The 130,813-nt window shown below is 44.8% G+C and overlaps 1 protein-coding gene across 2 annotated transcripts; it reads right to left on the reverse strand.

Moving 5' to 3' along the window:
• Positions 1-59,039: 59,039 nt before the first annotated feature.
• On the reverse strand, positions 59,040-121,247 carry tmem68 (transmembrane protein 68). 2 transcript variants are annotated; one of them, XM_085992958.1, is made up of 6 exons: positions 120,798-121,247; positions 107,132-107,299; positions 77,118-77,311; positions 60,875-60,935; positions 59,802-59,941; positions 59,040-59,278 (listed from the first exon to the last, which is right to left on the reverse strand). In XM_085992958.1, exons 1-6 carry the CDS (start codon positions 121,120-121,122, stop codon positions 59,174-59,176), a joined length of 993 nt encoding a protein of 330 aa, XP_085849084.1. In that variant the 5' UTR covers positions 121,123-121,247; the 3' UTR covers positions 59,040-59,173. The 2 variants fall into 2 exon arrangements, with proteins under 2 accessions (XP_085849084.1, XP_085849085.1); XM_085992959.1 differs by lacking the exon at positions 107,132-107,299.
• Between the last annotated feature and the right edge of the window lie 9,566 nt (positions 121,248-130,813).

The following is a 130,813-nucleotide window of genomic DNA, read 5'->3' on the forward strand; positions in this document are numbered from 1 at the left end:
CCAGGCATATTACTCAACGACCTCTTCATTACAGGAACGATGGGTGTAGCCCACTCGCTCCAGTCCACTTTGGACAGTACTCCTGAACGTTCCAACCCTTCCAGCTCTGCTTCAACAGCTGGTCTGATCGCATAAGGCACTGGTCTGGCCTTCAGAAACTTTGGGCTTGCATTTTCCTCTATTTTAATCATTGCTGTTATTCCTTTTAGTGTTCCTAGTCCCTCCTGGAACACTTCTTTTGCGTCAGTTAGCATTTTTGACAGTCGTCCAGGTGTGACGTCGTCATCCTTTTTGGCCTCAACCTTCAGTGCCTGTATGGAATGCCAATCTAATTGTATCTTCCGGATCCATTCACGTCCTAGCAGTGGTGGTCCTCCATCTGGCAATACATATATATCCATTTTAGGTATTTCCTGGCCTTTATATGTCACTTTCACCCTTATTTTTCCTTTGGGGTAGACTTTTTGCCCCGTATACGTCTTCAAGACAATCTCTGTAGCTTTCAAGGGTATGTGTGAAAATAGCCGCTTGTAGTCGCTTTGATTTATGACTGTTAGCGCTGACCCTGTGTCCAATTCCATTTTCACTTGGACTCCGTCTATCTTGAGTGTAACCCAGATAGTCTGGTGATCCTCCATTTCTGTTACCTTATGTAGTTTCAGACAACCCAGCTCCTTGATTCCGGAGTCTGTGTCACTTTTCTGTTCATCTGAACCACTGTCCATCACCTGGTGTACCTTTTTGTACTTCTCCTGTGGAGATTTCTTACTGTTGATTTTCTTCCCAGACCTGCAGACTCTTGCTATGTGTCCTGCTTTCCCACACTGTCTGCACACTTGGTCCTTGAACCAACAATCTTTCTGGTCATGTGTTGTTCTGCCGCAGCGATAGCACTTCCCTGTTCCATAGGACATTTCATTGGTGCCATATTCTTGCGGTCTCCGTTGTATCTCTGCAGCGCCCCTTGCGGCTGCTTCGTGTGATACTGCCATACTGAAAGCTTTGTCCAGCGTAAGGTCCTTTTCTGATAGAAGCCGTTTCTGGGTTCCTTCACTTTGTAGCCCACACACAAACTTGTCCCTTAACGTATTTGCTAGTCCCGCTCCAAACTGGCAGTGTTTCGATAGCTTGCGCAGTTCCGTTAGGTACTCAGCATTGCTTTCGTCTTTGTGTTGGTTCCTTTTATGGAACTTAAATCGTTCTGCTATCAGCAGTGGTGTGGGGTTTAAGTGGTCCTGTAGGATTTCTACTATGCTTTCAAAATTCTTGTTTACCGGCTTCTCTGGGGTTATTAGATTTTGCAGTAACCCATAAGTTTTTGCACCCATGGAATTTAACAGAACCAGTGCTTTATTAGCATCTGGCACTTCATTCGCCCTGCAGTACACCTCAATACGTTCCACATATGTCGCCCAATCTTCGACTTCATTGTCGAACGTAGAGATACTGCCACTCTTCGGCATCCTTGGGTGTGAGTTAACTGTCAAAAATGGCGCCTCCCGCGCTTCCCCTTCTTCTCCGCTGGCACAAAATGGCGTCTCCCGCGCTTTCCTTCCTTCCCGCGCTCGCCCTCCTTCTCCACTGCGGCTTCTAAAAATGGCATCTCCCACACTCTTTCTTCTTCTCCGCGGCTCAATGGCATCTCCCGCGCTCCCCTTTCTTCGCCCCGCGGACCCTGTTCAGCCCGTGAGCCCTGGCTGTGCTCTGCGCGTTCTTCTTTTTATATTTTTCAACGCCGCTCAGTCTAGAACCCGGCTATTTCCCTACCCTCTCTCTCTCCGGTTTGTTTTCTTTTTCTCGACGCCGTTCGGTGTTCAACCCCCGGCTGTGCCCTGCGCTCTTCACCCTCTGTCTTACCCCATCGACGCTGCTCGGCTTTCTCTCCGCCGTTGGTCGGCTCCAGCCGCCGCTGCTTGGGAAGGGTCTGCGCTGGACCTGTCGTCAGTCTCTTGCTGCTCGTCATGGCTGGGGAACCAAGCCCGGCTCTCCACAGCCTCCCCTGCGAAGTTCAATCTCTGCCTGACTGCTGGGCGGTTGCTCGTGGTCGACGCCCGTGTTCCTGGCCTCGACTATTTTTTTTTTTTATGTTGCAGGTAGATTCGAATCGACACTCGTCGCCACTGTTGGATCCGTGGTTCAGTGGATATGCTGTTATTAAATAATCACACGGATGCTGTACATTAACAATAAACAGGTCTTTACTGGAGGAGGGTAGTCTCAAGACTGGGGGTACAGAGGCATGCGCAAAGCTTATATACAGGTGTGGTCAATGCCGGTACTACAGTATACAGGAGCTGTAAAAGTAGTTCTGACTTAAAGGCACATACACTACATAGCCCATTCACTTTTGTCAGTTTTTACTAGCACTTCATTCTCTCTGAGCTTTGCTAGCTCTTCCTCCACCTGACTTTTCAATGCATAGGGGACCAGCCGTGCCTTACAATAGACAGGCTTCGTGTTGGACATGATGCGAATATGGCCATCATAACCAGTGATGCCCTCATAACTGTCTGTGAACATGCTTTCGTACTTGTTCAGCATTGTGTCGAGTCGCTTCTTTGAAGCATCTACACTGAAGATGTCTTTCCAGTCTAGTTTTAACTTTCTCAACCAATCTTTGCCCATGAGGGTTGGCCTGTTGTTGTAGCTCACTACAATAATAGGCAGCTTTACTGACTGGGCATAGTGTTGAACTGTACATTCCATTTGTCCACATGTCTCTAGGATTTCTCCAGAGTAGATTTTTAACTCTATGGTACTCTTTGTAAGTGGTATTTGATTAAACTTACTTTCATATGTGTCCTTACTCATGATAGAGCAGTCTGCCGCCGTGTCAATACACATATTGGTCATTGATCAAAATTTTGTACGGAAGTCTTTCTCACGACTGCTAGTGTTGCCGCTAGTGGCATAGATACTGTAGATACCTAATCTCCAACATCAGGTGTGTTCACTTCAATATTGTGAATTCCTTTCTTGTCGCTGCTTTGCATTGCCACTAGAATGGTTCTTACTTCCTGCTTTAGATCTAGCTCTGCAAGCTGTTGAAATATGGCCTTGCTTCTGGCAGTGAAAACACTTCACATTCCTGTACTGGCAGGACTGTGGTGAGTGATTTCCATTGCAGCGATAACAATTCACTGAACTGCTCTCACTGACATGCTTTTGACTCAGTCTCACAGCTTTAGGTTTGGCAGTGGTTTTGTGACGGTAGACCTCAGCTGCACTAGTCACTTGAGATGAACAGAGCTCCCTAGCATTCTTAGACACCATCTCCATAGATAGGGCAATTTTGCATGCTATGTCAAACGTTAGGTTTGGAGTGTTCAGTAACTTGGACTGTGTGCGCTCATCCACCAGTCCACACACAAACTTATATCACAACGCACGATCCAAAAAGGTGCCGAAGTTACAATGCAAAGACAGATTTGTAAGAGCTACGATGTACTCACTGATGGTTTCATTTTGTTTTTAGTACCAAACTTATAGCTCTCTGCTATTTCTAATGGCTTTGGGTCAAAATGGTCCTCGAGTTTCTCAACAATGTCGTCAAACGGCGCATCCTTCGCATTCCCTGGTGCGAGTAGTTTTGCCAAAATTCCATGAACATCTGGCCCGATCTCCCCTAGAAAAATTGCTTTTTTATGTTCACAAATTACTTTATTTTGAGCTTGAACATTCTCATCTGCACTTTCGGTCTTAATAATGTTATTGGCCTTTAAAAAAATCTCCATCGGCTCAATGTAGGATCTGAATAGTTTGCAAGCTCGGTCATGCATGCCGAGGCTTCCAATGAATCCCGTAGGTGCGGCCATGATTGTTCGAATCCCATCGAACAGTGACTTAACTGTGTGCCTGTGAGAATCAACGCCGCTGTTGCTGTGTATATGTACACATGAAGGCGAAGCACAGACAATTCTGCATCAGCATTAACAGTAAAAGATCGCAAATATTCAGTTTAGGTGTCACAAATTTACCTTAAACTTGTCCACTTGAAGGTTGAACACTGTGGCCTTCCATGATCCCTAAAATTGGCTTTAGGATCCCATTCTCATCGAAAATGTAATATATGTGGGTAGAACAAATGAAAGACAGAGACAGGATGAGTTGCTATTTCATGTGCTTGCTTTATGAGGGCAGAGCGAACTGAGCATGCTCATACAAAACCATGTTGTGGTGTATGTAACCTGTTCCACCTTAAGAGAACTTAAGCCTGTTCCACCTTAAGAGATGTACTACTTTCTCTGGCTGCTGTATACGTAATACCGGTGGTGACCACACCGGTATATAAGCACTGTGTAATAATATTGTATTCAGTATAGTCCCGACCTCCAACCAGTAAAGACCTGTTGAATTTACTCTTGTAGTCTGTGTAGTAATTATCACTATAACACACAGACTTAACAGTGGCGACGAGTCCGATTCTTACCCTGCGGCAGTTATTTCCACGGCGGCTTCGTCCACAGACAGGACGTCGAAGAGAGGTTTCCACCCTCATCACCTACTGGAAGACACGTCGAGCGGCAGGCATCGAGAAGCCGGAGTGCAGAAGACATCCTGACCTCGAAGCCTCCATCAGCGACTGTCAGCTTTCTTCTTTCTACCTCGGTGGTGGGTAAGCCGGGCAGCGACGCGACAGAAAGTCAACCGCGTTGGCTGTACAGACGGGGCTGGGAAGACGGAGGAATAAGGGCGGTGAGATCGATCGCGACCGGAGATAAGGGCCGGGCCGCTTTTGAGCGAGAGGCGCAGCGCGGGGACATCGATCGCGACCGGAGATAAGGGCCGCATTCGGGCTAAGAGGCGCAGCGTCTGGGGAAACTGAAGGCACGAGAGCCGCGGTGAAGCGGAGACAGCATCGGGGGACGGTTGAAGACCGCCAAGCGCGGGAAAACCGCCATTTTGTGGGCGGAGGATGACGACAAGAGCGGGAAGCTGCCATCTTGGATAACATAAAAATACAATAAATTGTAACGATGCCTAAACATGGGAACATTAATACCTTTGATAGTGACATCGAAGATTGGGCCATGTATGTAGAACGCATACAAAATTATTGTAAGGCAAATAAAATTCCTGATGCAGATAAAGCACTAACATTATTAAATTTAATGGGTGCGAAGACATACGGGCAATTGAAACACCTGTTATCACCAGATGAACCGGCGGATAAGACGTTCGATGAGATTGTTACTGTCCTGAAAAATCATCTAAACCCCATGCCGCTGATGCTAGCGGAACGATTTAAATTTTACGACAGAAGGCAGCTGCAGAATGAAAGCAATGCTGAATATTTGATGGAATTATGTAAGCTAGCAAAATATTGTCAGTTTGGAACGGGACTGACAGAGGCACTACGAGATAAATTTGTGTGTGGTTTATTTAAACAGGATACACAAAAGCGACAGCTCGAGGAGAATGAGCTGACGCTTGAGAAGGCGGTCACTATGGCAGCAGCACATGAAACCGCAGCGAGAGGCACGGCAGTAATGCAGCTACGGTCACCGGAACTCGGTACAAACAAATTGGGTTTGAGTTCTGTCAAATGTTATCGTTGTGGAAAGACAACGCACGATCAGAACCAGTGTTGGTTTAAAAACCAAGAATGCAGAACGTGTGGCAGGCTTGGCCACATAGCTAAAGTATGCCGGTCAGGAAAGAAGACCAGCAACAAAAAGTCACCGCAAGGAAAATACGCAAAGGTACACAAGATGACAAAGAACAGTTTGACCGAACAGAAGTCAGATTCAGACGCTAGCAGTAATGAACTGGATAGCTTAAGAGTACACAACGTTGGTAAGGATGCAGATCTCCAGACAATTTGGGTCACTCTTCAGATAGCAGGAGTCCAAGTAAAAATGGAATTGGACACTGGATCGGCATTGACGGTCATGAATAAGAAAGACTACAGAAGGTTATTCCAACATATTCCCCTACAGGATACGGAGATTACATTGAAAACATACACGGGGCAAAGAGTGTACCCCATCGGAAAAATAGAGGTAGAAGTGGTCCACAAGGGCGAAGAAAGCCAAGTAATGGACTTATATGTGCTACCTGAAGGAGGTCCACCACTGCTAGGACGGGAGTGGATTAGGAAAATGAATATGGACTGGCACTCCTTGAAGGCACTAATGGTAGATTCCGGGGAAACAGATGTCAAACCTAAACGATTGTCCAGAATATTGGATGATGCTAAAGAGGTGTTCCAGCAGGGACTGGGAACACTGAGAGGAATTACGGCAAACATCAAGATTGATGAACATGCACAACCAAAATTTTTTAAAGCCAGACCGGTACCCTATGCAATACGACCTACTGTTGAAGCGGAACTGGAAGCACTAGAACGTTCAGGTGTACTGTCTAAGGTAGATTGGAGTGAGTGGGCTACGCCCATTGTTCCCGTTATGAAACGTCCTGCGAGCAACAAGCCAGGAGATCCAGGGAAGGTTCGCATCTGTGGAGATTTCAAAATCACCGTTAATCCGGTGCTTCACACGGTGCAGTATCCGCTTCCACGGATTGAGGATATTTTCGCTTCATTGTCTGGCGGGAAACACTTCACCAAGATAGACCTGGCGCAGGCGTACTTGCAGATGGAGGTTGAGGAAGAATCACGCCAATACCTCACGATCAACACGCATCGAGGGTTGTACCGGTACAATAGGCTGGTTTTTGGAGTGGCATCGGCTCCAGCAATTTGGCAGAGGGCCATGGAGCAGGTATTACAGGGAATTCCAGGCACACAATGTTACCTGGACGATATTCTGATCACAGGTGATGGTGATGAACAACATCTCGCAAACTTGGAACTGGTGCTCAACAGACTGAAAGAGTATGGACTTAGAGTAAATCGGCAGAAATGTGAGTTCTTCCAGAAGCGGATCTCGTACTGTGGCCATGTCATTGACCGGGAGGGGCTTCATAAGTCTCCTGACAAGATAGAGGCAGTTGTAAAGGCTCCCGCTCCGGATAATGTCTCTCAGTTGAGGTCGTTTCTAGGATTAATTAACTATTACCATAAATTTCTGCCAAATCTATCCACGGTACTGCACCCGTTAAATGCTCTTTTACAGAAAGGGGTACCATGGGAATGGGGCGAAAACTGTAAGAAGGCATTTCGCAAAAGCAAGGAATTGATCACCTCAGAGGAAGTGTTGGCTCACTTCAACCCGACACTGCCTATTCGGTTGGCTTGTGATGCTTCTCCATATGGTATTGGGGCAGTACTCTCACACAAGTTGCCAAATGGCACGGAAAGGCCAGTCGCGTTTGCATCCAGATCATTGACCTCCGCTGAGCGCAACTATGCGCAGATCGATAGGGAGGCTCTTAGCCTTGTATGGGGAGTGAAGAAGTTTAATCATTACCTGCAGGGCCAAAAATTCACACTTCTGACAGACCATCAACCGTTGGTATCCATTTTTAACCCTAAGAAGGGTGTTTCGGTGATGACAGCGCAGCGTCTCCAGAGATGGTCTCTTTTCCTAGGGGCACATCAATATCAAATAGAATTCAAAGGTACGAAACAGCATGGCAATGCTGATGGGCTGTCGCGCCTGCCACTACCTGAAGAAGAAGACACGACGAAAGTTGACCCTGTTGAGTTATTTCATTCGACCATCATCGAGTGTTTACCAGTCACCAATGCAAGTATTGAAAGAGAAACCAGGAACGACCCGACACTGTCCAGAGTCTACGAGGTGACAGTGAAAGGATGGCCAACACGGGGTGATCCTCTGTTACCGGCATTTTCGGCAAGGCGAGACCAGCTGTCCGTCTGCCATGGTACCTTGATGTACGGGACAAGAGTGATTATTCCTCCCAAGTTAAGGGAAAGAGTTTTAAACGAACTGCATGAAGGTCATCTGGGGGGAGTTAAAATGAAAAGTCTTGCTAGGGCTTATGTATGGTGGCCGGGTATTGACCAACAGATTGAGGAGTTAACGAAAAGCTGCGCTGGGTGCCAAAAAGTGCAAAATGCACCTCCGATAGCACCGCTACACCCATGGGAATGGCCTTCAGCCCCATGGCAACACGTACACATTGACTTTGCTGGTCCATTCATGGACTCCATGTTCCTAATCGCGGTGGACGCACATTCCAAATGGCCAGAAGTCATCAAGATGAATACCACTACTTCAGAAAAGACAATTGCGGTGTTAAGAACAATATTCGCAAGGAACGGATTGCCAGAACAGATCTGTTCGGACAACGGACCACAGTTTGTATCGGAAGAATTCCGACAATTCTTAAAGAAGAATGGAGTAAAACATTATACCTCTGCCCCATATCATCCGGCGACAAACGGGTTGGCTGAAAGATTTGTCCAGACATTCAAAAAGGCAATTAAGGCCATGAACGATGATCAGATTCCGCTGCAACACAAGGTTGACAAGTTCCTGATGTCATATCGAAACGCCGATCATGCAGTGACTAACCAAAGTCCTGCCATGATGTTTTATAACAGGAGGTTGCAGTCCAAGTTGGATTTGTTAAAACCAAATGTGCGGAGGGAAGTGGAAAACAAACAGTTTCGGCATATTAACAACAAGACCACTCGAACTTTTGACGTAGGACAACCAGTGTTGGCAAGGGGCTATGGAAACGAAAAATGGCAGTCCGGAACAATTCGGGCCAGACAAGGACCTCTGATGTACACAGTAGATATTGGTCATAATGTGATAAGGCGTCATGCGGATCAACTGGTAGAGTCGAGAGCAAGGGTCGAACCCATGGTTGTGACAGAGACAACTGTGGAAGACGTTAATGAACCTGAAGCATCTACCTCGGCAGGGAATGTACTTGATGATGATGACACCCAATACATTGGAAACCAAATAGAGGAGGCACCTCAACAACAAGAATCAGAGACTACTGAGAGGCGTTATCCAAGCCGCATCAGAAAGCCTCCTGAGAGACTGAACCTTTGAACTGTTATACCTGAAGTTATATATGTATATATGTTATTATGTTATGTTAAATGGGGATATGACTGTTAAGCTAAAAAGGGAGGATTGTGGTGTATGTAACCTGTTCCACCTTAAGAGAACTTAAGCCTGTTCCACCTTAAGAGATGTACTACTTTCTCTGGCTGCTGTATACGTAATACCGGTGGTGACCACACCGGTATATAAGCACTGTGTAATAATATTGTATTCAGTATAGTCCCGACCTCCAACCAGTAAAGACCTGTTGAATTTACTCTTGTAGTCTGTGTAGTAATTATCACTATAACACACAGACTTAACACATGTGACAAACCATGTGATAATACATTACAATTAGGATGCATTGTAAGTTGTGTAGATTGGAGCAGGAAGTTACAAAAGGACATAGGCCTAGAAATTCAGTATCACCACGTTTGGGGCACTACAGTCGAGCGTGCGCTAAATTTAGTGCCCGGCGCAACTTAGCGCCACCTTCACTGAAATTGAGTTGCATCGCCCCAAGAGGTTGTTGCTGTCCTAAAGCAGGCAGTGCACGACTATCCTAAGGCGCTAAGCCGGCGAGCCGAGGTGCTACCACTGAGGGCGGGCGCAGCGCAGGTGCGGCCAGTTAGCGATTGCAGGCAGACACGCTGGCGCCGGTCACCTCTTAAAGGGGGAGGGTCGATTTGGCTTACAGCCACGCCCTGCACATTGGAGCCCTGATTCTAGGCCTGGACAGACCTGCTGCGACATCGTTACGCCTATGACCATGGAGAAGGCCTGGGAGCGAGCGCAGCGCTTCAGTGAGGGGACCCTGAAGGTTCTGGTTGGCGCAGTGAAGCGCAGGCGACCTATCCTCTTTCCTGACAGTGGCAGGAGGCTGCTGCCCAGCGAATATAGAAAAGCTTGGAGGGAGGTGGCACACAGAGTGACCTCCAGCAGCATGGTCCCTAGGACCCCAACGCAATGCAGGAAGAAGTTCAACAACCTCACTCGGGTTGTCAGGGTGAGTAACCTTTCCAGTATCCTCTTCATCCCTGCATGTGCACCTCACTTTATGGCCAAAGGGTCCTGAAAGCCCCAATGCCCAGCCCTCATCCAACACCTATGGGACTCTCATGAAAATCACATGCACATTCACCACTTTACACACTGTCAGGGCTATTCCACCATGGGAGGCAGTGCAGCTAAGATCAGGGCTTCACACTGTCAGAGCTATTCGACCATGGGAGGCAGTGCAGCCAAGATCAGGGCTTGACACTGTCAGGGCTATTCGACCATGGGAGGCAGTGCAGCCAAGATCAGGGCTTCACACTGTACTCAGAGCCCGTCCTTTCTCTTGCAGGGCAAGTTGGCCAACAATAGGAGGCAGCAGCAACGGACCGGGGGAGGCCGTCCTGAACTTAAAGACCTCAGCGATCTGGAGCAGCGAGTGGAATGGATTATGGCAGGCTGGCTGATTGGCCCCGTCGCCACTGGAGATGCCGACCCCGTTCTGGACAGCAATGGTAAGGTCATCACCTTTTTGACCTCTCTCTTTCCACTTGTGCCTCACACCAGCATCCTTTGCCACTATTGAACCAATGCAGTGCATTGCAGCACTCATGCCTCCCTCGCTGCCGCCCTGTCCTCACACTAAAGCAACTCTTGTACCTCCCTGCTTTCAGATGCTGATTCACCAGGTGAGGAGACGGGCCCTCAAGCAGGCACTGTGAGTGAATCAGAAGGCGAGGAGGAGGAAGAGGAAGCTGTAATGATATCAGCAAATAGTGATGGTATTTGCCTGTTTGATTATTATGCCTTACCAGCATATTTGCCTGTTTGATTATTTATGCCTGACCAGCAGAGGGCATGTGAGAGAGAGAGAGTTTAGTTTTAGTTTCGTTTTAGATGGATCTCTAAGATGGTGTCTCCTGTAATGCTGTTAACTGAGTTGAACAGACTTTAGATTAAAAGACATTGGCCTAGAAATTGGGTTTTGGCTTAGCCAGGGCTTTAGCGCCGGAAATTAGTGCCGGCGCTAAGTCCCCTGCGCGCGCCAAAAATTCAGTGGCGCCGCGCCCAAACGGCTGCCGGCGCTACTGAAGGGTCTTAGCGCCTGGAAAAGGGCGCTAACTGCCGTTTCGCGCCGCAATTCCGGCGCTGCGGCACCCGATGCGGTGCGGCAGGCTGGGGAAGTGCAGGCCTCCTCCTTCCGTTAAGGAGGAGCTGCCTGCACCCGGCCGCGGCCCGCGCAAATCTGCTTAAAAATGAGCCCGGCACCTCGGACAAGTGCCGGGCTTGCATCTGTTCCGGGGGGGGGGGAGAGAAGTCCGGGGATGGAGCTGCGGGCAGGCGGCCGGCGGGAAAGCGGCCGGCCGCCGCGGGGCCTTTAATGCGCCGGCGCTAACTGCAGTAAGGCACCTCTGACAAAACGCTGGTTGCGGCTGCCACGGGCGAGGCGGCCGCAACTCAATTTCGGAGTTTGGGCGGGTTACCATGGCAACCGGGACGCTGCGCACACCGATGACGTCATCGGTGCCGGCGCAGTGCTACCGGAGCAACGCCGATTTAGGGCCCCAGGGAATTTCACTACTGGCCATAACTCCGGCGCAAGGCCCTCTAGCGCCTCAAATGAGGCGCTAAGGCGACTGAATTTTCAGCCAATTCTCTTTCATGAATGTGTCGTCATTGAACCCACATACAAATCAATACATGGTGTCAGAAGTGATGGAAAGAGATGAAGAGGAAAAATCTGAAGTTAAATCAGCTCTCCACATATTAGCAAGCCAAAAGAGAACATCGTTACTTACCATTGGAGAATAGCTAACGAAGTGAAAAATGGAAGGTTTACACCCACCGGCGAAGCTTCAGTTGACAGGTAATGTGGCTGAAAATTGGAGAGGGTTCAAACAACGTTTGGAGTTGCATTTAGCGGCAATCGGAGCTGACGAGAAAAGTGATCAAATGAAAGCGTCAGTGTTCTTACATGTCGTGGGTGATGAAGCGCTGGAGGTGTATAATAACTTCACATTCGCTGCTGATGGAGACAAAATGAAGCTGGATAAAATAATGGAACAGTTTGAGGCCTACTGCATACCTAAACGTAACGTGACGTTTGAGAGGCACAGATTTTTCACATGCGTACAGAAAACGGGAGAGACTATTGATCAGTATGTGACTGAACTGAGAAACAGAAGCAAAATGTGTGAATTTGGGGGACTGACAGACTCGCTGATAAAAGACAGACTGGTGTGTGGTATTCCAGATAATGGTCTAAGGGAAAGACTGCTAAGAGAGCAAAATCTAGACCTGGGAAAAGCCATAGCACTGTGTAGGGCTACAGAGACTGTGAAGTCGCAGGCAAAGGAGCTGTTCAGTGACAGTAGCTGCAACGTGGATGCAGTGAGAAAGAACGGACACAAACCGTTTAACAAAAAGAGCGCCAATGTGAAAAAAGAGGCGTGGCCAGCGAACAAAAATGAAAGGGGCAATCGAAAGCCATGTAGTCAATGCGGTACACAGCATACACCAAAAAAGTGTCCAGCATATGGTAAAACATGCAATAGTTGCAACAAAAACAACCATTATGCCCATTGCTGTAAGAACCAAGCGCAACAAAGCAAGGTCCATGCAGTAGATGAAAGCGAGATAGAGGAGTTCTATGTGGATGTCGTGTCTGAAAACAAAAAAGAAAAAAGAGACTGGATGTTGATACTAAAAGTGAATGACATACACATTCCATTTAAATTGGATACTGGAGCACAAGTTAATGTGATATCAGAGACTGATTTTAAGAAAATTAGACCCAGACCAAAGATACATGGAATAAAAGTGAAAGTGACAGGATACTCAGGTACTGATATACCAGTGAAAGGAAAATGCATTGTCAAAGTGACACACAAGGACAGAGAGCACACGTTAGCATTAATCGTGGTGCCAAAGGATGTGCAAGCCATATTAGGTTTAATAGCCTGTGAGAGACTGAACCTGGTAAAGAGAGTCCTCATTGTGGAAAGCGAAGGAGAGACAGTCTATGATGAACTCATGAAAGAGTACAACGACCTAGTTCAGGGTCTAGGCTGCCTTCCAGGAGAACACACGATCAGAGTAGATAAAAGTATGACACCGGTCATACATCCATGCAGAAAAGTTCCGTTTGCTCTTCAAAAGCAACTGAAGGCAGAGTTGGACAGGATGGAAAGCCTGAACGTGATTCAGAAGATAGATGAGCCAACTGAGTGGGTGAGTTCCCTCGTCATTGTGGACAAAAAGAATGGAAAGCTCAGAATTAGCCTGGATCCAAGAGATCTAAACAGAGCAATAAAGAGAGAGCACTTCAAGCTTCTTACACGTGAGGAAATCATGTCACAGTTTGCAAATGCAAAGTATTTCAGCAAGTTAGATGCATCATCAGGATTTTGGCGGATGAAACTGGACGAGGCAAGTTCAAGACTGTGCACGTTCAACAGTCCATTTGGCAGATACAGATTCCTAAGGTTACCATTTGGCATTGCCTCAGCTCCTGAAGTGTATCACAAAACTATCCATATGATCTATGAGCACCTGGAGGGAGTTGATACATCAATGGATGACATCATAGTATGGGGAACCACGAGAACTGAGCATGACGAGAGACTGAAAAAAGTGCTGGAAGCAACAAGGAAAACAAACCTGAAGCTGAATAGGGAGAAATGCCAGCTCAGGGTGACAGAACTGACATTCGTGGGAGATATCCTTAGCAGTGAGGGCATCAGACCAGATCCCAGAAAGGTGTCCGCCATTGAGAATATGCCAAAGCCACAATGCAAAAAGGACGTGCAGAGGTTTAATGGAATGATCAACTACATGGGTAAATTCATATCCAAACTCTCAGAAAAGATGGCGCCACTGAGATGACTAACTGAAAAGAACATAGAATGGGAATGGAATCATGAGCATGAGAAGTCATGGACCGATCTAAAGAAACTGCTCACAGAGGAACCAGTTCTGAGGTTTTATGACCCAGCGAGACCCATCAAGATATCATCAGATGCATCACAGAGTGGGCTCGGTGCCGTTCTTCTGCAAAAATATGACTACTGGCAATCTATTGCATATGCATCGTGCTCAATGACAGACGCGGAGACGCGATATGCTCAAATAGAAAAGGAGCTGCTCAGCATCACATACGCCTGTGAAAGATTTCACCAGTTTGTGTCAGGACAAGCAATCAGTGTAGAGACTAACCATAAGCCCTTGATTGCATTGTTCCAAAAGCCACTAAATAGCTGTCCGCTTAGAATACAAAGAATGATGATCAGGCTGCAACGCTATACACTGAATGTTGCGTACACACCGGGTAAGCTGATGTATACAGCAGACACATTGTGCAGAGCTGTAGACCCAAGAGAGCCCGCAAACACCAAAATGGATGAAAAAGTGAACGCCTACGTGGACATGATCACAAGTGCACTGCCCATTGCAGATGCAAAAATGGAGCTCATAAAGACTGAGACAAACAAAGATGAAACAATGAGATGACTGAGGAAAAGCAGTTTGGATGGATGGCCCAACATGAAGCAAGACTGCTCACCTGACATGGCAGAGTACTGGAACTGCAGGGCGGAACTATCAGTGGTCGAAGACATCACCTACAAAGGAAGTAAAATAGTTATCCCAAAGAGTCTGAGAAAAGAGATGCTAAAAAGGATCCATGGAGGACATCTGGGAATCGAAAAGTGTAAGAAAAGAGCACGAGAGGTGATGTACTGGCCACGAATCAACCAAGATGTGACAAATGAGGTGTCAAACTGCACAATATGCATGAAATATCGAGCAAGCAATCCGGTAGAACCACTAAAGCCACACCCAGCGCCAGACAGACCTTACCAGAAGGTAGGCGCTGACCTATTTGTATGTCAAGGGAAGGACTATCTTGTAGTCACAGACTATTACTCCCTGTATCCAGAGGTTTGTAGACTGTACACAACCACTGCAGATGCTGTGATAACAAGTATGAAAGCCATATTCTCCAGCCATGGCGTGGCAAGCGAGGTCTTCACAGACAACGGACCCCAGTTTTACAATGCAAGTTTCCGACACTTTGCCAAAGAGTGGGACTTTGTCCACACAACGTCAAGTCCTCACTTTCCACAGTCCAATAGACTAGTGGAAAAATCGGTCCAGACAGTGAAAAGACTGATGTACAAGGCAAAAGACAGTGGAACTGACTTCTACCAGAGCATGCTTGTATACCGCACAACGCTGCTCGAGTGTGGTATGTCACCAGCCCAACTCCTTATGGGACGTCTGCTAAGGTCAAACCTACCCATCCCGGAGAACCTCCTGAAAACAAAAGAGGGGGAGAAAGTGAGGAAGTTCAAAGAACAACAGAAAGAAAAGCAAAAGTACTACTATGACAGAGGAACACAAAACCTACCTGAACTCCACACTGGTGACCAAGTAAGGTTCAAAGACAAAACAAACATATGGACTCAGAAGGGAACTGTCCTGAGTGAAGTACAACCAAGATCATACACCATTCAGACAGATGAGGGTGCTGTTCTGCTAAGAAATCGTCAGGATCTTCTCATGGGACCAGCCACAGCAGGTCAAAAGACTGATACTGTTGAACAACCTGATCACACAGCAGGTCAAAAGACTGATACTGTTGAACAAACTGATCACACAGCTGAGAAATCATCATCTGAGGCAACAACTCAGATTCAAGGACAATCAATCAGAAAATCCTCAAGATGTGTGAAGCCTCCTGAGAGACTCATTGAGCAAGTTTAAGGACTATTGTTATAGAAGGAAGTAATGTTATCTTATTCTCTCTTCAAGTTCTAGTGTATTTACATATTTCATGTGAACACACAAAACAAGGTTAAAAAACCTTGATCATGATAATGATAATGTAAGTTCATTAAGTGTTACAGTTAAAATGCAGAGTAATACAAAGAAAACATGTTGTTAGATAAAAGTAAAATACTTTTGTTTTAAGAAAGGGAGATGTAATGATATCAGCAAATAGTGATGGTATTTGCCTGTTTGATTATTATGCCTTACCAGCATATTTGCCTGTTTGATTATTTATGCCTGACCAGCAGAGGGCATGTGAGAAAGAGAGAGTTTAGTTTTAGTTTTGTTTTAGATGGATCTCTAAGATGGTGTCTCCTGTAATGCTGTTAACTGAGTTGAACAGACTTTCGATTAAAAGACATTCTCTTTCATGAATGTGTCGTCATTGAACCCACATACAAATCAATACAGAAGCTGGAACATCAGTGCCACCCTCAGCCGAGGCAGCCCATGGCCATGATGGGGACACGTCTTCCCTGGAGGGGAGCAGGGGGGAAGGGTCTGAGGAGGGTGAAGCTCCGGGGCCCAGCGGGCTGTAGCAATGCAGGGGGGGGGTAGGGAAGCTCGGCGGCCTTCTCCCCGGAGGGAGAGTGTGGCCTCCAGTCCTGCTACAGTGAGCGCAGAGGAGGTGCGGCTCCTTGGTGAAATGGGCGCCCAGGCGGAGCGCAGGCACACTGAGCTCATGGCTGCAGTGGCAAGGATGCCTGACTCCATAGAGTCACTGGCAAGGAGTGTACAGGAATTCGAGGCAGCACAGGCAAGGAGTCTGCAGGATTTCGGGGCAGCACAGGCAAGGAGTCAGCAGGACGTCGTGCAGCACAGGCAAGGAGTCTGCAGGACTTCGGTGCAGCACACGCGGCTTCCAGCCAAGTGCTTAGTTGTGCCATGCAGTCACTGGCTGGTCTGATGCAGACACAGATCAGGGCCACATGAGCACTAACTGCAGCCACCCTCGCTAGATCAGCCAGGATTCACCAGGGCCCTCGCCGCGCCGCAGCAGGCCAGCAGTCTGTGCTTCAGCAGATGGCTGCGCATGCTTCAGTGCTGCCTCATACGAGTGCCAGTGTCTCGTCCGACCAGGGAGTGCCTGTGCTCTGTCAGGTTGGCAGCATTCCTGCTGCCAACACTGTCACTCCTCCACTGCAGCTGCCACCACCCGAAGGACAGACTGCTGCCGCCCAAGCAGAGTTGGAGCAGTCAGCAGCCGGGCCCTCCAGGCCCAGAGCGGGTCCAGGCCGTCCCCCAAGGGCATCTGCCATCTCACTATCTGACCCTCAGCAGCCTTCACCCAGCCTTGCTGCAGCCACTGTGGTCCCATTGCGGAGGAGCTGCAGGGCGGGAAGGGGCCAATCTCACAAGCGAGGCAAATCACCCTCGCAGGCCAAAAAGTAGGAGGTCTGGCAAAATGTTGTGGTTTTTTTTGTGAAGGCCGAGGATCATGGTCATTTTTGTTTAACTCTTTTGTTCATTGTCCCAGGTTGTGAGAGCCAGTTATGTGTCTGACTTTTTTGGGGGGTTTCTCTGTATTTGTTTGTCATGCGGGAAGGGCACAGAGTTTGTTAAATAAATAATTGTCTTTATTCGGATTGTGCATGCTTGCACTTTGAACTATTTGTTGCCTTGACCGGCTCAGGGTTTGCGGAGCGGGTCCATTCATGTTCTTTCAATGGCACAAGCCATTCCCTGAGAGGGGGCCTAGAACCGACTTGCAATATGCCGCTGACGAACGGCCCTTGCACTTTGTGCCTCCCTCCCATCTTGGTGCTCCTCCTCCTCCTCCTCCTCCTCCTCTGGTGGTCTTCTAATGTCTGCTGGCAGTGGCTGAGTCCTGAGGATAGCCAGGTTGTGCAGCATGCAGCACACTACAACGAAATGGGAGCCTCGCTCAGGCGAGTACTGTAGGGCTCCCCCCGAATGGTTCAGACAGCGGAACCATTGCTTTAGCACGCCAATTGTGTGCTCAATGATGTTCCTGGTCGCTTGATGGCTGTCATTGTATCGCTCTTCAGCAGGGGTGGTGGGCACACGGAGCGGGGTCATCAGCCAGGTGCACAAAGGATAGCCCTTGTCCCTGAGAAGCCAGCCTCCTGGGTGAGCCGGGGCTTCAAAAATGTTTGCCACAGAAGTCTGGCGCAGGATGAAGGCGTCATGGTGGCTTCCTTGAAAGCGGGCATTGACAGCTAGTATCAGCTGCCTGTGGTCACACACTAACTGCACGTTCAACGAATGGAACCCCTTCTGGTTGCGGTAATCCTCGGCATTCTCTAGAGGCGCCCGCAAAGCCACATGCATGCAGTCAATGGCGTCCTGGACCATGGGGAAGCCCGCTATTCTTGCAAATCCCATTGCACACTCTTGCTGCTTGTCCAGGGTCATGGGGAAGGAAATGTACTGACGTCTCCTTTTGAAGAGGGCATTCGTGACCTGGCAGATGCAGCAATGCACTGCGAACTGGGAGACATTGGCAATGTCCCCAGTAGCGGATTGGAAGGAGCTGGTGGCATAGAAGTTGAGAGCCACTGTCACCTTCACTGCCACCGACAGAGACGTCCTGCTCCTCAGCTGAGGCTGCAGATCTCTCTGAAGCAGGTGGCAGATCTCAGTGACCACCTCCCTTCTGAATCGAAGCCTCCGAATGCACAGCTCCTCAGACATGTTGAGGTAGGAGAAGTGCTGGCTGTATACCCTGGGAGGGTAAGGCCTCCTGTGCCGACGCCTGTTGGCCCTCCTCCATCTGGCCATGATTGGCACTCTCTCTCGGTGTCTCTGAGCCCTCTCAATGCAATGGAGAAACCCAACGTTTCCACCCATTGCAGCCCCCATTATATGTGGCCACTCAAGGCTATGGCACTGAAAAATAAATCCAACTGCAAAGCTCTGGGCTGAAACCAAAAGTTCCTGTGCGAGCGCTGAGTCAAAGCAGAAAGCTCTCTCCCTTTGTCTCTCTGCAAATCTCTCTCTCTCACACAGAAGGAGTGGTCCAAAATGGCTACCACAAAGAATGCAGGAAGAGCCCCCTTTAAATAGCGCCCCCCCAGCCCCACAGCAACTGGGAACCGTTCCACTCAACCAGTCGCTGGGAGCGCCAGGCAGAAAGAAGAGGGGCGCCCCTGAAGTTCCGGTTCAGTGCGCACCAAGGGCGTTGCACCATGAAATGACATCAGGATCTGCGCGCACAGCTGAGTGGGCGTTGTGGTTTTGCGCCGCCACTAAATCTTCACTCAAGTTCGCGAGAGGAGCAGATCGCGCCGCGCTGCGCCCGGGCGCTAGCCGCTTTGCGCCCCACTTATTGCCCTCTTAAGGCGCTAGTGGCTGGCGCTACCAACTGAATTTCTAGGCCATTGTGGTGGTACCACTGGTTGTCCCTTACATTGAGACACATAATTCCCTTTAACTTACCTTACTGTATGTTTAACTTACCTTTTGGGGCCGTTGCCCTTTTAACTTACCTGTTGGGGCCATTGCCCCTTTAAGATGCGCCCTAGCGCGCTGACGTCACGTCACGTACAACGTGATGTGCGTGCGCTGGCACAGCCCGGCCTAGCGTCTTCGGCCTCAATGGCCAGCCAACGGGAGCAACGCGATCTTCCGCTCCCGCGGCAAGCACCGGCACAGCCCGGCCTCCCGACTTCGGCCTCAACGGCCAGCGACGCAACGACGCGCATCACGTGATGCCCTAAGCGCGGGAAACGCAAACAACGTGATGACGTCACAACACAAACGCGATGACGTCATCACGCTCCCCACCGGACTGCGAACTCAGTCCTCGTGGAGTCCCCGCTGGGACAAGTCCTACACCATGGTGCTCCTACAGTCAGCCATCTTACCTGCTATCTTACCTGCTGTAATTAGCCTGTTCCTATAAATAAACAACTTATTTATAGTTCGTCGAAGTCAAACTCTCTTATTTAGTGGCGATCTACACGAACCGCTACATTGGTGACCCCACGACGTGAGTACGGGAGCTCATCAATTCCAACGCTACAATTGGTGAACCCGTATCCGTGAACGATTTTCACGGTAGCAACGCGCGCCTGAACCTCGTCTTCACTCAAGACGACCAACGCACAACCAACGAACAACCACGGAACAGCAACCGCCTAACACCAATTCCATCAAAAGCGACCCCGTCTTTGCATACGTATTCGCAATGGAAACGCAGCTTGGAGGTGAGCCCGTTTTTCTTGAACGATTTCACAGAGGTAGAGCACGACCAACGGCAACCGTCATCCACCAGCGCTACAATTGGTGGGTTTGTGAACGTCTTTCACAAACGAAGCGTGCTATGGAAGCATCAGCCGTTCTGCTGTCGCTACCGCAATCCAGGGAGCCACGGTCTCCCTCGTGCTTTATGCAGGTAGAAGCCCTGTTCGCCGAGAACATCGATACGGCACAGACCACGCACGTGCTCACGGTCTCCGTATTCGACTCTTCTACCGCCACATGGATCGTCCGCCTCTACGTACAAAGCAACAGCAAGTATACATCTCTCCAAGCGCGGGGTACAGCATGTTCGGGCCCACAAGATCGGAGCACGCCCCGCGGGGATACCACGAGGACTCACCCCCACGAAACACGAGGACGCACTCCTCGCGCACGAGGACACATCCCTCGTGAACACCGACGACTCCTTCTCCGCCGACGATGCACCAGCCCTTCACCCTGCTGGTTGTGTTACCTACTACACGATTCGGCGTGAACAAAAGCGTGCCGCCCTCCCGGCTGTTTTCTCCTAAATCTACAACAGTTTCAAGTGTTGCCGCCCTCCAGGCAGAGTTTACCCCGCCCGAAAGCAACAACAACCTGGACCGTTGCTGCCCTTTACCCGGTTTTCGTGTAGATCGCCACTAAATAAGAGAGTTTGACTTCGGCGAACTATAAATAAGTTGTTTATTTACAGGAACAGGCTAATTACAGCAGGTAAGATAGCAGGTAAGATGGCTGACTGTAGGAGCACCGTGGTGTAGGTCTTGTCCCAGCGGGAACTCCACGAGGACTGAGTTCGCAGTCCTGTGGGGAGCGTGATGACGTCATCGCGTTTGTGTTGTGACGTCATCACGTTGTTCGCGTTTCCCACGCTTAGGGCATCACGTGATGCGCGTCATTGCGTCGCTGGCCGTTGAGGCCGAAGTCGGGAGGCCGGGCTATGCCGGTGCTTGCCGCGGGAGCAGAAGATCGCGTCGCTCCCGTCGGCTGGCTGTTGAGGCCGAAGACGCTAGGCCGGGCTGTGCCAGCGCACGCACATCACGTCGTACGTGACGTGACGTCAGCGCGCTAGGGCGCGTGTTAAAGGGGCAATGGCCCCAACAGGTAAGTTAAAAGGGCAACGGCCCCAAAAGGTAAGTTAAACATACAGTAAGGTAAGTTAAAGGGTGTTGTATCCGTGTGTTAATGGAGACACGGAATGCAGGAGTTGGTTTAACAGGTGTTTACTGAACAAAGTCTGGAGGTGAACTAAAAGATACAAGACGCTATACAGGCTTATATACCCGAGTGGTCACTACTGGTATTACTGTACACAGGGGCTCTTAAAGGTACATACACTACAATTCCTCCCCTTTTAGATAATTAGTACATAACATTTTAAGTAATCATTAATTAACATGTTTACAAGAACAATAATCTACACATTTGCTGCAGTTAATCAATTATAAGTCAGTCTCTCTGGAGGCTTCCTGACTCGGTCCGGATAACGCCTCGGTGGTGTAGTAGTATTCGGTGGTGTAGTAGGTTCTTTTGGCAAGGTCGATTTGGCTTGAATGCCAGTGTCGGGTTCATCTGGTTCCAGTATCACCGGATCGGAGGTAGATACTATGGGTATCTCTGCTTCATCATTAGGCGTATAGAGTTGTGGTGTAGGTTGTCCCTTTTCGGATGACTCTATGATCTGGTCAGCATGGCGCCTTATTATGCTTTCACCAATGTTCACGGTATACATCAGCGGTGCTAGTCGTGTGTAAATAGTTCCAGGCTGCCATTTCTCGGTACGGTAGTCCCGGGCCAAAACTTGTTGACCTATCTGGAAGGTTCTAGTTGGCCTTTCATTCATGCCTTGAAATTGCCGGTTTTCTACGTCCCTTCTGATGTTTGGCTTGATCAAATCCAGCCGGCATCTTAGTCTTCTATTGAAAAACATCATGGCGGGAGTTTGGTTTGTAACCACATGTGTTGCATTCCTGTACGCAAACAAGAAGTTATCTACCTTATGTTGTAGATTTATGTCTTCATTACCCATGGCCTTTATGGCCTTCTTGAAGGTCTGGACAAACCTTTCAGCTAATCCATTGGTGGCGGGATGGTATGGGGCGGACGTGTAGTGCTTAACCCCATTGTTTTTTAAGAACTTCCTGAATTCTTTGGACACAAATTGCGGTCCATTATCAGAACAGATCTGTTCAGGCAGCCCGTTCCTGGCAAATATGGTCCTTAATACTGTGATAGTTTTTTCCGTGGTGGTGGAGGACATCTTTATTACCTCCGGCCACTTGGAGTGTGCATCAACCGCGATTAAGAACATTGAGTCCATAAATGGACCAGCAAAGTCGATATGTACCCTTTGCCATGGAGATGAGGGCCACTCTCATGGATGTAAAGGGGCTTGTGGTGGGGCGTTTTGGACCTTCTGGCATCCTAGACAGCTCTTGGTCATTTCTTCGATGTCTCCATCGATACCTGGCCACCACACAAAAGCTCTGGCTAAGTTCTTCATTTTCACTCCACCCAGATGCCCCTCGTGAAGCTCCTTTAGCACTTTATCCTGGAGTTTGGGTGGAATCACCACTCTGGATCCACACATCAAGGTTCCTCGGCACACTGACAGCTGTTCTCTTCTTTGCAAGAATGCTGGCAACAGTGGTTCGCCATGTGCTGGCCATCCCTTCACCGTTAAATCGTAGACTCGTGAGAGAGTCGGGTCATTTCTCGTTTCCTTTTCAATGGTAGAATTTGTTACTGGTAGACATTCCACTGTGGTTGAGTGGAACATCTCCACTGGGTCCACTGTAGGTGCCTCTTCTACCGTTGGCAATGGTAGGCGCGATAAACCGTCAGCATTCCCATGCTGTTTTGATCCTTTGTATTCTATGTCATATTGGTGTGCCCCTAGGAAAAGGGACCACCTCTGTAGCCTTTGCGCTGTCATAATGGGAACGCCCTTTTTAGGGTTGAATATGGAGACGAGGGGTTGATGGTCAGTCAACAAGGTAAATTTTTGTCCGTGTAGGTAATGGTTGAATTTCTTCACTCCCCACACCAGGCTGAGTGCTTCCCTGTCGATCTGGGCATAGTTACGCTCAGCTGAGTTCAATGAGCGTGACGCAAAAGCTATCGGCCACTCCGAGCCATCAGGGAATCTATGTGATAATACCGCTCCTACGCCGTAAGGGGATGCATCGCACGCCAGTCTGATTGGCAGTGATTGGTTGTAATGAGCCAACACTTCCTTGGACGTGATCAAGCCTTTGCATTTATGAAAGGCACGTTTACAGTCTTCGCTCCATTTCCAAATTACTCCCGTTTGTAGCAGTGCGTTAAGTGGGTGCAGAACAGTTGACAAGTTCGGTAAAAATTTATGACAGTAATTTATCAATCCCAGGAACGACCTTAATTGTGAGACATTTTCAGGTGCTGGGGCTTTTATGACCGCTTCAATTTTTTCAGGTGACTTATGCAACCCTTCTTCGTTAATTATATGGCCACAATATGATATTTGTTTCTGGAAAAATTCGCACTTGGGGCGATTTGCTCATAGGCCCCGTTCTCTCAGCCTAGTGAGCACCTGCTCCAAATTGGCAAGGTGCTCGTTGTCGTTTTCTCCTGTTGCAAGGATGTCGTCTAGGTAGCATTGAGTCCCCGGAATCCCTTGCAGGACTTGCTCCATAGCTCTTTGCCAGATAGCTGGAGCTGATGTTACTCCGAAAACCAGTCGATTGTACTGGTACAGGCCTTTGTGTGTGTTTATCGTGAGATACTTTTTAGAGGCCTCCTCAACCTGTAGATATGCCTGTGCCAAGTCAATTTTGGTGAAACGTTTCCCTCCGGATAGTGAGGCGAAAATATCTTCTATCCTCGGAAGAGGATACTGTATCGTGTGAAGGATCGGGTTTACAGTCACCTTGAAGTCCCCACAGATGTGAATTTTTCTCTGTTCTTCAGATTTATCATTATTCAACGTTTTCTTCATGACCGGGACGATGGGTGTTGCCCACTGTCTCCAATCTACCTTGGATAACACGCCTGCTTTTTCCAAATTCTCCAGCTCTGCCTCGACTGCTGGACGAATTGCGTATGGCACCGGCCTTGCCTTAAAAAACTTGGGAATTGCCGCATCTTCCACTTTTATTGAGGCGGTGACGCCTTTCAAGGTTCCTAGTTCCTGTTGAAACACTTCTTTGGCGTTAGCCAAGATGTCTTTTAATCGTTCAGGTATGACGTCACCGTCAGTGCCTGAATAGAGTGCCAGTTTAAACGTATCTTCCTGATCCATTCACATCCCAACAACGGTGGACCACCATCTTGTGGAACGTATAAATACAACTTCTGTATTTCCTTGCCATTGTATACAACAGGCACCCTTATTTTCCCTCTGGGGTATACTTTCTGCCCCGTATATGTCTTCAAGATAATGGATGTGTCTTTCAAAGATATATGCGGAAATAGCCGCTCGTAATCCCGTCGACTTATGACGGTCAGAGCTGATCCTGTATCTAGCTCCATTTTAACTGGGGACCCCGCTATCGTGAGGGTAACCCAAATGGTCTGGTAATCTTCTTTGGCAATTACATTATGTAATTTGAGACAGCTTAGTCTCTTGTTTCCGTAGCCGCTATCACTCTTCTGGTCTTCGGAGCTACTGTCTGTCATCATTTGTACCTTTCTGTACTTTTCCTTATTGATTTTTTTTCTGTCAGTGGATTTTTTGTTTCCAGATCGGCATACACGTGCAATGTGTCCCATCTTTCCGCATTGCCTGCATGCTTTGTCCTTGAACCAGCAGTCCCTCTGGTCATGGGTGGATCTGCCGCAGCGATAACATCTCTCGAAACCCCGTGTCATTTCATGGGTGCCGAAGTCCTGTGGCTTTTGCTGTATCTCTGCAGTTCCTCTTGCTGCTGCTTCGTATGATACAGCCACACTGAAAGCCTTGTCCAGTGTCAAATCTTTCTCAGAAAATAGCCTTTTCTGTGTTCCTTCACTTAGGAGACCGCAGACGAATTTGTCTCGTAGAGAATCTGCCAGTCCTGCCCCAAATTGGCAGTGCTTTGACAGCTTTCTTAATTCGGTGAGGTAATCAGCGTTACTTTCATTCTTGTGCTGATTCCTCCTGAAGAATTTGAATCGTTCCACTATCAGCAGCGGTGTTGGGTTTAAGTGCTCCTGTAGGGTATCAACAATCTCCTTAAAATTCTTGTCCACCGGTTTGGCTGGAGTGATTAAGTTTCGTAACAGCCCGTATGTCCTTGCGCCCATCAGATTTAGAAGTACCGATGCCTTTTTATCATCCTCTACTTCATTCGCTGTGCAATATACCTCCACTCTTTCCACATATGTGGTCCAATCCTCTATATCACTATCGAAAGCAGTAATATTGCCAGTCTTAGGCATCCTGAAAATCAAAAATGGCGCCTCCCGCGCTTTCCTTTCTTCCCTGCCGAGAAAAAATGGCGTCTCCCGCGCTTTCCCGCCACTGCCACTGCTGACAACGCTGTTCTCCACGGTTTTTATTTACACAGATATTTTTAATAGTTGGAGACTCGTTCCCGCCGGACTCTCTGGGACTTTTCCCTCCCTCTGCTTGGTCCGAACGCCGACCTGCTTTGCAGCGCCGGCCGTCTCCAGAGTGCTCCACCCTCCGTCTCTGTTTGCCTCCACCTTCCGACTCGCTGCTCGGCCCTGCTGCAGAGCCATCTGATCGAGCCCCAGCCCACTGCCCAGGAAGGATTAGTGCAGTACCTGCCACCAGCCCGGCTAGCTGGTGAAACCACAGGTTTTTTTTTTTCGGTTTTTTTTCTTCAACCTTCGTCTGAGGAATCGACCTCCTTGAGGTGCTGCCGAATTGCAGGTAAGTCCGTTTCCAACTCGTCGCCACTGTTGTATCCGTGTGTTAATGGAGACACGGAATGCAGGAATTGGTTTAACAGGTGTTTACTGAACAAAGTGTGGAGGTGAACTAAAAGATACAAGACGCTATACAGGCTTATATACCCGAGTGGTCACTACCGGTATTACAGTACACAGGGGCTCTTAAAGGTACATACACTACAATTATGTGTCTCAATGTAAGGGACAACCAGTGGTACCGCCACACCATAGTCTTTAAATGAGTAGGCCAAACTGTATCAGATGCAATCTAAAAATTTTGGAAGTACAGCATCCATTAACTGTTCATTAAATATTTATCTGTCATCATTAATTTATCCTCAATAAAATTGCTATAGCAGATAGCTGTGTTGTTAATAATATTTATTTAACAAGAATTCATATTTAAGTTCTCCCAGAAGCCAAATGGCCATAGTATAAACAAGGATTACTAACCATTCATTGTACTCTTAATTTAATACCATTTACCTGTGTGCCAGCTTGTTTTAAAATTCTGTGCTGGCTACAGTTACACTTGGCTTTCTCTAAACAATTGCTCTGAAGCATGTGAATTGTATTGGCATTTTCAGGAAAGGTCAAAGAAGCAAAGTTTGAGTAGTACCTGATACTAGTGAGACCAAACTGACCTATAAAATGATTAAATTAAACTCTGACCAAAAATGCAAGACTAACTAGATGCACAAGTCAGAATCGAGGGCAATACATTTTTCAGTTTGCTAAGTTTCCCGAATTTTGCAGTCAACGGCGAACAAATGTCGCTCACCGTTCATTATGCTTACAGCTGCCCAGATACTTTCAGTGGGTTTTTGCGCAGCAACTTACGGTAATTGGAGAGCCATTTCAGAGTGGCATCTTCTAGAGGGGATCTGGGACATGTGTGAACAGGGCAAGTAACAGTCTGCCTCTTCAACCAATCAGGTTGAAGAATCCTACTGAGACGTGCATGCGGCCTCGAAATTCGGCACCTTAGCGCAGGCAGTTACAACCGGTTTCCACCTACTTCCGGCATGGCCAGCGCAGGTGGCCATCTTGGTGAGGGCCATAGCACGGGCAGTACGTGCCTGTACCAGCAGTATTCAGATTACACAGAATGTGATGTTAGTCAGTGTGCAACGTTGATTTGATGCACGACCTCACATTTTGGACGTCGCCATTCCAAATAACGCCCTTTCCTAAATACGCACAGTTGAACAGAGAGAGGCAAGAGGAGCACGCACGTGGCTTTGCCAGGATATCGGGCTTCCCCATGGTGCAGGTCACAATTGATTGCACACACGTAGCTTTGCGGGCGTTGCATATCAATGCTGAGATATACCATAACCGCAAAGGCTACCACTCTCTAATGTGCAGTTGGTGTGCAACCATGCCCAGCAAATCATGATGGTCATGATGCCTTCATCCTGCACCAGTCCGCTGTGCCAACAATCTTCCAGTCACCATGTCAAACCCAAGGGTGGCTACTCGGAGACAAGGGCTATCTGCACTACACTTGACTGATTCGTTCGGCCCGACTGCCTGCCTCTCTTCCGCGGCCATGTTCACACCCGGTGGCCCTGGAGATGGAGCACGTGTTGTCTGCCGGCATGCTTAAGGCCTTCCGCGACTGGTTGATGCCGCGGGGACTGGAGTGCATCATCATTCCGGCCAACACAATTTTAATTTAATTTGTTAAGGTTCTTTTAAAGTTATATTAGTTACAGTCTATTTATTTAAGCACCCAATAAAACATAAGAGTACACCGGGCTGTTAGCTCCCCTCCACAACCCCACCATTCATGGCCAACACTCATATAATGAGAGCTATGCTGCCACCAGGGTCCTCATGGAGCAGACCATCAGGGTGCTCAAGCAATGGTTCCGCTGCTTTGGCCACTCGAGCAGAGCTCCCCAGTACTCAACGGAGCGGGTGCCCTATTTCGTGGTGGTCTGCTGCACCCTCCACAACTTGACCATCATGAGGGTGCAGCCTTTGCCCGCACAGGTTCCGCAACCACCTCAGGAGGAGGGAGAGAAAGAGGAAGAGGAGGGGGAGGAAGGGAGGAGGCAGACTGTGTCTTGTTTTGCACACTTTGTACAAAAATAATAAATTGCAGGACAACGGAGTATTACAGTTTAAACTCTTTTATGAAGCATCAGGTCTGTGATCTCAATCATACAGCACAGTGGGGACAAGATGGAGTTAGGACCCCTTACAGATGCCTGCAGGCCAAAGACAACTCAGCATGTGATCACGTGAATATAATAGGTATTCCTTACAGATGCCTGCGGGCCAATGATAATTCAATATGCAAATGTTACATCCCCTTTCTTTTAAAAGAAAATATTATGCATTACTTTTAAACCTTTCTTCTACATAATGTTCTCGGTAGCATAAACATATAAGTAAACTCAGCATTTAACTAGTGCTGAAAACATCTCAACGTTTCAATAACGATGTACAGTTTTTTTTTAGGGCAGCGATCCGCCTACACCCTTTGACAGTTCACAAGTCAAGGATAACTCTAGGCTTGACCTCTCATCATGACCTTGTGTGGTATGGAACTGAGCATGCACCTGAATCGGTCAACAAATCAGGTTCAGGTTTAGGTTCAGGTAAGTATGATGTGTTTTGTGTATTGCTCTGTTCATCACACTCTGTTGAACTGATCCTCTCGTCGGAATGACGGTGTAGTTCCTTGGTGTTCAGGAGGTGCCTGCGATTGCGGCGGTACACCTGTCCTTCTGGGGTGCGGACGTGATACGATCGCTCAGTGTCAGCTGGCTGGATGATGACTGCTGGCTTGCAGTAGTCTTGCTCCTGGATTCTGACGGATTCTCCATTGTGCAACGGCGGCAGTAGTCTAGCTGACCCGTCATAGTATCTCTTTTGGCGTTGCTGTCTCTGTACACGTTTTGCATGCACTTGCTTGCAGCTGATGACCTCTGGCTGCAGCTGCTGGTTGGTGCTTGGAAGGGTTGAATGAAGTCTGCGGCTCATCAACAGCTGTGATGGTGACTTGAAGTTGTCAACCGGAGTGTTGCGGTACTCAAGGAGACTGATGTAGGGGTCTCTTTTGTCCGCTTTGGCTTTGTCCATGAGTGTTTTTGCAATCTGGACAGTTTTTCAGCAAGGCCATTACTTTGAGGGTAATGTGGGCTTGATGTGACATGTGTGAAATCCCATGCCTTGGCAAACGACTCGAACTCTTTTGATTTGTATTGGGGGCCATTGTCTGAGACTAAAGTCTCTACTATGCCATGCCTGGCAAAGGCTGCCTTTAGCTTGTGGATCACAGCTGCAGATGTGGTGCTGTGAAGCTTGTCCAGTTCAAAAAATCTGCTGTAGTAATCAACAGTCACTATGCAGTCTCGTTGTTCCATGTGAACAGATCCGTTGCCGCGACCTGCCAGGGCCTGTCTGGGATACGGTGAGGTATCATGGGCTCTTTGACATTTGATGGGCGGCGTTCTAGACAAATGGAACATTTTCCGACAATGTCCTCAATGTGTTTGCACATTCCGGGCCAAAACATTTCTCAACCACTACTAACGCGTTGACCCACTCTGTCGGTTCTGTTTCCCGGACGATGATTTCTGTATTCTCCATGCTCTGCAGCTCCTCCTTCAAGCGACTACATAGAGCAAGGGGTATCCTTCTCGGTGGGCAAACCACAGGGGTTGCTGCTTGGTCAAGGTGAATAGTGCATTCACCTGGGAATAGTCCGATTCCTTTGAAAACGTCAGCAAATTCCTCCATGACTGTCTGCTTCTCAACTGGTGCTGTCAATGATAGCACTAGCTTGACGAGGTCCATGTCTAAACATGCCTTTAGACCTAGCACTGGAGGTGCTTGAGTGTCAATAATGTAAAAGTCCAACACCATGTCACTTTCTTTGTACTTGCATTTCATCACGCATGTGCCTTTTACAATGAACTGCTCACCCCCATAGCCGGTCAGTCTGCATGAGGTGGGCTGTAGCTCACACTCATCCTTCAAGCTGTGATGCTCACTCAGAGGAATTACATTAACCTGAGCTCCAGTGTCTAGTTTAAACCTAAGCTCTGTGCCCTGTTTTCCTATCTCAATATCGGCAAAGGCTTGCTCAGTCTCTGAAATCTGTTTTTTCTGTGACACAGAATCAATAAACAGTTCCTCTGCATTTGGCTCTCTATCTGGCATTTGGCTGTCACTGACTGTGTGCACTGCATTTCCGAAAACAGTTTTGCAAACTTTAGCAAAGTGGTTCCGTTTACCACATTTGGCACATTGCCTTCCTTTGGCAGGGCATTGCTCCTTTTCTCCATGCATCTTGTTTCCACAATATCCACAGTTTTTGAAACATTTTATGTCTGTGTCGCTCATTTTTAGAACTCTGAAACACGCTCTCTGGGCGGTGTTCTTTGATGTGTGTCTATTAACTGCGTGCACTGTCTGTTCATGTGAGCTGCTCGTGGCGCCGGTTATGGTTTTCAACTGTGCTTGGGCTATCTCTTGCGATCTAGCTATGTCCATAGCTTTGTCCAGCGTTAGCCCGGACCCAACATTAAAAAGTTTCTCTCTCTCTTTAGCTGAATGTATTCCAAACACGATGCGGTCTCTGACCATCTTATCTTTATCTGCATAATCACAGTCATTCACCAGCAGTTTTAACTCAGTCACGAACTGTTCAAATGACTCACTAGCTGCTTGTACTTTCTCCTGAAACTTGTACCTAGCGAATATCGTATTTGTCTTGGGCATCACATATGCTTCAAAATGGTCAAAATAACTTTTCAGTACCTTTGCTTCATCCGCGGTGAGAGACCATGTGTTAAAAATGTCTCTCCCTTTTTCTCCAATCCACAGGAGTAGGAAGCTGCATCTTTCTTCCTCCCCTTTGCTTTTCAATGGACCCGAGAACATCAGCTGCGCGTGTTGCTTGAACTTGCACCATTCTCTATGTAAGTTCAAAGATCCTCAATCCATTCGAGGCAAGGGAGCTCCAACGATGTCCATTTCAAATCCCTGTTCTGACACCATGTCTTGTTTTGCACACTTTGTACAAAACTAATATATTGCAGGACAACGGAGTATTACAGTTTAAACTCTTTTATGAAGCATCAGGTCTGTGATCTCAATCATACAGCACAGTGGGGACAAGATGGAGTTAGGACCCCTTACAGATGCCTGCAGGCCAATGACAACTCAGCATGTGATCACATGTGAATATAATAGGTATTCCTTACAGATGCCTGCAGGCCAATGATAATTCAATATGCAAATATTACAGACTGCAAATCCCCGTTCCGGACAAGCTGTCCGTGAGTGCATCATCAGACTCCGCTTCCCCTGAATGAAACCCCAGATCCCCATTCCTCAACACTTCCCCACCTTACCATCCTTCTGTAATGGAAGATCACAGCGTCCTCTTAGCCACAATGCTGAAATGCAAGTCACCATAAAACAAACATTCCAAATGTAATTTATAAATGATGAATTCCAATATAACATTACCAATTCAAATAATCACGCTTGCGCATTCGCTTAGTGTCTTTCTTTCATTTTCCTTTGCCTATTCTAGTGCTACCCCAGTGGCTGCAGCATGGCTGGTGGAAGGGTGCTGACTTTCTGTGGGGGGAGACTACAGATGTCCTTGCAGGATGACTTCGAACAGCTCTGGGCCTAGAAGGCCCGGCTGTAGACTGCACCACCTCGGCATGTGCAACAGCAGTCTGGGCTGGTTGACAGGCAACTGCAAGGGCAATGGTGGAGTGGCAGTGGTGGGAGCAGGAATGCTGTCATCCTGAGAGAGGACAGCAGGTTCTTGCTCCACAGAGCCACTGCCACTCTCCCAGCATGGCACCTCAGCATTCCTAGCCATCGGTTGAAGAACAGATTGCTGGACTGCTGTGACAGCCTGCAAGCCCCTTTCCATACTCATTAACCCAGTCACAATGGCAGCAGTCTGAGCATGCGTGACATCAAGCTGAGCCTGCATGAGAGCAAAGTGAGCTTCCGTGGGAGAAGGCTGAGCTTTCACGGCAGCACTCAGACGTTGGGACTCTTCCGCTTGTGCCCATCACACCCAACATCATGGTTGGGTCCACAAGTTCTCTAATGGAGTTGCCCATCACTTCGATTGCTGGAAATCATGGGTTCCAAGCTACGCACAAAGCCCTGTGTAATTTTGGAGCTGGACTCCTCCATGCTCCTAGACAGCGACAAGAGGCTCTCTGGCAGGCCTGCCATTGCACCAAGCATTTCAATGTGCATGCCCATCACCCTTCTTCTGAAGGCCGCCCCATCAAAGTCCTCATCTGAGGCCTGTGCAGCAAAACCCAAGTGCGACCTCATCCTCCAGGGAGCTGGCACCTGCGCTAACCTTTCCCCTGGCCCTGGCTGCAGCCCAGTCATGCCCAGTGACTCACCACGTGCAGATCCCACCTCTACACTACCCTCTAAATTCCGCGCAGTGCCATTTTCTGAGCTGGTGCCTGGGACTGTCAGATCGAATGACGGTGCCTCTTCTTCACCATCACTCTCCTCCTCTACATCTTGCTGCACAGGCTGGGTCACTGGCAGTTCTTGGGTATATAAAAGGAGAATGGCACAAAGGTCAGGTTGTGGTGAGGGGCAGGGGGAAAGCAAGATGCCCATGCATACACCATCAGCAGCTTGTAAGTGAGAAGAGATTGTGGGATGAGGGGGAAGTGGGATGTGAGAAGAAAGATTAGGTCTGAACATACCTTCATCAGCAATGCTTTCAGCCGTACCCAGGTTTAGACTCTGCAGGCTGGATTTTCCAAGCCCCAAGGAGGCGGGTATGGAGGTGGGACAGCCGGTAAATTCAGAGAAAGTGGGGGCGGATGGCAAAGCCGCCCCCATCCCGCCTCTGTGCCCTTTTGCCAGGAGGCGAGAAGATGTGCAGCTTCTGTAATGATCAATAACATGTCATTCTATAGTGGACACTAGGTGGAGCCGTAGAGCTGTATATAGCTGCATGTATAAGACTACACTACCCAGCTGTATATATATTAAGACTACATTACCCATGAGGCACTAGGCTACCCACAAGGCAGCAGTCAAGATGGAAGCCTCTACAGATACAGTACCTAGTCCACATGTGCTCAATAAAAGTGTCTAGCAAAAGCTAGCTGTGTTCATAATAAGAATGTCTATTTATTAATGAACATAAGATGGTACCAGGGTGGGGAAGATCTGCTGAAAATTGTGAAAAGCGACATGGAGAATTTGAAGCCACTAGAGCATTTGAAACTCACAGGAAACATCGACTACAACTGGCAGACTTTTAAACAACAATTCGAACTCTACATTGCAGCCATCAGATTCGGTACGAAGCTAGACGCAAGGAAGATAGCGTTGCTGCTTACGGTTGCAGGCCCACAGGCGATAGAGGTATTTAATACATTTGTATTTAATCCAGAGGAGAACAGAGAAAAATTAGAAGATGTGCTAAAAAAATTTGATGCACATTGCTCTCCCAAAAAGAATGAGACCTATGAAAGATACACCTTCCATTCTCAGACACAGCAACAAAATGAGACTTTTGATAGCTTTATAACTGATCTGAAACTGAAAGCACAGACATGTAATTTCTCTGAGCTGAAATCATCCATGATTCGTGCCCAGATTGTGTTTGGTATTCATGATAAAAAAGTCAGGGAACGTCTGTTGAGAGAAACCGAACTAAATTTGGAAAATGCGGTGAAAATATGCCAAGCCAGCGAGCTAGCTCGAAAGCACGCGAAGACTTTCAGTGAAATCAGTAATGATGCGATTGTAACGAGTGATAATGCTGCTGTCGGTGCTGTGTCCTACAAGGGGAAGAAACGTGGGCAGAACAGAAATGAAAAGCAATCGGAGGATGAAATTTAAAATTGTAAATGCTGTGGTTACAAACACCAGTTAAGAAAATGCCCAGCGTTTGGAAAAATGTGCACAAAGTGTAATGGAAAGAATCACTTTGCCAAACAATGCTTTTCAAAAGTAAAAACTAAGAAAGGGCAACGAGTTAATGTAATTGAGGACACTGATTTAAGTGAGACAATTTTTGTACGAATGGTGTCATGTGATGATATCAAAAAGGATACAGAAAATGTGCAGCCCTCAGAAATGGACAATGCTGAACATAAAGTTAATGCAGTAAAAGTGGACAAATGGATGATCCCACTGCAGGTAAATGGAGCATTAGTTACCTTGAAACTAGACCCTGGGGCAAAAGCAAACTTAATCAGTATGAGTGACATTAACAATATGAAAGAAAAGCCCAAAATACAGAAAAAGTCAGTATTACTGAAGGACTATAATGGACAGAAAATAGATAGCTTAGGTGTATGCAGACTCAAAGTGACAGTCAAAGACAAAGTGCATCATCTCATGTTTTCTGTTGTGGCTGAAAGACTTGATTCACTACTGGGTGACAAAGCTTGTGAGGAATTAGAACTGGTCAAGAGAGTCTACCGTATAAACTGTGCCATAAGCAGACCAGATGACTCGGTGGATTCTGTAGTGAATGATTTCCAGGATGTGTTCAAAGGATTTGGAGTTCTACCATTCACTTACAAGATCCAGCTAAAGGAGGATGCTCAGCCAGTGGTACATGCTCCACGAAAAGTTCCAGCACCCCTGCGTGACCGGCTCAAGAATGAACTGGACAGAATGACCACACTAGGAGTCATCAGGAAAGCCGAAGAGCCAACAGACTGGGTTAACTCCATGGTATGTGTAAAGAAAAAGAACAATGATCTAAGAATATGCATGGATCCAAAGGACTTAAATGCAAACATAAAACGTGAACACTACCAGATTCCCAAGCGAGAAGAAATCACCAGTGAAATGTCAGGTGCCAGATTCTTTACAAAGCTCGATGCCTCACAAGGATTTTGGCAACTAAAACTGGACGAAGAGAGCACCAAATACTGTACCTTCAACACACCATTTGGCAGGTATTGTTTCCTCAGAATGCCTTTCGGGATAATATCTGCATCTGAAATCTTTCATAGAGCGATGGAACACATAATTGAAGGTCTGGAAGGAGTTCGGGTCTATGTTGATGACATCATCATCTGGGGCTGCACGCTGAAAGAACACAATGAGAGACTGACTAAAGTGCTACAGAGCATACGCCAGAATGGACTGAAGCTCAACAAAGCCAAGTGTCAGTTTGGCATCCAGGAAGTCACTTTCCTAGGAGATAATCTATCTGGTAAAGGAATAGAGCCAGATATGGAAAAAGTAAACGCCATACTCAAAATGCCCCGACCCACTGACAAAAAAGGAGTGCTACGCATCATGAGGATGATAAACTTCCTTGGAAAGTTCATTCCTAACTTGTCAGCCAAGACAGCCTGTCTGCGAGACCTGCTACATAAAACAAATGAGTTCGCATGGACAGAAAGACATGAACAAGAGTGGATAAACCTCAAAACAGTGCTGACAACCACACCTGTACTCACCTTCTTTGACCCAACAAAAAGAATCAAAGTGTCAACGGATGCATCAAAAGATGGCCTGGGTGCGGTCTTGCTACAAGCAGAGGGTGAAGATTGGAAGCCTGTTGCCTATGCCTCCAGGTCTATGACTGATACTGAGTGTCGATACGCCCAGATTGAAAAGGAATGTCTAGGCTTGGTAGTTGGACTAGAAAAGTTTCATGGCTACATATATGGACTTCCCACCTTCACAGTTGAGACAGACCACAGCCCTCTGGTTGCCATCATAAAAAAAAACCTGAATGAGATGTCTCCAAGGATTCAACGACTCATGATGAAGCTGCAAAGATATGACTTTGAACTGATCTACACACCAGGCAAATACATAGTGTTAGCAGATGCACTATCCCGAGCACCCACAATGAGTCATGTGAGCTCTACTGAAGAAGACGTGGATGTTCATGTGAGTATGGTCATTGCTGCGCTGCCCGTGTCAGACACAAAATCAAAGCAAATAGCAGAAGAAACAGTAAAAGATACAGTATTACAAACAGTAATAGAGAACATTCATCATGGTTGGCCAAAAGGTTCCTGTCCAAAATATTTTCACATAAGGTCAGAATTGAGTGTCGCAAGTGGACTATTACTAAAACAGAACAGAATAGTCATTCCACAGGCTCTATGTCAAGACATGCTCAAAAGGATTCATGAGGGACACCTCGGAATTGAAAAATGCAAAAAGACACTGTTTATTGGCCTGGCATAAATAAGGACATTGAGAACATGATAGGCAAATGTGAGACATGTCAGAAACACCAAAACAAACAAGCAAAGGAACCAATGATAGTAGCTGACATACCAACAGCACCATGGCAAAAGGTTGGTATGGACCTTTTTCATTTAAATGGTAAAGACTATCTAATAGTGATTGACTACTATTCTAACTATCCTGAGATGGCGCTGCTCTCAAGCACCACAGCAAGCAGTGTCATAATGCATGTGAAATCCATCTTCGCCAGACATGGAATTCCCAGGATTGCCGTTAGCGACAATGGTCCGTGCTTCAACTGTAAGGAGTGGCAACAGTTTGCAGCACATTATGACTTTCAGCACATCACATCCAGTCCTTTGTATGCTCAGTCAAATGGTAAGGCAAAGAAAGGTGTTCAAGTTCTCAAGCAGCTACTGAAGAAAGCGACAGAAAGCAAGTCTGATCCTTATCTCGCCCTGCTGAGCTACCGAGCCTCACCTTTAGACTGTGGTTCTTCACCTGCTGAACTACTAATGGGTCACAAGTTGTGCACCACCCTACCCTGCTGTGCAAAAGAACAGCAAAGTGAGGAACTGAGACAGAGACTTCAACTGTCAAAGCTGAAACAGAAATCATACTATGACAAGTCATCCAAAACTCTAAAACCATTGACAAGGGATGATGTTGTCAGGATTGAGGATCCAGATGCATAGAACAGGAAAGCTACAGTTCTTGAGGAAGTAGGACAAAGGTCATACACTGTTAGAACTGAGGAAGGACAGACTCTCAGGAGGAACCGCCGTTCCCTCCTAAAAACACAAGAGACTATTCAAGAGCAGATTGATGACAATGCCGCAACTGCATCGTGTCATTCACCGCCAGAACAATCTCATGAAGACACATCAGACTTACCCATGTTGAGAAGATCCACACGTGAAGTAAAAAAGCCTGATAGACTTAATCTTTGAGTACAATGTAAAGCTTTGAAAATGTGTTGACTGTTTTGAAAATGTTTATGTTTATAGAGCACTAACAAAAGTGTTACTGATATCATCTTTATTGTTTTCTTGAAAGTTGATTGATATGGATTTTGTTAAACCTCAAAGAAAGGGGGATGTAATGATCAATAACATGTCATTCTATAGTGGACACTAGGTGGAGCCGTAGAGCTGTATATAGCTGCATGTATAAGACTACACTACCCAGCTGTATATATATTAAGACTACATTACCCATGAGGCACTAGGCTACCCACAAGGCAGCAGTCAAGATGGAAGCCTCTACAGAGACAGTACATAGTCCACATGTGCTCAATAAAAGTGTCTAGCAAAAGCTAGCTGTGTTCATAATAAGAATGTCTATTTATTAATGAACATAAGAGCTTTGGGTCCCATCTCCTGGAGGCGGGCAAGGCATTTAATCCTTTTTACTGCCTGCTAACAAGTAGTTAACAGGCAGAAAAAAGGATTAATGCCATTTTACCTTCACAGGTGAAGGCTTCCTGACCTCGGAGAACCCCATTGGGTTGGAGGAGACATGGAGGAGGTCTGCGGAGGTCAGAGGCACCTAGAAGTAAGGTGTAGAGGTGAGTGATGGGTGCAAGTGTGGAGTGGTAAGTATGCAAGGTGAGTGATAAGTTTTAAAAAGTGTTCACTTACCTTGTTTTCTTTCTACAGCCTGCAGCCGAGATGGATCGGGAGAGCCAACATCCTCCTTATTAATTTCACAGACTGACTGATGGAACCTCCGTACCAACAGCCATGTGAAATTTACAAATTTGAAAGGTTTGATGAGCCCTGAACACAAGAACTCATCAAACTAAAGAGAATGTCAGTGTTTGACAGCTTCACAGAGCTGTCAAACGCTGACATTTCTTCTTTGAGGAAGTCTTGACAGACAGCACGTCTGACGTTGATGTGATCTGTCAGTGACTTCCCCCTAATTGGCCTACTGAGCCCGCAGGGCGGGCTTAACAAGCTCAATCAGGGGAAAATCCCTCTGGTTGGTCGGACGAGGATGGAGGCGGTACATTGACACGACAAGCAGCTGTCCCGCCTCCATTCACAAAATCCAGCCCTCCGTGTCTCAGTGAGGATTCTTCAATCTGATTGGTTGAGGAGATATGCTGTTGCTTTGCCTGCTCACACACACCACAGATCCCCTTTAGAGGGTGCCATGCTGAAAAGGATCTCTAATTACCGTAATTTGCTGCTGAAAAGTCAGCGAAAAGTCCGTGGGCAGCTGTAAGCGTAATGAAAGGCTTGCGAAGTTCTTTCGCCACTGACCAGAAAATCTGAGCCAGTAAACCAACATAAATGATCACATTTATCTGCAATGCACGGTTCCCATGGGGTGCACATGATACTTTTATTTTGAGGCAAACATGACAACTCTTTGAAAGAGAGGTAGGGTAGGTGAAGATGTGCACTATATAGTGCAGCCATGGCTGGTGATACTTCTACATAACTCCTGTACTCCAGGGAACAAATGCAAAAATGCATAAGGGCAAACCAGATCCTTTGTTAAGCAGATACTTGTGGTGCAGAAGCAGCACTTCATTTGCTTTGATCAATCTGTGAGGTCTTACAGTAGGCCCAGAGAAGTTTGAAAAATTGAGAGTATGGTGCACAAAACTGACATGGACAGAGTCATCACCATAGGCTCGAGTAAGAAGCAGCTGCACGACATGGAAAACCAAGAGATCCTTGGTGTACAGTAGCCACAAGCATTGGATCAGCCACTGCAGCCAGGACTACCTACAGGTGTGTGAAGGTCTCATTGCCCAGTTCTTCTAGCGAGCTCTACAAATGCCCATTATTGCTTTCTATTGGAGATTTTTACAATGAAGGGTCTGCTAGTTGCTTTACCTGTCTAGTTTTTGCTGATGACTGTGTACATTCTGTCGTCTTTACTTTTAGAACACTGCCAATTTTTCTCACAAAAGAATGATAGACTGGAAAGTATATCAATAGTTTTTCTGGCACGTTTATGCCTTGTGAGTAGTGAACATCTGATATACCTTAAGACTTTCCTTAGCAATGGAAGTAGCTGTGATGACTGGCTGGTTAGCCTACCCTAAGCTGTCTTAAATACAGAAGGCTTGATCAGTGATGAACTTTGATGTAACTGCATCCATTTTAGGAGTCTCCTTTGCTTGAGTCACCACTTGGGCTCATAGTTTTTGAAGGGAGTGCCTGCAGTCACTTCAATTGTGCAGGAAAATGAATATTACTGACATGAGTGGGAACCAACTGCTCCTTTGCAACTTCTGGCATTTCCTCACAAGTCCCACTCATCTGTCTGAACATAGAGCACTGCGCATCTGAATTCTTCCCACAAGGTTGTAACCTTCCTCCAAGTGAATTGAAGGCAGCCGTGACTGTGCCTTGGTTGTACCAAAGCTCCATAGCAGCTGTGCCAGCATTCATGAAAGATGCTCCTACTGTGCCTTTGCTTGTGTCACTGATGTCTTCACTGATGCTGCTCCCTGACCAACTACAGATTACAGTGCAGCCAAACTAAGGTCTGTATCCCAGACAACTCCAGAATGGCATTCCACAATGTTGGACCGCTGGCCACTACCGGCTAGCCCCTTATGAGCCCACAGCACTTTACCCCATTATCACTGTGTTTCATCCTATGCTTCTTACATAGAATTACAAAGAAATTACAACACAGAAACAAGCCATTTTACCTAAGCAACCCCTGTTGGTTTTTATTCCCCGTACGAGCAGTAGTCCTAATCTCATGTGCTTGCCTGGTTTCTGTATCCCTTTATTCCCTTTTCCTTCAGCCACCTATCCTTAATGTTGACATGGTCTCTGCTACAATCACTATTTATTTTTAAGTATTTGTATCTATGTTGTGTTCAATGCAAGTGTGTGTCATGACCATTGGTGCTGTGGTAACTTCTTCTCGGTGGATGGGTCTTGAATTTGCCACCTGGTATTTCTGGGTACTAATGCATCATTAACCCGATTCACGAAGCTGGGACATTGCGAAGGATTGCCAATACTTTTGCTACCTAGTAAACCTAATGAGGGAAAGCTTTTTCTTCTCCAGCACAAGTTCAGTAATCCCTTTAGTGGATGTCATCTACTCAGTTTAATCTGCTAAATTGCCATAGTTTAAAATGACCTGGTCATGCACGGATATCTGAATACACAATTTATTGGACAAATTCATATGCAACAGACCACTCCTACCTACATCTATGTCCTGGACATTTGGATCTTTGAAAAACTTTCTAAATTTACATGAGAGGCAGCATATTGTAAATATTGTTTTTATTCATTTGTCAAGTGCAGCAGAATTAATAGTTTTAAATGTTCCCCTATTTAGTTTGTAATTATTAAAGGCAAAATTGCTATCCCATACTGTTTTAGAATTATTGAGCTATATTGAACTTAGCTATTCCAAATTGTATGATTTTCTTTTTCAATACATAGTTTTGTTGCCATAGTTTTTTATTCTGCAGTGAAAATTACAGTAGTCTACACATAATTGTTCTGTAGTGGAAACTCTATTATCCACCAAAATGAAAGGCACCCCTCACACTCCAACGAATATAAATTGGTGGATAATCAAGAGTTTCTAAATTTTGGTTTTATACATATAGTACAGAGGCGAGCACAAAATCTCGGCTGCCACTCCAGTGCAGTACTGAGGGAATGCTGCACTGTGACTTTTTTGGATGAGGTGTTAAACTGGGACCCCATCTGCCCCCTCAGCTGGACATAAAAGATCCTACAGCCCTATTCAAAGAGCAGGGGAGCTTGCCAGATTATCTGGTCATTATCTCATTACTGTTTGTCTGAGCTTGCTGTTCACAAATTGGCTGCTGTGTTTTTTACATTACAACAGTGACGACACTTCAAAGTAATTGTCTGTAAAGTGCTTTGGGACATCCTGAGGTTATGAAAGATGCTATATAAATGCAAGTCTTTCTTTTCTTTTTATAGCCATACCCTACACACCTGAATTAAGACGAGCACAATATAAATAATATAATTTGAATGCAACATTTCTTGGGTTGTGAGGCTTTTATTTATAAAAAGGGAGTGTTTGGTGTAGGCAGGCTACTGTAGGCAAAATGTCCTGAAAATTGTCTTAATGTGTCCTCAAAATAGAATCAGTAGAAAACTAAACCATGGGAAAGCAAAAGGCTAAACTGTGAATATCCATATGAAACAAGGCATTCTGCCAGAAACTAGAAACACATAGGACATCAAGGCCATAGTCCCACAGATAGCTTGGTAGTAGATATAAGCGTGTCACTCCTTACTTGAAATAGCAAAAAAGACCCTATTGTTAAGAGACTGAAAGTCAAGGGAGTGAAATTGCCACCTGGTATGTACTGATGCATTGTTAACCTGAGGTCATTAAGATTACTAACATGGCTGTGTGAGGTGGTTGATACCAAAAAGAGGTGAACTCCTCTAAGACAGGTCACTCAGATGGGTCAATTGAATTGAGGAGGTAGCTTTGAAAATAAAGTATATACAAGGGTTCAATTCTGGATTTTCGTTAATTCACTTATAAGAACATAAGAAATAGAAGCAGGAGTAAGCCATTCGGCCCCTCGAGCCTGCTCCTCCATTCAAAAAGATCGTGGCTGTTCTGATCTTGGCCTCAACTCCACTTTCCTGCCTGCTCCCCATAACCTTTGATTCCCCTGTTTTTCAAAAATCTGTCTATCTCTGCCTTGAATATATTCAATGACAGCCTCCACAGCTCTCTGGGGGTAGAGAATTCCAAAGATTCACGACCCTCAGAGAAGAAATTTCTCCTCATTTCTGTTTTGACTGGGCGACCCCTTATTCTGAAACTATGCCCCAGCACTGATCCCTGTGGCACCCCACTAGTTACAGTTTGCCAACCTGAAAATGACCCATTTATTCCGATTCTCTGTTTTCTGTTAGTTAGCCAAACCTCTATCCAATCTAATATATTACCCTCAACACAGTGAGCTCTTATCTTGTGCAGCAACTTTTTATGCAGCCCCATATCGAATGCCTTCTGGAAATCTAAATATACTACATCTACTGGTTCCCCTTTATCCACCCTGCTCGTTACCTCCTCAAAGAACTCTAGTAAATTTGTCAAACACTATTTCCCTTTAATAAAATCACATTGACTCTGCTTGATTGTATTATGATTTTCTAAATGTCCTGCTATTATTTTCTTAATAATGGATTCCAGCATTTTCCCAATGACAGATATTAGGTTAACTGGCCTATAGGTTCCTGCTTTCTGTCTCCCTCCTTTCTTGAATAGGGGAATTACATTTGTGGTTTTCCAATCCGCTGGGACCTCTCCAGAATCCAGGGAATTTTGGTAGGTTACAACCAATGCATCCACTATCTCTGCAGTCACTTCTTTTAAAACCCTAGGATGCAGGCCATCAGGTCCAGGGGACTGGTCAACCTTTAGTCCCATTAGTTTGCCAAGTACTTTTCTCTAGTGATAGTGATTGTTTTATGTTCCTCCCTCCCTATAGTCTCTTAATTATCAATTATTATTGGGATGCTTACTTTTAGTAGTCTTTATCAAGTGTATGTAGAAGGAGATCTCTGTAAAAAGCAGAAAATGCATCTCCAACAAAGAGAAAGAGCGAGAGGTTACAGAAGGAAGAATGTTTACTGAACAAAATCTAGCTAGCATTCACTCTGAGGCGTAAGCTGGGCGGGAATCCCCAAACAGTTCCTTGATGAAGTGTTAAAGTAAAGGGGTTGAAGATTCATCTGGTGCCTTGATAAATATTTGTTGGGGTACTGATGTTAGTCATCTTACATTTTTTGAGGGCACAGACAACAATTGTTTATTAATCTCAATGATAATTAGCAGCACTTAAACATTAAGTATGCAAATAATTAGTAGATTGGGTTAACTAACAAATGGAACAACAGAGGTTCTAAAAACTTTCCATTGTGTCACAGTGATTCACATTAACAGCATGCTGATTATCAATTTACAGGTAGAATCAGTGTCAGAGATTGATATAAGTTGTTGAGATTAAGTTAGGATTAGACTCCTTAGATAGCTGATGAATTAACAGCATTAGCTAACTAGTCTTCAGAATAGAGTCTATATGCTGGTAGTTAGTAATGTTTCCAAAACTTATACAATTTTGTTCTTAGGAGCTGTTCGATTGAGCTGGCTGTATTGCCACCTCCTGTGATGTTGGGGTGATGAACCTCAACCTGCAGAGGAGTTATCTGCTCCTCTTGGATACGCTGCTCCTGGATAAATCTAATAGCTGGAGCTGGATTAGCTGGCTCATAGCTCAACAGCAATAACAACTGGCTTTTATAAAGCACCTTTAACGTAGTAAACTATCCCAAGACACTTCACAGGAGTGTTATCAAACAAAATTTGACACTGAGCCACGTAAGGAGATATTAGGACAGACGAGGTCAAAGAGGTAGGTTTTAAGGAGTGTCTTAAAGGAGTAGAGAGGTTTAGATACATCTAAGTGGTACATATCTACCTGTAGCTGGCAGGTACAGCCATATTATTCGGATTATATGGTGCCCTTTAATCCTGTAAGGTTTTTTGAACCTCCAATGTTATAGTTTTCAGTGCTGCAGTTGAATGGTAAATTGCACAATTTTTAATTTACTGGATTGTATTGCAGTTTACTCAGGCGCATAATCACTTTGTTCTCTCTCTGGGCATTCCTCCTCTATGCCATGCACCATTCCCAAAACAGCAGGTAGGCAACCTGCCCCAAGCAATTCTACAACTAACAAAAAGGAAATTCACGTAATAACTTTGGTTGACTCACTCCTAATGAATTTTTCATCGGTCCCGATGGAGATCAAGATGAAGAATATTTTATGCTGAAAGAAATGAGGAAGGAGCTCCAATAAGCTGAATGGCCTTTTCTCATCTGACTTTTCTTATCGCTCCCTGTGATCAACCAATGTGATAGACAGGATGTACTAGAAAGGCTGGGTATGCTTAGAGTGGATACATCACCTGGTCCAGATGGATTGCATCCCAGGTTGCTAAGGGAATTGGATGAGGAGATAGCAGAAGGGCTTGCCATCATTTTCCAATCTTCCCTAGATGCAAGGGGGTGCCTGAAAATTGGAAAGTGGCAAATATGACACCATTGTTCAAGAAAGGGTGCAAGGACAATCCTAGTATCTACAGGCCCATCAGTTTAACATCAGTGGTGGGTAAAGTTTTAGAAACAATAAATCAAGGAAAAATTAACGGGCACTTGGAGAGGTTTAAGTTAATTAAGGAGAGCCAACACCGATTTGTAAAAGGCAGATCATATTTGACTAATCTAATTGAATTTTTCGATGAAGTAAAAGGGAGGATTGATGAAGGGAATGCAATGGATGTTGTCTACATGGATTTCAGGAAGGCGTTGGACAAATTACCACATAGAAGGCTGGTTAACAAAATTGAGGCTCACAGAATAGGTGGGTCAGTGGCAGCTTGGATAAGGAATTGGCTTAAGGACGGAAAACAGTGAGTTGTAGTAAATGGCTGTTTTTCAGACTGGAGGATGGTAGTCAGTGGTGTGCTCCAAGGGTCAGTGCTGGGGCCACTGCTTTTTTTGATATATTTAAATGACCTGGATATTGGAATACAGAGTAGAATTTCTAAATTTGCTGATGACACCAAACTTAGGGGTGTGGTGAACAGTAAGGATGATACCAATCAACTGCAACAGGACATAGAAAGGCTAACAGAATGGGCAGATGGAATTTAATACAGAGAAGTGTGAGATGATGCGTTTTGGCAGAAGGAACAGGGAGTGGCAATACACACTTAATGCACAGTTTTAAAGAGTGTACCGGGACAGAGGGACCAGGGAGTTAATGTGCATAGGTTCCTGAAGGTGGCAGGACATATTGAGAGTGGTTAGCAAAGCATATGGGATCTTGGGCTTCCTAACTAGAGGCATGGAGTACAAAAGTAGAGAAGTTATGCTGAACCTTTATAAAGCACTAGTTAGGCCACAACTGGAGTATTGCGTCCAGTTCTGGTCACCACACTTTAGGAAGGATGTGAAGGCCCTTGAGAGGGTGCAGAGATTTACCAGAAATGGTTCAGGGATGGGGGATTTTAAGCTACAGGACAGGTTGGAGAAGCTGGATTTGTTTTCATTAGAGCAAAGGAGGTTGAGGGGTGATTTGATAGAGGTGTACAAGATTATGATGGGTTTAGATAGGCTAGATGGGGAAAGGCTGTTCCCACTAGTTGACGATACAAGGACTAGGGGACACAGATTTAAGGTTCTGGACAAGAGATACGGGGGGACGTGAAGAAAAACATTTTTACGCAGCGAGTGGTGAGGACCTGGAACTCGCTGCCGATGAAAGTGGCAGAAGCGGAGACACACAATTTTTTCAAGGGGAGACTGGATAGGCACTTGAAGGAAATAAACTTGCAGGGCTATGGGGATAGAGCTCTGCAGAGAGCCAGCATGGACTCAATGGGCCGAATGGCCTCCTTCTGTGCCGTTATGACTGACATTTGTGAACCTATGCATTACTATTTTGTGACAGTGCATGAACCATCCTAAAAAGCTTATTACATAGAACTGGAATATTTAATTGTATCAATGTTGTCCTCTTAAAGATGCAATGTTAATTTTCTTACAATTTGAATTTTTTCCAAGTTTTCTCAATCATTTACTGTACAGTTTATGTATTCATAGACAGTGGATTTTAAGATTCTTTACTTTTTTGCTGTCGTAAAGATGATAAATGTAAAGTTAAAAGCTGCATCTGGCAGATAGGTCATTGATCAATGTTGAGCCATACAACCATAGTGAATAAAATTGATAATTTTTACTTTCCTTCAATAATCTCTTCATTATCTTCACTGAAAATCAGCTGTCCAGAACCTTTGAATCTAAATCCGTTCACTCTTGATTCTCAATCACTGCCAAAAATGATTTCCTGTCCATCTCGCCTTCTGGAAAATTAATTGCAAAAGTGGCCTCCAACCTTTGTTGAATACAGTGTGTAAAATGCAGGATCCACCTCAGTTGAAAAAAATTGCAATATTTTAAAAGCTGTATGATGCAGGTTACAGGCCTTTCTTTCAATCTTTGAAACAGTAAGATTAATTGCTTCCATTTCACAGCAGAGAAATTTGGATTCTCAAAGAAACAATGGGTAAAAGATAGAGAAAATAGAAATTGATTTGTAATTTTTGGTTTCAAAGCTATGTTTAAACAATAGATAGAACTTAGCATTTTCCTCTGGCACTTAGTTGAATCCTAGTTAAATCTATGGGTTTGGGGGTTCTTCTAATCAGACTCAAACATGTAGTAATAACCAAGTGAGCTGAGAAAGGTAATAATGTGACTGTACCTTCCCTTAACTTCCTGCTATCTGTTGGAGGCAGCAATCTACTTTCTGGGGCTCCTGGACATGCATGTTGTATTACTGTGTAATCTAAATAACTACAAAATTCAGCTATTGGACTGAGGTTTCCATTCGGCTGTTGTATCAATAGAAATGAGGTGGGTGGACACTTGCCTGCCCATGAGATGCTCCCGGTGGCCTGCTGCTGTGGTAAAAAAAAAGTGGTGGCCATTGCATTGCCTGCCAAAAATGTTTTAAAAAAGTTAAAAATCTTCCTCTTATCTGATGAGGCGTCTCAATAGTTGCATTTTTTGAACTAAGATCCAATGCCCCCTCTGCTGACTGCTGAAGCTCAACAGAAGGCCACCCACTGTTCTTAAAGTGCAAATGTCAAAAAACAGAACAAAAGCAGGGTTTCTCTCATTTTGTTACCCATATGGGCCAGCGTGGTTTCTTGGGACACAGTAGGCTCAAGAAAGCAGTAATACGCAAGAAAGCGCATCCACAAGTTGTTTTCCATTTCCAGCCATCCCAGATCCACCATAAAAATCGTGGCGGTGAAAATACCTAGCCCATTGAATTTTGATACGAGAAATTTGCATTATATCCAAATCTGAAGTTATTTGTTTTCCTATCTCAATATCTAGCAAGGTTTCTTGATGCTGGACACCATCAAAATTGAACAGTAAGAGAAAAGACAAGCTGAGTGAACTGGTTAGTTCATGCCAGAGAAAACATTCCTTTAAATAGATGTCATCAATAAACTCTTTAGCCCTTTTCTGCTTAAAGCACTTGTCATGGCATCTGTTGTTACAACCTTGTGTATGTTCTGATTATTCATCTGAGAATTAACAGGGAGACCACACCTCAACTTGTGTTGAAGGCATTGGAACAGGAGTAGGCCATTCAGCCCCTCAAGCCTGTTCAGCTATTCAATTAGATCATGGCTGATCTGTTGCCCTGCTCTCTGCAAAAACTGCTCACTACTCCAGTGTCATCCTGGAATGCAAAGGTAATACCCGGCTTCTTTTCTGTACTACCAACCATCTCCTTAAACCCCTCTCCCCTGCCTCCTCCACCATCACCGCCACAAGTGCGCATAGTTCATGGACTTCTTTGTCATAAGATTGAGACCATCTCTTGCTGCACTGTCTGCTACTCTTCAATTTGGTGCCCTTTTTAATTGCTCCAGCATTGGCAACTGTGCCTTTAGCTGCCTAGGCCCCAAGCCTCTCTCTCTACCTTTAAGACGTTCCTAGACTGTTCACCACTCCATTTGGTAGGGTCTGGGAGCAGAGCACCTGGTTGCATTGGTTGGCGAATAGTACACAGCACAGGCAAACCCACTAGCTAAAATGGACATTAATTTTAGCGGGGTCACAGTCTCAGGATACAGGGTAGGACATTTAGGACTGAGATGAGGAGAAATTTCTTCACTCAGAGGGTGGTGAACCTGGGGAATTCTCTACCACAAAAGGCTGTGGAGGCCAAGTCACTGAATATATTTAAGGAGGAGATAGATAGATTTCTAGACACAAAAGGCATTAAGGGGTATGGGGAGAGAGTGAGAATATGGTATTGAGATAGAGGATCAGCCAAGATCATACTGAATGGTAGAGCAGGCTCGAAGGGCCGAATGGCCTACGTCTGCTCCTATTTTTCTATGTTTACGGCTAATACCAGACAACAAAATTATAAGTGAATGATCTTTTAAGCAATCAAACGTGTAAGAATTGACAGCTAAAAAAACAAGTCTTTTATTGGAATGTTGTAAGTAAAAACAAGTAACTTTAAAAATTGCAATATAAGCTGTATTTTACGATGACCAAATGAATTTAGCCATTAAAATTGTTAAATCAAGTACTTAATGAAATAAAAAAGTTTCTAAACATCAATACAAAAGATCAGGCTGAGGTTTTTTTTACAATTAAGTTCTGCATCACTGTGCAAAGTTGTATTCACATTAGTGATGTTGATCACTTGACTTCACTATGTCCAGTTCCATTTCACCACAGCAGTCAGCACTGAATAATAAAACTGCACAAAACAGATGAGAGTGTTGTGATATCACATATATCACTCAAACCGCTTGCAATATAGATAGGACTGGCAAATTTAAAGGTCACAGTCACTCCTGCCCAGCATTTACACTGCCCCAAAATTTAAATCGAATGAAGCTCACAGATAGCAGTGGCTTTTCGGACTTAAATTTGAAACCCATGCTCTGGCAATCTTGTGTACTTTTTTCCTCGTCATGATTGAAGCATGAAGCATAGAACAAAAATTGTAGAATAACCAGCACCTCAATATATGCATCATAGATACAAGCATAGTTTGAGCAGTTAGTAATGGGGGCGGGGGGCGTTGGTGTGATTAATGATGGGACTGTATCTGAGTTCTGAGGCAGAGAAGTAAAACAGAAATACATACCAGTACAACTGTGCTAGTTTTATACCGCATTAATTATACATGGTTACCTCAAACAGAAATGCGCCATCAGAGACACTAATATATGACCCAGTGCCACTGTCCGCACTGGTTGACAGCTTCACGGGATACCTCCGACAGCAAAGGTAAATGGTTGCTGGCAGAAGCACTGACACCAGGCCCACCATCTTGATCTGGTTGCCACTGCTGACCTCTACCTGTCCATTCAAGCCAGAAATGCACTCCTGCTGTTGCTGGCAAATACAGACCTTCCCCCGATATTGGGAAACTCCTGACTCAAATGGCAGTCGCAAAAATAACCTTGCACTCACAATGCATGACAAGATTTGTGCATGTCTGGTTACTTTAAAGTGATATTCACAAAATGGCTCGTTAATATAAATAAGATATTAATCTTCAATTCCTGCCACAGAATACAAAGCTCTGAAGCCTCCTGATAGAGGTGCAGAAGGAGGTCAGTACAGTGACTGCATGTCACCATACAAGTATCTTTTATTGCCTCAAGATAGAATTCAGGTTAGTCAGCATCAGATGATCTAAACTATTTGCTTTGCCATACCTGTGGGATGTTTTCACTGATAAAATACTGTTTTGCTGAAAGGCGAGAACATTTAAATTAACTTCATGATGGATGAACTCTTATGATACTGGAAATTTAAATAGAGTGCCAATTATAGATAAATTAAAATATACTCTAACCTACTAGATTCACTAAAAATTCCATACTCCAACAAAACTGATGTTTTCAATCTTATCGAATGTCTCAGATACATTCTGTGTGAGAAGTGATATAAAATCATTAAAGTTGTCTGAGATGTTTGTTCTGTTAGAATGCACTGGATTCACAGAATTTTAAAATTGCATTAGTCACACGTTACCTGTACACATTAAACTTTAGATATTCAAATACAAATATTGTACAAAAACACATCCTGGATAGAAAAAAAAATGAAATGCCTTTTTCAGATCATGTTTGGAACATTATCGCAAGACATCACCATTTCAATAGAAAACCCGCCCCAGTTAGACTCCATAAAATCACTTGATAATTAAGGTAGCAGAATTGCTTTCCAATTTATGATTTGTCTAGCCAATCACATGAAAATTGGTTGTTAAAAACAATGGCATAGTGACAAACATTGTGGCATTACCATTCTTCTTTCCTTTACACACTGACTCTTGCTGACATACTGTTCTGCCCTACTCAGTCAAGTGGCCATTTTTCATATGCGAGTCTAGACCGTGAAGCCAATAGGTTATGCAGCCTTGGGAGGGCGACTTCCTTCACTTTTTTTGGTTTGTTTACTTCAATTCCCATGATCCCAGCAAATTGGTAAATGCATAACAGTTTTCACAACATGACAAATGCTTTCTAAAAAGCAGGGAAAACACACATTCACCTCTCAGTAGTGAAGGCATAAAATTAATCACTTTGGATTTAAAACATTTTACTTTGTATACAACCCAGTCCCTGAATGGTACAAGTGTCACTTTAACATTCTTTCTCTTTGGTAAAAATGAAATAATCTTAGCAGCTTGACAAAGCTTGTGCTAATACAGTTGTGCCAACAATACAAGTATAAACTCCTGCTGTCTGAAACATTATGCAGAAATATTGGATCCTTTCAATTAGAAGTGAAGCTCAGTGCCCATAGGCCCAACCTGTCTAGTTTCTTTGTTTCTCTCCTAAAGGTGGGGAGGTTCAGTTCTACCTATAATGGCAACCTTCTGGTGGCCAATCTAAGTTTGAGCCTAGACATTGAATATCAGGCTACTACTACAGGAGGCAGTCTTCATAGGTACGTGCAGTCCACATATTTTGCAAGTGGGGTTACTGGATAATAAGAAATAAACACCTTAGCTAACTTTTTTCCTTTCCCCACTTTCCTAGATGGGCTATTGGGGGAGGGGCCACTGATGCCAGTTGTACCATCCACAACACTTGGCTCAGCTGAGATCAGGTAATTCAGCAAAGACTGAGGATCACATCTGGGACCATATTGGTCTGTCTGTCTCATTTAGAGGTGGCATAGTTACCCACTGAGGGCAAATGAAGCCACTTTAAAACTAACAGTTAGGAATAACTTCCAATAGCGTTTTCACATGCACGCTCATGTCCAAAAAAAACCCGAAGAAAACACCAAGATTGTAATTAATGACAAGGAAGTGAAAGGAAGAGGATGCAGTGGCTCATCTCTTCCACTAAACTCCAATTTTCATACCCTACAGGAAAATATGCATTGCTTCAAACCTTGTGTACTGATCTCTTCAGCTTTATCATTAAAACAGTTAAGCCCAGGGTTTTAATAATTAAACTACAAACTAGTATTAAACAAAGCTGTATGTAAATACTCAAAGCGTTTTGCTCCCTTTTAATAATTAAAGGAATTTTATTTGTCTTTGGGATATTTTAGTTGGCAAATGACACATTTTTACTTTTTTTTTAAACTTATCAATTACTTTGATACTTATGATGTTGAACGGTAGCACACTTTAACTACTTTAAAAGGGAGCCGCATTAGTATCTCTTTAAAAAGTATTGTTAAAGTAATTACAATTAGCACTACCTTTTATGCCCATTTTTGTTGGGGGGGGGGGGGGCGGAGGAAAGAGTCAAAATAGTAAGTTCTGACAGACATCATTGGAAACTGGCATACAAAATTAACAGCATTAAAGATCTTGAATTATCAGCAGAAGCAGTTAGTAACTCAGGATTAAGGAAGTGGTAGCGGGACATTTAGAAAATCATAATGGTCAAGCAGTCATCATGGTTTTATGAAAGGGAAATCATGTTTGACAAATTGCCTGGAGTTCTTTGAGGATGTTACGAGCAGGGTGGATAAAGGGGAACCAGTAGATGTCATGTATTTTGATTTCCAAAAGGCATTCAATAAGGTGCCACACAAAAGGTTATTGCACAAGATAAGAGCTCACGGGGTTGGGGGTAATATATTAGCATCGAGAGAGGATTGGCTAACTAACAGAAAAGAGTCGGGTCATTTTCAGGTTGGCAAGCTGTAACTAGTGGGGTACCGCAGGGATCAGTGCTGGGGCCTCAACTATTTACAATCTATATTAATGACTTGGATGAAGGGACCGAGTGCAATGCAGCCAAATTTGCTGATGATACCAAGATAGGTGGGAAAGCAAATTGTGTGGAGGACGCAAAGAATCTCCAAAGGGATATAGATAGGCTAAGTCAGTGGGCAAAAATTTGGCAGATGGAGTATAATGTGGGAAAATGCAAGGTTATCCACTTTGGTAGGAAAAATAAAAAAGCAAATTATTTTTTAAATGGGGAGAAATTACAAAATGCTGAGGTACAGAGGAATCTGGGGTCCTTATACATGAATCAAAGTTAGCATGCAGGTACAGCAAGTAATTAGGAAGGCAAAGGGAATGGAATATAAAAGTAGGGAAGTCCTGTTACAACTGTACAGTGCGTTGGTGAGACCACACCTGGAGTACAGTGTACAATTTTGGTCTCCTTATTTAAGGAAGGATATACTTGCATTGGAGACAGTTCAGAGAAGGTTCACGAGGTTGATTCCAGAGATGAAGGGGTTGTCTTATGAAGAAAGGTTGAGCAGGTTGGGCCTATACTCATTGGAGTTTAGAAGAATGATAAGGGATCTTATTGAAACATATAAAATTCTGAAGGGGCTTGACAGAGTAGATGCAGAGAGGATGTTCCCCCTCGTGGGGGAATCTAGAACTAGGGGGCATAATTTCAGAATAAGGGTGCATCCATTTAAAACGGAAATGAGGAGGAATTTCTTCTCGGAGGGTCATGAATCTTTGGAATTCTCTTCCCCAGAGAGCTGTGAAGGCGGAGTCATTGAATATATTTAAAGGTGGAGATAGACAGATTTTTGAATGGTAAGGGAGTCAAGAGTTATGGGGAGCGGGCAGGGAAGTGGAGTTGAGGCCAAGAGCAGATCAGCCATGATCTTATTGAATGGCGGAGCAGGCTCGAGGGGCCAAATGACCTACTTCTGCTCCTATGTCTTATGTAGGATGCTGTAGGAGCATTGTTATTTTGACTTAGGTCCCTTTGCACCAGGTTAGCAATTCTCTTAATGGGGTCAACACACTCTTTAAATATTCAGGAACACTCAAGAAATTAATGGATGCTAAAATAAAATCTGTTCTTTTTGAAGGATATGGCTAGTGAATTTTTATTTTTATACCATCCTGTACAAAGCCTCCGACAAGGGCATGATGCACAGTAAAATTATATTTCAATGGGGAGGTGAGGACACCCTCAGCACTTCAACAGCACATTCCAGATAGCAGGAGTTAGCACTTGCACGGTCAAATGAACCAACTAAAATGCATTTCTATCATGAACCACTCATTACAAATAATATAAATAGGTAAATAAAAGACAATTTTTGTGCGTTTTAGGACAAGATTTAAAATAGTTTTCACCACTAACACAATTACAATAAGAAAAGTATTAAAGCAAATCAGGTGTAACCTTGCAAAAAAAATGATAATGACATAATCCTGAAATTGCCAAAGATTTTAAACAAGAACCCACACAGAAATCACAAATTTGTTTTAAAATGACATTTCTGATAGTCCAGGAGGAAACATGGAAAAACCTCTCCTGTACAATTAAGTGATACTATTATAACAATTAACATTTAAACTTCAGTAGGAAATAGGTTTAAAATACATACATAATAATCAACATCCAGGATATAATACAAAAACCATACGTCATCCAGAGTAGGTTTGGATTCATAAATGCAAATCCAACTTCTGTTCATGTACACCTGAGTAATCCATTCCAGACCATCTTGTTATTTTATATAAAATATATAAACACATTTTTGATTTTGATTTAAAACCACAATCAATGGACTATCATAGTAAACAGAATACACAGGTCGATATTCACTGATGTAATTGAAATGAATAGATGAAGAACTTTTTTTATATCTACTTAAGTCCACATTCTGACATCAGAATATGAAAATGTTAAATACAGGAGTATTTTATGCGCGGCACACAAACACTATAAAACATCACACAAATACATTGAGACTTTAAATAACTCAATTGACTGCTTGGTAAAAAAGAATTACCAGCATCACTGAATAAGTGATTGATAGATGTGGAATGTTTTGATTCATCTGTATGCAGGATTTGCTCACATGGAACATTATAGTCAAATATTTGATGTTGCTCAAATATTCAACTTTTAAAAGTATTAATATTCCCAGACAGCAACAGTGGATTGTGTAATATCCACTCAATTTCCAAAAAGGGATACTCACAGTAACATCAGACATTCTGAGAACAGAAGATACAGAAAGAACAGAACGCAATGCGGGCAGTGTCTTTGAAGCTGAGCTTTTCAGAACAGGGAGTGCGGTGAAAATCAACATACTGATTACTCTTTTATATTGTGCTGGTGCTGCTAGCTCCTGATGTGGGAATCTTGCACAACTGGCAGCAATAACCAGAAATAAACTTGCTGTATTCACTAAAGCTGGTGGCCGTTCTTTTCATGCTTACTTTGACACTGAATAGAAGAAGATTATGTGCTCGGAAAATGATTTTAAAATTCAGTCATGTGGAATTTCAGCTTTGGAAATAGGTTAATTATTTAGACTATAACTTAATTATCTAGGTCTATTTCCACCATCATTCCTTGGACTTTCACTGACTCTCTTTTCTGTAAGTACAATAAGCAAAACTGTACTCTATTCCACTTGTGGTGTGCAGCATTGAAACATCTCCACTGATTATTCCAGCACGCCCTGACAAGCAACTACTCCTAGCTTATAAAAGTCGCCAATGTGGTTGAGTCTTGAAAAACCTTCCTGTTGCCAATTATACCAAAGCATTGCTAGAGATGGTATGTTTTTCAGATCTGAAAAATTGCATGGATTATATATAAAGGGAAGGTAGCTGGAAACAGAAGTTAAAAAGTAAAATGTAAATTGAAAAAAATTAGAAACGGCAAATGTCATTTAAACCAGAATTGATCGGTGCTAAATCTATTTATATTTTAGCATACTTCTCGTCTATCAGAAGAGCAACTCTTCAGTTTTTCACCTATAAACACATGGATCTGATTCACAGATTTTCACTAGAAATACTGACATTAGGATGAAATTTTTTTTTGTTCCTAATGTTTCTCCAATCTATCCTCTCAAAGTTGAAAATTAGCAAAGCCATACCCCATAACTATTTGAATTTAATTGGAATGCCCCAATTTTGCAGGTCAATTTCTAAGTACCAACATGGCTTAGCAGTAGCACTCACTTTTTTTTCCTATTTGTTCATGGGATGTGGGCATCGCTGGCAAGGCCAGCATTTATTACCCATCCCTAGGTTCCCTTGACGGTGGTGGTGAGCCACCTTCTTGAACTGTTGCTGTCTGTGTGGTGAAGGTACTCCCACAGTGCTGTTAGGGATGGAGTTCCAGGATTTTGTCCCAGTGACAATGAAGGAACGGTGATATACTTCTAAGTCAGGATGGTGTTTGACTTGGAGGGGAACTTGGAGGTGGTGGTGCTCCCATGCACCTGCTGCCCTTGTCCTTCTAGGTGGAAGAGGTCTAGGGTTTGGGAGGTGCTGCCGAAGAAGCCTTGGCGAGTTGCTGCAGTGCATCTTGTAGATGGTACACACTGCAGCCATGGTGGAGGGAGTGAATGTTTAAGGTGGTGGATGGGGTGCCAATCAAGTGGGCTGCTTGTCTCGGATGGCATCGAGCTTCTTGAGTATTGTTGGAGCTGCACTCATCCAGGCAAGTGGAGAGTATTCCATCACACTCCTGACATGCGCCTTGTGGATGGTGGAAAGGCTTTGGGGAGTCAGGAGGTGAGACACTCGCCGCAGAATGCCCAACCTCTGACCTGCTCTTGTTGGCTGGTCCAGTTAAGTTTCTGGTCAATGGTAACCCAGAGGTGAGTCAGAAGGTTGTAGGTTTAAGCCCCACACCAGGGACTTGAAGCTGAGAATTCAGTGTACTACAAAGGGAGTACTACACTATCGGCAGTGCTGTTTTGGATGAGATGTTAAACTGAGCTCCCATCTGCCTGTTCAGGTGGATGTAAAATATCCCATTAGCACTATTCTAAAAGGATCAGAGTTGTTCCCGGGTCCTGCACAATATTTATCCCTCACTTCCTAACACCATCAACACTTCCAAAAACAGATTAATAGGGCAGTTATCTAATTTGCTGTTTGTGGGACCTTGCTGTGTATGAAATGTCTACAGTGTTTGTCTACATCAGTGTTATTACTTTAAAAGTAATTCACTGTGCAGTGCTTTGGGACACCCTAACGTCATAAAAGATGATGCTTTTAAAAAAAAATTCTCAGTCCTGAATTTTAAAACATTCTGGGGACTATTGTATCCTTTAAGACATTTTTCAAGTTACAAGAACTGGCCAATGGAGGTAATAAATTAAGCCCAAATTCCTTAAATTCTGCTTTTTCACACTTTTCAGTGATAGACACGTTGATGGTGTATTGGTTAAGGTTAAAATCTGTACCACCAAAATACAATACGTGTTAATCCATCTATGTTAAGAAATTGCTAAAGAAAAAAAATTGTGCATTCCAATCAATTAATTTCTACTTGGATCTGTGGACACTACAAGGAGGCATTAACTGACAAGAAACACAAGGTTGCTGTATAAAAATAACAATTAGGCAATTTGAAAAATCGTAGGGACCCATAGTAAAACAAAGTGCACCTGATTTTGGCCACTTTTCACTGATTTTTTTTTTGGGGGGGGGGGGGTGATCCTGATTGACAGATGAATGGAGCCATTAGAGAGCACAGACAAAAATGCTTGACCTGAATAAGGGCGATGGCAGTTTGAGTGAAATATGTAGGTCTCGCTCACAAGGATAACAGAATCTACAATTACTCTGTCCCCTTTAAGTATTCTGCTTAAAAAATTGCAAACAGAGTTTAAAATATTACTAAACATTTCTTTATGCAGATGTATATGAAATGTACTGCGGTTATTTTGGCTAAAGGCAAGATTGAAAGATCAAAGAATTTTACAATCTAGTGTTTTGGGTTGAGAAGTCAATATATTTGTTTGGAGGAGAGGAAGGATCTGTTAACAGATTTATTTGAACACTTTTTTTTAATTGAAGGCTTAAGGACCAAACAATATTTGTATGTGTGTATGTGCTTTGGAGGGTTATTTTCAGCAGAAATGAGTCACGGTTGTCAAGCATGGTTGTGAGATTGTAGAAAAATGGAACTGTGCTGGAGGACAACAGGAGTTAAAATAGATGATGGTGGCTCCAGTTATGGCATAATCATATTGAAGGACAGGAGCATCCATTTGACTAAGAATATTTTTACAGTATCTGGTCACTAAATTATGAGTGTTGATGAAAATGATCTAACTCATATGACTGCTTCATTAGCTTTAGCAACTATTAGCTGGACATTTAGGCAAATATAGTTTTGAAATACAAGTATTCTAATAACTCTCATTCTGGTTCCTATTTGTTGGATAAACCTGTATTTCCTATATCCCTCGCACAGCACCTAATTCTTCAGCCTGAATATGTTGATATACCTCTAGCCCTTACCCTGAATGCTGCTCAGATGTGTACAACAACTTGCATTTATATTATGTAGAAAAATGTCCCAAGGTGCTTCACAAAGGCATAATCAAACAAAAATGGACGCTGAGCCAAAGGAGGAGATATTAGGAGGGATGACCAATAGCTTGGTCAAAGAGGTGGGTTTTAAGGAGGGTCTTAAAGGAGATGTGGAGTGGTTTAAGGAAGGAATTACGGAGTATGGGGCCTAGACGGCTGAAAGCACAGCCACCAATGGTGAGGCGAGCAAGGGAAATGCACAAGAGACCAGAGTTGGAGGATCTAGCTCATTGTTCTGAAGGCTATGTCAGTTACTACATTTAATTAAATACATTTTATAAATTAATTAGACTGATTGGCACAAATATTACACTGAAGAATTTACTTAGAATGAATGCCATTTATATATCTTGTTCATTCTTTTGCTGTAAATTTTCAGATATATCCCGGCTACTACCAGAGTTCCAGCATGTTCCTAAATCAACTATTTTTAAACAAAAAAATCAAACACTGCCATTTTCAATATTCTCTTCTATTCATATTTTAGCATAATCAGGATAGTCATGATAAATGAACTGATGTATTTGGAACACACAAATACAACTACTTTACATGCCAATCTTCCCTTTTCCTCTAAAAGCCTAAAATAGATACCACAATTTCCCAAACTGATCAGAATGCTTCCAGACTTAATTCCAAAAATTACAGTAATTGCAACCTTCAATATACAGTAACTTTTGCAAATTAATAGATTGCAATTTTTTGTTTGTTTCCACGAATTTGAGGCTATACTGGATTCGCTGTATACCCTGGAAATGCAGAGACAGTGCAAAATCCTTTAAAGCCAGATTGGGAGCTGACAAAGTTACACAGATTACAACGCATTAAAACAGGCCAAGATAGACTGAACAGTTTTTTCATCACTAGCAATTGCTTTGAGCATTCCCAATGTATGCAAACAGATGGTTGGACTCAACTTTAGGAAAGGTCTTGAATTGGTACGCAAACATGTCCCAAACCAATGAGAACTACAGCCCTCGCCACCTGTTACACAGCATACTATTGGGAGAAGACTGTTTGTTTTACTGAGATGTTATGCAGTGCATGAGCTACACTAATGGGCAACGTATAGGTGAGCAGATGACAACCATCTAATTAAAAACAGAAAATGGCAGAGAATGAAAGTTACAGGTTAACATGAGTGTATGTTCTGATATCAGACTGATTAATTTTCAAAAATTTCCAGCAGTTCATCTGGTGTACTTATATTTTTAGTACATCAGCTTTGTTCTCTTTAGAGTTCCACCCCCACCCCCACGCATATAAAATGGATCTATTTCACCCCCATCTTTCCCCCCCGCTACACAGATCTCGCTAGGTCACCTATCTCCTGTGGCAGGTTTGTTCCCAGTACTCCGCCAATGCCATTCTCCAGGCATACGGCACCACGACTCCTGACAACCTACCCTCAGATTCCAAAGGGAGGCGTCTAGTCGTTGCTCAGTCTCTTCACAAAGATCAAGAACGTAATGGAGAGGGGCAACTGAGCCTACGTCTCTCCACTCTATGTCACTGCACAATGGCAGTCCAACATGCTATGCCACATTTAGTACTAAAACTTAGGAAATCAGGTAAGGACATTAATACTGGTGCAAAAGACTTTTTCAACAAAATAATTTTAATGTATAACAGGAGGCATTATTCAGCATTTGTATAGATATAGATACGTGAGAATGAAAAGAAAATGTTTTAAAAAAGTGTTCACTAAAATGTGTTCTCAAAAGTGTACAGTCATTCATTTTTTTGTCTCCAGTGAATACGTTCTAAAAGGGCCCGTAGTATATTTCCTGGTATTTTTTGGTGTTTGTCTATTAAGCCCTGCACAGCTTGCTTTGCCTAGAAAGATGAAAAGATAACATTATGTGAGTGCATTACAAATCACCTGAGCTTCACATCATAACACTGATGCGCTATAAGCATATTACAGTTTTCAGTCAACCCGTTTCGACACATATTTGGGCAAGTACTTAATTTTATGCAAATTCTTCAATCCCTCCCCCATCTACTTAAAAATAGTCTTTCTGCCCACAGTAAACTATGGGGTACAGATAGTCTTCCTACACTAATTTGCCTATTTTAATCACCAACTGGTCTTTGGGCACTGTGTGACAAGAATGCAGATAGACCCTCTGCAGTTTCCCTCAGCATCTTCCAATCACCAAGCACAAATTAGGAACTCACCTTGTGGAAGGCTGCAGGTATAAGTCATAGCATCTTACCACTTAGCGGTGAAGTCCATCAAGTATTTGTCTTCAGGATAGAGATAGTGGGGATTCAAAAATGGCTATTTTGGGATGTAGTTTTTCCCCTAAATGATGTGCCCAATTGTATAACACATTGTAACAGGAAAATAAGTTACCTTTTCAGCCAGCTCAGCAGCAGTTATATTGGGATCGTAAGGAATAGGATCTCCCAAATAGGTGCAAAACTTTACAGGAAAACCTCCATAAATAGGAACAAATGGCCATCTAAATTTATCATACAACCATCTACATATACCTGTTAAAGATATAAAAATAGAAAATTATGCTGCAGGTTAAAACACTGTACAATGCTCAACCAGGTAAATCACTAGATTATGCTATACAGACACACATTCCAATTTGAATAATGAAAATATTAACATCTTCTTGAGAGAATGGTTAATAAATCTTTAATCTAAACATGTCACTTACAACAAGATCTAAAGATCTATGAACCTAATCATTGTGTTACATTAAGACAACTACTAAATCAGCAATATTTATGGTTCCTTCAATTTTTGTTTTTAAAAAGAGCAAAGTGCCAATTTTGTCCTTTTTTCTTACATCAAAGCAATTGTGGCTGATAAATGAATTAATGATGCAAATGGCAGATATGTTAATTTACACATTATATATTCAACAATTATGAAATTGCTATTCCTTTTTACCCAATGCGTTTGCAGCTTCAAGGAAATATATTTATCCCTTCTGCACCAAGGTTACTGTATCAATTCAGGTTAGTACCAGTATTATCCTGCTTTCATGTTTAAATCCATTTTTATTTGGCCAAGTATGACCTGTATGATCAGAATGTTCATGATTCTAACATCAAAGCCAAAATTAAAGCATAACATATAATACAATGATTCATGATAGATTTGGTGTGAACATGGATCTCAGACAGAGATTTCAACAATGTGTCAAATATCACTGCACAGCTGGTTATGTGTTAAGTTAAATACTTACACCACTAGATAATGGCAATGGAGCAAAATTAAGTGCAAGTAAATGGGAAATGATTTAATTGTTCCACGGTGATATTCAAATATGAAGAACACTTCAATGTGAATAAATCACCAAAAACTTATTCAACTGGTGGAACTGTAAAGTACATAGCCAATAGCTGAGTTGCACATTAAATACATTACAAAATACAATTTAGATTAACAGGAGCGAAGACGTTACCTACCAAAACATCCCAATGTCCTAAATCCTTCTCGAATATTCCGTGTAAACATAGGAATAATGGGCTAAAGATGGAAAACAAAGTCATAGGGGCATAGGAACCATTTAAAACCTTTTACAAAAGCATATTGTACATCATAAAATCTTTTTGGAATATACATTTTAACCAATTAACACAAATAATGCTGTGAAAAGGTGATTCATCGAATTATTCTGTAACTAGAACCAAGAATGGAACAAAATAAAGCATTAACATTCTTTTATTGTACTATATCGGAGAGGAGAGGTAATACCATGCTGCTTAAGAGTGCCATATACAAAATGAATCATGAGATTACCAGCACACATTGGAAACTGACACCTTTTGATATGATGAATTGGTTAGTGATCATTTGGATTGCTGGACAAATTAATCACTGTAACAGCATCCCAACCCATAGTGAATTTGTAGAACTTCTTGGCATAAGCTGGCACCACATAATAAATGATAGGCCAGGTCTGACTGACTGATTCCAGCAGCAATGTCTGAGTTCAGCATTAAAAAAACCTCTCTTCTGACCCGGACACTGCCATCAGACCCCCTCAGCAACTAAAACAAAAAAAAAACTATAATTTTACAGCACTAACATTTTCAACAGCGCATTGGGGAGCAGAATTTGTATGAACTACAGGCTTTTTTTCTGCTGATCGTACTTCAATATTATTTGCAAGTGTTCTGCCTAGTTGCAGTATTGTGATACAAGTTGCTGTAGTGCATTCTACGTACTGCAGTTCCACAAAAGAGGGGTGATGATCACAACACCCATAATGTATATCTCTCATACATACAGAATTTATCAAAAGCTAGAACTTCTCGGCCCAAGCTCTGAGAAAATAGTAGAATTTAAGCACCAGGCCCAGGGAGAAGGGCAGGGCTTGCAGTGAAAACTTCTTGGAAGCATTAGTAACATAAATTTAGCTAACTTTATGGGTAGGTTTAGTGTTTCTTTTCCATAATTATATAATTTTAGTGTATTTATTTTGGTATAAATTTAATTTTTAGTTATACGTACTGGGGTGCTTGAAAAAACAATATGACTACTCAAAGGATTTGAAGGAAATTACTAGAGCAATTTGGCTGTTGGGTGGTTCCCAACTAACTTTAAATAGTTGCCTTACAGATGCAAGACTATTAATTATATACAATTGCATTTTAATGTGGAAAAAAGTCACAAGGCACTTCAGGTCAAGCCAGAAAGGAAGAGCTTAGGAGGGGTGACTGAAAGCTCAATGGCAAGAAAGATATTTGAAAAGGTTTTTTTTTTTTTTTTTTTTATTAAATAAAGTGGAGAACCAGAGTTGCTTAGCTAATAAGCTCCAATGAGTAGATCCGATGCAGCTTAAGTTCTGCCACTAGTGGTGGTGAGGGGTGGAAAGAAGGGAGGATGCACAGAGGAACCACACATTTGTGAGGGGATAAAGGACTCAAGAATGTTGCAGAGATAGGGTGGGGGTGAGACAGTGAGGGATTTGAAGACAAATTACAGCAGTGTAAAGAAAGTATTTCAGTATGGTCTACTCCTGCTCTTACTTCTTATGTAAGGAAGGCTGGGTAGAACTAACGAACAACAAAGGATGCAAGACACTGGTGGGAGTTGTCGACAGACCTCCTGACAGTAGGGTTGTAGTGGGAGGGATGTATAAATAAAGAGATCAGGGAAGCATGTAGCAAAAACAATGTAGTTATAATGGGAGATTTTAACTTTCACAGACTGGGAAAAACACAGCTCCAGTAGTAAAGTTAATAAATTTCTAGAATGTATTTGGGACAGTTTTCTAGAACAATATGTTTCAGAACCAACATGGGTACAGGCCATACTAGATGTAGTGATAAGTAACAAACCAGAATTAGTTAACAATCTGAGAGTAAGGGGGCATCTTGCGAATAGTGACCATAATATGATTGAATTTTGTATTAAGTTTGAGGGAGAGCCAAGATTCACAAACCAAGTTATTAAATTTAAGTAAGGCAAATTTTGAAGGGATGAGAAATGAATTGACCACAGTAAACTAGGCTGAACTGTTAATGGGTAAACCTACAACAAACAGTGAGAAGTATTCAAAGAATTATTTGGTACAATACAAAAGCAATACATACAATGGCAAAGGTGTTACTTGTGTAGTTCAGCAACCATGGTCAACAAATGAGATCATAGAATCTTACAGCACAGAAGGAGGCCACTTGGCCCATCGTCCCTGGGCCGGCTCTTTGAAAGAGCCATCCATAATCCCACTTTCCTGCTCTTTCCCCATAAGAGACTCTCACAGTGACTTGTATAATTGCCTTTAATCATGTTTATTACCTTTCAATGTTGGCTCTGGTTAAACAGAGCTAGATCGACAAAATCGCGATCTGACGCGATGTCATCACGTGGGTCATGTGACGTCCCCAACAGCGGGAAACGTGATGACGTCAGAGGTAGAGGGCGTGGCCAGCCAGTCCTCGTGTGGAGTGATAGAGAAAAGACCTGTTTAGGGCTTCTCCTGCATTTTCTTGTTTTGTAAAGTTTTAATACATTAAACTCAGTTTGTTAACTTCCAGTGAGTTTATAGATTCTTTGCTAGGAGTGCAGAGACTCCTACATTGATGACCCCGAATCCTCGCGATCGTTTTTCGCGGTGAACGCAGAGAACAGGCCAGTAATGGAGGCCAATGCAGTGGCCTTGAAGCTCCCCCAATTCTGAGAACAACAGGCAGCCTCTTGGTTTGTGCAAGCCGAGGCGCAATTTGAGCTCCGCAACATCGTACAGGACCAGACCAGATATCTCCACGTGGTCTCCACCCTCGAGAGCTCGATGGCGTCGAGAATCATCAGCCTTCTGGAGAGTCCTCCGAATGCTGCCAAGTATGTCGCCATCAAGACACGATTGCTGTAGGTATTTGGTCTTACCAAAGCGGAGCGCGCTCGCCGTTTACTGACGCTACCAGGGTTAGGTGACTCCAAACCCTCGGAGCTTATGAGCCATATGCTGACTCTCCTGGGGTCCGAGCCCCAGTGCTTTCTGTTTCGCGAGCTGTTCCTTACTCAACTCCCCGAGCAAGTCCAGGTGGCCCTCGCCCGAGCAGAAACTGCAGACTGCGTCGCGCTCGCTGAAGAGGCGGATAAGATTTACGCGGTCCGGCAACAGTACTGCGCCCTCGCGCAACGCCCTGCCACGAGGAGCCCGGCCCCAGCTCCGACCACGCCGCCTCCGATGACCGGTTACTGCTACTACTATGCTCGTTTCAGCCCGAAGGCCCGCTGCTGCCGCCCACCGTGCAGTTTCGTTACCAGACCGTCGAATAGACCGCCACGAGTCAAGCACGCCGGTCCCGGTACTTCCCCCACGGCCACGATGGCGATCAGCGCTTCCGGGAATCTCACCTACTCCATCTCGGGCCATCATTTTCTATGCGACACGGGGGCGCAATGCAGCATACTTCCCGCCTCGGTCATCGACCTTCGCTCCGGCGGACGGGGCCCCCCTATGCAAGCGGCCAACGGGGGTTCGATCCGCACTTGCGGAACGCGGCTCGTCCAAGTATGTTTCGGTGGACAGTTTTTCACCTGGAATTTAGTCACTGCTCAAATCTCGCAGGCCCTGTTGGGTGCTGACTTTTTGGGCGCCAACGGCCTGTTGGTGGACGTGAAAAATCGACGCCTCGTTCGCGCCGCCACACTCGACGATATTTCAGGGGCACGCAGCACGTCTGCGTCACAAACGATTTCATGTGCGCAGCCACAGCCCGACGATTTCGCCTGTCTCCTCGAGGAGTTCCCCGAGCTGACGAAGCCCACCTTATCAGCTCCGACCGTCAAGCATAGGGTGGAGCATCATATTTCGACTACCGGCTCTCCCGTTTACGCCAGGGCGCGCATTTAGAGCCCAGCAAGCTAGCGGCAGCAAAGGCGGAGTTCGCCGTGATGGAGAAAATGGGGATCATCCGTCGGTCCAATAGCCCCTGGTCCTCCCCGCTCCACATCGTCCCCAAGCCCGGCGGGGGATGGCGGCCCTGTGGTGATTATCGCCGCCTCAATGAGATAACGACGCCCGACCGCTACCCCATTCCCCATATACAGGACTTCTCAGCCCATTTGGCGGGGACGTTCATCTTCTCGAAAATCGACCTCATCCGTGGTTACCATCAGGTGCCAGTGCACCCTCAAGATGTCCAAAAGACAGCTGTAATTACCCCCTTTGGACTTTTTGAATTCCTGCGAATGCCCTTTGGGCTTAAGAATGCGGCGCAGGCGTTTCAGCGCCTCGTGGATTCAGTCCTGCAGGACCTTGACTTTTTATTTGTTTATTTGGATGATATTCTGGTTGCCAGCACCTCCAAAGAGGAACACCTCGAGCACCTTCGGGTCCTTTTCCGACGGCTTCAGCAGCACGGCCTCATCGTTAACCCGGACAAATGCTGTTTTGGCCTAGCGCAACTTGATTTCCTGGGCCACCGCATAACCACCACTGGGGCAATGCCACTTCGAGTCAAGGTGGAGGCAATCGCGGCGTTCCCGAAACCGAAATCCGTGAAAGCCTTACAGGAGTTCCTGGGGATGGTGAACTTCTATCATCGTTTCATCCCCAGGGCAGCACAGCTCATGCGTCCGCTCTACGAGGCCCTCAGAGGCACGACGGGAAAGGAGCCAGTGGTATGGTCGCAAGACATGGATCGCGCCTTCGAGGAGACGAAAGCTGCGCTCGCCAATGCGACCATGTTAGCACACCCCCTGCCGGGAGCCACCATCGCCCTCACGACGGACGCGTCAGACTACGCGGTGGGGGCCGTCTAGGAGCAGTGGGTCGACGGCGTGTAGCAGCCTCTGGCCTTTTTTAGCCGCCAGCTACAACGGCATGAGCGCCGGTACAGTACTTTCGATTGAGAGCTGTTGGCTTTGTTTTTGGCCATCCGCCATTTTCGTTTCCTCCTCGAAGGATGACGCTTCATCGCGTTTGTTGACCACAAGCCATTGATGTTCGCAATGGCCAAGTCTGCGGAACCATGGTCGGCTCGGCAGCAACGGCAGCTGACGTACATATCGGAGTTCACCACCGACATCCGGCATGTGGCCAGTAAGGACAACGTCGTCGCCAACTGCCTCTCCCGTGCTGCCGTCCAGGCCGTCCAATTGGGCATTGACTACACACAGATGGCGGTTGACCAAGCGGCCGACCCGGAGACACAGGGTTTTCGTTCGGTTCCAACCAGCCTCCAGCCGAGGGATGTGCCGTTCCATTCCGCAGGTACTACTCTGCTCTGCGATGTTTCGCTGGGTGCACCCCGTCCGATCGTTCCGTCTAAATGGCGCCGAGCGGTTTTCGACGCCATACACGGCCTATCGCATCCTGGAGTGTGGGCATCGCAAATGCTGCTGGTCTCCAAATTCGTATGGAGGGGAATACGCAAAGACGTCAGAGACTGGGCGAACACTTGTGTTGTTTGCCAACGGGCCACGGTGCAGCGGCATGTCAGGGCCCCGCTCGCCACCTTCGAGGTTCCGGAGCGGCGATTTGATCACATTCACATCGACTTAGTGGGCCCGCTTCCACCTTCCCGGGGCTTTATGTACCTTTTGACGATGGTGGATCGCACCACGAGGTGGCCGGAGGCAGTCCCCATGATGTCCACCACCTCTGCGGATGTTGCTCGAGCTTTCGTGTCATCGTGGGTAGCCCGTTTTGGTGTCCCTGTGGATATCTCGGCGGATCGGGGGCCGCAATTTTTGTCCGAACTGTGGAATGAGGTGATTTCCGTGTTGGGCGTTAAGCTCCACCGCACTACGGCCTATCACCCGCAAGCGAATGGCTTGTGCGAGCGGTTCCTTGAAGGCGTCGCTCAGGGCCAGCCTGCTGGATGCATCCTGGGTCGACAAACTGCCGTGGGTGATGTTAGGACTCCGCACGCGCCGAAGGAAGATCTCCAGTCGGCGGCGGCGGAGATGGTTTACGGGCAACCGCTTCGAGTCCCAGGTGAATTCCTGCCGTCCCCTACGCAACCATGGTCCGCGGCCAGGCAAAGAGAGACCCACCGGGATGCGGCCCACTGTTTCCACCCAGTTCCGACCTCACAGCACGATTTGCCTTCGTCCAACGTCCCGGGGGAGTTGTCGAAAGCCAAGTTCGTGTTTGTGCGCCAAGACAGCCATCGCTCCCCGCTCACACCTCCTTATGCCGGGCCCTTCAAGGTTTTGCAGGCAGGGGACAAGAGTTTCGTGATTGACGTCGGGGGCAAGCCGGATCACATCTCTGTCGATCGCCTCAAGCCTGCGCACCTGGACCTCGAACGACCGATAGAGCTGGTGCCGCGGCCGGCCGCCGCCACACCTGACAGCGCCATGTTACCTACCAGTTCACCGCCTGCTCGGCGTTTTCCCCTCTGGGAATTTAGGAGTCGGTCCAACAGACTTGTCCGACCTCCTCAGCAATTGACTCTTTTCGTTAAAGACAATTCTGGGGGGGCGTATGTGGCAAAGCCACTAAGAGACTCGCACAGTGACTTGTATAATTGCCTTTAATCATGTTTATTACCTTTCAATGTTGGCTCTGGTTAAACAGAACTAGATCGACAAAATCGCGATCTGACGCGATGACGTCATCACGTGGGTCATGTGACGTCCCCGACGGCGGGAAACGTGATGACATCATGGGTAGAGGGCGTGGCCAGCCAGTCCTCGTGTGGAGTGATAGAGAAAAGACCTGTTTAGAGCTTCTCCTGCATTTTCTTGTTTTGTAAAGTTTTAATACATTAAACTCAGTTTGTTAACTTCCAGTGAGTTTATAGATTCTTTGCTAGGAGTGCAGAGACTCCTATAATAGCCATGTAAAACTTTCCTTTCCAATTATATATCCAATTTCCTTTTGAAAGTTACTATTGAACTTGTTTCCACCACCCTTTCAGGCAGTGCTTTACAGATCATAAACGGAGGTATTCCGCAAAGCAATCACTCAATCTGCATTTAGTCTCCCCAATGTAGAGGAAACCGCAACATGAATACTCTATCCTTGGCCTCCTACACTGTTCTAGTGAAGCTCAATGGACGCTCGAGGAACAGCTCATCTTTTGATTAGGCACTTTACAGACTTCCAGATTCAACACTGAGTTCAACAATTTCAGATCATAACCACTGCTCCCATTTTTTCAGACAGCAACTGTTGGTAATGATTCTGCTACTGCCACTTACACCTCCTCTAGACCCATCATTTGTTTCTTTACTTGTCCTATTACTATCCCTTTTGCCTGCACCATCACCCCTTTTGTCATTTAATCTCTCCAGCCTTCCACCCTATCACAGACCTTCCCTTTTGTTCTTTCCTCCCCTCCCGCCCTTTCCCTGCCTCTGTACTTGCTTAAAACTTGTTACATCTCTAACATTTTTCAGTTCTGATGAAAGGACATCGACTTGAAACATTAACTTTGTTTCTCTCTCTACAGATGCTGCCAGACCGGTTGAGTATTTAAATAGTGCCTTTAATGTAGTAAAATGTTCCAAGGCGCTTCACAAAAGTGGTATCCAACAAAATTTGACACCGAGCCACATAAGGAAATATTAGAACAGGTGACCAAAAGCTTGGTCAAAGAGGTAGGTTTTAAGGAGCGTCTTAAAGAAGGAGAGGTAGCAAGGCGGAGAGATTTAGGGAGGGAATTCCAGAGATTAGGGTCCAGGCAGCTGAAGGTACAGCTGCCGATTAAAATTAGGGATGCGCAAGTGGCCAGGATTTGAAGACCGCAGAGATCTCAGAGGATTGTAGGGCTGGAGGAGGTTACAGTGATAGGGAGGGGCGAGGCCATGGAGAGATTTTGAAAACAAGGATTATAATTTTTAAAATCGAAGTGTTGCCAGACCTGGAGCCAACGTCTTTCTCTCTCTCTTAGGCAGTCCCTTGGAACCGAGGATGACTTGCTTTCACATTAAAAATGAGTTCACAGGTCACTGAGGAGTCCAATGCGGGACCTACAGTCTCTGTCACAGGTGGGGCAGACGGTGGTTGAAGGGGGCGGGTGGGTGGGGTGCTTGGGTTGATGTGTGCACCTTGCACTTGGCTTTCGCTTGCTCCCGGCAAAGAGACTCGAGGTGTTCGGCGCCTTCCCAGATGCTTCTCCTCCACTTTGTGCGGTCTTGGGCCAGGGATTCCCAGGTGTCGGTGGGGATGTTACACTTTTTCAAGGAGGCTTTGAAGCGTTTCCTCTGCCCACCTGGGGCTTTCTTGCCATGTCGGAGCTCCGAGTAGAGCGTTTGTTTTAGGAGTCTCATATCGGGAATGCGGACGATGTGACCCGTCCATCGGAGCTGATCGAGCGTGGTCAAAGCTTCAATGCTGGGGATGTTGGCCTGAGCAAAAACACAGACGTTGGTGCGCCTCTCCTGGTCCCTCAATACCTCCTCTCTGGTGAAGAAGGCCCAGCAGCGCCTATATTTCCTAAGGAGGCTGAAGGGATGTAACCTGTCACCCCTGATCCTCTGTAACTTTTACCGCTGCACAATAGAGAGCATCCTGACGAACTGTATCACAGTATGGTATGGCAGCTGTAGCTCCTATGACCGGAAAGCCCTGCAGCGGGTAGTCAAAACTGCCCAACGTATTACCGGCACCCAGCTACCGACCATAGAGCACATATACCAGAAACGCTGTTTACGGAGGTCACTGACCATCATCAAAGACCCTACCCACCCCAGCCACAGTCTGTTCGTCCCCCTGCCATCTGGGAGACGCTACAGATGCATTCGCACCCGAACGACCAGATTTAGGAACAGCTTCTTTCCCAGGGCTGTCATCCTACTGAACTCCACAAATAAACTCTAAAGCCTGCACATCTGCCAATGCACTTTATTATGTTTATGTTAATGTATTACAAGCCAAATGAATGTTGAATGTTTAAATGTCTTAATCTAAATGTACACTCTCGGGAGCCGCAAGCCTACATTTCGTTGTACTGCACTTGTGCACTAACAATGACAATAAAGTTGATTATTATTCTTTATTATTCTATCCTGCCAATGGATTTGCAGGATCTTGCAGAGGCAGCGTTGGTGGTACCTCTCCAGTGCTTTGAGGTGCCTGCTATAAATGGTCCATGTCTCTGAGGCATACAGGAGGGTGGCTATCACTACTGCTCTGTAGACCATGAGCTTGGTGCCGGGTTTGAGGTCCTGGTCTTCAAACACTCTCTTCCTCAGGCGACCGAAGGCTGCACTGGCACACTGAAGGCGGTGTTGGACTTGGTCATCGACGTCTGCCCTTGTTGACAGTAGGCTCCCGAGGTATGGAAAGTGGTCCACGTTGTCCAAGGCCTTGTCGTGGATTTTGATAATCGGGGGGCAGTAGTGTGTGGCGGGGGCCAAGCCAATGTAGGTCAGCAAGCACAGGGGTGATGGGTGAACGGGACTTGGTGCAGGTTAGAATACAGACAGCAGAGATTTGGGTGTGTTCAAGTTTATGTGGGGTGGAAGATGGGAGGACAGCCAGGAGAGCACTGGAATAGTCCAGTCTAGAGGTGACAAAGACATGGATGAGTATTTCAGCAGCAGAGGAGCTGAGGCAGGGACAGAGACAGGTGATACTATGGAGGTGGAAGTAGGTGTCTTGGTGATGGAGTGGATATGTGGTCGGAAGCTCATCTAAGGGTCAAATGACACCAAGGTTGCGAACAGTCTGGTTCAGCCTCAAAATAGTTGCCAGGGAGAGGGATGGAGTCGGTGGCTAGGGAACTGAGTTTGTGGCATTTGTCAGAGACAGTGACTGAGCACGTGGACAAGTATGATATGATCAAAGAGAGTCACCATGGATTTGTGAAGGGCAGATCATGTCTATTAATCTAACTGAATCTTTTGAGGAGGTCACTAACATGGTGGATAGGGGAGTGTCTATGAATGTTGCCTATATGAACTTCTAGAAGGCATTTAAAAAATAAAAGTGCACGGTACTGAAGGTAACTTTGATATGGGTTGGTAATTGGTTAGGAGGTAGGAGACAGAGTAGGGATAAAGAGAATGTTCTCTGATTGTCAGGGAGTGACAAGTTTTGTTCCCCAGGGATTTTCACTAGGGCCTCAGTTTCTCACCATATTTATTAATGACTTGGATGAAGGAATAGAGAGTTGTATATCCACATTTGCAGATGATACTAAGTTAGGAGGCACATTAAGAGGCATACAGCAGGGCGGGTATCACTGCTGCTCTGTAGACCATGAGCTTAGTGCTGGGTTTGAGGTCCTGGTCTTCAAACACTCTCTTCCTCAGGCGACCGAAGGCTGCACTGGCACACTGAAGGTGGTGTTGGACTTCGTCGTCGACATCTGCCCTTGTTGACAGTAGGCTCCCAAGGTATAGAAAGTAGTCAATGCTGTCCAAGGCCTTGTCGTGGATTTTGATAATCGGGGGGCAGTACTGTGTGATGGGGGCAGGTTGGTAGAGGACCTTTGTCTTACGGATGTTTAGTGTAAGGCCCATGCTCTCGTACACTTCGGTGAAGGTGTTGACGATGGTTTGGAGTTTGACCTCCGAGTGAGCGCAGACGCAAGCCTCGTCTGCATACTGTACTTCGATGACAGAGGATGGGACGACCTTGGATCTGGACTGGAGGCAACGGAGGCTGAACAGTTTCCCATTTGATCTGTAAATTAGCTCCACTCCAGCGGGGAGCTTACTGAGGGTGAGATGGAGTATTGCAGCAAGGAAGATCGAGAGGAGCGTTGGTGCGATAACACAGCCTTGCTTGACCCCGGTCAGAGACATGGACCATGTACAGCAGGCACCTCAAAGCACTGGAGAGGTACCACCAACGCTGCCTCCACAAGATCCTGTAAATCCATTGGCAGGATAGGCACACCAACATCGGTGTTCTTGCTCAGGCCAACATCCCCAGCATCGAAGCTTTGACCACACTCGATCAGCTCTGATGGGCGGGTCACATTGTCCGCATGCCCGATACGAGACTCCCAAAACAAGCGCTCTACTCAGAGCTCCAGTACGGCAAGAGAGCCCCAGGTGGGCAGAGGAAACGCTTCAAGGACACCCTCAAAGCCTCCTTGAAAAAGTGTAACATCCCCACCGACACCTGGGAATCCCTGGCCCAAGACCGCACAAAGTGGAGGAGAAGCGTCCGGGAAGGCGCCAAACACCTAGAGTCTCTTCGCCGGGAGCACGCGGAAGCCAAGCGCAGGCAGCGCAAGGAGAGCACGTCAACCCAAGCACCCCACCCACCCGCCCCTTCAACCACCGTCTGCCCCACCTGTGACAGAGACTGTAGGTCTTGCATTGGACTCATCAGTCACCTGCGAACTCATTTTTAATGTGGAAGCAAGTCATCCTCGGTTCCGAGGGACTGCCTAAGAAGAACATTAAGAGCAGGGGAAAGGTAAATTTACATAATGGAATAGCTGATGATTTACTGTATTCTGTAATTGGAACCTATATTCCTATAAATATTTTAATTTGATGGATGACTCACCCATCAAAATAACCTAGCATCCACAGGAAATATGGAATAGGCTTGTACATAACAATTATACATGATACAATAAATCCATAACTAAATCTGTCTTTCTCCTTTTGTCAAACCAGCAACTGTTCCCTTGACATGGGAGATTCCCTCAATTGAAGTGGATAGCAATCACATTTTCCAAGACTTCCATTCATCCTGCTCCTTAACTGACAATGATGGTAGCCACCACAGGGTAAACTTTAGTTCTGCTGTACTACTGCTGGGTTTGGTAAAGACTTAGCTTCATGTCTGAGTTCCTTATAAATCTGACAAGTTCACAGGCTGCTTTAAAATGACAGGAAATTGCAAAATGACCACTTGATTGGATCTATCCCAGATCGTGAGCTTAATTTGGCTTTTTGACAACAGCTTCAGCAATCTGTTTCAGACGTTGTAAACAGGTACTGGAAACTTGTAAACTCCGTCTCCAACTGATGAATGCTTGCAGCATGGCAGCTTCCCAAATTTGTCCTATGATTACAAAAATTCCCATTTAGAATTTTGCTCATATCCCGTTCTCAGGGTTCTTTTAAACATTACTTCAAGCTAAATGCCCTTTGCAGTAGTCAATTTGGAATAATATTAAGATCACCTCTTTCATAAATTCAAAGTTTTAAAAACAATACTTGCGTCTGGCAAGTGATCTTACAAGATAATTTACCAGCTTATTTAATGGCCCGTGATGACATGATTGGTAATGCAATCATATTGCATCACTGATCATAAGTGTTAAACAAAATGTTGATAAAAATCAATCTACATGATTTAAAAAGTTGCCAAAAAAAAGAGGAACCACAAATTGACATTACAAGAATGTGAACTTTACCCAGTACCCAACATGGTCTTATGTCTGCTGCGTTTTTGAACCAGGGGGATTCCAGATATTGAGCCTGATCAAATCTGTTCAGATTCTTTAGAACTTGGAGTTACTTAGCACAGTACCTCAGAGTACAAAACACAGAACATTAGCAGTTTTCAGAGTTAGAAAATGGGTAAGTCTTCATTATTTAATCATGGAAAATCTCATTATACATCAGTACTAAGAACATTGGCCTGGATTTTGTGGTCAGTGGTGAACGAATGGTGCTAACCATTCAGTACACTTACCCACAGACTTTCATAGAATCATCCATCGCAGAAGGGAGCCATTTGGCCCATCGAGTCTGTGCCGGCTCTTCCAAAGAACAATCCAGCTAGTCCCATTCCCCCACTCTTTCGAATAATGAACTCCCCTCCAACCAATACAATCTATTTACTACCACATCAGCAGACAACCTAAAGTCTAAAGGAGGCCGGAGAGCGAGACTTAAATCATCAGATAACAGCGGACAATCTGCAGTAGTAAGGAAATAGATCCTCATTACCTTCACATGCAGCAAAATGACCGGGGGGGGGGGGCACAAAATCATAGAGTGAAGGTACAAATGCATCCCTCCCCCTGCTGGAAGTACGCTGAAGGGCTGTGGGGAGAACGGCATGCTGGTGGACTTAGTTTGTTCATGCCTTTTTATTAAGTCACTCTGGGCAATAATCCAGGAGCTCACAAGCTCAAGTTATGACCAGTCTCTGAATCTTATTGCTGCTTAGAAATAAGAAGGTGCATCTCCCTGATGTGAAGTGACGTCCTCTCTGCAACAAATGTGAGTAGAAGACCTTGTCCTGAATACGCGAGATCCTTTGCCCTGTCTAACTGAAATCACTCTCCTTTAGAACATTGCCCTCCAACGTATTGTCTTCCAACCATATACACCTTCACAGGATCACATATGAATGCATTAATATAAATGTAAGTCTTTCTTTGTACTTCATTGGCTGTGAAGCGCTTTGTGACGTCCTGAGATCGTGAAAGGAGTTATATGAATGCAAGTCTTTTTTTACATTAAAGTGGCAAATAACATGAATATTATAGAATCATAAAATAGTACAGCTCATAAGGAGACCTTTTGGCCCATCAAGTCTGCACCAGCTCTTTCGAAGAGCAATCCAGTTAGTCCTACTCCCCTGCTCTTTCCCCATATCCCTACAATTTTTTTCTCCTTCAAGTATTTATCCGATTCTCTTTTGAAGGCGACTATTGAATCTGTATCCACCACCCTATCAAGCAGTGCATTCCAAATCCTAACCACTTGTTGCATAAAAAAGTTTTCCCTCATGTTGCCTGTGGTCCTTTTGCCAATCACCTTAAATCTATGCTCTCTCGTTATCGACCCTTCAGCCATTGGGAACAGTTTCTCTTTATTTACTCTATCTAAACCATTCATGATTTTAAACATCTCTATCAAATCTCCTCCTAGCCTTCTCTGCTCTAAGGAGAGCAACCCCAGCTTCTCAAGTCTATCCATGTAACTGTAATCCCTCATCTCTGGAACCATTCTAGTAAATCTCTTCTGTACCTCTCCAAAGCCTCACGTCCTTCCTAAAGTCTGGTGCCCAGAATGGGACACAATACTCCAGCTGGGGCCAAATTAGTATTTTATACAGGTTTAACATAACTTCCTGGCTTTTGTACTCCATGCCTCTATTTATAAATCCCAGGATCCCATAAGCTTTATTAACTGCTTTGTTAACCTGTCCTGCCACCTCCAAAGATTTGTGCACAAACACTGCGCCCCCCACCCCCCCCGGTCTCTTTGTTCTTGCACCCCCTTGAAAATTGTACCATTTAGCATGCATTGTCTGTCCTCATTCTTCCTACCATTACTTTTCTGCGTTGAATTTCATCTGCCATGTGTACGCCCATTCCACCAGCCTGTCTTCTTGAAGTCTATCACTATCTTCCTCAATGTTTACCACACTTCCATGTTTTGTCATATCTGCAAATTTTGAAATTGTGCCCTGTACCACGAAGTCCAAGTCATTAATGTACTTCAAAAACAGCCTAACATGTGGTACTTTATCAAACGCCTTTTGAAAGTCCATTTACACAATATCAACTGCACTGCCCTCATCCACCCTCTCTGTTGCCTCATCAAAAAAACTCAAACACGATTTGACCTTAACAAATCTGTGCTGGCTCTCCTTTATTGGTCCATGTGGTTGTTAATTTTCTCCCGGATTTTTGTTTCTAAATATGTCCCTACCACTGATGTTAAACTGACTGGCCTGTAATCGCCAGGTTTATCCTTATCCCCTCTTTTTTGAACAAGGGTGTAACATTTGCATACTCCAGTCCTTTGGCACCATCCCTGTATCCAAGGAGGATTGGAAGATTGTGGCCAGCACTTCTGCAATTTCTACCTTTTCTTCTCTCAGCAACCTAGGATGCATCCCATCCGGACCGGGTGACTAAGTACTGCCAGCCTTCCTAATAACTCCCCTTTATCTATTTTTATCTCATCCAGTATCCCAGCAACCTCCTCGTTTACCATAGCTTTGGCAAAGTCCTCTTTCTTGTTAAAAACCAATGCAAAGTACTCATTTAGTACCTCAGCCATGCCTTCTGCCTCTACCAATAGATCTCCATTTTGGTCCCTAATCAGCCCCACTGTAAAATCTGGGCCATTAATTTTTAAAATACAATTCACAGTGGAACACAGGTTTGTGTTTTAAAAAACTTGAACACTCATTTTTCTTTTTAAAACAAAAATGTGACTGCAGTATTCAAAAGTTAGCTGCAAAAGCCTTTATATCTACTATTGTTAATTCAAAATTAATTTTTGCTCAATAAATTCGTTATTTCGTATGAATTGAGCAATTTTAATGAAACAGCAGAGGTGATTGTTTTTGTATAATTTCAATTTGAATTAAGACAATTTGAAGAAACATCAAATTAGTTGACTGTAATTTTATATAAGTAAATATATTTTTAAAAGATTGTTTTAGTTGTAATTCCATACAAAATGACACTTGCACAAAGATATTTCTCTTGCTGTGTACTAGTCAGTTTTTCCTATTTAGTCCTCCATTCCTCAACTGAGAGAGAGGATAGGCAACCATTTCTCTGGGCTTGGCTAATGTAATTCAAATTAGATTCTCACTGCTTGGTCCCCCGTAATAATGAGACTGAGACTGGTTAAAACCCTTAATTGGAGAATCACCAATGCAAACCCATTTTCTACCACCGAGTGTGCTGCACCACTAGCCACAAGTTACTTTAGATGGGGACCACAGCTTGTTTAAAACTCCTCATATTAAAAAAGACTTGCATTTATATAGTGCCTTTCACGATCTCAGGACATACCAAAGCACTTTACTTTTGAAGTGTAGTCACTGTTGTAATGTAGGAAACGTGGCAGCCAATTTGTGCACAGCAAGCTCCCACAAACAGCAATGTGATAATGACCAGATAATCTGTTTTTGTGGTGTTGATTGAGGGATAAATATTGGCCAGGAAATCAGGGATAACTCCCCAGCTCCTCTTTAAAATAGTGCCATGGGATCTTTTACGTCCACTTGAGAACACAGATGGGGCCTCGGTTTAACGTCTCATCCAGAAGACGGCACCTCCAACAGCGCAGCACTCCTTCAGTACTGTACTGGAGTGTCAGCCTAGATATTTGTGCTCAAGTCTCTGGAGTGGGACTTGAACCCACTCTGCTTGGCAATTGATGCAATCACCATGGCAATGGAAGTTACAAAGGGATCCACAGCCACCTTTTGGCTGGGAAGGATAGCAGCAAACATGAGTAGCTATGAGTGATTTCCTTTGGGTAAGAGAACATTCAAAGTATATGGACAGACACAAAATAGACTGAAGTAGTAAATAATATTCTCTAAAGAGAAAAACATAGCTTAGCTATACTCACCACTTGAGCATCAATTGCCACCTGAGCGAATCCCTTCCGACCACTCCAAAAGATGCTATACGTCTCATCGCTAAAGAGTGCTTCACGGACTCCACCTGGTGAGATGGCCAACAAGTGACCATTTTTCAAAGCTTTGACACACTCCTCTTGTGGACCATGCATAGCACTAAAAACTTCCAACAATAATTTAAACCCTGAAAAAGAAATTTAGAAACCTGTTTACAAAAAGAGCAGTGACAAATGTGGAAAAAATTGCAGACATTACAAAATCTTTTATAGTATTGACCGAATATTATAGTCTCAAATAAAAGGGTTAAATATATACCACCACCGATTAGGCTGCCAAAAGTAACTAGAATTAACCTACTTTAACCTGAGCTCTTCTATTTATTGATTTAATGCTTATTAATTACACAACATTCTTGCTTCATTTGAAGCCAGTCACCAACACCTATCTTGATATTATGACATTGTGTATATCCTACAAAAATTTAGCTCAACCAACAATTTACATTTATACAAGTATTTTGCAGTAACAAAACATCCTAAAGTACTTTACAGGGGGAGTGGTGGTTATCGAGCAGGAATTCATTAAGGGGAAGTAACCAAAGGCACCATCAAAAGAATCATTTTTAAGGAGATTGTGGAAAGTGGGCTGAGGCATAGCAAGGAGAAGACTTTTAAGAAGGAAATTCCACAGTATAGACAAGTGGTGACTGGTGACTCTGCATCAATGATACAATGGAAGGAAGGGCAATGTGCAACAGTCTAAAGTTCAAGATGGAGTACTGTTATCCAAGGCTGTAGAAAACTGTGCCAGTATGGAGGAATATAAAGACAAGGACCAGGGTTTTAAGTTGGTGGTTTGTCGGACGGGGAGCCAGTGGAGATCGACAAGAATAGGGCGGGGAATATATAGGACAAGATGTATGCCACAGTTTTGCATACATTTTATTTGTAGGATGGAGCTGAAGAGGCCAGTGAAGAAAGCATTAGAGAAATCAACCCTCAAAGTGACAAAGGTATGGATGACGATTTCAGTGGCAATGGGGTGATGCTCCAGAGATGGAAGTAAACCATCTTGCCAACATACATAATTGAATATTCAGCTCAAAAACTGACAGGATATGGAGTCTGTGCATCTGTGTGTTTAATCTGAGGAGCAGTAGCAGCAGTGTGGGAAGTGGAATCAGCATGTGAGGTGTAAAGTTGCTGATGGGAACTGAACTAGGTGTCTTTTGTCTGGTCAGTGCCGAAGAATGTTCTGGCTCATCCAAGGCTTAATGTCAGTGATACGCTTATCAATTACTTCATAAAAGGTGATGAGTCGAAGAAGAGATGATGAGTCGAAAGAAGAGATGAATAAGGCTTTTATTAGCTAAGAAGAGACCATGCTTCTTCGTGAGTGACTGAACAAGTCTGAACGAAACCCACACAGTGGTGGGTGGAGTCAGCTGAGGCATGCCTCCATACACAGCGCCACCCAGAGGTGGCAATATACAATACAGTGGTTTACCACATTCACCCCTTGTTTAATGTGAAGTCCGGCGGGGTGAAGGGTACTACAAGTTAAGTCTATCAGGAGGCCTTGTCTGACGTCCTGATCGTCGTGGTGGCGGCGGTGGTGTTACAGCATCCGACGTCGGGTCTGGTGTCTGGGTGGTTGGCGAAGATTCCTGGGGCTTTGGCATGCCGTCTGCAAGGGTTGGGTTGGGAGGGGTGGTGGGGGATAACAGTGGTAAGGGGGATAACGGTGGTAAGGGGGATAACGGTGGTAATTCAGGGGTACCCGAGGGTGCGAGATCTCGTATGGAGACCGTGTCCTCCCGCCCGTCTGGGTATGTCACCCAGGCATACTGGGGGTTGGCGTGTAGGAGGTGCACCCGCTCGACCAGGGGGTCCGTTTTATGCGTCCTCACGTGCCTCCGCAGTAGGACGGGCCCAGGAGAAGTCAACCATGCCGGTAGCGAGGTTCCCGATGTAGACTTCCGGGGGAAAACGAACATTTTCTCATGAGGGGTCGCATTAGTGGCAGTACAAAGCAGTGACCGAATGGAGTGGAGCGCTGCAGGGAGGACCTCCTGCCAGCGGGAGGTCGGAAGGCCCTTAGATTTTAGTGCTAAGAGGACTGCCTTCCAAACCGTCGCGTTCTCCCTTTCCACCTGGCCGTTCCCCCGGGGGTTGTAACTGGTGGTCCTGCTCGTGGCGATACCTCTTGTTAGCAGGTACTGCCGAAGTTCGTCGCTCATGAACGATGAGCCCCTGTCGCTATGTATATAGCTGGGGAACCCGAACAGAGCGAAGATGTCATTCAGACACTTGATGACCGTGGTACTGGTCATGTCTGGGCAAGGGATGGCAAAGGGGAAACGGGAGTACTCATCAACTATGTTGAGGAAGTACACATTGCGGTCAGCGGAGGGGAGGGGCCCTTTAAAATCGACGCTCAGGCGTTCGAAGGGGCGGGTGGCCTTGATCAGGCTTGCTCTGTCCGGCCTATAGAAGTGCGGTTTGCACTCGGCGCAGATTTGGCAGCTCTTGGTCATGGTCCTGACCTCCTCGATGGAGTAGGGCAGGTTACGGGATTTGATAAAATGGAAAAACCTGGTGACCCCCGGGTGGCAGAGGTCATTGTGGAGGGACTGCAGCCTATCACTCTGCGCGTTGGCGCATGTACCACGTGATAGGGCATCTGGGGGGCTCATTGAGTTTCCCTGGCCGATACAAGATATCATAATTGTAGGTGGAGAGTTCGATTCTCCACCTCAAGATCTTGTCGTTCTTGATTTTACCCCTCTGCTTATTATTAAACATAAAAGCTACTGAACGCTGGTCAGTGAGCAGGGTAAATCGTTTCCCGGCCAGGTAATGCCTCCAGTGACGCACCGCTTCTACAATAGCCTGGGCCTCCTTTTCGACGGAGGAGTGTCTCGTCTCGGGGCCCTGGAGGGTCCTTGAGAAAAAGGCCACGGGTCTGCCCGCCTGGTTAAGGGTCGCGGCTAGGGCAAAGTCGGAGGCATCGCTCTCCACTTGGAAGGGGATGGACTCATCCACCGCGTGCATTGCGGCCTTCGCGATATCGTTCTTGATAAGAGTGAAGGCTGCACACGCCTCTGGTGTCAGGGGGAAGGAGGTGGCTTTGATGAGGGGCCTGGCTTTGTCTGCATAGAGGGGCACCCACTGGGCGTAGGAGAAAAACCCCAGGCATCTCTTCAGTGCTTTTTGGCAGTGGGGAAGGGGTAGCTCCATTAGGGGGCGCATTCTGTCGGGGTCGGGCCCGATGACTCCGTTCTCCACCACGCAGCCGAGGATGGCCAGGCGCTTGGTGTGAAACATACATTTTTCCTTATTGTACGTTAGGTTCAGCCGTTGGGCCGTACGGAGGAAATTTGCTGGATTAACGTCGTGGTCCTGCTGGTCGTGGCCGCAGATGGTGACGTTATCCAAATAGGGGAAGGTTGCCCGCAGCGCGTTCTGGTCAACCATTCGGTCCATCTCCCTTTGGAAGACCGAAACCCCGTTGGTGACGCCGAAGGGGACCCTAAGGAAGTGGTAGAGGCGGCCGTTTGCCTCGAAGGCAGTATACTGGCGGTCCTCATGGCGGATGGGCAGCTGGTGGTACGCTGACTTAAGGTCGATGGTGGAGAATACTTTGTATTGCGCAATCTGATTGACCATATCAGATATGCGAGGGAGGGGGTACGCGTCCAGCTGGGTGTACCGGTTTATGGTTTGGCTGTAGTCGATTACCATGCGGCGTTTTGCAGTGGTTTTAACGACTACAACCTGGGCTCGCCAGGGGCTAGTGCTACCTTCGATAATGCCCTCCTTCAAGAGCCGCTCCACCTCAGAGCTGATAAAAGCTCTGTCCCCGGCACTGTACCGCCTGCTTTTGGTAGCGATGGGTTTACAGTCGCGGGTGAGGTTAGCGAACAGGGGAGGGGGGGGGACTTTTAATGTGGAAAGGCTGCAGGTGGTTTGCAGCGGGCGATTTAAAAGTTGTTGGTTGCAGACTGTGAGTGGGGGGAGGGGTCCACCGTATGCTAGTGTGACACTCTTAAGGTGGCACTGAAAATCCAACCCTAGCAGGACGGCAGCGCAAAGACGGGGCAGGACTAGCAGTTTAAATTTTTTATATTCAGTGCCCCCTACTGACAGGGTCACCACACAGTAGCCGCTGATGTCCATTGACTGGGACTTGGACGCCATAGAAATGCGATGGTGCGTTGGCAGAATCGTGAGGGAGTGGCTACGTACCGTGTCGGGGTGGACGAAACTCTCTGTGCTCCCGCTGTCGATCAGGCAACTGGTGGCGCGGCCGTTTACCGCGATATCCATCATGGAGCTGGATAGATGGTGAGGGAGGGCTTGATCCAGCGTCACGGAGGCCAGTATGTGGCTTAGTGAGTCACTATAGTCATCCGCCGAGACGGTGGTCGGTTCCGGTGACGAAATGGCGGTTGAGTGCGTTGGATACGATGGCGGCGGATGCCATGCGGCCGGGGGTACACAAAATGGCGGATAAGATGGCTGCTCCCACGGCCCGCACGCTGCGCTGCTGGCTGGCTTCCCCTTGCAGGCGTTAGCGTAATGGCCTTTCTTCCCGCAGCCCGAGCAGGTAGCTGTCTTAGCTGGGCAGTGCGCTCTGGGATGTTTTAACTGGCCACAGAAATAGCATTTTTGGGCCTGGTTACTGGGCATCGAAGCAGTTCTTACCGGAGGCTGCTGTCTCGGTTGGGTCGCTGCAGCGGTTGGTGCCGGGGGCGGCGGTCCCGTGTCCCACGGTTTCGATTGCCATGTCTCGGCGCCGTTACGGGGGTATGCCTCGAGGTTTCGGTGGGCCTCCTCTAACGAGAGCGCAAGGGCAATGGCCGTCTTCAGGTCGGGTTCCTTGCTTTCTAGCAGTCTCTGCCGGGTGTGGTCTGACTGGAGGCCCCTGACGAAGGCATCACAGGCGAGTCCCTGCGCGTGCTCCACAGCCGTTACCGCTTTACAATCGCAGTCTCTGCAGAGTGCCAGTAGCGCCCGTGCAAATGCCCCTACCGATTCTCCCGGTTGCTGCCTGCGGGATCCCAAGAGGTGTCGGGCGTAAATTGTGTTCACTGGGCGCGTATATTGCCCTTTTAGTAGCTCGAGGGCCGCCACGTACGTATTAGAGTCCCGGATTAGCATATATACTTGATGGCTCACCTGGGCGGTCAAAATTTTCAGTTTGTGATCCTCCTCTGTAACCTGTGAGATTGCGAGGAAGGATTCAAAGCAGCTCAGCCAGTGTTCAAACTTGGCTGATGCACCCACATCTTGAGGGTCGAGGTCCAGGCGTGGTGGTCTGAGGGCTCTCAGCAATGTCTGCTGTATCCGTTGCTGTTGTTGCTCCTCAGGTGTCGCCATTTAACTTTTAGCTAATAAAATTGATACGCTTATCAATTACTTCATAAAAGGTGATGAGTCGAAGAAGAGATGATGAGTCGAAAGAAGAGATGAATAAGGCTTTTATTAGCTAAGAAGAGACCATGCTTCTTCGTGAGTGACTGAACAAGTCTGAACGAAACCCACACAGTGGTGGGTGGAGTCAGCTGAGGCATGCCTCCATACACAGCGCCACCCAGAGGTGGCAATATACAATACAGTGGTTTACCACAGTCAGACAGCATAGCAACAGTCATGGAATCAAAGGTGAAAGGGAAGAGAGAGAGTCGAACAATTAGCCAACAGATGGTAATCCTACTCTTCCCATTTTCCAAACTTTTCTAAATTTTTAAGTATTTCTCACACTCAAGTCATCTTTCTTCCTTCAATGGTGCCACACATTATTTCCTGGTGAAAATAGCAGATAACAAAATCCTTTATATGTTGCAATAAGATTGTGTATAACAGATTGTGCAACAAAGACTTATTGCAAGAATGCACAGCCATTCCCAAACATCCAACCCAGATGCTGCAGAGAGGAAAAACATCTCGACATGGGTAGCACCTGTCCCTGATCAAAACAACTTCTCATTCTCAATAGCAACTGCCACAGTACAATGGACTGAGATATTGTGCGGCATAAACATCTCAAGTTCAAGATCTGCTCAACTTATAATAGACTGCAAATGCTGAGCCAATCACTGCTGATGTAGAATGCAAAAAATGGGTACTTTCAGGATGTAACATTGGTCCTGATGTTTCTGTCACTAACCCCACAGGCTAATGTGGAGTTATGGATTTTAAGTGAAATACTTGGATTAAGGATATTTTCTAAATAGAATGAAAGATTGTTTATTACCCAACTGGAAAAATTTCCATGAAATAAATTAAGTTCAGTGGCAGAGCAAAGCTAAGCAACTGTCAAACCCAATGGTGCTAAACGACCTTCACAAAAAGCAAATGCACCCTAATTACTTAGGATGTGATTAAGCACTTGGTAACAGATTTTGAAATAAAACATTGACGATATATGGGTTCAGAAATTTAAAAGTTTAAGAAACTGTAAGCTAGTTCTAACTTACACTGTGAGCCTTAGGAGACTGGCATGCACATGTGCCAATCTCCCCAATTTATATTTCAATCTGATGCTCCTGCTCTTAGATAAGGCCAATTTGCAGCCTGGGCACCCACAGTTCTGATGAAAGGTCATCGAACTGAAATGTTAAATCTGTTTCTTTCTCCACAGATGCTACCTCACTTGCTGAGTATTTCCAGCATTTTCTGTTTTTAATCACCCATCAATCATGTGCGCGCAAGCATGGTTTTATTACGGCATGATGCGCAAGGGGCATCATTCCCATTTATAGAATCATAGAATAGTACAGCACAGAAGGCGGCCATTTGGCCCCTCGAGTCTGCGCCAGCTCTTTCGAAGAGCAATCCAGTTAGTCCCACTCCTCCCCTCTTTCCCCATAGTCCTACATTTTTTTCTCTTTCAAGTATTTGTGGCCGAGACCGAGACTCCAAGATGGTATGTTGCCTCCCTGGTGCAAGGGTCAAGGATGTCTCGGAGCGGGTGCAGAGCATTCTGAAGGGGGAGGGGGATCAGCCAGTTGTCGTGGTACATGTAGGTACCAACGATGTAGGTAAAAAGAGGGAGGAGGTCCTACAAGCTGAATTTAGGGAGTTAGGAGCTAAATTGAAAAGTAGGACCTCAAAGGTAGTAATCTCTGGATTGCTACCAGTGCCACGAGCTAATAAGTTTAGAGAGAGTAAGATAGATAAGCTAAATACGTGGCTTGAGCAGTGGTGCAAGGGAGAGGGATTTAAATTCTTGAGGCATTGGAACCAGTTCTTGGGGAGGAGTGACCTGTACCAAGGGGACGGTCTACACCTGAGCTGTGAGGGAGCCGATGTCCTCGGGGTAATATTTTCTAGGGCGGTTCGGGAGGATTTAAACTAATTTGGCAGGGGGATGGGAACCTAGATAGTGGAAAAGAGGGAAGTCATATGAAGTCAGAAATAGATGGTAGAAAGGTGAGAAGCAATAAGCAAAGGAGAGAAACACAAAGGGCCAAACTAATTCATAATGAGAGTGTGAAAAAAGCAAGCCTGAAGGCTTTGTATCTTAATGCTAGAAGCATTAGGAACAAGGTGGATGAATTAGTTGTGGAAATAGAGGTAAACAAGTATGATTTGATTGGGATTACAGAAACGTGGCTGCAGGGTGGGCAAGGCTGGGAACTTAACATCCAGGGATATACAATATTTAGGAAGGATCGGCAAAAAGGTAGGGGAGGTGGGGTAGCATTGCTGGTAAAGGAGGGGATTAATGCAATGGAAAGGAAGGATATTAACTCGGATGAAACGGAATCTGTATGGGTAGAAATGAGAAATAGCAAGGGGAGGAAAACGTTAGTGGGTGTGATATATAGGCCTCCAAATAGTAATATGGAGGTGAGGGAAGGCATAAAAAGGGAAATTAGAGAAGCGTGCGATAAGAGCACAGCTGTCATCATGGGTGACTTTAATTTACATATTGATTGGACTACCCAAATTAGTAAAAATTCTGAGGAGGAGGAATTCCTGGAATGTTTTCGGGACGGTTATCTGGACCAATATGTCGAGGAGCCGACTCGAGATCAGGCCATTTTAGACTGGGTATTGTGCAATGAGAAGGGACTTATCAGCAATCTTCTTGTACGAGGCCCCTTGGGTCAGAGCGATCATAATATGATCGAGCTCTCAGTCGAGATGGAGAGTGAGGAAATTGAATCAGAGACTAAGGTCCAGAACTTAAATAAAGGGAATTACGAGGGTATGAGACGGGAATTGGGTAAGATTGATTGGGTGGTGTTTCTGGGGGGATTGACAGTGGATAGACAATGGCAAGCATTCAAAGATAGAATGGAAGAATTCCAGAACATGTTTATACCGGTTTGGCATAAAAATAAACCTAAAAAGGTGACTCAACCGTGGATAACGAGGGAAATTAGGGACAGCATAAAATCAAAAAAAAGGGCATATCAACTGGCAAAAAAAAGCACCAGACCGGAAGATTGGGGGCAGTACAGGATACAGCAAAAGAGGACAAAGGGATTAATCAGGAAGGGGAAAATAGAATACGAAAGTAAACTTGCAGCAAACATAAAGACAGACTGCAAAAGCTTTTATCGGTATATCAGGAGGAAAAGACTGGTAAAATCCCAAGTCGGTCCCTTGCAGTCCGATTCGGGAGAATATATAATGGAGAATAAGGAAATGGCAGACCAATTAAACTCATACTTTGGTTCTGTATTCACAAAGGAGGACACAAATAACCTCCCAGGAATATCGGCAAACATAGGGACTAATGAGAGGGAGGAGCTGACAGAAATTAGTATCTCTAGGGATATGGTGTTGGGTAAGTTGAGGGGACTGAAGGCCGACAAATCCCCGGGGCCTGATAAACTACATCCTAGGGTACTTAAGGAGGTGGCCCTGGAGATAGCAGATGCTCTAAGGATCATCTTCCGGAACTCCATTGACTCGGGAACAGTACCCGTGGATTGGAGGGTAGCTAATGTTACCCCAATATTTAAAAAGGGGGGTAGAGAGAAAGCAGGGAATTATAGACCAGTAAGCCTTACATCGGTTGTGGCCAAAATGCTAGAGTCCATTATTAAGGATAAAATAGCGGAGCACTTGACAAATGGGGAAAGGATCGGACAGAGTCAACATGGATTTACAAAGGGTAAATCGTGTTTGACTAATCTGCTGGAATTTTTTGAGGAAGTAACTGGTAAAATAGATGGGGGAGAGCCAGTGGATGTGGTGTACCTTGACTTCCAGAAAGCCTTCGATAAGGTTCCACACAAAAGATTATCATGCAAAATTAAGGCTCATGGGATTGGGGGCAAAGTATTAACGTGGATAGAGAACTGGCTGGCGGATAGAAAACAGAGAGTTGGAATAAACGGCTCGTTTTCGGAGTGGCAGGCAGTGACCAGCGGGGTGCCGCAAGGATCTGTCCTGGGACCCCAGCTGTTCACAATATATATAAATGATCTGGATCAGGGAATTGGATGCAATATTTCCAAATTCGCTGACGACACTAAACTAGGAGGAGGGGTGGGCTCTGATGAGGATGTCAGGAGGCTACAGTGCGATTTGGACAAGTTGGGGGAATGGGCGGATACGTGGCAGATGCACTATAATGTGGATAAATGCGAGGTTATCCACTTTGGGGGTAAAAACAGGAGGGTAGATTATTATCTAAATGGCAATAGATTGGGAGATGGGGAAGTGCAGAGGGACCTGGGTGTTCTTGTGCACCAGTCACTGAAGGAGAGCATGCAGGTGCAACAGGCGATTAAGAAGGCAAATGGTATGTTGGCCTTCATATCAAGGGGGTTCGAGTATAGGAATAGGGATACCTTACTACAGCTGTACAAGGTGCTGGTGAGACCGCATCTGGAGTATTGTGTACAGTTTTGGTCGCCCCATCTGCGGAAGGATGTTCTTGCCATGGAAAGAGTGCAACGGCGATTCACCAGGCTGATACCTGGAATGGCGGGAATGACCTACGAAGAGAGATTAAATAGTTTGGGCTTGTACTCACTGGAGTTTAGAAGATTGAGAGGGGATCTCATCGAAACATATAAAATTATGGCAGGCCTGGACAGGCTGAATTCAGAGAGAATGTTTCCAATGGCCGGGGAGCACAGAACCAGGGGCCACAGTCTAAAAATAGCGGGCAAATCATTTAAAACAGAGATGAGGAAGAATTTCTTCACTCAAAGAGTGGTGAGCCTGTGGAATTCCCTGCCACAGAGGGCTGTGAAGGCTAATTCAATAAATATTTTCAAGAGAGAATTGGATATATTTCTGAAGGCTAAGGGGATTAAGGGTTACGGAGAAAAGGCGGGGACGGGGTACTGAACTGGTAAGATCAGCTATGATCTCAGACGAAGATCAGCCATGATCTCATTGAATGGCGGAGCAGGCTCGAAGGGCCGAATGGCCTACTCCTGTTCCTATCTCTATGTTTCTATTTATCCAATGCCCCTTTGAAGACTACTATTGACTTTGTATCCCCCGCCCTATCAGACAGTGCATTCCAAATCCTAACCATCGTGGCGTAATAAAGTTTTCCATCATTTCGCCTATGGTTCTTCTGCCAATCACCTTAAATCTGTGCCCTCTCGTTATCGGCCCTTCAGCCATTGGAAACAGCTTCACCATATTTTCTCTATCTAAATCCTTCAAGATTTTAAATACCTTTATTAAATCTCCTCTTAGCCTTCTCTGCTCCAAGGAGAACAACCCCAGCTTCTCTCGTCTATCCATGTAACTGTATTCCCTCATCCCTGGAACTATTCTAGTAAATCTCTTTAGTACCCTCTCCAAAGCCTTCATGTCCTTCCTAAAGTGTGGTGCCCAGAATTGGACACAATACTCCAGCTGGGGCCAAACTACTTTATTTCTCCCCACCCCCGCCCCGAGGTTTTTTTTTAATGTGGGCCTGTGAACTAGAAGCAAAAAGCTCTTTTACTTGTGAACTGACATGCAGCAGTGTTTAATGGGACAGCACAGGAGGCAGCTAACCCAAAAGCAATTCACAAGAATCACTTGCAAGAAAAAGTACATTCCAGTGACACTGGAACTACAGCCGCTGCATTCTCTACATTTGAGGGTGCTATTAGTCGCAGAATTGCATGTTTACTTTTGACAGCACCATCCCAATGTAAAACTCCTAAAACTTTTAGGCAAAACACTGGTGTACTTATATTTCAATGGTATAATGAAATGGATAATGTCTTTCAGATCAGTCAACTGTAATACATCTTTGCAGCTATCTGGAAATAGATGTTTCTGACCAGTATGACTTAAGAGACAATAAGCAATCTCTAGAGACATAATTTCTGGGCACAATAGCTTGAGTTTGGTTAATAAAACAAAAAACTTCAAGGACAGACAATATAATAATTCAACTACATTGAAAAGGTAATTAAAAAAATAATTATTTCTCTGCCAACACAACACACTTGATCTAACTGTGATTATGGACTGGAGAGCTGCTCTCACAGCTCTGCCAATCTTGCTGTCTATCCACCCACTAGATTGTAGGCCTGTGCCAGCTGTTTAAATTCCTGCATCCTATGGTGGGGAGATCCTCAAAGGCAAATGACAAGTCTTTTCCTTCACGCCCCCCTCCAACCCCCACAATGTGCAGGAGGCAACGGACTCCCCTGTTGTGATTGGGAAGTAGCCAGTGATCACTAAAATTATTGATGTCTGGTACAAGGAAATATAATACAAAGAAAGACTGTTTTTGTAAAATCACCGGAGATTATGGGGTGATTTGATAACCATGCTTGAAATTATGAAGGGATGAGATGGAGTAGATAGAAAGGCTGTTTCCTGTGAACATAAGACGTAGGAGCAGGAGTAGGTCATGTGGCCCCTCGAGCCTGCTCCGCCATTCAATAAGATAATGGCTGATCTGGTCTTGGCGTCAACTCCACTTCCCTGCCCGCTCCCTGTAACCCTTGACTCCCTTATCGTTCAAAAATCTGTCTATCTAAACCTTAAATATATTCAATGACCCAGCCTCCCTGCTCTCTGGGGAAGAGAATTCCAAAGATTCACGACCCTCAGAAGAAATTCCTTCTCATTTCTGATTTGAAAGGGTGCCCCCTTATTCTGAAATTATGCCCCCTAGTTATAGATTCCCCCACGAGGGGAAACATCCTCTCTGCATCCACCCTGTCAAGCCCCTTCAGAATCTTATATGTTTCAATAAGATCCCCTCTCATTCTTCTAAACTCCAATGAGTATAGGCCCAACCTGTTCAACCTTTCTTCATACGATTCAAAAAGTGACGCAGGCAAGAGGAAGCAGCTGATGGGCGAGTACGGCCAGGTGAGTATTTATACTACTCTATAGTTTGACAGTTAAGGTTAATAGTTCATAAAGTTTAGACGGTCTTAATTTTTGTGGTTATAGTTTCTAAGGTCTCTTGTGTAGTGGGGAATGTTGAATGTTAGTAAACAAGGGCCCTTGAGTACATCATTTAATTGTAGTGTAATTAGTGGCATTCATTTGATTTAATTTAAATTAATTAAAAGGTAAGGCATGGCAGCACAGCTCGGCCCCGTGGAATGCTCCTCCTGCACTATGTGGGAAATCAGGGACACTTCCTGTGTCCCCGATGACCATGTGTGCGGGAAGTGTATCCAGCTGCAGCCAGACCGCATTGCGGCGCTGGAGCTGCGAATGGATACATACTGGAGCATTAAAGATGCTGAGAACGTCGTGGATATCACGTTTAATCAGTTGGTCACACCGCAGGTAAAGGCTGCACAGGCAGAAAGGAATGGGTGACCGCCAGGCAGAGTAGTAGGCGCAGGCAGGTAGTGCAGGGGTCCCCTGTGACCATCCCCCTCTCAAACAGATATACTGCTCTGGATATTGTTGAGGGAGATGGCTTATCAGGGGAAGGCAGCAGCAGCCAACTTCCTGGCACCATGGGTGGTTCTGCTGCACAGGACGGGAGGAAAAAGAGCGGGAGAGCTATAGTATAGGGGATTCTATTGTAAGGGGAATAGATAGGCGTTTCTGCAGCCGCAAACGAGACGCCAGGATGGTATGTTGCCTCCCTGGTGCAAGGGCCAAGGATGTCTCAGAGAGGCGGCAGGGCATTCTGGAGGGGGAGGGTGAACAGCCAGTTGTCGTGGTGCATATAGGTACCAATGACATAGGTAAAAACCGGGATGAGGTCCTAAAAGCTGAATATAGGGAGTTAGGTGGTAAATTAAAAAATAGGACCTCAAAGGTAATCAACTCAGGATTGCTACCAGTGCCACGTGTAAGTCAGAGTAGAAATAGAAGGATATTTCAGATGAATATGTGGCTAGAGGAATGGTGCAAGGGGGAGGGATTCAAATTCCTGGGACATTGGAACCGGTTCTGGGGGAAGTGGGACCAGTACAAACTGGACGGTTTGCACCTGGGCGGGACCGATGTCCTAGGGGGAGCGTTTGCTAGTGCTGTTGGGGAGGGTTTAAACTAAAATGGCAGGTGGTTGGGAACCTGTGCAGGGAGACAGAGGAAAGGGAAGCAAGGATAGAAGCAAAAGATAGGAAGGAGAAAAGCAAAAGTGGCAGTCAAAGAAATCAAGGGTGTAAATCAAACATGGCCACAGTAAATAATAATTCTAAAAGGTCTAAGTGTTAAAAAACAAGCTTGAAGGCTTTGTGTCTTAATGCGAGGAGCATTCGTAATAAGGTGGATGAATTAGCTGCGCAAATAGATGTAAACGGATATGATGTAATTGGGATTACGGAGACATAGCTCCAGGGTGACCAAGGCTGGGAATTCAACATTCATCAAAGACAGGCAAAAATGAAAAGGAGGTGGGGTAGCATTGCTGGTTAAAGAGGAGATTAACACAATAGTAAGGAAGGATATTAGCTCTGATGATGTGGAATCTGTATGGGTAGAGCTGAGAAACACCAAGGGGCAGAAAACGTTAGTGGGAGTTGTATACAAACCCCCAAACAGTAATGCTGAGGTTGGGGGTGGCATTAAATGGGAAATTAGAGATGCGTGCAATAAGGGCACAGCAGTTATCATGGGTGACTTTAATCTACATATAGATTGGGCTAACCAAATTAGTAACAATACTGTGGAGGAGGAATTCCTTGAGTGTATACGGGATGGTTTCCTGGACCAATATGTCGAGGAACCAACTAGAGATCAGGCCATCTTAGACTGGGTACTATGTAATGAGAAAGGATTAATTAGCAATGTTGTTGTGTGAGGTCCCTTGGGGAGGAGTGATTATATGATAGAATTCTTCATTAAGATGGAGAGTGAAGTAGTTGACTCAGAGACTAGGGTCCTGAATTTAAATAAAGGAAACTACAATGGGATGAGGCGCGAGTTGGCTAGGATGGATTGGGGAATGTTACTTAAAGGGTTGACGGTGGATAGGCAATGGCAAACATTTAAAGATCACTAGATGAACTACAGAACTTGTTCATCCCTGTTTGGCATAAAAATAAAACAAAAAAGGTGACTCAACCGTGGCTAACAAGGGAAATTAGGGATAGCATAAGATCCAAGGAGAGGTCATATAAATTGGCCAGAAAAAGCAGCAAACCTGAGGATTGGGAGCAGTTTAGGATTCAGCAACAGAGGACAAAGGGATTCATTAAGAGGGGGAATATAGAATAGGAGAGTAAGCTTGCAAGGAAAATAAAAACTGACTGTAAAAGCTTTTATAGATATGTGAAGAGAAAAAGATTGGTGAAGTCAAGCGTAGGTCCCTTGCAGTCAGAATCAGGGGAATTTATAATGGGGAACAAAGAAATGGCAGGTCAATTAAATACATACTTTGGCTCTGTCTTCACAAAGGAGGACACAAATAACCTCCCAGAGATGTCAGGGAACATAGGGTCTAATGAGGGAGGAATTGAATGAAATCAGTATTTGTAGGGAAATGGTGTTAGGGAAATTGACGGGATTGAAGGCCGATAAATCCCCAGGGCCCGATAATCTACATCCTAGGGTACTTAAGGAAGTGGCCCTAGAAATATTAGATGCATTGCTGGTCATCTTCCAAAATTCTATAGGCTCTGGAATAGTTCCCAATGATTGGAGGGTAGCTAATATTACCCAACTATTTTAAAAAGGTGGTAGAGAGAAAACGGGGAATTATAGACTGGTAAGCCTGACATCGGTAGTAGGGAAAATGCTAGAGTCTATTATAAAAGATGTAATAGCAGAGCACTTGGAAAACAGTGACGGGATCAAACAAAGTCAACATGGATTTACAAAAGGTAAATCATGCTTGACTAATCTACTGGAATTTTTTGAGGATGTAACTGGTAGAATAGATAAGGAAGAACCAGTGGATGTGGTGTATTTGGACTTTCAGAAGGCTTTCAATAAGGTCCCGCATAAGAGATTAGTGTGCAAAGTTAAAGCACATGGGATTGGGGGTAAGGTACTGACTTGGATAGAGAACTGGTTGGCAGACAGGAAGCAAAGAGTTGGAATAAACGGGTCTTTTTCCGAGTGGCAGGCAGTGACTAGTGGGGTACCGCAGGAATTGGTGCTGGGACCCCAGTTATTCACAATATATATTAATAATCTAGACGAGGGAACTAGATGTAATATCTCCAAGTTTGCAGGTGACACAAAGCTGGGTGGGCGTGTGTGCTGTGAGGAGGATGCCGAGAAACTCCAGTATGATTTGGACAGGTTGGGTGATTGGGCAGATGCAGTATAATGTGGATAAATGCGAGGTTATCCACTTTGGCGGCAAAAACAGGAAGGCAGATTATTATCTGAACAGCAATAGATTGGGAAAAGGGGACGTGCAACGAGAGCTGGGTGTCCTTGTGCACCAGTCGCTGAAGGTAAGCATGCAGGTGCAGCAGGCGGTTAAGAAGGCAAATGGTATGTTGGCCTTCATAGCGAGAGGATTCAAGTACAGGAGCAAGGATGTCTTGCTGCAGTTCTACAGGGCCTTGGTGAGACCACACCTTGAATATTGTGTGCAGTTTTGGTCGCCTTATCTGAGGAAGGATGTTCTTGCCATGGAGGGAGTGCAGCGAAGATTCACCAGACTGATACCTGGGATGGCAGGAATGACATATGAAGAGAGATTGGGTCGATTGGGCTTGTATTCGCTAGAGTTTAGAAGAATGAGAGGGGATCTCATTCAAACTTATAAAATTCTAACAGGACTAGACAGATTAGATGCAGGAAGGATGTTCCTGATGGTGGGGGAATCCAGAACCAAGGGTCACAGTCTAAGGATAAGGGGTATGCCATTTAGGACTGAGATGAGGAGGAATTTCTTCACCCAGAGTGGTGAACCTGTGGAATTCTCTATCACAGAAGGCAGTTGAGGCCAATTCATTAAATATATTCAAAAAGGAGTTAGATATATTTCTTGAGGCTAAAGGGATCAAGGGATATGGGGTGAAAGCAGGGACAGGGTACTGAATTTGGATGATCAGCCATGATCTCATTAAATGGCAGAACAGGCTCGAGGGGCCAAATGGCCTACTCCCGCTCCTATCTTATGTTTCTATAAGATAACTGCGTCATCCCCGGAATCAACCTCGTGAACCTTCTCTGAACTGCCTCCAATGTAAGTATATCCTTCCTTAAGTAAGACGACCAAAACTGTACGCAGTACTCCAGGTGTGGTCTCACTAATGCCCTGTACAGTTGTAACAGGGCTTCCCTACTTTTATACTCCATTCCCTTTGCAATAAAGGCCAACACTCCATTTGCCTTCCTAATTACTTGCTGTACCTGCATGCTAACTTTGTGATTCATGTACAAGGGCCCCCAGATCCCTTTGTACCTCAGCATTTTGTAATCTCTCCCCATTTAAATAATAATTTGCTTTTTTATTTTTCCTACCAAAGTGGATAGCCTCGCATTTTCCCACATTATACTCCATCTGCCAGATTTTTGCCCACTCACTTAGCCTGTCTATATCCCTTTGGAGATTCTTTGCATCCTCCACACAATTTGCTTTCCCACCTATCTTTGTATCATCAGCAAATTTGGCTACATTACACTCAGTCCCTTCATCCAAGTCATTAATATAGATTGTAAATAGTTGAGGCCCCAGCACTGATCCCTGCGGCACCCCACTAGTTACCGCTTCCAACCTGAAAATGACTCATTTATCCCGACTCTCTGTTTTCTGTTAGTTAGCCAATCCTCTATCCATGCTAATATATTACCCCCAACCCCGTGAGCTCTTATCTTGTGCAGTAACCTTTTATGTGGCACCTTGTCGAATGCCTTCTGGAAATCCAAATACACGACATCTACTGGCTGCCCTTTACATCCTCAAAGAACTCCAGCAAATTTGTCAAACATGATTTCCCTTTCATAAAACCATGCTGACTCTGCTTGACTATATTATGATTTTCTAAATGTCCTGCTATCACTTCATTAATGATGCACTCCAGCATTTTCCCAATGACAGATGTTAGGCTAACTGATCAATAGTTGCCTGCTTTCTGTCTCCCTCCTTTCTTAAATAGGGGTGTTACATTTGCGGTTTTCTAGTCCGCTGGCACCTCACCAAAATCCAGGGAATTTTGGTATATTATAACCAATGCATCCACTATCTCTGCAGCCACCTCTTTTAAGACTCTAGGATGCAGGACATCGGGTCCAGGGGACCTGTCCACCTTTAGTCCCATTAGCTTGCCTAGTACTTTCTCCCGAGTGATAGCGATTGTTTTAAGTTCCCCCCCCCCCACCACCACCCCAATAGCCCCTTGACTATCCATTATTGGGATGCTTTTAGTGTCTTCTACCGTGAAGACCGATACAAATATTTGTTCAAGGTCTCCGCTATTTCCCTGTTTTCCATTAATTCCCCGGACTCAGCCTCTAGGGGACCAACGTTTACTTTAGCTACTCTCTTCCTTTTTATATACCTGTAGAAGCTCTTACTGTCTTTGTGTTTTTATATTTCTTGCTAGCTTACTCTCATAAGCTATCGTCTCTAACATTTTTTTAGTCGTCCTATGCTGCTTTTTAAAAAATTCCCAATCCTCTGGCCTTTCATTATTCTGTGCAACATTGTATGCTTTTGTTTTCAATTTGATACTATCCTTTACTTCCTTAGTTAGCCACGGATGGTTCATCCTTCTCTTAGAGTCTTTCTTTCTCACTGGAATATATCTTTGCTGAGAGTTATGAAATATCTCTTTAAATGCTTTTTGACAGTCTTACCCTGTAATATATTTTCCCAATCCACTTTAACCAAGTCTGCCTTCATACCTTTGTAATTACCTTTGTTTAAATTCAGGACAGTAGTTTGAGACCTAGCTTTCTCACCCTCAAACTGAATTTGAAATTCTACCATGCTATGATCACTCTTCCCAAGAGGATCCTTCACTTCGAGGTCATTAATTAATCCAGCCTCGTTACACATTACCAGATCTAAAATAGTCTTCTTCCTGGTTGGTTCCACAACATATTGTTCCAAGAAACCATCCCATATACACTCTAAGAACTCTTCCTCAAGTCTACCTTTGCCAATTTGCTTTGTCCAATCAATATGAAGATTAAAATCTCCCATGATTATAGCCGTACCTTTCTTACAAGCCTCTATCATTTCTTGATTTATTCTCTGTCCTACAGCGTGGCTACTGTTTGGGGGCCTGTAGACGGCTCCCACCAGTGACTTTTTACCCTTATTATTTCTTATCTCCACCCAAACTGTTCTATGTCTTGATCTTCTAGGCCAATATCATTTATCATTACTGTGAGAGATTACTGTGGTTGACATCCAAGTCCCCCACACTACAATCTGCACTCTTGCTTTCCCAAATGGTGTTCCATATGGAGGAGTGCTGATACATCAGTCGAAGGGGAGGCAGCAATCAGCAAGAGGTTTCCTTGCCTTGTTGAAGTAATGAGAATTCATGGAGTCCCAAATCAATGTTGAGGATTCCCAGGGCGAAGCCCATCAGACTGTATACCACTGTGCCCCACCTCTATTAGGTCTATTCTGACAATGGGACAGCATGTAAACTGGGATGTTGGCTGCTTGATATGACTGAGTACAGCTATATCAGGCTTCTGCATGTGGGACAACTCTCACATCTTTAGACACCAGTCCCTAAACGTTGGCAAGGAGGGCTTTGCAGTGTCAACTGGGCTGAGACTGCCAAGAGTCTCTTGATCCATGGTCAACAGATCCATCCAATGTTTCTCATGATTCTGTAATGTTTGTTTAATGCCATACCATTAGCGAACCCATTCAACATGGAAAAATTTCAAATATAAGATGGCTAAAATACAAAATAAATATATTCCTATATGGCAAAAAGCAGGAACAAAGAATAGATTTCCATGGATGGAGATTAAGACTAAATGGAAACATAAAAAGGTATATGATAAAATTAGGGATAAAATGCTGAAGATAATTATGAAGAATATTGAAGTTAGTGGATTATCACAGAAACCCCACAGTGCAGATAGAGGCCATTTCGGCCCATCGAGCCTGCACCGACACATATCCCACCCGATCCCCGTAATCCCTACACCAACACATATCCCACCCTATCCCCGTAACCCCACGTATTTAATCCCCCTAACACTAAGGGTCAATTTATCATAGCCAATCATCCTAACCCGCACATCTTTGGACTGTGGGAGGAAACCGGAGCACCCGGAGGAAACCCACGCAAACACGGGGAGAATGTGCAAACTCCACACAGACAGTCACCCGAGGCTGGATTCGAACCCGGGTCCCTGGCGCTGTGAGGCAACAGTGCTAACCACTATGCCACCGTGAAAAGGGAAATTAGAAGGGCTAAATGGGAATATGAAAAAAGGCTATCAGATAATCTAAATGGGTATAGCAAGGGCTTTTATGAGCATATAAAAAGTAATAAGATTAACAAGAGGATTCAGGAGCGAGTCTAATTGTGGAGAATGACGGTATGGAGGAGCTATTAAATAAATATTTTGGACTGGTTTTAACAATGATGATAGAAGTGAGAATGCAGGTGTACTTAGGAGGATAGGGAACAACAGAGATAACAGTAGAAAAGGAATTGGTGCTTAAAAACATTAGCAGAACTCAAAAGGTGGACAGGTCACTGGCCCCTGATGGTATGCATCCTTGGCTACTGAAAGTTAAAGAGGAGATAATGCATTTTGGGAGGAAAAACAACAATTGCACATTTACAATCAATTGAAAGAAGCTGAAAGGTGTGGATGAACAGAGAAACCTAGGGGTTCAAAAATATAATTCGCTGAAAGTATAACTGCAGGTAGATAAAGCCATAAAAAGCACATTTTGGGTTAAATATGCAGGGACTTGAGTACAAAAGTACTAATAAATTTGTACAAAACATTGGTTAGGTCAGTTGCAATACCTTATAGAAAGACTTGCATTTATGCAGCACCTTTCATGACCTTGGGGGACTGACTATAGAAAGAACATTAAAGCCATAGAAAGTGTACATTTTAAATTGAGTAGATTGGGCCCAGACTCTCTGGAGTTTAGAAGAATGAGAGGTGATCTCATTGAAACATAAAAGATTCTGAGGGGGATTGACAGGGTAGATGCTGAGAGGCTGTTTTCCCCTGGCTGGAGAGTCTAGAACTAGGGGGCATAGTCTCAGGATAAGGGGTCAACCATTTAAGACAGAGATGAGGAGGAATTTCTTCACTGAGGTTTGCAAATCTTTGGAATTCTCTACCCCAAAGGGCGTTGGATACCGAGTTGTTGAGTATATTGAAGGCTGAGATAGATAGATTTTTCTCTCGGGGGAATCAAGGGATCGGGTAGGAAAGTGTTGAGGCTGAAGATCAGCCACGATCGGATTGAATGGCGGAGCAGGGTCTTGTGTACAGTGTAGATTCACCAATATGACCACCAGTAGTGGGAAACAATAATTTAGAGGAAAGACTTCAGATGCTGTAACTATTTTCACTGGAGCAGAGAAAGCCAAGAGGAGATTTAATAAGGTTTTAAAAAATTATAAAAGGTTAGAGTGAATAGGGAGACTATTTTAAGGGAAAATTAAATACTTTAAGCAGGGGGAGATATAAAGCTATGGGGAGAGTAGGGTATTCGGATTACTTTTGAATTTCTCTAGCAAATAGATGCCACAGATAATGGGACAAAAGGCCCACTTGTTCTGTAAACCTATTTGATTCCATAGTATTTGCAGGGGCGCTGCCCACACAAAGAAGTTTGAAATCTACTGACTTAATGGCCCAGAAATTCAGGTCGGGGGCTTCCCACGGGTGTAAGCCCCCAACCTGCACTTACCTTGCGCGCCGGCAGTTGAGCTGTAGGGCCCTGTGGAATTCCGCTCCGGGGCCTGGTCAGCTGCCAGCGCGCAGTGCTTGCGTGTCCCAGGGGCGTAGTTAGTGCGATGCATCCCTTGGGATCACGTGAGCCATGGAGGAGGGAAAAGCCCATTCATAAGATTGACAGGAAGACCTGTCAAAACTTATAAATACTACGGGCCCCAAAATAGCAGTAAACCTTCAAATAAATTTTTATATATTTTTTTAAATCACACTTTTTAAATAAACTATCAATTACATTAAATAACTATTTTAAACAATAAGTTAAATTTTTGAAAAAAATAATTTTATATTCTAACGGGGCTAAAAATAAACTTACCTTGCTTTAGAGTATTTAAAAATAATAAACTTGTGGAAAAAATTGTTTAAATTTAATTAATTGACCACTTACCTTATGCCTGCTTTTTAAATGTGTAAATCCTGCAGGCTTACCCTCGCGTGAAACCCTGTAAAAAAAAAACTAAGTTCAAATCGCACGCGCTGCCTCCCCTGCGCGCGCGTTTGACCTCTGAACCCCTTCGTTCAGAGGATCAGAAGTGCCGGTTTCCCGCGCATGCACGAAACCGGCACTTTCGTTGGGCCTACGCGCGAGTACCCCATGCGTACTCACGCGTTGGGACCCGAATTTCTGGGCCAATATAACTTACGACAAAATTTCCCATGTAGCTCTTTTGTCTACACAAAAGCGTAAAAACCAGCATAATAAGCGCAAATAAAGCACCACCAATAAGGTTAATAAAGTGTGGGGTGCTGTCTTCTGCATGGTGCTTCACTGATCCTTTTGTCTCTGCTGCTTCGCTTTGTCTTCTATTATTATGCACAACAGGGGTATGCCCATTGGGAAGGTCATGCCAGCTACTTAGTTCTTCTGAACATGTGTGGAAGGCAGGGATATGAAAAATTTGGGGTGTACTGAAACCAACAGCATTTTGGCTAAGTATAGGGCAGGTTCAGTACTTTTTAAGAAAAACGCAAAGAAAATAGTTATCCAACATCAGAAACCTGTTAGGCCGATATTGGGCGACTCGGGCTGTGCTGTGCCTAAATTTTTGTGCATAAACTTATGCCAGTGCAGGAAACTCACGTGAGCTGATCTTTTGCATGGGGGAGGAGCTGTAAATGAGTAACAGGGCTTCAGCAGACGTATCCTGAAAGCAGTACAAACCATCAAAGAAATTCGCAAGCACTGATGGTTTTGCATAAAACCACCCTAAATCAGTTATGTGCAAATTTCCTCGGGGGAAAGAAGGTGCAGCAACATTCTTATGCCGGAAAATTCCAGGAAATTCTGTGCCATATTGCTGACAAACCAATATATTTTCTGTATTCTGTAGCGTTAATATTTGAATCAATTGCTGTTTTACCTCGCATCGCTTGATAAATTTCAATAATTTGACTCTCCTAATATGTTTCTCAAGAATGATGAACAAATCCTTCCATTTTCTTCCAATATAATTTACAATAGGAATCAAAGATAATCAGCATCATACATAAATTGCTTATGTTTGTACATCTGAAGACCAACATATCCAGTGTTAACCTGGTAAAAGCATTTAAAAATAATCCTCTTCAGCTGAAGATATTATAACTATTTAGTGCAACATTCTTGTAGAACATTCCTGTTCTCATTATGACACAAAGGAAAAGTTCAGGACTACTGCTAGCAATATAACAGATGAAAAATACATTGGGCCGGATTTTCCAATCTGAGGCTTCCTGTGTGCGGATGCCTCCGATCGGGAAAAATCTACGCACTTACCTGCTGGCTCCATAGGTCCTGAGACTTCCGATCCTGGGCCTCTCCTGGTCCGCGCGCGCAGAGGCCCAGGTATCCCAGGGGCGCATGCGGTTCGCAAGCATCCCTGGGATCATGTGGGCCAAGGGGAACCAATCAAAAAAGGGAATCCCCCTTCACACTTTTGACAATTCTCTATGCACAGATCTGTCAATAGTATGAATGGGGATCACTCAAAAAAGTTAAACATTAAATAAATTTTTTTTTAAATGTATTTAAAATTAGTTAAAATGACATTAAATTAAATATTTTAAACAAAAAATTTATTTTTTGAAAAAAATAATTAAAGTTTTTTTACAGGGCTAAAAATAAACTTACCTTTTTTCGAAGTATTTTAAAATTATAACTGAGTAAAAAAAATTTAAATTTTTTTTTCCCCCAAAGTCTTATGCTGGTAAAAGCAGGCCTTATTTTTTTTTTCTTTTTTAAGGTTTACAGCGGGCGGAGGTTGTGCAGAAAGCGGAACTCCCTGCCCGCAGAGGCCCTTCTCCCGGGCAGACGGAGAATTCTTGACAGATCCGAAGTGCCAGTTTTCAGTGCATGCCTGAAACTGGCACTTGCGAGGCCCCTATGGGTGTGTACACACCTCGTACCCATCCATGGGAGTCAGAATATCCAGCATTGTTTTCTCTCTCGCACCCCCACGCACGCACATGCGCAGATACCCACGCACAATGTTACCAACATCAAGGTGAAAGATTAATAAGAGCCCTCTTTCAGCCTTTTTACAAATTGCACAAATACTCTGGTGTCAATTGTGGTGTAGGTGCCTTTAAGAGCCCCTGTGTACTGTAATGCCGGTAGTGGCCACTCAGGCTATATAAGCCTGTATAGTGTCTTGTATCTTTTAGTTCACCTCCAGACTTTGTTCAGTAAACACCTGTTAAACCAACTCCTGCATTCCGTGTCTCCATTAACACACGGATACAACAGTGGCGACGAATTGGAAACGGACTTACCTGCAATACGGCAGCACCTCAAGGAGATCGATTCCTCAGACGAAGGTCGAAGAAAAAAAAAAGAAAAAACTGTGGTTTCACCAGCTAGCCGGGCTGGTGGCAGGTTCTGCAATAATCCTTCCTAGGCGGCGGGCTGGGGCTCGATCGGCTGGCTCTGCAGCGGGGCCGAGCAGCGAAGGCGGAGGCAAACAGAGACGGAGGGTGGAGCACTCGGGAGACGGCCAGCGCTGCAAAGCAGGTCGGCGCTCGGACCAAGCAGAGGGAGGGAAAAGTCCCAGAGAGTCCGGCGGGAATGAGTCTCCAACTATTAAAAATATCTGTATAAATAAAAACCGCGGAGAACAGCGTTGTCAGCAGCGGCGGGAAAGCGCAGGAGGCGCCATTTTTTCTCGGCAGGGAAGAAAGGAAAGCGCGGGAGGCGCCTTTTTTTTCAGGATGCCTAAGACTGGCAATATTACTGCTTTCGATAGTGATGTAGAGGATTGGACCACATATGTGGAAAGAGTGGAGGTATATTGCACAGCGAATGAAATAGAGGATGATAAAAAGGCATCAGTACTTCTAAATCTAATGGGCACAAGGACATACGGGCTGTTACGAAACTTAATCACTCCAGCCAAACCGATGGACAAGAATTTTAAGGAGATTGTTGATACCCTACAGGAGCACTTAAACCCAACACCGCTGCTGATAGCGGAACGATTCAAATTCTTCAGGAGGAATCAGCACAAGAATGAAAGTAACGCTGATTACCTCACCGAATTAAGGAAGCTGTCAAAGCACTGCCAATTCGGGGCAGGACTGGCAGATTCTCTTCGAGACAAATTCGTCTGCGGTCTCCTAAGTGAAGGAACACAGAAAAGGCTACTTTCTGAGAAAGATTTGACACTGGACAAGGCTTTCAGTGTGGCTGTATCATACGAAGCAGCAGCAAGAGGAGCTGCAGAGATACAGCAAAAGCCACAGGACTTCGGCACCCATGAAATGACACAGGGTTTCGAGAGATGTTATCGCTGCGGCAGATCCACCCATGACCAGAGGGACTGCTGGTTCAAGGACAAAGCATGCAGGCAATGCGGAAAGATGGGACACATTGCACGTGTATGCCGATCTGGAAACAAAAAATCCACTGACAAAAAAAAAATCAATAAGGAAAAGTACAGAAAGGTACAAATGATGACGGACAGTAGCTCCGAAGACCAGAAGAGCGATAGCGACTCCGGAAACAAGAGACTAAGCTGTCTCAAATTACATAATGTAATTGCCAAAGAAAATTACCAGACCATTTGGGTTATCCTCACGATAGCGGAGTCCCCAGTTAAAATGGAGCTAGATACAGGATCAGCTCTGACCGTCATAAGTCGACGGGATTACGAGCGGCTATTTCCGCATATACCTTTGAAAGACACATCCATTATCTTGAAGACATATACGGGGCAGAAAGTATACCCCAGAGGGAAAATAAGGGTGCCTGTTGTATATAACGGCAAGGAAATACAGAAGTTGTATTTATACGTTCTGCAAGATGGTGGTCCACCGCTGTTGGGACGTGAATGGATCAGGAAGATACGTTTAGACTGGCACTCCATTCAGGCACTGACGGTGACCAGTAAGAAAAAAAATGATGACGACGTCATACCTGAACGATTAAAAGACATCTTGGCCAACGCCAAAGAAGTGTTTCAACAGGAACTAGGAACGTTGAAAGGCGTCACCGCCTCAATAAAAGTGGAAGATGCGGCAATTCCCAAGTTTTTTAAGGCAAGGCCGGTGCCATACGCAATTCGTCCAGCAGTCGAGGCAGAGCTGGAGAATTTGGAAAAGGCAGGCGTGTTATCCAAGGTAGATTGGAGCAAGTGGGCAACACCCATCGTCCCGGTCATGGAGAAAATGTTGAATAATGATAAATCTGAAGAACAGAGAAAAATTCGCATCAGTGGGGACTTCAAGGTGACTGTAAACCTGGTTCTTCACACGGTAAAGTATCCTCTTCCGAGGATAGAAGATATTTTCGCCTCACTATCCGGAGGGAAACGTTTCACCAAAATTGACTTGGCACAGGCATATCTACAGATGGAGGTTGAGGAGGCCGCTAAAAAGTATCTCACGATAAACACAAAGGCCTGTACCAGTACAATCGACTGGTTTTCGGAGTAGCATCAGCTCCAGCTATCTGGCAAAGAGCTATGGAGCAAGTCCTGCAAGGGATTCCGGGGACTCAATGCTACCTAGACGACATCCTTGTAACAGGAGAAAATGACAACGAGCACCTTGCCAATTTGGAGCAGGTGCTCACCAGGCGGAGAGAACGGGGCCTACGAGCAAATCGCCCCAAGTGCAAGTTTTTCCAGAAACAAATATCATATTGTGGCCACATAATTAACGAAGAAGGGTTGCATAAGTCACCTGAAAAAATTGAAGCGGTCATAAAAGCCCCAGCACCTGAAAATGTCTCACAATTAAGGTCGTTCCTGGGATTGATAAACTACTATCATAAATTTTTACCGAACTTGTCAACTGTTCTGCACCCTCTTAACGCACTGCTACAAACGGGAGTAAATTCGAAATGGAGCAAAGACTGTAAACGTGCCTTCCATAAATGCAAAGGCTTGATCACGTCCAAGGAAGTTTTGGCTCATTACAACCCATCACTGCCAATCAGACTGGCGTGCGATGCATCCCCTTACGGCGTAGGAGCGGTATTATCGCATAGATTCCCTGATGGCTTGGAGCGGCCGATAGCTTTTGCGTCACGCTCATTGAACTCAGCTGAGCGTAACTATGCCCAGATCGACAGGGAAGCACTCAGCCTGGTATGGGGAGTGAAGAAATTCAACCATTACCTACACGGACAAAAATTTACCTTGTTGACTGACCATCAACCCCTCGTCTCCATATTCAACCCTAAAAAGGGCGTTCCCATTATGACAGCACAAAGGCTACAGAGGTGGTCCCTTTTCCTAGGGGCACACCAATATGACATAGAATACAAAGGATCAAAACAGCATGGAAATGCTGACGGTTTATCGCGTCTACCGTTGCCAACGGTAGAAGAGGCACCTACAGTGGACCCAGTGGAGATGTTCCACTCAACCATAGTGGAATGTCTACCAGTAACAAATTCCACCATTGAAAAGGAAACAAGAAATGACCCGACTCTCTCACGAGTCTACGATTTAACGGTGAAGGGATGGCCAGCACATGGCGAACCACTGTTGCCAGCATTCTCGCAAAGAAGAGAACAGCTGTCAGTGTGCCGAGGAACCTTGATGTGTGGATCCAGAGTGGTGATTCCACCCAAACTCCAGGATAAAGTGCTAAAGGAGCTTCACGAGGGGCATCTGGGTGGAGTGAAAATGAAGAACCTAGCCAGAGCGTTTGTGTGGTGGCCAGGTATCGATGGAGACATCGAAGAAATGACCAAGGGCTGTCTAGGATGCCAGAAGGTCCAAAACGCCCCACCACAAGCCCCTCTACATCCATGGGAGTGGCCCTCATCTCCATGGCAAAGGGTACACATCGACTTTGCTGGTCCATTTATGGACTCAATGTTCTTAATCGCAGTTGATGCACACTCCAAGTGGCCGGAGGTAATAAAGATGTCCTCCACCACAGTATTAAGGACCATATTTGCCAGGAATGGGCTGCCTGAACAGATCTGTTCTGATAATGGACCGCAATTTGTGTCCGAAGAATTCAGGAAGTTCTTAAAAAACAATGGGGTTAAGCACTACACGTCCGCCCCATATCATCCCGCCACCAATGGATTGGCTGAAAGGTTTGTCCAGACCTTCAAGAAGGCCATAAAGGCCATAGGTAATGAAGACATAAATCTACAGCATAAGGTAGATAACTTCTTGTTTGCATACAGGAATGCAACGCATGTGGTTACAAACCAAACTCCCGCCATGATGTTTTTCAATAGAAGACTAAGATGCCAGCTGGATTTGATCAAGCCAAACATCAGAAGGGACGTAGAGAACCGGCAATTTCAAGGCATGAATGAAAGGCCAACTAGAACCTTCCAGATAGGTCAACAAGTTTTGGCCCGGGACTACCGTACCGAGAAATGGCAGCCTGGAACTATTTGCACAAGACTAGGACCGCTGATGTATACCGTGGACATTGGAGAAAGCATAATAAGGCGCCATGCTGACCAGATCATCGGGTCATCGAAAAGGGACAACCTACACCATAACTCTATACGCCTAATGATGAAGCAGAGATACCCATAGTATCTACCTCCGATCCGGTGATACTGGAACCAGATGAACCCGACACTGGCATTCAAGCCGAATCGACCTTGCCAAAAGAACCTACTACACCACCGAAAACTACTACACCACCGAGGCGTTATCCGGACCGAGTCAGGAAGCCTCCAGAGAGACCGACTTATAATTGATTAACTGCAGCAAATGTGTAGATTATTGTTCTTGTAAACATGTTAATTAATGATTACTTAAAATGTTATGTACTGGTTGTCTAAAAGGGGAGGAATTGTGGTGTATGTGCCTTTAAGAGCCCCTGTGTACTGTAATGCCGGTAGTGGCCACTCGGGCTATATAAGCCTGTATAGTGTCTTGTATCTTTTAGTTCACCTCCAGACTTTGTTCAGTAAACACCTGTTAAACCAGCTCCTGCATTCCGTGTCTCCATTAACACACGGATACAACATCAGTTTGACTATACAAGGATTTCTCCCTCATGGAAAAACTATTATAATCCCCAGATATACCAGAAACGCCGTTTACGGAGGTCACGGACCATCATCAAAGACCCTACCCACCCCAGCCACAGTCTGTTTGCCCTCCTGCCATCTGGGAGACGCTACAGATGCATTCGCACCCAAACGACCAGATTTAGGAACAGCTTCTTTCCCAGGGCTGTCATCCTACTGAACTCCACAAATAAACTCTAAAGCCTGCACATCTGCCAATGCACTTTATTATGGTTATGTTTATGTTAATGTATTACGGTTATGTTTATGTTAATGTATTACAAGCCAAATGAATGTTGAATGTTTAAATGTCTTAATCTAAATGTACACTCTCGGGAGCCGCAAGCCTACATTTCGTTGTACTGCACTTGTGCACTAACAATGACAATAAAGTTGATTATGATTATGATTACTTGTCTTCTCATTTCTTCTGTTCTACCAACTTCACACTTTCTAAATCTGTACCTGCACACAATTCACCTTGCACATATTTCTGTTTGGCATTTAATGTTTCAGTTCCCAGTAATGGTTCTCCCCCACCCCACCCCACCCCCCCCCACCCTCCGAAAGATAGTATTAAATGTTGATGTGCTGAGTCGGTACAAAAGAGAAGGGAGGGTTTAAAGAGCATTGCATCTGCCGTTATACAAAATACACATTATGGCCAGTTTACCTTGGTCTTTTCTTTTTCACTGACACCTTATTTTGGAGAAAATTGTGTGGAAGGAGGGGTGGAAAGTGAACAAGCCCTGACACAATTTTGGGAGCAAGAGTTCCACAGCACTTGACATTACAATCTTTTTAAAGAGATTGACTCATTGTTAAACTGTAGACTTAAGTAATAGGCTAAAATTTAAGTTAGACTGAAATTTTCTTCAGGTCCTGCTCAAACTAAACTCCAGAGTTAATATTTCACAAATTTTTGCACCGGTCAAAGATGGGATGACAATATTTACATGTTTAATCCTTACAGCCATTTTGCTGGTTACTTTGCTTCAAAAGTATTTAAAGTGGGATAGTGTCACAATATTTGAAGTTATTTTAACAAGGCTATCCATGCTATATGCAATCTCATTCCATAGCATTACCTGCTACAGACATTTCTAAAATATTACTTAGAACAGGAAATTGTTCAAATATACACACTTCAGACAATTGGTACTTCCTACGTAATTTCAACTTTTGTAAAGCCTGCATCATTAAAATTTGATATTATAACCTGTTTTGCAGAACATATAATCCCAGCAAGAATGTGCAAAAATAAAGTAAAATGTACCTGGTAACTTAAAAAGAAAATGGTCAGCTACAGAGTGGCAGGTTCTTCCTTTCTGGATAATTACTTTAGCTAAAAAATAGTAATAGTCTACAGGTATGGCCCCATGATAATAAACAATCAGAGCGGGCCCCACATTAGGAATCTTTTCCAATCCATGAACTTCGTAACCTGAGAAAAGAGGAACAGAGTTAGCCTAATACTTAAAGAATGTATGCATTTTATGATAAGGGAGGATAAAGTCGGTTTAATTATGCTTATATAGCTTTTTGTAGACCGTTTAAGGCGGCATTTTAAGTGCTAAAAATAAGAGTTTACGAAATTATTTTGATCTGGGCAATAAATGCAGCAAAACTTTCAGTTATATATGCCAAGCTAGCAGTAGCAGATAAGCATTAATGGAGACTTCAGACAGTAATTTAAAATACAATTACGTTGGACTGATGTCTGAGTACATTAATGTCATTACTTTGACATGAGGAAAATGAGTCGCTGTACAATTTATATTCTGTACACTATTATATTGCTTTAATTATAGTTCGCTATTACAACTTCAATTCAACCTGTATTGTTTTCGGATTTATCGTTTCTATTAGTCTAAACTTGCCAAGCAAATCACGAAAACAGTACCTACTGTACATTCATTTCCAGATCTGCCATTATCTATCAATTCTTCACTGGTCTGTACCTTTCCTTTTTATAGAAAACATTTATGTTTTGCTAAGTGAATTAAAAAAGCCTACCACTTGAAAGAATATGAAAATACTTATTCCCTTTCACCTTTACTAAATGCTGGCACATGGCTGATAGATGCAAACAGCACACATGTTTATTGGCAGAGTTTTGTACATATATGGCAGTTGGCCAATTGTAGAACTGGACTTTATAGGCCTTTGTGCAGACAAGATTGAAGTTTGCTTGATTGCTCGATTAAGTTCAAGAAATAAAATGTGTTGTTTCACTGTGTTCTGGTCTTTGTGAAACTAGAGATAATGGGGAACCAATTCAGTTTATTTTTTGAAAGAATTTTAAATTACTGAACATGACACAGTAAATGCTCTTGCAGAAATGCCAAGTTCCTGAAATAAAGTAGTTAGATTATGAGAATGTGGACGAAATCATCCTCCTCATCCAAGAAAACAGTCAAATATTAAGTGTTCTATAATTTAATAAGGAGGTTGCTTGCATATCTCTGAAGGAAATTCCTAAGTTGAATAGAATTGTGTACAAGTCCATTAAACACACTGACTTTTTATAGCTTACAATTTATAATGGATGCTGTTCACAATAAAAAGGGACCCAAGGGAGTTACCTTTTCCTTTAACACCAACATGTCCAAAATCTCGATTACATTTTCATAGTTTAAGCACCACTCATTTTACAGTTCTTGCTGATTTTTGCCACATTAGGTTTTTGAATATACAGCTTGTTTCCACCACATTCTTCTGTCCTCTGACCCTGAACTTGTGGGTTTCCCCTTCATCCCACCATTGGCAGCAGAGCCTTCAACTTCCTTGGTCCCACTCTCTCACTAAACCCTGCCACCTGTCTACTTCTCTTTCAAAAGCCTTCTCAAAACCCACCTTCAACGAGACTACCTAATCTCGCTTTCCTTGGTTTGGGATCCATTTCCAGTTGTGAAGTGCCGTGGGACTTCTCTTTACTACTTTAAAGGTGCTGTATAAATGCATGTCGTCACCAATCACTCATGGAAAAAGCTTTCCCCCAGTTCTTCTACAAATTCTCAACTCCCTCACCTCCTATTAAAGCACTTCTGCAACTAATGACCTGCTTAATTGCTCCCTTGCCTCTGCCGTTAATGTCCTCGTCCCCAGCAAATCAATAACTCTCCCACTCTTCTTGTTTTCTCTCAGAGCGGCGGCGGCAGCGGACCTGCGGTGGCCCTGCGAGGAATGAGGCAGCGGCGATGACTATAAGAAGCGGCGAGGCTCAGGCAGGCCTCAGCGGCGACAGACCTGCGAGGAACAAGGCGGCGGCTGTGACTATAAGAAGCGGCGAGGCTCAGGTAGGCCTCAGAGCGGCAGCAGACCTGCGAGGAACGAGACGGCGGCGGTGTGGTAAACCACTGTTGTTCACTTCACTGTTGTTTACTCTTGCCCATTGTTGTACCTGTCTGTGCATGCCTCAGCTGGCTCCGCCCCTGGCTCCACCCATATGCCCTGGTATAAAGGCGGCTGCTCTGCAGTTCCCCAGGCATTCAGGACCGGTCGACCACTAGAGGCATGCCTTCGTTCTTTAGCTAATAAAAGCCTGTTTGTTACTCTCTTAACTTCCAGTCTTTCTCAGTAGTAGATAGCACATCAGGCGGTGACTATAAGAAGCGGCGAGGCTCAGGTAGGCCTCAGAGCAGCGGCGGCGATTATAAGAAGCAGCGAGGCTCTGGTAGGCTTACCAATCTCCGAGCTCAGAGGGAGGGAGAGAAGTAAAAAGTAATCGAAGTGTGATGTCACCAGAAAGCAGGTAAGTGATTGGTTGGTGAGTATTTCTCTTTTTTAAACTTAAACTCTGGTTTATAGTTACTAAACTCTCTGTGGTGCAGCGGGGACTTTTGGTAAACCAGGGCCCTTAAGTATATCATTTAACTGCTGTGTAATTGGTGGGATTGATTTGATTTAATTTAATTTGAATTAATTAAAGGGTAAGTCAAGGCAGGAGAGCTCGGCCCCGTGGTATGCTCCTCCTGCGCTATGTGGGAACTCAGGGACACTTCCTGTGTCCCTAACGACCATGTGTGCAGGAAGTGTGTCCAGCTGCAGCTACTGGCAGACCGCATTGCGGCGTTGGAGCTGCGATTGGATACATACTGGACCATCCGCGATGCTGAGGACGTCGTGGATATCACGTTTAAGCAGTTGGTCACACCGCAGGTAAAGGTTGCACAGGCAGAAAGGGAATGGGTGACCAACAGGCAGAGTAGTAGGCGCAGGCAGGTAATGCAGGAGTCCCCTGTGGACATCCCCCTCTCAAACAGATATACCACTTTGAATACTGTTGAGGGGGATGGGTTATCAGGGGAAAGCAGCAGCAGCCAACTTCCTGGCACCAGGGGTGGTTCTGCTGCACAGGACGGGACGAAAAAGAGGGGTAGAGCTATAGTAATAGGGGATTCTATTGTAAGGGGAATAGACAGGTGTTTCTGCGGCCGCAAACGAGACTCCAGGATGGTGTGTTGCCTCCCTGGTGCAAGGGTCAAGGATGTCTCAGAGCGGCTGCAGAACATTTTGGAAGGGGAGGGTGAACAGCCAGTTGTCGTGGTGCATATAGGTACCAACGATATAGGTAAAAAACAGGATGAGGTCCTAAAAGCTGAATATAGGGAGTTAGGAGGTAAATTAAAAAAATAGGACCTCAGGATTGCTACCAGTGCCACGTGCTAGTCAGAGTAGAAATAGAAGGATATTTCAGATGAATGCATGGCTAGAGGAAGGTGCAAGGGGGAGGAATTCAAGTTCCTGGGACATTGGAACCGGTTCTGGGGGAGGTGGGACCAGTACAAACCGGACGGTTTGCACCTGGGCAGAGCCGGGACCGATGTCCTAGGGGGAGTGTTTGCTAGTGCTCTGGGGGAGGGTTTAAACTAAAATGGCAGGGGGTTGGGAACCTGAGCAGGGAGACAGAGGAACGGGAAACCAGGATAAAAGCAAAAGATAGGAAGGAGAAAAACAAAAGTGGCAGTCAGAGAAATCAACTGTTTAAATCAAACATGGCCACAGTAAATAAGAATTCTAAAAGGTCTAAGAGCGCTAAAAAAACAAGCCTGAAGGCTTTGTGTCTTAATGCGAGGGGCATTTGTAATAAGGTGGATGAATTAGTTGCGCAAATAGAGGTAAACAAATATGATTTGCTTGGGATTACGGAAACATGGCTCCGGGGTGGCCAAGGCTGGGAACTCAACATCCAGGGTATTCAATATTCAGGAAAGATAGGCAAAAAGGAAAAGGAGGTGGGGTAGCATTGCTGGTTAAAGAGGGGATTAACACAAATGTAAGGAAGGATATTAGCTCTGATGATGTGGAATCTGTATGGGTAGAACTGAGAAATACCAAGGGGCAGAAAACGTTAGTGGGAGTGGTATAGAGACCTCCAAACAGTAATGCAGAGGTTGGGGATGGCATTAAAAGGGAAATTAGAAAATCGTGCATTAAGGGCACAGCAGTTATCATGGGTGACTTTAATCTACATATAGATTGGGCTAACCAAATTAGTAACAATACTGTGGAAGAGGAATTCCTGGAGTGTATACGGGATGGTTTCCTGGACCAATATGTCGAGGAACCAACTAGAGATCAGGCCATCTTAGACTGGGTATTATGTAATGAGAAAGATTAATTAGCAATCTTGTTCGGCGAGACCCCTTGGATCGGAGCGATCATAATATGATAGAATTCTTCATTAAGATGGAGAGTGAAGTAGTTTACTCAGAGACTAGGGTCCTGAATTTAAATAAAGGAAGCTACTGTACGATGGCATGAGGCGCGAGTTGGGTAGGATTGATTGGGGAATGTCACTCAAAGGGTTGACGGTGGATAGGCAATGGAAAACATTCAAAGACCGCATACAGAATTTGTTCATCCCAGTTTGGCACAAAAATAAAACAAAAAAGGTGACTCAACCGTGGCTAACAAGGGCAATTAGGGATAGCATAAGATCCAAGGAGAGGACATATAAATTGGCCAGAAAAAGCAGTAAACCTGAGGATTGGGAGCAGTTTAGATTCAACAAAGGAGGACAAAGGGATTAATTAAGGGGAAAATAGAGTACGAGAGTAAGCTTGCAGGGAACATAAAAACTGACTGTAAAAGCTTTTATAGATATGTGAAGAGAAAAAGATTGGTGAAGTCAAGCGTAGGTCCCTTGCAGTCAGAGTCAGGGGAATTTATAATGGGGAACAAAGAAATGGCAGACCAATTAAATACATATTTTGGTTCTGTCTTCACAAAGGAGGACACAAATAACCTCCCAGAGATGTCGGGGAACATAGGGTCTGATGAAAGGGAGGAACTGAAAGAAATCAGTATTTGTAGGGAAATGGTGTTAGGGACATTGACGGGATTGAAGGCCGATAAATCCCCAGGGCCTGATAATCTATATCCTACGGTACTTAAGGAAGTGGCCCTAGAAATAGTAGATGCATTGCTGATCATCTTCCAACATTCGATAGGATCTGGAACAGTACCCATGGATTGGAGGGTAGCTAATGTTACCCCACTATTCAAAAAAGGTGGTAGAGAGAAAATGGGGAATTACAGACCGGTAAGCCTGACATCGGTAGTGGGGAAAATGCTAGAGTCCATTATAAAAGATGTAATAGCAGAGCACTTGGAAAACAGTGACAGGATCGGACAAAGTCAACATGAATTTACAAAAGGTAAATCGTGCTTGACTAATCTACTGGAATTTTTTGAGGATGTAACTGGTAAAATAGATGAGAGAACCAGTGGATGTGGTGTATTTGGACTTTCAAAAGGCTTTCGATAAGATCCCGCATAAGAGATTAGCGTGTAAAGTTAAGGCACATGGGATTGGGGGCAAGGTATTGACTTGGATAGAGAACTGGTTGGCAGACAGAAAGCAAAGAGTTGGAATAAACGAGTCTTTTTCCTAGTGGCAGGCAGTGACTAGTGGGGTACCGCAGGGATCGGTCCTTGGACCCCAGCTATTCACAATATATATTAATGATCTAGACGAGGGAACTAGATGTAATATCTCCAAGTTTGCAGACGACACAAAGCTGGGTGGGTGTGTGTGCTGTGAGGAGGGTGCCGAGAAACTCCAGGATGATTTGGACAGGTTGGGTGATTGGGCAGAAGCATGTCAGATGCAATATAATGTGGATAAATGCGAGGTTATCCACTTTGGTGTCAAAAACAGGAAGGCAGATTATCTGAATGGCAATAGATTGGGAGAAGGGGAAGTGCAACGAGACCTGGGTGTCCTTGTGCACCAGTCGCTGAAGGTAAGCATGCAGGTGCAGCAGGCGATTAAGAAGGCAAATGGCCTTCGTAGCGAGAGGTTTGCGTACAGGAACAAGGATGTCTTGCTGCAGTTGTACATGGCCTTGGTGAGACCACATCTTGAGTATTGTGTGCAGTTCTGGTCACCTTATCTGAGGAAGGATATTCTTGCCATGGAGGGAGTGCAGCGAAGATTCACCAGGCTGACACCTGGGATGGCAGGAATGACGTATGAGGAGAGATTGGGTTGATTGGGCTTATACTCATTCGAGTTTAGAAGAATGAGAGGGGATCTCATTGAAACTTATAAAATTCTAACAGGACTAGACAGACTAGATGCAGGAAGGATGTTCCCGATGGCAGGGGAGTCCAGAACCAGGGGTCACAGTCTAAAGATAAGGGGTAAGCCATTTAGGACAGAGATAAGGAGGAATTTCTTAACCCAGACTGGTGAACCTGTGGAATGCTCCACCACAGAAGGCAGTAGAGGCCAATTCATTAAATATATTCAAGAAGGAGTTGGATATATTTCTTAAGGCTAAAGGGATCAAGGGATATGGGGAGAAAGCAGGGATAGGGTACTGAATTTGGATGATCAGCCATGATCGCATTGAATGGCGGAGCAGGCTCGAGGGGCCGAATGGCCTACTGCTCCTATCTTCTATGTTTCCCGGCTTCAGTTGTGAGAATGTAGAATTCACATCCAGGGTTAGTGCATCAGGTGTAAACTATGTCAACATTCAAGATTAGACTGGAGAGGTGAAGGAAAAGGGGTTGAAAGGATATGTTATCAGGGTGGGTAAACGTGATAAGAACTATTTATACATGGAAGATAAACACCAACACGACAGATTGTGCTAAATGGCCTGTTTCCATGTTGTAACTTTAAGTATTTTTCCCTTAAATCAAAGGGGTGCAAATGCAAACACAGCTGGGGCACAACTGGTCTAATCGCTAGGTCCAACTTGACACATCTCTCCTCAGCCAAAACAATGAGGATCATCTGAGAGTACAAGGACAATCCAAGGCTCCTTTTCCCATGACCAACCGCCCTGTAAACTCCACTCCCCTACCCCGTCTACTCAAATGTTGAATGTGAGGAGCTCAAACTTCTTTAACTCCAAGATCATCATCCTTGGTCCTTTGATTTGAGGAATACAAAAGAAATACAGCTGATTCCTCCTGTCCACCAATCCCTACCTCCCCGCAGTCTTCCAACCATTCTAGCTCAGGAATCCCATCTCTTGCAGATTAGTCTTCCAACCATTCTAGCTCAGGAATCCCATCTCTTGCAGATTTCCCAACTATTCTCGCTGCTTTAGCAAACCGCATTTTATCCACAAGATCCACTCACCACTCAACTCCTGTCCAAACGACACCCTTTCATGGCTCCCAGACTAGCTAACATTGTCAACGGTTCCCTTTCCTCATGCACGGTCAGAACTGCTATCAGCTCCTCCTCAAAAAAAAAAAGCACCTTTACCTATCTGTTTTCTCCCAATACCACCCTCCCTTAGGTTCTTGAATATGTCACCACCTCCCAGCTTTGTACCCATCTTTACTACCATTTCCTGCTTGAATCTCTACAGTACAACTTCTGTCCTTCTTACAGCACTGAAAATGACCCTACCCAAGTCATGAATGATATTCACTGTCACCATCCCTCCTTGTCCTTTCCGCAGTGCTCAATACAGTTGACAATGCCATCCTCCTCTAAGCGCCTCTGCCACTGTCTCCCTCCTTCGGTCAACTTCTAGCTATCCGATCAAAGCCAGTGCATTTCCAGCAACGGCTTCTCTCCTCTTCCCCACTGTCATCTTCAGAGGACCCCAAGGACTTATCCTCATACTCTTTTCCTTCCCCCCCCGCCCGCCCAACTCCTCTTCCTTACCTACATACTGACCTTTGGTATAATCTGCAAGCATGGAGTCAGCTTCCACACTTACAATAACACCTAGAACATAAGAGTATAAGAAATAGGAGGAGTTGGCCATACGGCCCCTTGAGCCTGCTCTGCCGTTCAATAAGATCATGGTTGATCTTCTACCTCATCTCCACTTTCCTGCACTATCCCCATATCCCTTAATATATCTGTCTTGAATATGCTCAACAACTGAGCCTCCACAGCCCTCTGGGGTAGAGAATTCCAAAGATTCACCACCCTCAGTGAAGAAATTTCTTCTCATCTCAGTCCTAAATGGCCGACCCCTGGTTCTAGAATCCCCAGCCAGGGGAAACATCCTCTCCGCATCTACCCTGTCAAGCCCTGTAAGAATTTTGTATGTTTCAATGCGATCACCTCTCATTCTTCTAAACTCTAGGGAATATAGGCCTAGTCTACTCAATCTCTGCTCATAGGACAATCCCCCCATCCCAGGAACCAGTCTGGTGAACCTTTGTTGCACTCCCTCTATGGCAAGTGTATCCTTCCTTAGGTAAGGAGACCAAAACTATACAGAATACACTCCAGGTGTGGTCTCACCAGGGCCCTATATAATTGCAGTAAGACATATTTACTCTTCTACTCAATCCTCTTGTAATAAAGGCCAACATACCAGTTGCGTTCCTAATTGCTTGCTGAACCTGCATGTTAACTTTCAGTGATTCGTGTACAAGGACACCCAGGTCCCTCTGAAAACCAACATTTCCCAATCTCTCACCATTTAAAAAATACTCTGCTTTTCTATTTTTCGTACCAAAGTGAATAACTTCACATTTCTCCACATTATATTCCATTTGCCATGTTCTTGCTCACACACTTAGCCTGTCTATATCCCCTTGAAGCCTCTTTGCATCCTCCTCACAACTTACATTCCCACCCAGCTTTGTATCAGCAGCAAATTTGGATATATTACATTTGGTCCCCTCATCCAAATCATTGATATAGATTGTGAATAGCTGCGGCCCAAGCACTGATCCTTGCCTTACCCCAAAAGTTACTGCCTGCCAACCTGAAAATGACCTTTTATTCCTACTCTCTGTTTTCTGTCCATTAAACAATCCCAATCCCATGAGCTCTAATTTTGTTTAATAACCTCTTGCGTGGCACCTTATCAAATGCCTTCTGAAAATCCAAATACACCCCATCCACTGGTTCCCCCTTATCTAGCTATAGGAGTGAATTTTTGGCATAATGGCAGCATTCCTGCCTGTGAGTCAGAAGGTGAAGTGTCCGAGCCCCACTTCAGATAACCCCTGCAAGTGAAGACTAGAATGTGGTCTCTAAATACTGGGCTGACATACAATATGGTTCTAGTGCTCGGAAGGAGTGACCACTGGCTTAGTGGTAGTATTCCTGCCTGAGTCAGAAGGGTTGGGTTCAGGTCCCGGTCCCAATCTAGACAGCCCCAGCAAGCAGAGGACTGAACATTAACTCTGAATGCTGGATTGATGTCCAGCAAGGTTACCTGCGTCCAATGGATGCGGCTGGCTCCCCTTCACAATTGTAAAAGTTAGGTGGTGATCTTTAGCCTTGGTTGCAGCGCACTAGAAGGTTTTCCGAAGATAGGAATGGAAAGCCCACTCAACTACGTTTCTCTGGTAAGTGGCTCAAGAATCTCGTATGCGAGACTCGAGTTAGGGCCACGCAGAACCCAATGGATGGATGGACCCAGCTCTACCTTCCCTCCACTTCTCTTGACCCTTGACTGTCTCCAAGCTATCAGAACATCTTTCCAACATTAAGTCATGGATGAGTAACAACTTTCTCCAGCTAAACATCAGAGAAACCCACACCACTATCTTCAGACACCACCACAAACTCCACTTCATTACCTCTGATTCCGTCCCCCTACCTAGTCACTTTCTCGGGATGAACCAAACTTTCTGTAATTAGTCTCCTGTGCTGAGCGGAGCTTTAAACCCTGTATTAAGAATGCTTACTTCCATCTCCATAACACTGCTCATTTCCGTCCTTCCCTCAGCCCCTCTGCTGCTGAATCCCTTATACATGCCTTTTTCACATCCAGACTTGATTTCTCCAATGTTGTCTTTGCTGGTCTCTTATCATTCACCCTCCATAAACTCCAACTTGTCCAAAACTCTGCTGCACATAGACTGCGCCATACCAAGTCCCACTTTCTCATCCTTGCTGACCTACAGTGGATCCCTACCACCACCCACCACCCCCCAATCACATTTAAAATCCTGCACATAGACTGCACCATACCAAGTCCCACTTTCTCATCCTTGCTGACCTACAGTGGCTCCCTACCATTCCCCCCCCCAATCACACTTAAAATCCTTACCCTCTTTATAAATTCCCCCATGTCCTTACTCCACCCTATATCTGCAATTTCCTCAAGACCCATATCCCTTCATTCGCACTTTGCGCACTGTAGCATCACCCCCGCCCCTCTAATTTGCCCCACGACTGACAGAGCTTTCAGCTGCCTTGACCCTATTCTTTGTAACTGCCTACTGAAACCTCTCTGCCTCTCCACCTTTAAAAACTTCCCCAGGACCCACCTCTTTGGTCAAGCTTTCAAGTCACCAATTTCTCCCTTCCAGCCTGGCATGCATTTTTCTTATACCTGTTTGTAAAGCACCTTGAAATGTTCCTATGTTTTGAGGCACAATATAAATACAAGTTGTTTATCTGTAGACATTAGGTCAGCTAATCACAGCCATATTTGCTATTACTGTACCTACAATGAGATGTTTGGAAGTCAATTCTTCACTTAATGTACCTGTTACATAAAAATACTCTAGGCACGGTTTTAATTCTTACTAATGCTAATAAGTCATCATGAAACAATTAAGTAGACTGAACTAGTCCCAAAATTAATGTTGAACAGCACGTCACCGTACACATTTGACACAATTCCCAAATTACACTTATGCTCGTGGGAAAACAGACCTCTCGTGGATTCAGTCTCCGAGCTGAAGAATAATCAGCATATTTACAGGCAGTGAGGTGATATTTAACCAGCTTGTTGATGTTTTTCACTTGCATGATATACAAAGGAACTGCATTTGATATATATTAAACTTTCAGAAAGCTTTTGACAATGCTTCACATCAATGATTAAAGACTAGTTAAGAAAAATAATTGTGCTCTTGCACTGTAGTCACTGTTGTTTGTAAGTAAAAGTAGCAGCCAATTTGCACACACTATCTTAAAACATAAAATGAGATAAAGGATTAATCTCTTTTGATGGTGCTGCTTTACGGATGAATATTGGCCAGGACACTGGGAGAACTCATTGTTCTTCTTTGAATAGCGCCATAGGATCCGCCTGACAGACAGGGCCTCGAGTTTAACATTTCATTCAAAAGAAGCATCTTCGACAAAGCAGCACAAGGCGTTCTGGAACAGTAGTTAAAATATGGCATCGATAGATAATTGGCTTAAAAACAGGAAACTTTTAAAGCTGCAAAGAGGTTATAGTAGAGCACTTCATGGTTCAGTTCTGGGACTGCTTGTGTTTTTAGTGATAGATGTATGCACCTCCAAGTTTGCCAATTATAGCAAAAAAGTACACAGTGTAAATATTTAAAAAATACAACCAAATTCAGAAGGATTGGGATTTTTTAATAATTGGCCCAGTAGGTCACAGAGATGATTCAATTTGGGTAATTGTTAACATTCAAGAAAGAATAAGGAACATGTGTTAAATGTAAGAAGTCACACAACACCAGGTTATAGTCCAACAGCTTTATTTGAAGTCACAAGCTTTCGGAGCGCTGCTCCTTCGTCAGGTGAAGTGGAGAGATGCATAAAGACACAGCTTATATAGTCAGAGAATAATGTCAGATGTTTACAGGTAATCTTTCTAACTGCCATTTATCACACCTCAGCAGAGAGATAATCACAGCAATCAAAGGTGTGAATGGTGTCCAAACAGGTCAGTCAGGAAAACATTACATCAAAGAACAATGAGGTGGGGTCACAAGGGGTCAAATGTTGCAGATGCTGGGGTCTGTGTGAAGAACAAAAAAAGACAAAAAACATTTTTTTTGCTGGAAATCACAGCAGGTCCGGCCGCATCTGTGTAGAGAGAACAAGCCAACAACGACTCGAGTCTGGATGACCTTACATCAGGTGGGGTTACATGTAGCGTGACATGAACCCAAGATCCCGGTTCAGGCCGTCCTCATGGGTGCGGAACTTGGCTATCAGTTTCTGCTCGACGATTTTGCGTTGTCGTGTGTCTCGAAGGCCGCCTTGGAGAATGCTTACCCGAAGAAGAATGCACCTCCAAGTTTGCATTTCGGGTAAGCATTCTCCAAGGCGGCCTTCGAGACACAACGCAAAATCGTCGAGCAGAAACTGATAGCCAAGTTCCGCACCCATGAGGACGGCCTGAACCGGGATCTTGGGGTCATGTCACGCTACATGTAACCCCACCTGACGTAGGGTCATCCAGACTCGAGTCGTTGTTGGCTTGTTCTCTCTACACAGATGCGGCCGGACCTGCTGTGATTTCCAGCAAAAAAAATGTTTTTTGTCTGTTTTTTTGTTCTTCACACAGACCCCAGCATCTGCAACATTTGACCCCTTGTGACCCCACCTCATTGATGTAATGTTTTCCTGACTGACCTGTTTGGACACCATTCACACCTTTGATTGCTGTGATTATCTCTCTGCCGAGGTGTGATAAATGGCAGTTAGAAAGATTACCTGTAAACATCTGACATTATTCTCTGACTATATAAGCTGTGTCTTTATGCATCTCTCCACTTCACCTGACGAAGGAGCAGCGCTCCGAAAGCTTGTGACTTCAAATAAAGCTGTTGGACTATAACCTGGTGTTGTGTGACTTCTTACATTTGTCCACCCCAGTCCAACTCCGGCATCTCCACACCATGTGTTAAATGGAAGAGTTGCACAGACCTGATCAAGAAAAGCTTCTGGGTTATTGTGGGTTATTCTGTGAAACTGTCAGCCTAGTGTTTAGCTGCAGATTAAAAAACAAAATAAGGCATTGGGTTGCATTAACAGAGGGCTAGAGTACAAATCAAAAGAAGTTGTATTGTTGAATATAAAGAATTGATCAGATTCCATCTGGACGACTGTGGATACCTCGTGTCACCTAATCATTAGAGGGATATTATATCAATGATGATTATAGGCATCAGCAATCAATGAGGAAACATTACGCAAGTCATTTATTTTCCTTTGAAAAAGAGGGGACTTCCAGTTGACCCAATCGACGTTTTTGAAATACAAAGGGGACTGATAAGGGTGATGCAGGCAAAGAAGTTCAAACACTGGATGAAAATTGAAAGTTAAGAAATTCAGAAGGTTTATTTTAAAAATAAAAAGTGTAATTGGCTTTCTGGAATAAAATACCAAGGCAGGTAATTTAAAGAAACAGTGTAAATGATTTCAAGAGGAACATGGCAAGAAGACAGGTAAGTGGCAATGAGATCAGAAAGTCGGCCTTGTTAGGCAAAAGCTTTTCTAGTTGCCAAACATTGTTATATTCTTCTGTTCTGCACTCTTAAGATATTCACACCTAATGTGGCCATGTATATTTCAAGATTAATAGAAGATATTTTACTGAACACAAACTAGCCTATCATAACTTCAGAATCATCTCATCGCATATAAAATAAGTTTTCCAGATTATAATCAACTGCTCACATTCCATAAGTACAAGATCACATCACACCTTATAAAGTGTTTCTACCACAAACAAAATTTGAGTTAGGATAGCAACATGCAAATATTAAAAACGAAAACCGCTTACCATGCCATATAGTTGCATGTCCATCCCACAGAGTTGCCAAAGTCTTCCTAGCGCCATCCCAAACATTATTCGAATAAGCCTCTTTCAGCTCTCTTTTTCTTTTGTACACGTGCAGAAAAAGAATGGAAAGGTACAGGAACAGAATAAGAAACAATGGCAGAATGAAGACGATGATGAGGGGGGTGAAGACCCACAGGAGGTAGTCCAGGTAATTCAGGGAGCCTTCCAGGATTTCCAAGCCAGTCCATTTTTCCACTATGCCAATCATGTAGGACACAAAACTCCCACTTTGTCCATCCACATAGGATTCATCAGCAGTAGCCATACCAAACAAACATCATCAAACATCAGTAGAGAGAGAGTTTGGGGATCATTACGACAGGTATAGCAGTATTCTCTTAAGACTAAAACAGAATTCTTGGCCAACTGCAAGAACAGAAGCAAATAGATGTTATGATCTCATCAAGTTAAAAAAAAAAAATACAGCTTAGAGAAAAGTTAGTTATTAAGCTTAAAACAAGTAATCACAAATCTTACAGCAGACAATATTAATTAGTACATAGTGGGATTATAACTAGATTTCTTAGGACCAAAAATGTGGAGGCTAACCATTCATGAAATACTGCACTCCTATACCTTCAGTTGACATCCTCTTTCTTAGCCAAATAAATCCAGTTATGTTATATAACAGTCTGTACCTACTCACAATTAATAATTTTGTCTTACAATTGTAATTTTAAATCAAAAGTCATAAGAAATGTCAACATTTTCCACTATAATACTGTAAAGCGCATGACTTAACAGGCTAACAGATTCAAAACAGTATTTTAAAACCACTTCTACGGTACAATGTGAATTTGAGAGGCACACAGTAAACATTTGAAAGTTCAAGGATGTCAATGTTCCTGCAACTTTCCGACAGTCATAGTGCCAGAGTTATACAGCACAGAAAGAGGCCCTTCAGCCCATCGTGCCTGCGCCAGCCATCAAGCCCTGTCTATTCTAATCCCATTTTCTAGCACTTGGTCCGTAGCCTTGTATGCTAAGGCATTTCAATGCTCATCTAAATGCTTCTTGAATGTTGAGGGTTCCTGCATCTACCAACCTTTCAGGCAGTGAGTTCCAGATTCCAACCACCCTCTGGGTGAAAAAGTTTTTCCCTCAAATCCCCTCTAAACCTCCTACCCCTTACCTTGAAACTATGCCCCCTGGTTATTGACCCCTCTACTGAGGGGAAAGTTCCTTTCTATCTACACCCCTCATAATTTTGTACACCTCAAATCAGGTCCCCCCTCAGCCTTCTCTGCTCTAAGGAAAACAACCCCAGCCTGTCCAGTCTCTCTTTATAGCTGAAGCGCTCCAGCCTAGGTAACATCCTGGTGAATCTCCTCTGCACCCTCTCTAATGCAATCACATCCTTCCTATAGTGTGGTGACCAGAACTGCACACAGTATTCCAGCTGTGGCCTAACTAGCGTTTTGTACAGCTCCATCATAACCTCCCTGCTCTTATATTCTATGCCTCGGCTAATGAATGCAAGTATCCCATATGCCTTCTTAACCACCTTATCTACTGTCCTGCTGCCTTCAGGGATCTATGTACATGCACACCAAGGTCCCTCTGTCCTTCCTAGGATCCTACCATTCATTGTGTATTCCCTTGCCTTGTTAGTCCTCCCAAAATGCATCACCTCACACTTTTCAGGGTTAAATTCCATTTGACACTATTCTGCCCATCTGACCAACCCATCTATATCGTCCTGTAGCCTGAGGCTTCCCTCCTCGCTATTTACCACTCCACCAATTTTCGCGTCATCTGCGAACTTACTGATCATACCTCCTACATGCATATCTAAATCATTAATGTACACTACAAACAGCAAGGAACCCAGCACCGATCCCTGCAATACACCACTGGACACAGGCTTCCAGTCACAAAAACAACCTTGGACCATCACCCTCTGCCACTAAGCCAATTTTAGATCCAATGTGCCAAATTGCACTGGATCCCATGGACTCTTACCTTCTTGACCAGTCTCCCATGCGGAACTTTGTCAAAAGCCTTACTGAAGTCCATGTAGACTACATCAACTGTACTACCCTCATCCACACACCTAGTCACCCCCTCAAAAAATTCGATCAAATTGGTTAGACATGATCTCCCCCTGACAAAGCCATGCTGACTATCCTGTCATCACTGGAGAAAAAAACATGACAGATTTTCAGGAACATGACAAACCTTATGCATAGAAATTACAACACAGAAACAGGCCATTCAGCCTAATCAGTCCATGCTGGTACTTAACCTCCGAGCGTGCAAACACATTTTGCTCGCTCGGAGGTTAAGCACATTTACCCACCCTGTTTCCATATCTCTTCAACCCCTTTTCCTAGATGATCTAATTTTGAATGTTGACATAGTTCCACATCCTCACAATTTTCTGTGTAAAAATGTTTCTCCTGCCCTCTGCTCTATATTTCTTACATTTAAACTTATATCTATGGCTTCTCGTTCTAGACCCAACTACTGGAACCAGTCTGCTTCAATCTACCCTACCCACCCTTTCATAATTTTGAACACTTCTAGCATATTGTCCCATAATCTACAATGTTCAAATGAAAAAAAAATATTTTTCAAGCATTTTTGTATTTGTATTTCCTCATACCAGGCAGCATCCTACTGAATCTGCATTGTACCCTCTCTAAAGCCTCAAACTCCTTCCAATAGTGTGGAGCCCAATACTGCACAGTACTCTAATCTAGGTTTTATAAAAGGTTGTGTATTGGCTCATCATTACCTCTTGGCTTTCATATTCTATACCTCTTGATAAACTTAACAGTCTCATCAATCTGAGATGCTATCTATAATCTCCTGTGAACCAGTACTCCCATATCCCTCTGCTCTTCCACAGCAGTGAATCTAATTCCCGAGTATAATTACTGTTTTTTTTAAACCAACATGCATCACCATACACGTACTGACATTGATTTCCATCTGCCACTTTTTAGCTCATTCTCCAACCTTATCAATTTCCTTTTGCAGCTTCCTTTGGTATTCTAAGGAATTAACTATACCTACTATTTTGGGATCACCTTGGAATCCCAGAAAATACATGTCAGTGCTGAATAATGAATAGGAGTTTTTCAAGATTGCAACCAGTTCTACTCTGTAGTCAAACTTTGAATTACACAGTAAATACTGCAACAGTTTTCCGCAGTAATCTGACATATTGGGCCGGAATTTGCGGTGGGTAATAATGGCGAACTAACAGCGATTGCCATTATAACCCCTTTGAAACAGGCCGTAACTTCAGGATGTAATGCCTGCTCATCTAAATGCTGAAATGCTGAAGTTGCGGTCAGTCATTTACTGCTCCGACACTGGCTGCACTGTGCTTCCCTCACCCCAAGCACTCATTGCCGACCAAGTGCATTATTTGTTGGTGGGGACCTTTCATTTAATGTGATTGAACTTTCACTTTTTTTCCTCTTTTGATTGAGAAAAATGTACTGTGGCAGAAAGGAGCCAAGTAAAATTATAAACATACAGCAAGAAACAAAAAACAGTTTACATTTCTCCTTATTTACAGAAAGATGCCTCAAACAGGGTGTAGGAAAAAAAGTGGACACCAAGTAGGAGCTGAAAAGGGGACACAGAAAATGGGTTAAACAAAGTTTTTTGGGGGAAAACTTTGAAAGAGAGGAGGACGAGACGGAGAGGAGGACGAGACAGAGGGATTTAAGGTGGGGGTTCCAAAGGGCAAAGTGGCTGAAAAAGCACCCACCAATGATGGGATAGATGGAGTGGGAACTGTGGCTGGTGATCGTTGAGGATCTGAATCAACTCATTGGAATATGAGAGCCAGTGAAGCTCCGCAAGGATGGGAGGGAGGGAGGGAACACAGACTATGGTGTTATGACAGAGTTGTAGTTGGTGGAATGTGGAAGCAGAGTGGTTGGCAAGTTAATCCTGAAGGTGAAGTCGGCATGGATTTTGGTTTCAGCAGCAGTGGAAGAAAGGTAGGGATGGAGGTGGGTGATGCTTTGGAGGTGAAAGAAAATATTCTTGGTAATGGATCAAGTGTGGAGAACAAATCTCAGCTTGGGGTCTAGCAGAACATCAATGGTTCTGCAACTTTGGACCTAGTCTGAGATGGCACTAGGGTGCTTGTAAAAGTAAAGGCCAGAGGCACGGCATCCAGCATTGACCCTAAAATCCAGACTGCTATAGATGAGACAAGTACAACTGTGGCCTCACTCTTAGGAAAAAAAAACTGCAGAAAATAAAGGTGACCATCACTTATGCTAAAATCTAGATTTAGAGAATGCATTTCAGCAGACTTGATTGGTTGAATAGCCTGTTGCTGAGTTGTAGCATTCTATGATTCTAAAAGTGACAGAGATTGCAAACGTTTGGAGCTGTAAGTTTTTAATAAGTCAGCCTGTAGTGTACAGCTTAATTTTTTCATAAGAAATCACACACAGCATCAGTACTTGGTTACCTGCCAGATTTTATCACAACGAAGGCAACGTGTATTAGAGCTGATTAGTGTACCTCATTAGGAGTGGTTCATTTTAGTATTAAAAACTTACATTTTGATGCATGTCACCCTTAAACAGAAAACTCTTGCAATCTGTCACCTTTAGAATCATAGAATGCTACAGCACAGCAACAGGCTTTTTGACCTATCAAGTCTGTGCTGGTATTCTTTTCTACAATTCATCCAGTCTCAATTTGCTGCTTGGTCCCTATACACTATAATATTTCCTAATTCTATCCAATTCCCCTTAAAATTAATTGACAGGCTTCTTCAACAATGGTTTGAGACAGAGAATTTCACATTTAACCACCCTGTGTAAAAAGAATCTAAATACCCCCTCCAATTTTTTAAATCTTAAATTAGTACCCTTTCATTGACCCATAACAATTGCCACTCCTAACATTTCACCAATGCTGACAGCTTTGATTTTTAAACACTCTAATTTTACTATAGAGTTCCTCAGAGTGTAGTGTATGTACCCGTCTACCTTTAAGGAAACTATTGTATGTAACCGTTCACCTTTAAGAGAACTACTTTAGGTGTGGCACTATTTGTTTGGCTTCTGTATACGGTAATACCGATAGTGACCACACCAGTATATAAGTGTTGTGGCAGGATTGCTGGGGCAGATTCGCCCGGACCTTCGAATAGTATAGACCTGTTTGTTTGTTACTTCTGAAGTCTGTGTATTTATTAACTGCACAACCCACAGACTTTACAGTGGCGACGAGTCCGATCGTACCCTGCGGCAAGACTACCAAAGCAGCGAAGAGCGTCGAAGAGAGGCAACCGCCCTCGTCGTGCTGCTGGGAGAAAACACGAGGCTGCAGCAACAGAAAGAGAAAACACGAGGCGGCAGCAACAGAAAGGAAGCAGACTAGCAACAAAAGTTCATCAGCAACAGGCACTGACTACCCTTTTACCACGGTGCGGAGTGAGCCGATCAGCAGGAAACAAGGCGGCCGCGGAGACTGTGAGTAGGGGAAGAGGTCGAGAATATCCGGAGGATAAGGGCTGTGCACTCGACCACGGTCGAGGGGGAACGGAGCCGGTCAGAAAGTCGGGTCCAACGGCATCGTGAGACAGTCGGACCGCGATTGGCGGGGAAAGCCGGGCAGCGACCGCAGCCACGAAGCGCTGAGACTGGGAGTAGGCGCGGGAAGAGAAACCCAGCCGCAGCCGGGGAGGGAAACACCGGTCTGCGAGAGGGCTGGGAGGCAAACAGGAACCGTGCGGGTGGGAGAGAGAGACAGAGCCGAGCAAGGGGAGAGAGACTGCGCGAGAGCCAGTCCAGCGGCTGAGCTGTTCTCCACCAACGGGGTACCCAGCGCCGGTAGAGCCGTGCGGGCGGGAGGAAAAGACAGAGCCGAGTAAGGGGAGCTGTGCGGAAGCCGTGCGGAAGCCAGCCAGCGGCTGAACCTGTCCGCTGTGGGGGAAGCGTACCCCTTCCACCGGGAAGAAACGCGGGAAGCCGCCATTAGGCGGAGAAGACGACAGAAGCGGGAAACCGCCATTGAAGTGGGCGGGGCGAGAAGGAAAGAGCGGGAAACCGCCATTTTCGCGGGAAAACCGCCATCTTAGAAATAAACAAATAAATAAGAATATTTAAAGAAATACTTGTGTTGTACCCAAGGAAAGGAAGATGCCTAAGCGGGCGGACATCAACGAGTTCAATCCGGAGATAGAAGACTGGGCCACGTACGTAGAACGTATTGAGATACATTGTAAGGCTAACAAAATAGCTAAGGATGAAAAAGCTTTAACCTTACTTAACATGATGGGTGCGAAAACATTCGGGTTGTTGAAGCATCTTCTCTCACCAGCTAAACCGGCAGATCAGACTTTCGATGATGTGGTAGCAGTGCTGAAGGATCACTTGAACCCCACACCGTTGATGCTGGCTGAACGATTCAAATTCTACGCAAGAACGCAGAGGAAAGACGAAAGCAATGCGGAATACTTGGTCGAACTGCGTAGGCTAGCGAAATACTGCCAGTTCGGAGGGAATCTGACAGAGGCACTGCGTGACAAGTTCGTATGCGGATTGTCCAAAGAAGGAACGCAGAAGCGACTACTGGAAGAAAATGACCTCACACTGGACAGGGCTGTCCTCATAGCTGCATCGCACGAAGCCGCAGCGAAAGGAACGGCGGAAATGCAGCTAAAGGCGGCGGCACTAGGGGTGGACCAAATTACGTCGAGCACAATAAAATGCTACCGTTGTGGGAAGGCAACACACGACCAGAATCAATGCTGGTTTAAAAACCAAGAATGCAGGAAATGTGGCAAGATCGGGCACATAGCTAAGGTATGCCGGTCAGGAGCAACGTACAACAATAAGGAGTCACCACAAAAATGGTACGGAAAGGTGCAAGAGGTGACTAAGAAGAGTCTGAGGGAACAGAAGTCGGTCTCACACTCCAAATGCAAAGGACTGGACAGTCTGAGAATTCACAACGTGAGCAATGAAGTTGACCGACAAACTATCTGGATAACGCTACAGATTGCAAAGGTCCAAGTAAAAATGGAAGTGGACACCGGATCGGCGTTGACGGTCATGAATAAGCATGACTACAAGAAATTTTTCAAGCATATTCCACTACGGGATACGGAACTAGTATTACAGACATACACGGGGCACAAAGTAGTCCCCATCGGAAAGATAGAAGTCAAGGTGAGATACAAGGATAAAGATCATCACCGGTTGGACCTGTATGTATTGCCTGAGGGAGGACCACCACTTCTGGGGCGGGAGTGGATCCAAAAAATAAAGTTGGACTGGCAGTCACTAAACACCATGACGGTGGATTCCGAAAAAGAGGATGTCAAACCTGAACGGTTGTCCAGAATATTGGACGAAGCTAAGGAGGTATTCCAGCAAGGACTGAGAACACTGCGAGGAATTAAAGCAAAGGTTAAGATTGCAGAGAATGCAAGCCCAAAGTTTTTTAAGGCCAGATCGGTACATTACGCAATACGACCAGCTGTGGAGGCAGAACTGGAAGAACTTGAACGATCAGGGGTTCTGTCAAAAGTGGACTGGAGTGAGTGGGCCACGCCCATTGTTCCCGTCATGAAGTCCTCACCAAGTAATAAGCCAGGGGGACCGGGGAAGGTCCGTATCTGCGGAGATTTCAAGATTACTGTGAATCCGGTGCTTCACACGGTACAATACCCACTTCTGCGGATTTAAGATATCTTTGCTTCGTTGGCTGGAGGGAAGCATTTCACGAAAATAGATCTGGCTCAAGCATATCTACAGATGGAGGTCGAGGAAGAGTCACGCCAGTACCTTACCATCAACACTCACAGAGGCTTGTATCGCTACAATAGACTGGTCTTTGGGGTAGCTTCGGCGCCAGCAATTTGGCAGAGGGCCATGGAACAGGTGTTACAAGGAATTCCAAGCACGCAGTGCTACTTAGATGACATTTTAATCACGGGAAAAGATGAGGAAGAACACCTCACGAATTTGAAACTGGTACTCACCAGGTTGAAGGAGTATGGCCTTCGGGTTAATCGCAAGAAGTGTGAGTTCTTCCAAAAACGGATCTCATACTGCGGTCATGTCATTGACCGAGAGGGACTGCATAAGTCACCTGAAAAGATAGAAGCGGTCGTGAAGGCCCCCGCCCCAGGAAACGTATCACAGTTAAGATCATTCTTGGGGTTGATTAATTACTATCACAAGTTTCTGCCAAATTTATCCACGGTGCTGCATCCGCTGAATGACCTGTTGCGGAAAGAAACACCATGGAAGTGGAGTGAAGAATGCAAAAAGGCTTTTCGCAGAAGCAAGGAGTTGATTACCTCTGAAGAAGTGCTGGCTCATTTCAACCCAGCATTACCCCTTCGTCTAGCTTGCGATGCTTCCCCGTACGGAATTGGGGCAGTACTCTCGCACAGGCTACCAAATGGCTCGGAAAGGCCAGTGGCTTTCGCGTCCCGATCATTGACACCCACGGAGCGAAATTACGCCCAGATAGGGAGGCCCTCAGTCTTGTGTGGGGCGTGAAGAAATTCAACCATTACCTACAATGTAAGAAGTTCACATTGCTGACAGACCACCAGCCGTTGGTGTCCATATTCAACCCAAATAAGGTCGTTTCCACCATGACAGCACAAAGGTTACAAAGGTGGTCCGTGTTACTTGGGGCACACCAATACGAAATTGAGTACAAAGGGTCTAAACAGCATGGAAATGCTGATGGGTTGTCACGCTTGCCATTGCCGATGGTAGAAGAAGCGAGTATAGTGGACCCAGTAGAGTTGTTCCACTCATCCATAGTGGAGTGTCTACCGATAACAAACTCAATGATTGAGAATGAGACAAGGAATGATCCGACTCTTTCACGAGTCTATGATGTAACGGTGGAGGGATGGCCAGCACAGAGCGAACCAACACTGCAAGCATTTGCACAGAGGAAAGAACAACTGTCAGTGTGTCGAGGAACCCTGATGTGTGGATCTAGAGTGGTGATTCCACCCAAACTCCAAAAGAAAGTGCTAGAGGAGCTGCACGAAGGACATCTGGGTGGAGTAAAGATGAAGAATCTAGCAAGAGCGTTTGTGTGGTGGCCAGGCATTGATGGAGACATAGAGATCACGAAGAACTGCCTAGGATGTCAGAGGGTTCAGAACGCGCCACCCCAGGCTCCTCTGCATCCATGGGAGTGGCCCTCATCGCCTTGGCAAAGAGTACACATCGACTTTGCTGGTCCATTTATGGACTCGATGTTTCTGATAGCGGTGGATGCCCACTCCAAGTGGCCGGAAGTAATTAAGATGACCACCACCACGACGGAAAAAACCATTACCGTATTAAGGACTATGTTTGCTCGGAATGGCCTGCCGGAACAGATCTGTTCTGATAATGGACCACAATTTGTGTCCGAAGAATTCAAGAAATTCTTAAAGAGCAATGGGGTTAAACATTACACGTCAGCCCCATACCATCCCGCCTCCAATGGATTGGCTGAAAGGTTTGTCCAGACCTTCAAGAAGGCCGTAAAGGCCATGAGTAATGAAAACATAAGTCTACAACATAAGGTGGATAGCTTTTTGTTGGCATACCGAAATGCAACACATGCGGTCACAAATCAAACTCCCGCAATGATGTTTTGTAATAGACGCCTAAGATGCCGGCTGGATTTACTAAAACCGAACGTCAGAAGAGACGTAGAGAACCGGCAATTCCAGGGCATGAACGACAGGGTCACTAGATCTTTCCAGATCGGTCAACGAGTTTTGGCCCGGGACTACCGTACTGAGAAATGGCAGCCTGGAACTATTGGGAAACGGCTGGGGCCGTTGATGTACACCGTGGACATTGGAGACAATATAATAAGGCGCCATGTTGACCAAATCATAGGGTCCGCCACAAATGGGCAACCGACTTCACCACCTTATCCGGGTAAGGTCGAGACTGAGATACCCAGAACACCTACTTCCGATCTAATAATAATGGAGTCAGCTG

The sequence above is a fragment of the Somniosus microcephalus genome, chromosome 7, assembly GCF_052327205.1.
Source record: "Somniosus microcephalus isolate GS21.2 chromosome 7, FLI_Smic_1.0, whole genome shotgun sequence".
NCBI classification, from domain to species: domain Eukaryota; kingdom Metazoa; phylum Chordata; class Chondrichthyes; order Squaliformes; family Somniosidae; genus Somniosus; species Somniosus microcephalus.

Coding starts and splice junctions, on each gene's coding strand:
- tmem68 (XM_085992958.1), bottom strand. CDS start 121,122: ATGGCTACTGCTGATGAATCCTATGTGGATGGACAAAGTGGGAGTTTT. Junction 59,942..60,874: donor TAGGACATTGGGATGTTTTG/GTAGGTAACGTC, acceptor TATCTTTAACAG/GTATATGTAGATGGTTGTAT. Junction 59,279..59,801: donor CTGCTGAGCTGGCTGAAAAG/GTAACTTATTTT, acceptor TCATCTTTCTAG/GCAAAGCAAGCTGTGCAGGG.